The following is a 105812-nucleotide window of genomic DNA, read 5'->3' as shown; positions in this document are numbered from 1 at the left end:
ATGACTGCTGCAAAAAAGTTGTATAATCAGGAGAGGTTACATGATGATCCTATATCGATCAGCATGACTTACAACCATAATTCCAGGCTCAATCATAGTTGTATATCGGGGATTACCTGTATTACAGTACAGATTTGGATCAATGTCAAAAAATAATGTAATGCAAGTTAATACTGACTTTAATTGAATCTGGGAATCATTTATGAAAGGGCCTGAAAGCAGTTCCCTTGGATCAGCCTTAGATTGACATATGACCTATAATGTATGCTTAATGTTTGTTTTCTGAGGTTCTGCAAGCTTCATTCTTAAACTTAAATCTATATTAAAAGACTGAATAAATCATTTGAAGATTCAGCATTCTGATGACACATAGCTCAAATATGCATTCTTCCTCAGATCCAAGAGAGGCAGTATTTTTTTATTTGGTTAGTTGTGATATCTCGTCTTGTGTGCAGGAGCTTAAGGTGTTCTATATCCTTTTATTTTTCCTCATGATAACAACTATAGCAACCTAATTCACAAACAGATAGGTTGGGCTATGAGTGACAAGCCTAAAACCAATCACATTGTGGGATGTAAATTAAAATTAATTAAAATTTAAATTTGGAATTCTGCAATGCTACTCCAGTACCTTAACACTACAACACAATGGCTTGATAGGCCCTTGACTGTACTAAGGGACAACAAAGTGAAACTTGAACCAGGTAAGATGAAGTGCTATTATTGAACAACCTGTGGAAATGATAGCATTCAACATATTTCCAGTTCAAGTTCATAGCTTTGGGATTGCTTCTAGATCCATTTATATTATTAGAAATGTGTTTTCCATGGCACAAAACCATTGTGGGTGGCACTCACTATGGGTATTTTACAGGTTCATCAATAACCCAGGATAGTACATAATACATAGTTCCAAAAAATCATTACACTGTGGTTTTATAGATTTTTGCAGTACTGACATTTAAGCAATCATTTAATCCATATAACAGTTCCCTGTAGACAGGTTATCTCAGATAAATATTTGTCTTATGTTTCTTATCCAGAAATTCAATTTAAAGGACTTATTCTGCTACACTTAGAAGGAAATGGAAATAATTGCTGCCATTATTTTTCCACTAACCTGTAATTATTAAACTCACATTGTGTAAATGTTTTTACTGCATTGCAGCATATAATAAACAGTCGGAAGCTATTCATAATATTTTGCCAAACTTAATTAATTTGGTTACATAGAATCCAGTAAGCTTCTAAGTATACTTCAGGGTATACCACATTACCACATTCACAGGGGCTTATATGTAGGACCCCTTTCTCCAATTGTTTCTGCCTGGTGTACTAGATCAGGCCCATTTATTAAGTAGTATTATGCAGACCCAAGAAGTGTTTTCTCTTTGGAAGCTCATGCACCTTGGAGGTTTTTTGCCCCTGACGTTCCTGGCATTTTGCAAATCCTTCAACTATTGCATGTTCCCTGAGAATGGCCCTATAGGTTAGGTGAGCCTGGGATTAAATTATTCTGTTGTTTTTAAATTTTGTGTTCATCACCTGCAGACACAACTGAAATATAGGCTATAATCTATACAAATTAATATTACAAAGAAAATGTTACCTTGCTACAATTATTGTGTTAATATTGTTTTTAATTTTCTATTTGTCTCTGGGCCAGATATTATTTCAGAGGTTTTAACAGAAGCACAATATGAGGCTAGCAGAAATCATGTAATGGCAAATAACTTCCAAAATCTTGCCAAGAAAGCAGCAGTGACTTGTCCATACAACCTCCAGGAGTTAGTACTGACTTGCAGATACAAAGAAAATGAGGCAGGTTTTTTTTTTAATTGAGAAGTTTGTTTCTAGCAAGTTGCTTTGGGATATTAAAAGGGAAGCAAATGTATTTATGATTGCCAATGAGGTACTTTTGAATGCTTTCCAGGCTGCCTTAAATTTCAAAATAATTTGATTGCAGTGATGTTTTGTGGGCATTAAGGTTTTGCTTCTCTGCTTCAGGTAACAAATAACTGCCTTTCCATATAAGATTATAATTTGAATTCAGTTTTAGTTGCTAGCTGGCTGGACTGTAAATCTGCAGATAGCATCGGTGTGAATGTCCATGTTGTTAAATGCCACTTCCTCAGCAGTGGTGTATTGAGTCTTATAGTTAGAGCTATTACTTTACAGACATGGATCACCCTTATCATTAGTGATGAAACGGTTAGCCATAAATGACATTTATTATAACAGGATTTCAAAACTGTGTGTACTTTGTACCATTGTCATAACCACCCAGTGGAGCGCATGCTTTCCCCAGTTGCTGCTCTCCCGATGTGTTTGATTTTCAACTTCCCCCAATTCCCCATCTAACGAAATTCCATTCATAGGTCACCAGACTGGAGAAACTAGCATAACAAATGAAACCGCGGTGTTAACAAGGTTCTCTGAATCTTGGCTGGCTTGAGGTGTAAGAAAACGTCAGCTTCTGGGTGGAGTTGATTAATTGAATGGCAATGACCGGAAGGGGATTCGACGTTTTCTGGAAAGGTTTTAATAAAAGAGGGATAGCGCGAGCCTCCCGTGACGTCACCCGATTCCCCCCCACCCGGAGACCAGCCACCCGCCGATAGAATTCGGAAGGAAAACAACCGTTGAAAGAAGAGCAATTGCTTATTATCCCCTTCGCTCTTTAAGGTAGAAGGCGGACTCTCGGCAACCGTTACTTCCCCCCATGTGTGACGCACGCCGCGTCTTCATTGGCGCAGCGTTCGAATGGTTTCGGCTGCAATTGGATAAAGCAGGATGGAGAGGCGGGTTTTCGGGAGAGAATGTTGTGGCAAGCTCTGGAAGATTCCTCCGCCCGCCATATAAACTTAGAAAGGAAAGCGCCGCCTCCTAAATTACAGCTTGAGGAGACGAGCGAGCGGGGTAGGTGGCCGGCTACTGAGGGAGTTGCGAAGGGCGATGGGGAAAGATTATTATCGTATCCTGGGCCTGGGCCGTGGGGCTAGCGAAGATGACATTAAGAAGGCATATCGTAAGCAGGCGCTGCGCTACCATCCCGACAAGAATAAAGATCCAGGAGCCGAGGAGCGCTTCAAAGAAATCGCCGAGGCGTACGACGTGTTGAGCGACCCAAAAAAGCGCGAGATTTTCGACAAGTTCGGCGAGGAAGGTGCGTGCCGAGGGAAACAGGCCGGGCCGGGAAGTCGTAGGAGCGGGCGGAGGGGAATTCGAGTCTGCGATGTATGGGGTGGGAGTGGGGGTGTCTCGCTTATCCGAATTTACGGAGCGGGGTGGATCTAATTTGTTTAGAATCGGACTAGCGAAACGGCCTTACTGGGCTGCTGCCTTTGCTGTATTCTCTTAAGAAGGAAATTGCAATAACCTGGCTCCCAGTGTAAATCGCAGGACGCAAGAGGGGAAAAAACCAAATTAACTGGTGGGTAGGCAAGGGAAGCAGAATTAACCCCTCCCCCTCCCCCGGTTGAATTGAAGCGAATGAAATTGGAAAGTGAAACTTCAAAGTGAAACGATTATACTCGGGCTGGGGACTCGAATAAAAAAAAAAATCAGCTTTGAAATATTTTTATCTTTTAAATTTTGCTTAAGCCAAAAAATGCCCTTCCTTCGACTGTACGTCTCTCTGACATTAAAAATTCTATTCGGCTGTTAACCCTCGGTTGCTAATTAATCTTGATCCCACCCTGAAAGGATAGCTGCGAACTTTCCAGTTTGTTACTATTATAATTGTCAGATGTAGCTTTTAGGTCTTGTTAATAAAGACTTCTTTTCCCAGCGGCTGTGGAAAACGACCGTGTTGGGACTAATTTCCTAAGGAAGGGGAAGGGAGGGCAAAATAGTGAGAACAAACAAGTTATTTAAACAAGTTATTTTACTCTCCATTCTGGAAACTGGCCAGATGAGTTGCCATCTTTGAATTGTTCTGATTGTATTAAGGTCACTCCTCAAAAATCCACCATTACTTTACAGGTTCTTCCTGTCTAGGAAGCTTACTTTGAGCCAGGTGGATAAATGCTTCACCTAGAAAGCTACAAAATAATGTATTAAAATGCAGAATTTCTCCTTTTTCTAATGATTTTATATACATTAATAAAGATTGCTGAGTGTATAAATTCTGTCAACTTTCTACCTTGTGGCATGTATGTTTTAAAGAACATTCCATCTCTAGCATCTATAAAACAGCATTTAAAACTGACCCTCTTAATTACTATAACATTTGTACAGATTTGGGATAGTTTTTCAGTACTGGCTTCCATTATCTTTCTTGCTTCAATTCATAGTAAATAGTCAGCAATTTTCCTCTGAAGGCTTGGTAAAATATGTATTCACTGCATATATTTGGGTTGCATGACAAGCTGTCTAAGATAGGTGGAGCCTTTCCTGCAAAGTCTTCTAGTAGTAGCTAGAATATTCTAGCATATTCTTATGCTGGTGTCCTTTCCAATATTTTTATTCGTGCTAAATGGTTTTTTTTTTCATAATTCTTAAAATCCCTTTTGCTTTATCCAGTTGAGGTAGAAATTAATGATAATTTGTGTTGTATCTATAATAACTTTCAGTTCAGGAGAGTATTGTAGACTGAAACACTGAAAAAGGTGTTTTGCTGATTTTATACAGTTGAATCGTGAACATGCTGGAAAAAGGAATTGTGAGAGAAAAATGGAGGTGAAAATTTGAGGCATTTCTAAGATTAGCCCTATTTGATATTCTCAATATAATAATACTAAAAAGAGACATAATGTAGCATGAGACATTGAACATGAGTATTACTCGAAGTGCATTTTTATGTTTTCTATATTTCAGGATTAAAAGGTGGTGGTCCCAGTTGTAGTGGAGGAGGTCCTAATGGTACTTCATTCACTTACACCTTCCATGGAGATCCTCATGCCATGTTTGCGGAGTTCTTCGGTGGACGGAATCCTTTTGATACCTTTTTTGTTCAGAGGAACGGAGATGAGGACATGGATGTTGATGATCCTTTTTCAACTTTTCAAAACTTTGGCAATATTGGTTTTGCTCGTAGTCGTGGAGGACATGAAAACATCCGCAAGAAACAAGATTCTCCAATCATCCATGAGTTGAGGGTGTCGTTGGAGGAAATTTACACAGGTTGCACCAAGAAAATGAAAATTTCACACAAGCGGCTCAATCCAGATGGGAAAAGCACACGCAGTGAGGATAAGATTTTAACAATAGAAGTAAAACGAGGGTGGAAAGAAGGAACTAAAATCACATTCCCCAAAGAAGGAGACCAAACACCAACCAACATTCCAGCTGATATTGTTTTTGTTCTAAAGGACAAGCCACACAACACTTTTAACAGAGATGGGTCTGACATTGTGTACCCAGCTAAGATCAGCCTCCGTGAGGTAAGTTAAAAAAAAAAAACCTGTCATTTGAAAAATGGACTAGGTAGTAAAATGTCTGAATTACTGCATTTTGAAATAGATTAAAGTTTAATTCGGATAATCGATATATAACTAAGAATAGACTTGTTGCAACTTTAAATAGCCCCTAAGAGTATATATTCTCAAGATACAGGCAGCATTATGGAACACATGCAGGAAGCATGCTTCATATTGCTGTAGTAGCTTGAACAGGAACATTGAAGTATATTGGTATATATGTGGCATTCAGGTTTTTGGCATTTTTTCTTATAGAATCTAATTGAAGTTTAAAGTCTTGGTCAAATTTTTCTCATATGTGGTTTATTTTTATATACAGGCTTTGTGTGGCTGCACTGTGAATACACCAACTTTAGATGGCAGAACCATACCAATGATATTCAAAGATGTCATTAAACCTGGCATGAAGCGAAGAATCCCTGGAGAAGGCCTTCCATTTCCCAAGAATCCAAATCAGCGAGGGGATCTTATTATTGAATTTGATGTAAGATTCCCAGACAGAATTCCACAGTCTTCCAAAAGCGTCCTAGAACAGATCTTGCCAATATAATAAGACTGGCACCGACTGGACTACACTACCTCTATTATGGAGGATTACAGACTGGAATCAAGATTTCAGGGTCCGTTTTGGCAGTGGACATGAGAGTAACTTTATGCTACAAAAAGTTTCATTGGAAAAAAAAGAGTATTGCACTGCTAAATGACTTTAGACCCAGACTGCCTTTGCTCATAGCATTTATAACCAGGAGCATTTGCTGAAAGCAACAGGAAAACATCTCAAAAATTTGTATCCGAGTATGGCGACCAGTAATGATTTCTGCATCTATTTGACAAGCCGTAGTCAGGCCATGCCAATGCAGATTTTCATTACAAAAAAAGAGACTAAAATCTAAACTGGACTTCAAAAGTAAACATTGTCAATCTCTTGTCTATGTTGTATTGTCTTTGTCTTTTACATTATTTCCTGAAGGGGGATAGGCTATTTTAGTAAATATTCAGATTTCCAGCTTCCGTGATATACCTATGGTACGCCTTAAATAGTACCAAATGCTGACATTCTGAAAAGTTGTTTATATAGCCATAAAAATAATTTGCCTCTTTCAGAAAGTTGAATAGAATAGGGCTTTTTCTAATACCAGGTAGCTCTTGAACGCATGCAAAAAAAAATACAGGAAACCATCTGATCTGATTTACAGACTTGCCAGATATTTTTTTTCCTGTAGAGACATATTTATACGTCCTGCTGGAGGACGGTCTAAAAGAATTGAATGTATCAAGTCAAATTTACAGTTGAAAATTCTAATAAAAAGACTTTGGAGTCTTGCTTATTGATATATATGCTTAAAATATTTGTTTTGCTCCTATGATGATTAAAAATTTGGTAAATGCCTAATTAAATCTGATGATTGCTGATAAGTGACAAAACAGCAGATACTTAAAACTGCACATGAATTGTCAATGTTTTCTGTCATGGGAAAAAGTCTAATTCTAAACCTTATTTTTCTTAAAGAAATTGCTAAACACCATTTACTTTGTTGAATAACTAAGGATAAGGAGAAATAATCTTTACTGTAATTAGAATATGGCTGTAGCTATCTAATGAAGAATGCAGATTTTCTGCTGCCAAGTGTTTTGAATAGATTCCACCAGGCTCTTTGATCCTTCAGGATTAATTAATGTAGAAAAGCAGTAGAGATGGTTAAGAAATCTAGCCAATTCATCCAAAAATGTTTCATATCCCTACTAGATTATTTGTAATTTAAGACTTGACTGGTTTGGTCACTCACAGACAGCTAATGTTCTAATACTAAAAGTACACCCTCCTTGTCTATAAGGATTTAATAAATATAAATTCCAAAGTGTCATATTTGATATCAATATCAAAGTAAAACTGTCTCTTTAAGGTAGTATACACACTTTATATAACATGAATATTTTGATATTTAATTGGTTTAATGACAGATTTTTGCTTTGAGAGAAATTAATGAACAAAGGTATGTTGGTCTCCAGCTGTAGAATGTACAGCAACAATATACTTCATTACACAAGTTGTTGGTGAGTTCATCAAGTTGGTGAGGTGCCAGTGTGCATGACATCCTCCTATTTAAGTTTGTACAGTGGAACCTGGGTGGAGGAGACTTGTGGTGAAATACATTTCTCATAGCTTGGGGTGGGCCATAATATTGTTAATATAACAATAGCAAGTTTGGTCTAGTGGTTAAGGCACCACATGGGGGACTTCTGGTCCCACCTTAGCTATGAAAATTGATCTTTGGCCAGTCACTTGTTTCTCGGCCCAACTCCCCTCCCAGAGTGGTGGTTGTGGGAAAAATAGGAAGAAGATACGTTGGGATCTGTTCGCTACCTTGAGTTTATTTGTGGATGTACAATATTTCAGTGATACATATCCTGTAAACAGGTCCTACCCAAAAGTCTTTTCTGCTCTGCCTGACTTCAGTGAGATAATGATCTAATTTGAATTTGATTCCAGGTTACTATATGGATCATGAAGTTGCTTAGCAACAGGGAAATGTTTTGAGACTGACATCTGTTTTTTTGTTTGTTTTTTTGGTCTAGCATACAGCCATATGGTTTCCTGGTAGTCTTCTCAAAATATAAACCAAATCTAATTGTAAATTTTTAAAAGCCACTATAGTACCGTAAAAGCCCCAACATTTCCACTCAAAATATAGGTTTGTTATATACTCGGGTATAAGCACCCCCCACTTGGAGGCATGTTTTTCAGGGCAAAAAAGTCATCTTATACGCCGGCAAATACGGTACCTTGCCCAATAGCTTTTGTTTAGACTAGAAACTGAGCTACAGTAATGAAGTTTTCTAGCTATTATTTTACACCTACTGGTATTTAGAGTATAACTGTCAAAGAACTTTAAGTTTGTGCTAAATCTGGTTCAGAATTTTTGAGGGCTAGTTTGGTGGGGAGGTATACATCTTAATGATTCACAAACTGGAAAGAAGCTATATAAACAAAACATTTCTACAAGAGCATTTAAAAGCCTAAATAAATCACTTTGGGCATATCAAAAGAAATACATATTCTTGTAAATGGTGTCAAGAACATTTCAGCTACGTGTATAGACTTGTTTTTATGTCAAATGCATATGGGTATGCACACACAGAAGCTGAAGTACCTGAATTACACTGTTGATTTTGCTGTATGTACAATGACAACACATGACAGCTATGCAGAAAAAAAAATACTTTGCATGAGTTGTCATTACAGGTATCATTCCCAATGGAAAAAGGGATAAAAGACTTAAGTAGAATTAAATATCTGAAATCAAAGCTGTACAAAATAACAGGTTCCAACAAGCTGTTAGGCTAACTCTAACTCATTTCTAGCACAGTATATGTGCAATTTATTATTCTGCATCCTGAACAATCGCAGTAGTGAAGGCTATCATTAGTTACTGGGCAAAACATCCTGCCCAGTTCAAAGTCTTGGTATTAACCTTTAGAATCTTTAATTTCCTGGATATTAGATTACTGGAAGGGTCACTATTTTTATGTTTCTCTGTTTGGCTACTGAAGTCATCTGAAATCTCAGTTTATCAACTTTAAAAAAATGGCTACTAGATCTTTTCAATGGTACTTAGAGGTTTTTTTTTTTGTCCCTTCAGAGAGACTTACTGGCAGTTCAGGCCCAATGAAAATTTTCATTTTCCCAAGATTTTTAGCATCTAAATATTGAAAATATTTTTCTGTTACTCGTTTTTTTTCTGTTATTCGTTTTTAGAAATAAAATTGTATGTTTATATTGTGATTCTTTTTGTACTTGGAAAGCTAAGCAAATGTGTGCTATGTTATGATGCAGTAAAGCGAACAACTCAATGCCCCTGGCTTACTCATGAAAAAAAATGCAGCAATAGGTGATAGTGATCAATGTTTAACATTATTTGTAGTCCTTGACATAAGACCACAATGGAGTCCAAAATGTCTATTGCTAAGCAAGGCAGTTAAGTGAGTTTTGCCCCATTTTATGGCCTTTTTACCACAGTTAAGTGAATCACTGCAGTTACTGCAGTGATCAAGGTTGACTCAGCCTTCCATCCTTCCGAGATTGGTAAAATGAGGACCCAGATTGTTGTGGGGCAATATGCTGACTGTAGATCACTGTAAAGCACTATGAAACAGTATATAAGTCTTAAGTGCTATTGCTATCATGAGGTCGTTAAGCAAATTTGGATTTCCCATTAACTTTATGTGTCGTAAGTCTGCTGGGAAGGTTACAAATGGTGCTCACATAATCCTTGGACAGTGCAACTGTCAAATAGATGCCAATTGCCCCAAATGCCCAAATGCCCATGAAGATGTTGCAAATGTCATAAGCAGAGGTGGTATTCAGCAGGTTCAGACCAGTTCTGGAGAACCAGTAGCAGAAATTTTGAGTAGTTCAGAGAACCGGCAAATACCACCTCTGACATAGTCTGACAGGAGATTTTACAGTAGTCTTCTGCCTTGGCCATGCCCACAGAACCAGTAGTAAAAAAAATTGAATCCCACCACTGGTTAAGTAAAAAATCATAAGGCATTTTTTTAAATAGCATTGTAACTGAACAGTCACTATATGGTTATAAATTCGGGACTACCTGTATCTGATATTGATATAAACAAGTTGGTATAATATCATACAGTAGAAAGGCAAGGAGTATTCAAAATGTAACCTACTACAGTTCATGAAGTAGATCAATAGCAATATAGATGTCTAGATATATATTTTCCCTGTTAGCTATATTCTAATTTTTATGAGTTTGACAACTATTGTTTCTGTAGGCTTATAATTCTAGATTATACTTTAACACTGTTTCAAAATTATTTCCATTTATAGCAAACTAAAACCTTAAATGTGGAATTTCCCATGTTGTATTCAATTCATTTTAAATAAAAATGACTGATTTCTTGTATATATACAACTGAATATGAATATTTAGGCACTCAGTCAAATGGTATGTTTCAACTGAAGTAAACCAAACCAGGCATTATCTTTACATGATATAAAATTGTGCATGACATATTTCTGCAAATTTTAATGCATACTTATTGATGTGCCATTGTTTACAGATTAAAAAAATAGAATATATCAGATGCAAAGACTGGGCATTCTTTCTACCAGTTTTTTAAGCATTTCCTTTGCTTGAAATAATAGTTTCTAAACATTTCCTGTAGTCATGTTAAATCTTGTTTTATTTATTTGAAAACGTGAAGATCAAAGCATATTTGTGCTAGAACTGCAAATAGTCAGATCTATGAAACAAAACCCACATGACTGGAAATGACCTGTTTAAAAATGTACCTAAAGAAAAATAGTTACCCACACATCCGCAGCACATAGTTGCTTATATACTTAGAAACAATTGTAAGAAAACTAAAGTGTGTGTGTGTATAAAATCAAGATAAACCTGACACATTTTGGATCAAAGTCCTTTGTATTGAGGAAACAAGTTGAACTGTAAGTGGCAATCACCAAGATACTTTTGGAGAAAAAGAAATAAAATATTTGAATAAAAATTACCTTGCCAACATTTAAGAATGGAGGTGGCTCTATTGTGATTTGGGTTATGTGGTAGCCAGTGGTGCAGGATGAATTATATGGGGAGAATGGGTTCAATATAGAAGCCCCACAATAATTGAAGAAAACAGTTCTTTCAGTATCCATAACATACAACCACAAAGGGAAGAGGAAATGCAGCAGCACAACTGCAGACAAATGGCAAAGGAGGTATTGCAGCACCAAACAACGGCAGCAGAAGAGTGGGGCAGAAAGTGGGCAGGGGTGCTTTGAGCTCATATTCCATAGTGAGTTCTTCAGGAGAAAAGATGGCAGGAGCAATTTATAGGAGTGACTTGTGATCTTTCCAACTGACTTCCCCATTGACTTTGCTTGTGGGATGCCAGCAGAGGAGGTTGCAAATGATGATTTCATGACCACAGGATGCAGCAACCACTGTAAGCCCAACCTGGTGCCCAAATTGCAATCACCCAAGTGTGGTGGTATTGCAACAATTGGAAGTGTGGTTCACCAGCAGCCTGTGAAGACGGTAACAGAATCGGACAGTGGGGAAGAACGGGGAGCAGTCAGGGAGTCTTGAGAGGACTCGGATGAGGGTCCTGCATCTGATGCAGAGATACGGCCAGGACCATCTGGGAGTTGGGTGCTGACTCCTGGAGCCTCCAGAGCCTCCGGAGTCTGGCAGCAGTGAGGCAGAGGAACAGGGAAGCCTGTTCACAGTGGGCACAGAGCTGCTAGAAGGCGAGAACAGCTGAAACAAAAGGGGTGACTCGAGAGTAAGGATGGGAGGTAATTGCCCCTCCCATAAGGTATAAAGGACAGGCAAAGATGATAAAATCTTTGCAGGAAGCAAAGTCGTTCGTTTGGTTCAGATTCATTCCTGAAGCTCTTTGTACTTCGGTTGGTTTCTTTTCTAGTTCATTAGACACTTCTGTTAGTGGCAGCACTTCACAGGGAAGAAAGGTGGGTGCTTATCTTGTGAAACTTTTTGAGAGTCATTACTGGCTGGGAATGAAAATAATTCCCAGCGTTGCAATAAAACAAGACTTGTTTTTAAAATAAGCATGTGCATTATTACAGACTCGGAAGCCTTGGTCAGAACAGGAAGGACCAGAGCAGAGGTGGTATTCAGCAGGTTCTGACCAGTTCTGGAGAACTGATATTGGAAATTTTGAGTAATTCAGAGAACTGGCAAATACCACCTGACTGGCCCCACCCCCATCTATTGTCTGCCTCCCAAGTCCCAGCTGATCATCTGGGTCTTTTGTTGCTGTGTATAGAATGCAGCTGGAAAGCAGGTTAGTGGATGGGGTGGGAGGGGAGGGGATTTTGCAGTAATCCCCCAGGAGTGGGGAGGGAATGGGGATTTTGCTTCCTTCCTCTGCCACGCCCACCAAGTCACACCCACCAAGCCACACCACGCCCAAGCCACACCCATAGAACCGATAGTAAAAAAAATTGAATCCCACCACTGGACCAGAGGTATCATTCATTTAGTGCCATCACAACATTGAGGGTTGCTGTACAGATGGTTGTTAAATCAAGAACTATCTGTACCTCCACAATGGTATAAAAATAAGAGCAAAGCTTATGGAATTATGTTGGAACAAATGCCATCTCACTAGCCAAATGAACCAATGTTGCTGTCAAACCAATTTCACTCTTCAACCTAACCTAGTTTATTAAATACAAATTTAAGAAAAGAGGCTGAGAGATGCACAGTATATTCTGAGATTCTTGGAAAAAATAATGGAAACTATGTATTCATAGAAACTATGTATTGTTAAGGAACAGGAATCTATTAAGGCAGTGATCCCCAACCTTTCTTATGCCACGGCCCAGTATCCCCAACCTTTTTTATGGCGCGGCCCGGTACCGGCATTAGCTGGGTTCCGCCATCTTTTTTTGATGAAAAAGTGCTTCCGGTGACCTCACCGAAGCACTTTTTCATCAAAAAGATGGCGCAGCGCTTCGTGAGCTTTTCGGGTAGAAATGGCTTTCTACCCGGAAAAGCTCACGACGCGAGCGCGCCATCTTTTGATGAAAAAGTGCTTCCGGTGAGCTTTCTATCCGGAAAAGCTCACCGGAAGCACTTTTTCATCAAAAAGATGGCGGCGCCCAGCAAACCAGCGGCCCGGTAGGACTTGTTCCACGGACCGGTACCGGTCCGCGGACCGGTGGTTGGGGACCCCTGTATTAAGGAACCTATTTCCAGGACAGTGTTCCTATGCTTGCAAATCAATCCTAATCTCAGGTGCGATCGACCAGGTCCATCATGAAAGGTTCAATTAAACTAATTTATTTCTAAAAGCCTATGCATAGGGATCTTCTCAACTCACACTGGTCATCTGCCTAGAGTTAGCTAAAGGTCAATGGCACTCAAGGGGAGTTAGACTTAGTTCTCTTGTGGCTATGTAGGGATTCTAGACTGATCCCCCTTTTCGCTCCACCCTCTAGTTCCGCTATCCCTTCTCCTACACTTATATAGGTTTAAAGATACATTTATTTTTTATTTATTTATTTGATTTGTCAATTGCTTACAAGATAATAGGTATAAGTATAAACATAGTTATGAATACATGGATACATATAAGAAAAATAAAAGAAACAATAAAACAGGGACGGTAGGCACGTTGGTGCGCTTATGCACTACAGACCTCTTAGGAAAGGGGTGAGGTCAATAGTAGAAAGTCTAAGGTTAAAGTTTTTGGGGTTTGGGGAAGAAACCACAGTATTTCAGACACTGACCACTCTGTTGCTGAAGTCATATTTCCTGCAATCAAGTTTGGTGCGGTTTTGACTTACCTCCCCAAATCTAGTACCTTGACATATGTCCATTCCACATGGTAGACCAGAGTAGAAAGGCAAAAGTCATACATGTTAGTACTAATTTTGTTTTAAAAGATTAGAACATAGAAACTTGCAACTCTGAATACGCTTTCTTCCCCCCCTTCCCATATCATCATATGAATTTGGGAGGGACATCTCCCAGATGCTTTCTCAAATTACAGTACAAATTCCTGCCCAGGACTCAGATTTCTTATACCTGATTGTTGTCTTGGTTGTGGCTCTTTCTCTTGTTCCTCAATGTTATTCTTTCTGTCCATTACATATATGTATTTCTTCATTTAAAACATTTTTATTCTGCTCTTCAGTTCAATAAAGTTGCCCATTTATAAGAACCCCGGCTCAAGGCCAACTCCTGAGAGATGTGGAAAACTTTGTTTATAAATATTTGGTTATCCTCGACCTTGAATTAAACTAGGCGATGAACATATATATAATATTTTGCATGTTAAATGAGTACTGGGATTTTTTCCCCCACTGGAGTGTTTATGTTTGTCGTGTTTTTATATAATTTTTCTCGTTATTTTGTAAACTGTCCAGAATCTAGCACATGGGGTGGCCAATGTATTGAATAATAAATAAATAAATAAATAAACAGAAGAGAGAAATGTGTGATGCTTCCCATGCTATGTTCTGCATCATGAGAGCTCCTAAAAACACCAGCTTCACGGGCCAAATCTGGCTCTTACTGAAAATGAAATGAAATTGCTGCATCTTTCCTGCTCCTCCACAGCCCTCTCCCAATAAGCATCAGGTACCGACAAAGCGTCCTGCTTTGGCTACCTGGTTTTCCCCGGCTCGCCTTTCTGCTTTGTCATTAGTGCTCCGTGTGGCTGTAGCGACCGAATTGGCCAGCGGAAGGCGACGCAAGCACAAACGCAAAGTGGACGTCGTGATGATATTTCCTAGGGCGAGACCCATTACCCCTTAATGGTTTTCCCAGATAGTACTTTCCGTCGCCCCCTTTTCCAAGGTGGTACATCCCGCTCTCCGTTCCACGCCTTAATCCGCTCCATTCACAGCACCTTTGAACGAAAGGGGAGGGAAAGAGGCTGGAGGAGGGAAGTTGCCATAAAGCCCAGGAATGTTCCGGCTCAAGAGAGCAAGCTCGGTGATTTGCCAGGGAAAAAAGCGATGCGCTCTTCAATTGGTTGGGAGGCGGTGTTTTAGATCCCGCCCTCTCTTGAGGGACAGGCAGGCGGTGTCGGGCTGTAGTTGGGCTGAGGGACGGGCCCGGAGAAGAAACGGACGGGGGGTAAGGAAAAGGGGGAAGGGAGGCGGATGGTTTCACGGAGAACTTCGAGAGCGGGTGGGGCTTCGGGCACGAAAGGAGGCTTTGGTGGGGCCAAAAGCCGGGGGAAGGAACCGGGCGTCCGAGCATCCTTTGCTCTTTCTCTAACCTCCCTACCTCCCCCCCCGCCACCAAGCAAGCTTCCTGCGTGTTTGCACATGTCGAAAACCCGGCCGGGGTTGCTTGGATACACAATCCGATGAGGTGCGATTTGCCCGCGAGCAAATCTTGTTGGGACAACTGTCAGTTGAGGCGAGAGGAATTGGAGATCCCACTGAATGGAAGTTGTCGATTGTGTCGTTTTCCTGCGCTTTTAAGTTTGTTTCTCACGGTTTTAAAGGGGGCTGGGGAAGGGAGTCGTGGATATGGATAAAATAAAGTGAGCGTCGTTGGTGTAACTTCTGAGCAGATGTTATGGCCCTCGGATTACAGGCAGTGGATCAAGTTAAATCAAGAGGAGGGGGGCAACGAATCTTAATTAGTGGCTGCTTTAAAAACCCACATTCCAAATGTAGGGAATGGGTCTGTTTAGGTCTTGCTGTTGTTCCTCATACTTGTGGGGTAAAAGAATGTACTGGCAACTTACCTCTCTGTTTCTCATTGATGGGAGGATTAGCTTTATGATTGACCTTCGTTTTCCTTTAATTGTGGCGTAAGTATAGAGGTAACTTGGTAGCTACACCCAAACGCTGACTAGCAGAGGAAACCGACTTTCCTGTCTTTCCTAAGAAACTCTGAACAGAAAACCAAACATAGTCTGATTTGGGTTAATTTTTTCTCATGTGTTTTGCACAGCTTTCCAAACCGTTGAACATTTCCATTTCTTTCTTTTTTATGGGTTATCCTTCTGTCACTGAATTCTGATTAGATTTGTAACCGAATTGCTGAGCATAACAAGAATTCCCCCTTATAATTATGCTGAATAATGCATATAGCCTAGTAGCCATTAATCAGTAGTCCATGCTTTTAATTTACATTTCAGTTGTATGCTAAAGTGAGTTAACATTTATTTAGGTAAGGTAATAGTTGTGACTTCAGATTTCCATATCATTTGGCCAGTATCTTGCATCAACCTAATGGTGGTCAGATCCAGCCTGTAGACAAAACTGCACATTAGCTGGGGATTCTTGGTGATTGATTCTTGTGATTTCATGTTTTTAAACTCTGCCTGCAGACTTGTAGAGGGATGTGTTGGTCTCTCAGAATCCTTTTGGACTGGAGCAGGAGGTAAGTCTTAGTAAGTAAATAAATATATGAATAAATGGAAACTAACAATTGAATATAAAAGGATTGGCCTACAATCTTGAACAATCACTTAGCTTTTAAATACCAAGTTCATTTTCTGCTTGCCAAAAAATCATGCAACTATCTAAAATTATTTCTGGAAGATTTCCAATAAAGACTTTGATAAGGCTTCCAGTAGTTAAGGGGTAACCTTGGCAGCATTCTGCCAAGTGCTTCCTTTTTTTCTTCTTGTCATCAGTTTTTAACCAAATCTTTAATGTTCTTTTCAATTTGTCATCATTCCAAATTCTTTGAAATTTTCAAGACTTTGAAGTCAGCAGAATATTTATCAAAGATGTATCAATATGACAATAACATTCTAATAATGTGAATTTTTTTATAGCATATATTGTATGCTATATAGTTTTTTATAGCATATATTATAGCTATAATGCTCCTAATGAGCTCTCTATGCTATGCAAATATGTAAAGATGGCCCCTTTTTTGCTATTTTCCCATGCAATGTCTATTTGCTTGTCATGAGGAGGTCATTCAATATTAGTCCTCGAGTCAAAAAAGCTTAGCTACTCTAGCAGGGGATATTGTTAGTGTTATCTTTTCTCTGATAATTCAGGGAGCAACAGTTTAGCATGAGCTCAGTTGAAATTTAGCCATCATTTTTAATATTTGTTTTTAAGTAAAATAAAAATAGCTGAAATTCTGAAATGTTTCTTTCCTACTTTGCGTCATAATATGTTGGCCTAGTTAAGACCTTTGCTCACATATGTTTTAATGATCCAGGATAAGTCACAGCCATAATATTCTTATCGCATTAGAGAGAATAACAAAGCTAACTCTAGGCTGCAGCTCTCTGATAAGTTCAATGGTAATTATAGAAGAGACTGAATATAATAGAAAAGATATTTTGTATTTCCTTAAATATTCTGCCTAAATAGTTTTAAATATTACTATTCTTTGATTTTGTTCTTAAGGCATAGAAGTTAATTTTTATAATAATCTTCTAATATTAATGCATATTACAATTCCTGCATATTAATAAGAAATGGTAGTTTTTCTACTTTGTGTTTATTAATGCGCATATTCATATAAATATGCATTTATATTGATGCAGTTTTATTAAACTTTGTTATTTCTCTATTCATTGAGGGTTAATCAAAATATTAAGTCCTAAAGGAGTCACCTTGTTTATAAAGTCTAAATGTTAGTAGTAATATTGGTCGCAACAGCTGGTAAAGTTACCAAGTTTTTAAAATAAGGATGATAAAATAACATATTTCAAAGGGAAGGTACTCCTAACCTGGAAGGAAAGGCTCTTGAATTTAGTGAGACATCTCCATGTAAATAAGATGGAGGAATAGAATGCTGGGGATATACAAAAACCAAAGATATCTATTATTAATAGATGGAGATGGCAACAGAATGAATGTTTTAACATCAAATTCGGTTGAGAAATGCATATTGAAGCAGAGTGTTTTTAAAAGAAGGACATAAAATTTTTATTTAATGTCTAGAATATGCATTACCTGTAAAAAAAGGTGATGTAGGATGTTATCTCACAGCCATCTCTATTACAGATTTTAAACAGGGGCTTGGCAAACATCCTTTCAGTTGTTAATATGGGTAAGGTAATTCCTATTTCAGATGGATTTGCCAGATGGATCTATTTGAGGCTTTCATTTATTCAGAACTTAGAGTTTGAATACTTATCCTAATTCATTACAGGTAAATTTCTTCAGTATGGAATGTCAACAAGTCTGAGTGAACAGCTTTACAAGAAGTTCATGAAACAGTTCTTGATTTCTTTCATTTCCCAAAATTACATTTGCTTCAGGCAGCTCAGATCTTGAAATTCAGGACTGCTGTACAGAAGTTGAAGGCTGAAAGCATTAATGTTTGCATTATGGTGGGATATGTCAACAGTCTATGTCTGCTGTCTACACCAATTAATTCAGCATTTTTGGAAACGTGACAAGAAAAGTATTTAGAGTTAATTTTAAAATGCATAAATTCCTATAGTTCTGTTGGATTCATTTCAGAGTCTGGATGTTGTTTTGAGCAGTTTTCAGAAATGGAACCAAAGAACTAAATTTGGAGAGAAGATCTTGGATAAAATTTAAGATAAGTACTTGGTTTGTGTGCCTGAGTTTAAGAAAGCAGCCAAGGAGGCTGTAAATACAAAATACTATAATTATATCTAGGACCTGAAAATGGTTGGATGTGTTATAGTATAGTCATGGAACATGCAATATGAAATGAGAACAAATTTTGTTGGATAATGGTGGTGTTATTTTTAGGTAAAAAGGCAGTGCTTAGATTGTGGAGTGCTTTGCCTTGTAACTTGGCTCTGGGTTCTTTATGTGGGGCATAGTTTGGCTATGTTTCCTGCTGTCCCAGTCCCACCCTCTAAGGAACTCCCTGAAGCCAGTTTATCTGCTTTGAATCAGCTTGCAAAGGTATTCTCCACCCTGATTCGAGAATAGAGAGATTGGAAGCTTTTCTCTGGAATGGAGCCTACTGTGGCACTTGCAATTCTCACTGTTGGGGGGCACAAAGCTTGCAGCTGTGCTGGTTCTTGTGTCCTGGTAATTTCTCAACAACTGTAACCCACTTCTAAGGAAGGAGTCATATATTTGGAGCAAAGATGTGGTTTGCCTCTATTATGGTTAACTTTGATTCTACAGTATACTAACATATCATTTGTTTTCTATTTACAACTGCCAACACAAAACTTTGACTGTCTCTGACATTGTTTTAAACATTGGTTTATTATATATGGTGGTAGTTACTTACGAGCTGTCCCTGTGGGGGTTTTTTAGTTGATCTTTTCTCAACCAAAGGAAAGAATTCTGCAGTCCTCAATAATTCCTTAGGATTTTTTTTGTAAAGCGTTCATTAAAGGAATCCCCTGAAATCAGGGAATGCTGGAAAACATGTTTTAGAAACTTCTATTATGGGGATGATAGTGATATAACCAAGAATGAAATAAAAATGAATGCTCTAAAAGTGTTAAGAAAAGTTTTACAGGGGTTAAACAGAACTATGTGAAGTCTCCTTAACTATTTAATGCATTAATGGATAAGCCTTGAAGGAAAGTTTATGATGATATTAGGGGGGTGCTGATTGAGGCTGTGAACGAGCATGTACTTTTGTATGCAGAAGAAAAGTTTTGGCTGAGAACTCAAGTTACTTGCAGCAACTTGTAAGTTCCAGTGAGGAATAGAAATATACACCTGAAAATCAGTATATCAAAATCAGGATAATCGTGTCTGAAAGGAAGACCCTCTGAAAAAATGCAAATTATACCTAAATGGTAGAACTAAAACAAATAGATTAATTTGTGTGCCCTGTGTAAGACATGCAAATACTGGTAGAAAGATCGTGGAAGTATGTGATCTGTTGTGAGGAATAAATGCTTGTCAGGGAAGAAAAGCACCTCTCTGGGAATGTGCCCTGGGTCTCTTTACTGTGTAGAAGTGAAAGTTGGGTATTCAGAAAAAAACGTACATCATTACTAAACTGAATGTGGGGCGGAATGTGTGTAAATTTAGAAGAGGTGGGGTCAAGAATGAATGAGGGATGAAAGAATGAATGTGGACTGAATACAAAAGTGGGTGGCTAAAAAGGAAGAAGTGCTTTGAAGTAGTCATACAGAGAGATTGAATAGCATTCGGTTACAAAACAAATAGATGAAAAAAGAATTGATATATCCAGAGGGAGTGTTGGCAATTTTAAAGAATAAAAGGAGATCTGTGTATGGACATGATAGAAGCAACAGTAAAAAGTTATACGGCATTAGCAATTGACTTTGGCATAAACCAGATTGAGCTATATTTCCCTTTCTTTTATCTCATGACTTTCAATTGCTATTCCTTTCCTTTGTTTTTCTTATAATATTGATTACTATGGAAGGAGAAAATGTGATAGCTATGTATGTATGTATGTAAACGTACACAGTTTGAAACACAGACTAATATTAAATATAATAAGCCCAAACTAAGATTCAGACAATGGCTTCTTATATAGCGAGTATAAAATTAAAACAGCTACTTAATGTAGTTCTGATGCTAGTGTTGAATTTTTCCATTGTTGTTCTAAAGATCCTGTGCTGTGGTACAGGGGGACTTAAAGATACTAGTAGAATAAGAATAGGTCTCTGCTTTCAATCTAGTATCTTATTTTGTTCTCAGAGTCACTGGTTTGAAGATGGGTGGCTATAGAAAATAAATTTACATCTTACAAGATGCAGTCAATATCTTAGTTCAGGTATATCATTTTGGGGTTTGTTTTTGTTGTTCATGGTAACTAGCAACTGAATGTGTGAATGAACTGTTGAAAAATATTTATTTTGCTTTATGTTACAGAACAGATGGAAAAACGATAGGGTGTGAATTGCACAATATATGTATGAATAAGACAGAGTGAAAAAAACTTGGACACTCCCACAACTGGCTTGACATTCCTCACTTAAGGAAATGTAGCCTTTGACAATTAATGAGACTTTCGTTTTCCATACTTTATGGAATTAGGCCCAGGTTGGTCTATTCCTGCATGAGAATAATTGCTAGATGTGATCAGCATTCATGTGGGAACCAGCCCAAGCTACAAGAAGAAGGAAAATTATCTTATGATTAATTATCTAAAGGAGGAACCGTAATTTACAGGAAAATACATGTGTTATATGTAACAAGTCCCAGATTAAACTCCAGGAAATGCCAATAAAAAGGCTCAGCAAATAGTGGGATTTCTTTGCCTCAAACCCCAGAGGGCTACTGCCAGTCACAGGAGATGCTGTGTAGTGTAATAAATACTCTGACCTACAATTATATATCATTCTGAGAACTCCTTCCTATGAGTTTCATCCATATGCTGTATTTAAAGTTCTCTATCAGGTCTATATTCTCTAAAGGATATGATCATTGTTTTTTGAGATGTTTCTGAAGTTTTCATCTCAGGTATTTTGCTTGTATTCTGTAAATGAGGAATTATTACTTACTGTCCAACTTCAATGTGTCTTCCTTCAAAGCATTTCTGTTTTTCAATGATGGTATTGCTGTTTCCTATAAGTGAAATGCAGTCCTTCTTTCATATTTGTACTGAATGTAACTTGTAAAGAGAAATCACCTTCCTATGCCTTGGCTGGTACAGTTTTGTATTGATATTCAATGTTAAATATATTTTAAGTGCAAACCATTCCTTTGCCGTAGTACTACAGCACAAGAATATCTATGCTGCCTCTTATTAAATATTAGACAATTCATGCCCCATTGGGACATTGTTTCAGAGCTATTTCTTACCTAAACAGAGAAACAGGCAAAAACCCAGTGGGAAGCAGGAGTGATTTTTGACTTCCTGCCAGTTTCCCCACTGAGTTTCCTTTTGGGAAGATGGCAGGAAGCATCAGAAATCTTCCTCCCTCTCTCCCCTTTCCTTCTCTTTCTTCCCTCTCTCCCACCTTCCCTTCCTTCTACTCTTCCTTCCTCCCTCCCTCCATATAACTTTGTCATTATCTTTCCTTCCTTCCCTCACTTGAATGCATGAAATATACCACACAGCAGGACGTATGGGAGAGTGTGAAATAGATGCTCTGCGGTTTAGATAGCATGGGGTGTGTATGTGTGGCAGCACAGGTCAAGAAAGGTGTATGGGGTGTATGAGAAGAGTTGCACAAGTTGGGAAGGACATGGAGGGAGCCTGGGGATGCTTTGGAGCGCATGAGAGGCACCATGCAGATCAGGGTTGGTGTGCGGAGCAGGTGGAGCAGCACAGATCAGAAATAATGCATGAATGTGCCAAGAGTGCTGCACTGTTTGAGGAAAAGCATGTGGGGTTGTGTGATGTAGGTTAGTGAAGGTGTGGGGGCACAAGGGCTGCTATGCAGATCAGGAAAGGTAGGTAGTGGTGCGCAAGAGGTACCACAGGGGGCAGGGAAGGTACCATGAGGATGGCATGGGATGGGGAACAGTGAGATAGGAGGCATGCGCAGAGGGGGGCTTTTGTAGAAGGACCAATATAATTCATAATTGGTTCACGGTTTAAGTGAGCTTTAGATTGTTATACTGTTAAACACTTGATATGATCAGAAGTAGGGATCCAGCGTCTAGCCGTTATAATTCATCTTTGCACTTTTGTAGCATGATGAAGTTCAGGTGTTGGGAAAAATCTGTTTCCTGATAACATAATTCCGTGTTATACACTTTATTCCTTCTTTTTCAAAACATACTCAGATCTCCTTTCATGAGCATTTTATTAATCAGGAAATCTTTTCTTCCTTCTTTCTAATAGAAAAAATCTGTTCTTCCTTCTTTCTAATAGGTGAACATGAATTTAAGTTGGAACTTATAACACTATTGTTAAAATAATAAAATGTGTTTGGACATATGTCCACTGGGCACCAGGATGAATTTATAATTTCCATATATCATAGAAAACAAATAATCCTGTGATCAGTTGCATGTTATTTTTTTGGCAAGAATAGTTTTCATTGATCATGAGAAGCTTCTGAAGAATTGAAGAAATATTAGTTCTTTTCTCAGGTTGATCCTGTCCTCCCTTCCGGAACATTGCCATATTATGTGACTGGTAAAATTTTGCTGTGAATATCCAGCTATCCATCTTTACACCTGTTGAATTAAATGTTCTGACTTAATGACTAGAATACGTGTAGGTTTGGATGATCCAGTTCAGTGGTAGAATTCAATTTTTTTTACTACTGGTTCTGTGGGTGTGGCTTATTTGGTGGGTGTGGCTTGTCATGTGACTGGGTGGGCGCGTTTGGTGGTCATGTGATTGGGTGGGTGTGGCCAACTCAATGTCACTCACGTCAAGGGGTGCCTCGCCTGGCCCCTCCCCTCCCAGCCATTCCTTGTTACCCAGCCCCAACTTATCTATAGTTCTGTAAAAATGTTGTTCACCTTTTTTTGACTTTATTATCTGCATACTATAGATGTACTTTCATGGACCACTGAAAGGAGGAAATGCTTTACTCAAGAGTGGGATAGACAAAAGGCTTTTAAGGGGCTGCCACAAAGAAAGGGGGGCAATGTATTTTCCAAAGCACCAGAAGGCAAACAAGAATCAATGGATGGAAACTGAACAAAGACAGAAGCAACCTAAAACTAAGGAGAAACTTCCTGACAGTGAGAACAATTAGCCAGTGGAACTGCCTGTCTCCAGAAGTTCTGGGTGCTCAATCACTGGAAGTTTTTCAGAAAAGACTGGACAGCCATTTCTCTGAAATGGTATAGGGTTCCCCCCAAGGTCCCTTCTAAGTATTATTCTGACACCTTTCCCAGGATTTCTACTCAGAGTTTGGAATCCTCAGTTTTCTTGCCTGAGCTGGGGGTTGGACTAGAAGACCTCCAAGGTACCTTTCAACTCTTGTTAAACACATGTGTATTTCATGCTCTGGACTATTGACATTGAATGCATGTAAACCCTGAAAAATATGTGGTAGCCCTGGGCAAAAGAAAGGCAGAAAAATCACTCTAGGTGTAGGGACAGTGTAAAATATTAACACATGATAAATAATGGAACAATTAAAAATAATAGCACAGAGTTTTATCTCTCTCTCTCTTCCTAATTTTTTCTTTCTTTACCTTCCTCTTTCTCTCTCTCTCTCTCTCTCTCTCTCTCTCTCTCTCTCTCTCTCTCTCACACACACACACACACACACACACACAGCACTTAACAGACAAGCATTTTGGAAGCAGCTCCTTTAAATTTCTCCAAGGCTTGAGTGGATTCCCCCACCCCCTCTGTCAGACCGCACTCCTTCTCACTCCAGACACTTTAATTCACAAGGGGAAAGCGATACTTGCAGCATCCATGCCTTTCTTCCTTTTCTCCGGGGAGAAAGAGTGATCGCAAGTGAGCGACCGGGTTGGGGGCGTGTCCAGCCAGGGATTGCCACTGGTTCGGCGACCCATGCCAAATAACCGCTACCGCTTCGCCCGAATAGGTGCTAACCAGTTGAATAGCACCTCTGATCCAGTTCAATCTTAGCAAGATTAAGTAACGCTGGCATTTAGGACCATCTGATTCCTGGGATTTATCATCCCTTGTTTGAAGGGGTGTCACAGCCCCAGATAGACACTTTGCGCAATCTAGGAATCCTCCTGGACTCATGACTCATTCCGGGAGTATGTGGAAGTCATAGTGGAGAGCTTTTGCGCAACTTTGTGTTGTGCACCAATTTTGCCCATTCCAGGACCTTTTCTATTGATCATTGATGTTTAGGTCAATTCCTGGATGGATTACTCTAATGCTCCCTACATAAGAGCTGCCCTTGAAGAACATCTGGAAGCTGCAGTTGGTGATTGAGTGATTATGTGTGCTCTTGTTTTGCACACATTACACCTCTGTTGTGCAAGCTGTATTGGTTGCAATACAGGTGCAATTCAAAGTGCTGGTAATGACCTACAAAGCCATACATGGAATAGGAGCAGGTTATTTAAGGAACCACTTCTCACCAGATATATCTATCCATCCCATTAGATCTGACAGAAGAGGCATACACTGGGTTCTGTCTATAAAGGAACGTCATCTGATGAGGCCCAGGAGGAGAGCCTTTTCTGTCATGATACCCATCTTTGAAACATTACACCCTAGAGATTAGATTAGCCTGATCCTACTGGTCTTTTTAAAGGCTATATGGTTATATTGAATGCTGTGAATGTGTCAAGCACAAGAAATCACATGTCCAGGCAGTACAATGTTCTCTACAAGAACCTGAACTACTAACACTCAAAGCAAATTGGCAGTAGTTAAGAGTCAACAGAATTCAAGGTAGGCTGGACTTAGTTTAGTTTAGTGTCATTGTCGTTGCATCTTGTACAACGAAATCAAACACCATCTTCAGTGCACATCATGACCATGAAAATAAACACAAACACACATCCTTCACACTCCATACATTGAAACCCACAACACTGCACCAACACTGCACTATACAGTAGAATTCAAAAGAGCTACTGCTCTGGAATAGAAGCTGTTTTTCAGCCTATTTGTGTTTGTTTTTAACATTCTATACCGTCTGCCAGATGGTAATAGTTCAAAAAAAGGGTGCCCAGGATGAGATGAATCTTTGAGAATATTTTGAACTTTCTTAAGGCAGCGGGAGCTATAAAGCTCTTCCAAAGAGGGGAGAGGGCAACCAATGATCTTATGGGCAATGACATTAACCATCTGGAGTGCTTTCCTATCTGCCACTGTGCAATTGGCAAACCATACAGAAGTGCAGTAAGTTAAGATACTCTCTATGGTGCATCGGCAGTTTTTCATTCAGGTAGTATAATCTCTGCTGGGCCCTTTTGACCAGTACTGCAATGTGAGCACCTCAGGTCAGGTCCTCTTTTATGGTAACACTCAGAAACTTAAAACTGGCCACTTGCTCCACTTGGTCCCCATTGATAAGCAAGGGCTGGATGTCTGACCTTCTATAGTCCACTATAACCTCCTTGGTCTTATTGGTGTTGAGGACCAAGTTATTGTCTCCACACCACGAAAGCAACCGGTCCACCTCGGTAGGCAGACTCATCCCCCCGGAGAAGTTCTGTCCCAAACCCTTTTCCAATAAGACAAACAAACAACCAAAGGGAACAGAAACCTTTTAATGAGTCTTATGAGATCCCCGGTTAAAAGGCTTGCTGCAAACTAGTTAGCTTTGGTAAGCACAAACCTTGCCAACACTGTGCAAGACTGCCAAGAATCACAGATAAGAAATATTTCACAACACAAGAGTCTTTAAATACCAAATTGAGATACTGTAATGTCCACGAGGCTGAGTTTCAAAACGTATTTACTTCCTGCAAAGAATGTTTGCTTCACAGCTGCCTTTTATCTTCTTGAAGGAGGGGTCATTTCCTTCCAGCCTTACTCCCGAGTCGCCCGTGCTGTTGCAGCTGCTCTTTCCTGTGAGCAATCCTGCACCCATACGCACTTGGCACGGTCTCCTCGGGAACTATCTCATCGCTGCTGCCAGCCCCCACAGTCTCTGAAAGCAGCAGTCCACTCCCTAATGGTCCTGGCCTCTCATCTAAGTCCTTGCTCTCCTTAGCCGTTCGCACCTGCTGCTGGCTAACCACAACAGCAGATGACTGTTGTATCATCTGCAAACTTAGTAATAGTATTACTAGCGTGAGTGGAAATGCAGTCATGCACATAAAGAGTATAGAGTAAGGGACTCAACATGCAACTCTGTGGTGTACCAGTGTTAAGAATAAGGGCTGAAGAGGTATGATTACCTAATTTGACCCTCTGTGAGCAGCCAGACAGGAAATCCATAATCCAAAAGCAGATTGAATTAGAAAGCCCAAGGTCCAGAAGTTTAGACACTAGTCTATGTGGAAGAATTGTGTTAAATGCAGAACTAAAATCCACAAAAAGCATCCTCACATAGCCCCCCACTGTTCTAGATGAGTCAGAGCAGTGTGAAGAGTAATGGCTATAGCATCCTCTGTAGATCTATTTCTTCTGTATGCAAATTGGTGTTTATCAAATATATGTGGAAGACGAGAAATGATGTGCCGGCAGACCAATTTTTCAAAGCATTTCATGATGATAGATCTCTTGTGGGTGCAAAAGGAACAGGGCTGATGGCACATTTGACTCCTCCCTCAGCTCAGCCTGGTCATCTCCTACAGAATGTTTTGTACCTTAGCTTCCTACTGTAGTGATTTAATGGTTGTAACTTGTCTGTATTTTTTTTCTTTCTATTTTTTCTTGTGTTTTTTTTTTTTGGTATTATACTTGCTGCAAGCCATCCAGTCATGTATGTGAGATAGATGGCTTTACATATTATATTTTAAAAGGTTTAAAAGCCTTTAAATAAATAAACCTAAATATTAAATATATTTAAGTATACTAAAGTAATAACTTTTTTTAAAAAAAATATTGACTGTAATTAATCTTACCCATACCTTATTTCCCTTTAGGTCCATATCTTGGTAGCTGATTCTTGCTAGCGGCTGGACGCATTTCCCTCATGCCGCTTGGACTAGGCCGCCGGAAGAAGCCCCCCCCTTTGGTGGAAAATGAGGAAGCTGAGCCCATTCGCAGTAGCCTGGGTGGGATGGGGGTGGGTGGGATGGGTGGCATGGCAGCACTTCAGCCTGGACTCCCCCCTCCACCGGCCAGCCTCCGTCCTCGACTTGTGTTCCATACCCAGCTAGCCCAGGGAAGTCCCACTGGTCGAATCGAGGGCTTTACTAATGTCAAGGAATTATACAACAAGATTGCAGAGGCCTTTAATATATCTTCAACTGAGGTAAGCACATATTTTTGTATTACCTGATTACTGTAGGCCAGTGGTTCTTAACCTTTTTGAAAGAATCGCCCCCTTGAGCCGTTGAGGAAGTTATCATCACCCCCCTCCTCCAACAAAACCTCTAAATCACAACACGTGGAAATAATTCTTCAATTTAAGGATTGGAAAAACGATAGCAGTTTGTCGGCTTTATCCGAATGAATTCTTACCAAATGGTCTTTCAGTCGGGAAGGCTTCATCGCTTCATTTGAAAATGTTTTCTCACAAAGAAGACAAAACAGAAGCTGTACATTGGAAGGAGATGGAATGAATCCCAATTTCAGGTATTCCGTCGAATATTGGCGACACTTCCTCTTCTTGGCCATGTTGAGAGGTCTTCGAAATGAAAGTCACTAACTGCAAATTAAATTTTCGACTGCACTGGAACACTATAAAGCACACGTGGACGTCGATAAACCTAGTTTCAACAGTTGCGTTGACATCACGGGACAGCCACTCAGCATGCAATGTTTCGAAGGAAGCGCTCACCCCTCCATCACTGCCCATTCTGGCCAATGGCGCGCCACTGTATGGGTAGACTGATAGAGGCTGCTGCACAACGCGATGAAGATGAGCGATGCGTATTCACATATGTATGGCGTTCTGTACTGAAGCTAGCTGGAAGAACATTTTAAAACACAGTTCAATCCACTAATAGCGAGCGATCTGATGTTTTTGTATGACAGATATACAGGGGTTCACTGTACGAAAAAAGTCTCAAAAGTGTCCCCAAAACTTCTCGCTCCATCGCCCCCATATTGCCCCCCCCTCCATTTCTTCGCTGCTGCGTCGCCCCTTTTCGTTCCATCGCCCCCCTGAAAAATGAAATCACCCCCTGGGGGTTAATATCACCCAGGTTAAGAAACACTGCTGTAGGCTCATTGCATGTGTGGTGGGTTTTCTATAAGACCAGATCTATGTGGAAATATTTTGGGTGAATTGAGGTCTTGATATACCTGCTTGTCATGCCCCTGTTAGAATCTGACTCCGAGAGACAGTAGGAACAGACGACAGGGAGTGGGAGTGTGGCTCTGGAGGTTGTAGAGGAAAGTGGGGAAGGGCAAGGCCAGCTAGGTATTCAGAGGAAGACCCAGGCCCATCTCCTCTTCATCCTAGGGCTCGCAGGGAGGAGTGGATAAGGGAGAAACATGAATGGCGTGGTCTATGGTGGGAGGAAAGGGCCTTGATCCCCTTCATGGGCTGCAGCTGTGAGGACTGTAACTGTAAAAGACAGGCCAGAAATAAAAGTTAAAATAAGCAAAAAAAATAGTAAGAGAACACCTGTCTGATCTTGATGAAAACAAATCACCGGGTCCTGATGGATTACATCCCAGAGTTTTAAAGGAGCTGACAGAGGTCATCTCAGAACCACTGCACCATATCTTTCAAAAATCCTGGAGCACTGGGGAACTACCAGAGTGTAGAGTTGTAATTGCAGGAATGTTCCAATCTCGGATGGCAAACCTCAGATAAAGAATGTTTCCAAGCAAATACAACTCAGGTAAACAAAGTCACTAATCTAAAGGAGGATTAGAGAGAGGAAGTAAACATATGTTAGACTTTAACTAGAGATAATTAATTGTATTAATTACTGTGCTAAACAGTAACGAAAGTTAAGCAGTAATCAAAGTTAACCAGTGATGGAGGATAACTAAAAATGTGTATAAATGCAAGACTAGACTCCAATAAAGTCATCATGATTCAGTTGTTCATGATCAAACAACTCAACTGCTGCCTCGTCATTACAACACCAGAGGACTGGAAAAGAGCTGATGTGGTTCCCATCCCTTCCCAGTGTGTGTATTTCGATATCTGTGAACATCTTCAAGCCCTTATCCTGCCTGGTCTCCTTAATTGCTTCAGTGTGGTTTGTGTTGTTTTTTTCTATTTATAAATTATATGTATTTTGAGTTTGAACGGAAGTTCTTCCTTTTCACAACTGTGGGAGAGTTTTTTCTCCAGTCAAAGATACTTTTTACCTTTGAAGCCAAGTTGAAGGAATTAAAGGGACTTCACCTGTTTTTGTGACTTCGTTGCTTTTGTATCCCACCCTGGGGCATCACACCTGCTTGTATCTAGATACACATCTTGGAATCTAGATGATATTTGGTGATCAAAGGTTTCCTGTCCCTTTATTGCTGGGATTGAGGGAACAGCTATCTCCTGCATCCTCAATATCTCAAATGATATCAGATTTCTTAATGTACTTCCTTAATATCTTTCTAGGTGATGTTCTGCACTTTAAATACCCACAAAGTGGACATGGACAAATTATTGGGTGGCCAGATTGGCCTGGAAGACTTTATCTTTGCCCACACAAAGGGACAGAGGAAAGAAGTGGAAGTGTTCAAATCTGAGGAGGCCCTGGGCCTGACTATCACAGACAATGGAGCTGGTTATGCTTTCATTAAGGTATCTTTGAACAGTCACAAACAGTCTCCTGTTGCATTATTGCTTTGTTCTTTGGGGTGGTAGAATTCTGGGTTTTTTTGTTTGCTCTGTCCATTGTTTTGCTTGCTCTGTCTTTCAAAAACTATCAGCTCTGAAAAACAAAGGTCTTCAAATGCTTATATTTTGGTGGCACTTAGAAGTCCAATCTTATCTTTTTTTCCTTTCTTTTTCATCTTTCCGAAAAAACGCTATTTTTTTAAAAAGTGAGTCAAAAATGATGTGATTTCATAACAAGACCTTTCATAGATGATGTATTCACTGAAGGCATGTGAAATTATCAGCTCCTATTTTTTTACAATGCTGAACAGAGATAAGTGGATTTTAAAAGTTTAAAGCAGCTTTTTTTGAATCTTGTGGCCTTTGGGATATTTGTGTTCTTCATTCCAGAATTCCAAATAGCAATTCCTAAATACCATCAACTTGTGAAATACTGGGCTGAAAAGTGTGGGTTTGTGTAGTTTAAGGGAAAAAAATTAAACATAAGATATAATGGGGATTGGCCTCCCTGTACTTTGTATGATGTAATAGATTTATAAAGTGAGATAGTTTTTATTCTATTTATGAAGAAAATAGATTGAAGATTAGCTTTACAAAACATGGTTTGTTTGGCATTGAAAAATGAATCGTATATTTAACCCAATGAGCATAACTGTGAGAGCAACAAGTATCCTTTTTTAAAAGAAAGGTTTATCTATAATTTTAATAGATGCCAAAAGATAACTGTAGATATCTGTTATGCAGGCTCACAGGATGCTCATTCTATACAAGTTACTTATAGAGTTGTGATGATTAAGATGAATGATCCAGTGGGATGCAAGCACCATTAATTCTTTTTGTCTTTCTCTTCTTATTACATTTTTATTATGAAAATCAAAACATCTATGAAAAATAAATTTATCTTTTTCATTTCTCAGAGAAAAACAATTCCTGTGATTTTGTGTGATGGTCAGATTCTGCATACATGTTCCTATATTGGAACTAGGTGACATGAACCCCATGAAAATCAGTCAGTGTACACATTTTGCAGGAACAATATTTTTCTACCACCATGGGGGGTGGGGTGGGGGGTGTTCCACTACAGATAAGAGAAAGGAAAGGGATGAGCCCACATCCATTTTGGATTCTGATCTTGCCCATCATCAGCATGAAGTTCCTGGCAGATGGTCTTGGAAAGTATGCAGCTTTTGCTAAAACAAAGATCCCCCACCATTTCCTGAATAGCTGTCATAGGGCTATGCCTTCAAGGCAGCTTGCTTGCTAAAACCTTAATTCTGTTTGGAGCATTGCTGATTTTCTTTTCTTTTGGGGGTGGCACATGTAAGAGCACAATTTTGTAATGCACATTCTGAACATAATTTCCTTTTTGCCATACAAAATATAGCCCCCATTATATCCTATGTAGGACCTTAACAATGGATTTCATGTTAGATTGGACACAGGCTATAGCTAGTTCTAATTTATGCTGAAAATAAATTATGGGCTGTGATTAATATTAAACATAGAGCTATGAATTTTCTTCAGTTTAACCTAATCTTTAATACAGTAATAAGGAGTTAGTAGCAAGGAAACCAACCTGCTCTCCTTAGACAGAAAAGGAAGGTCTTCACAGTCAGAGTTATTGTGGTGCCACCTCCTATGAACATAAACAATTGCTGCATTCCACCATGTATTTTTCAGTATTTTGATCCTACAGAAAGGGATTATGTATTATAATTCTGTGCTCTAAGGGGAACCGTCCAATCCTTTTAAAAATGACCCAGAACCACAGTTTTTATTAAGTATCAGTTTTTGCAGTTGTACTTCTTAAAATAAGTACCTCTAGATTTGACTGTTACCAAAACCAGCTCTGACAAATAAACAGGTTTCAGAATCCCTTTAAGCTAATATTTCCTATTTGTTTTGCATCAGCTACAATGAAGCCCTATTTGTGTCTGGTTTTAGTCTTTCTCTTCTTTTTCTATTTCTTTTCAGATAACTCTTATTTCCTAATGAGCTTCTAATGACAGGAATTATTTGCATTGACTTCATATGCTTAACCCACAAAAATATATTGTAATATCTTGATACATGCAGCAAATATATAAACAGAATATGTCTTCTCATTCAGTTCTAGTTTGTAGTCTCAGGGAAGAGGAATAATACTATCCTGCTTTACCAGATAGCAAAAAAAAACATAGCTTTAGCAGATCTGCTGCTATGCATTCCTTGGGATTAATATACATTCATCTCATTTATCAGATCTGGTTTTTTTCCAAGATTGTGTCTAAGCACATAATATTAGTAACATGGCCTTCTTTCAAGGTGTGAATTATTCTGAAGGGTTTTTTTTTAGAAGAAATGAGTAAAGCAGACTGGTTGGGCCACTGCTCATCTCCCCTATGAGTCAGTTCTAAGTGTAATTATGAATCGTGTTCCTCAAGTAGAAGTTGCAGGTCCAACCCTGGATTAGAGTAATGCATAACCATTATTGTAGATCCTCATACATCCTAAGATAAAACAGAATTGTTGGACTGCAAGGTTAACACTTTTATTGGTGAGCTTGATTTCTTTCTGCTCATATATATTTAGCAATTTGAAGGCCTGATATAGAGACACCCACTGTGCAATTCAAACAAATGCCAGATTGTGTATAAAGCAAGAGGCTCCATAACTAGGGTCTTGGCAAAGTATTTATAAAAAAATAACCCGGAGGAAGACAGGTATTCAAGAGAAGAGAAGCTCTGCCATTACAGTAGTTCTGATTAAGTGAACAACTCTATTTGTCACTCAGTAGGAGTATGTCTCTTGTTTGGGGAACTAGGATTATATGGAATCCTACTTTAATTTAGTTCGTTTAATTTTTTTGTTGCATTGCAGTCTAAATTTTTCAAATTATCTAGCATCAAGAATTTATTTGGTTTGGATTTGCATAGTGATTGTTCACTTCTTTTGGCAGAGAATCAAGGAAGGGAGTGTTATTGACCGAATCCAAATTATTAATGTTGGAGATATGATTGAGTCCATCAATGGTCAAAGTCTTATTGGCTGCCGGCATTATGAAGTTGCAAAAATGCTCAAGGATTTGCCCAAAGGTCGTACTTTTACTCTGAAGCTGACTGAACCCCGAAAGGCTTTTGGTATGTATATGGTAATAATGCTGCTATTGGCAATGCAGCTATATTTCCAATGCAATATGTTATTGCACATTTTTATTTTAAAAATAAAGAGATGATTTTATATAGGAAGCAATATGAAACTGGATTTAACATCATATTAGCTCTAAACTGTCTCAGATGAGAAAAATAGGCAAGGTAAAGAAAAGCAAATTGGCAGTACACATATTTTCTCATTGGCTTTGTTTATTGAAGTTATAGTTTTGTCCACATGAACTATATTGTCAGAAATGTTGTGATGGTTGGATTCTTCTTTTCAGAGTTGATCCTTTAGATCACTGGTTGGAAATGAGGAAAATAACTGATCATAAGATTTACTTAATGAGAAAATTGACAAAAACTTTTAAATCGGAGTATATACTATTTTTAAGAGCAAAACTGATCATTTTCTTGGCTGCTCTTAAGAATTTAAGCAGAGTCAACTAGTTAATCTTTAGAAGGTAAACCATATGGAAATAGTTGGGTAATAAGCAAGTTTGGGAAGTTGGAAACATATTCTAGAAGGATACAGCAGCAAGCCACTTGTTGGTATTGTTGCCTAGAAAACTCAAGACTTTTTAAAGGTCTGCATAGCGGTAACAGCAATGTAGAAGAATGCAGGGTGTTTTGTTTTGGATTGTTCTGAAATTGGCAGTAATTTGTTTGTAATGTGTAAATAAATTGAATTGTTGGTAATTTTAACAGCATAATCTAGGGAGCTCCAGGTATTACCGTATTTTTCAGAGTATAAGATGCACTCCCCGCCCCAAAAAAGTGGGTGTAAATGTCTGTACATTTTATACAGGGAATAAGGGCCCATTTTTGGCCTCCCAAAGCCTCCACACATCCTGTTTTTGCCCTCCCCAACATCCAGAAGCACTCTTCAGAAAGCCTCCGCGGATCCTGTTTTTGCCCTCCCCGGCATCCAGAAACACTTTGCAGTCCAAAAGCAGGCACATTGCCAAGAAACGGGGCCTCCAGAGGCCAAAAACGGGCACCTTTTTGGCCTGCAGAGTGCTTCTGGATGCTGGGGAGGGCAAAAACGGGATGCATGAAGGCAAAAAACTATTTTTTTCTTGTTTTCCTCTCTATACCAAGGTGCGTCTTATAGTCTGATGCATCTTATAATCCAAAAATATTATTTTTTTATTATTTAAAAAATAATTTGGTTGTAGATGTGTCTCCTTAATTTATCTATGCTCTGTATTCTGATGAGTAAAGCTCCTTCTATATAACTATGTTCCTAAGTTATATAATTTATCTCTAATCATCTATGTTACATCCATGTAGGAGCAAAAGGGAAATATGTGATACTGTACAAAGCTTAAAATAAGGTGAGAGATACAGATATAGCAATGAAATAGCTTCCTGTTCATATTGAAGTATTTTTGTCCTTCGTTATTTCACCAGCACAGAAAGAACTTGAGTACAGTTATACTGGAATTACTCAAGACTTTTCTAACTAAAATTCTCATTATGACTTGATTTTAAAAAATGTGGAATAGTTATCAACACACCATTTTAGCCCATTATGCTGCTTGTTCTCATTATATGACTTGATTTTCCAAAATATGGAATTGATATAAACAAAAACATTTCAGCCCATTATGCTGTTTGTTGAAAACATTTTAAAGCATGCTTCCCAGATCTGAGCACATCTGTTGTTTACATGGATGGGTATACCAGTAGTTGTAGAGAAATTTATCAGGAAGGCTTTTTAAAAGCCATCTTCTTCAGGGCTTTCCTCTGAGTTTTTGAGTGTAACTCAAAATTAATATTTTTTTAGAGCTTTCTTTTGAGTATGCTGACAGATTTGTGTTTCGTGCTTTCTGACTTGATGTTTTCTAGCAAATAAAACATTTTAAAGACTTAATTCCGTGGACCTTTCATAGGCAGGTGGATGATTACTCAGAACCCTCTAGAGCAGGGGTCCGGTCCGCGGAACAAGTCCTACCGGGCCGCTGGTTGCTGGGCGCCGCCATCTTTTTTTGATGAAAAAGTGCTTCCGGTGAGCTTTTCCGGTAGAAAGCTCACCGGAAGCACTTTTTCATCAAAAAGATGGCGGTGCCCAGCTGATGCCGTGCACCGGACGCTGCGCGCCAGCTGATGCCGGTACCGGGCCGCGGCATAAAAAAGGTTGGGGATCACTGCTCTAGAGGTTGGCGAATATGTAATTTAACACGATAAAGTTCATATGGAATGTGTGACAGAGTTCATTAACTTCAATAATCCCAAACTAAAATCATATTTTGGCTTATGCCTGCCTTTGTGGTGTCTAATTCACAGCATCTTGTTTAGTGTTTTGAGTTGAAACCAGTCAACTATTTATTTAAAAAGCCATGGTTACCAATGCTGTGACTTACGGCAATGGGTAACAGGGTAATAGATAGCATAGCCTGTATTTGAATTCTTTACAACTGATTATTCGTTGTTTTGTAAATCAAACTTGGTCAAATGTACCTGTCATTTTGCTTACAATATTTATGTCCTATGCTGAAATAGATCATCATCATAATTAGATTAGCTAAAGTTAAAAATTGCTATATTGCTTTTGATTCAACCTTTATTTTATCAAATTTATATGGCTGCCCAACTCCCACACATGGTTACTCTAGGTAGCTTAGTTCCTTAGTGTGAGTGAGTTAGTTTGGCTAGTACTGAATTCATAGGGCAAGTGGAATTTGCCCTCTCAAACAGTATATGGGCTACATCCACAAAACTGCTTTGCTGTGATTCCATTCCCTCCCATTCCAGAGCTTGTAAAAAAAAAATCATGCAATCCAATCTTGCTACACCTATATTACTGCCTTACCTTGCACCTCAAATAGATCTGTTTAGCTGTAATTGGTGGTTCTCTCTGCTGAAATTTCAGCTCTGTTCCCATTATCTAGCATAAGAAATGTATTCTCCAATTGGCAAACCTAACCCTTTGATTACTCCATGCATTGCATTTTTTCAATAGATTGAACTTTTTTTTCAAGCCTTGACATTATAGTTTGACTGGTCAACTATTTGTCCTATTAGTGGCAGCAAAGAGTTGGAGTGGTTGCATGTCTTGGCTGGCATCTAGTGGCATCTGGCTTTATGCAGATGAGATGCAGTCAGTGGGTGTGCAGCTGAAACAACAGAGTTTGAGAAAGCTGTAGAATTACTCAAAGAGGCTGGAGATCCCCTGGGAACAGCAGCCACTGGAAAGGGAATGCCCAGCCACACAGGTATGGAAACGGAGTGCTTTAATTACACTTTTAATTGCTTGTGTTAAGCTTGGCATGCATTGGTGAATTTCAGGGCTTCACACTTCCTAGGTTGACCAATGCAAGAAGCAACAAACCTGTTTAAAAAGAGTGCATATAGAAACCAAGAGTACTGGATTCCCTTGATGCCAATATAGTACAAAGTCTCTAGAGACCAGATTGGAGGATTGGTTCCATAAGAACCAATTTTGCTGTGTCCAGCTTGGAACTCTGTGTATCTTTTTTTTTTTTTTTTTACACAATGTCTTTGGAGATTCTCAATCATCCAGGTCATGGTTGTCCCAAAGGTGTTCTTTTTTACCAAAAGACAACTGGACTTTCTTGGGGTGGTGGTGTTTCTCTTTGAAAAAGCTTTGCTTCTCGGATGAGGAAACAAAACATTTTTTAAAAAAAAAACAGTTGACTTTTGGGGGGAAAAGCACCTTTGGGACTTTTTATCTTCTTCTTCTTCTTCTTCCTAACATATTCCCATAAGTGCAGGGTTCGCTTTTCAGATCATTGAACACTACTTTGCACGGTCAGTTGCATCTCCAGGGTGCAGGCCCACGGGTTGAATATCTTTGATGATGGTGTCTTGGTTTTGAGCGCTCACAAAGTCGCCGGCTATTGACTTCTAGTTGGTAGGCAGTCTTGGCAATGGTGGAAGGTGCTGCTCTCAGGACATGTCCATATCAGCAGAGCCGGCCTTCTCTCATCTTCTCTATCGTTGGTGCCACACCAAAATGTTGTCGAATGGTGTCATTTGTGATGTGGTCAGGAAGGGAAATGCCTGATATCCAACGGAACATTCGCATTTCCATGGCATGGGGATAGCTTTCGGTCCTTTGGGATTTTTTTATGTAGTTCAGAATTTTCTCACTTGCACAAGATTGTCGCTGCCTCATCTTTAAGGATCTCTTTTCCAAGTACCCTATAAAACATACAGGGATATGTAGGGATCTGCCTTTGCTCTGGCAACCTATTCCCTGTAGTTTAACCTTCAATAAGTCATTCTTTGGGTATATCTTCCCAAATTAAGCTGTAGGTAGTCATATAAATTTAGAGCTGGCAGGAAAGGAGAAAGAGGAAGACCAGGATTGTTCTTAGCGATCTTCCTTGGGGGCTTGAAGTACAAACATTGCTTGGCTCTTACCATCCATGGTAAAAAGAATTCAAAGGAGAAACAGTCCTGCTCTCTAAAAATGATGAAATAATATGTAAATAATGCTAACATCTGAATCACTAGGTAGTGGAATGACATTTCTGGTACTTGATCAAAGACAGGAAAGAAGGATATTTTTCTCTTTAACCACAATTGAGAAATCCTACAGTACATCTGTCCCACTTAGAATTATAATGCAGGAACATTTTCTCACCAGCAGAGGTCAGGATGGCATCATCCAGTAAGAATTTGTGTCCGCCGCCCCCCCCTCCACAACCCATATTCCACAATGGAAAGATACATTTACTCTGACACGGTCAGCCTTGCCCAGTAGCAACAGAAAGAGATATCCTGTTTCAGGCAATCGAATGGGTCAGATACAAATAGGAATAGTCTGAGTGACTATCTTAGCGATGTAGGACTACTGCTGATGAGTATGACCAGTACCTTTTGAAAGAGGAAAGCTTTGGAGAAGCTGTATGCATGTTTTTGATGACACAGTCTGCTAGCGAGAAGTTTTCTGAGGATGGGCTCCAGCACGAGTCGCAAAGCTCAGGAGACAAAACCTCTGGTCCCCCAGTGACTGACCCAGATTGGATCCTGCACATTTTTGAAAACAGGGTGTCTCGAGACAGTATTTCTGAGATGACTCATTTCTCATCTTCATTCCCTTTTCTCTCAGATGGGCAAGGGTGAAAGAGAATCTTCATTCCCTTAAACCTACATTGGGTTGCCTTTCTCTTACTCAGCAACATATACTAATACATGCATGCACACCCTTTTCTTTGTGCTACACTGTGTCACATTTGGGGGCCAGTGAAAACCTGTGGGCCTCTGCTTCTCAGTCTGGAAGTTTTGTTAAGCTCTGAGGAAAGGATACCATGGTTAGCAAAGGGAAGAGTGATCACCCAGAGGGAAGAAGGATGGGGCCAGTAGCACGTCCAGCAAAATTCTGAGAAGTGTACATTAGCTGTGTATGAAGCAGGAGCATTCTAGCTTTGGGATGAGACATGCAGGAAGCTCATTGGCGACTATGTGTGTGTTTATTGATTATTCTCAAGAGGATCTGGTTCCTCTTTGATTATCAATACTTGCTGTCATTTAATTTCTGTGTCCTGGTTCTGTTAGGCTAGTTATTACACCATTTATTTGGTCCTGAGTATTTTTTTAGAACTTAATCTGTTCCATTTAATAGCTCCAGCTATCTTATCACTTTCACTACAGAATCTAGGAGTTGTGTATTTCTGGTTCACTCAATATTTATAAAGCTTCCTTCCACTACTTCAAGTAAGTGTTCAAATTTCTAAACACATCAGATTTCTTATTTGCTCTTCAGCTCATCCATCACTTCAGTCCGCCTCTGCTATTGCAGTTTCCTTCCTACTTGAGTGACTCATTGGATGGTTCTGGGAAATATTATGATTTTCAACTGTTCACTTTAATTCGTCATTGGCTGAAGCTATTGTGCTGTATATGGATCAGTTTTTCGCTGTACCTGTATCTCTACTACTGAATTAATATTTGCTAGTCTTCAGGAACATTGTATTTATTACTTCTTCATCTGTTACTGAATGTAAAAGAGGTTCCATTTAAAAAGGTATCCATTGTATTCCTGGTTAAGAACATTCCTGTGTAAATGTTGTTAGCCAGGAATACAATGGATACTTTTTCAAATGGAACCTCTTCTCCTGTTTTTTTTAAGCTAATTAATTCAGCCTAGAATCACTTCTGTGCAGGTATCTTTGACCAAAAGAAAATTGAGCTATAAAATTGATGCCTTTGTTTCAGACAATATTTTTTTGCTTTCTCAAAAAAAGTGTTGTGGAATGTAATATATACTGCTAGTTTCTTTGTGCAAAATAGAACAGCAACCACACCCGTCTTTCAATATATATTTTTTCAAAATTATTAAACTTAGCATATTCATACACAAATTCATTTGATCCATAATCAGAATAAAAGACTTGGACAGCAACATTGAATTGAATAATATACCATAATGAAAATTAATTTAAAACATTAAAACTGTATACTGGTCTATCTTCAGGTCATATAAATATTTAATACTTAATGTGTTGTGGGTTAGGCAAGTATCTCTATACATACTGTACAACCATATTTAAATATCTGCCTGAATATAATGTTTGCAGCAGTTCATAAGCATAAACCAAATTCCAGGTTTGTTTCTACATTTCAATAAATACCATAATTGTTTTAATAGATTCTCTCTGCATCTCATATTTCAACATTTTTTAATCTTTTCTCCTCCTTTCTCTCTCCTTTTCCTTTCCCATATTCTGAGATGTGCTAATTCTGAATTTGGTAATTTATGGAAAATGAAAAGCTGATGACTAACAATGCAGTGAAAAATATACTGATAGCTGCAGTCTGAATTAGCTCAAGGTAATCAAGGGGAGATTTTCTTAAGTCTTAGGAAGATCACAGAAGCTGCCTGTTAGAGAGATCACATGTGCTTAATGTATGTATGAAATTTAATAAGGCCCCCATAGCTCTCATTTGTTCATTCTCCCATGAGCTGTTCAGAGCATCCAGAGGTGGGAGGTGCTTCAGTCTCTTCTGGAAAGGCTGGGCTTAAAACTCTGAGACGCTCCTCCTCCTCCATGGGACACCTCCCCAGCATCCCCCAGTTTTAGCTCAGCCTTCGTGGTAAGAGGTTGTGCACTCCCTGACTGGAACGGTTTTCTGATTCAGCTAGTCAAAATTCAGGTTTGCTCTTGGGTTAATTCGGCTTGTAAATTTTCCCCAATTAATTTGGCGATTTCAAGGCTTGTGGCTCTATTAGGTCATCCTCCCGATCAGTTTGAGAGCAGTTCTTTGTGGCTGGCGGAGCCTGCCACTCCGCAGGCAGCCTGAGACAGCTGCTTCAGGCAATTAGCTTATCTAATTCCCCGATCATCTTATCTCTGCGATCTTGGCAGAGCGCTCGCAGCCGCGGCTCACTTCTTGCCGTTTCGACTGACAGGATCATTTATCTGACAATTCAGAGAGTCAGCAGCAGCGGCTTGTTAAACTGCTCAGGCAATTAATATAGGAGATTCTGCCTTCCCGCCATTTTCAACGGCTGGCTTCAAGTTCGCGCCTAAATATCACAGGCACCATTCCCCGCTGGTTTCCCTTCTTGGGGACCGGGGCAAGTACCTTCCCACTCCACTTCCCTGGGATTATTTCTCTTTTATCTTGCTGGCGTTGGATAAGCAGGCTAGTTCTTAAAACAGGATTTTTTTTTTTCTTTTTGCAATTGCTTTTGGATCATTACATTGGAGTGAAGCCGCAAGTGCCATTTCAAACAGCGGGATGTTTTTGACAGGAAAGGATCCATCCAGGCCCTGTATAGCTGGTTTCCCTTGTTGGGGACCAGGGATCCAGAATATTTCTTGCTTGGAGTGCTTGGGGGTTTCCCTTGTTGGGGACCCTTAGATACTGTTTCCCATATACACAGTTTTACATGTAGATATAGGCACGTATGTGTATATATATATATATGTGTGTGTGTGTGTGTGTTTGTGTGTGTATGTGTATATATGTGTGTGTATATAGATATATATATATAGACTTACACTCCTGGAGAAGCGTTCTACCTTCAACCACAGGGGTAGGCATCACCCCTAAGTACAAATAATAATAATAATAATAATAACAACAACAACAACAACAACAACAATAATAATAATAATAATAATAACAACAACAACAACAACAACAATAACAATAATTTAAAAAAAATTAAAGTTAGAGTCATGAGAATCAGTCCTCCATAATGGAAGGTGACGTCTTCCGCTCCAAGACAAATAAGTCCCGAGATAAGTCAGTGGGCCCCAAAAAGGCCTCTAAGGTGGCGGATAAGGATGCCCATAGACGGCACCAAGCCTTGGAAAGGCAGTTGCAGAAATGGGCCAGGGAGGCGGACAAGATGGCTATGACACAACAATCGGATCAGGGCCCAAGTTCATTGTTGGGGCCCTTGGACTTATCCACCCAGCCCAGACAGGCTATTTCTGGACAGCCTCCCATAGCCATATCTCCTCCAATGAGCACTGCCCGGCGAATCCCAGAGGCAACCTTCACTCCTACAGCCGCCGGTTTAAGACAGGAGGAGGGATTACCTGAGACTATTCCCAATCGAAATGAGGCAATGGATGGAGATGGCAATACAAAAGGGCATTGCGGCTGGAGTTCAGCAATCCATCCGGACCAGACACTTTTCGGCTACTTCGGAAGTGGGATCCCTGTCTGCTCGATCCTTTGCACATATGGGACAACATCAAACTCAGGTATTCCCCAATATTCCTGACATACCAGTCCAGGGTCTTCGGGAGGAGGTGGAATTAGATGACCAGGATGTTCCCATGGAGGTGGGGTCGATCCATCAGATGAACTTGCAGTTGTCGAGGTTGATCCACTAGAACAAGGAATGTCGGATGACGAAGGCCTCATTCCGGACCAACCTACCTTTTCTGGCCTTTTTCGTCCGCACCTCTTTAAATCTTTACTGTTCAAAGCAAAGAACACTGCTAAACTAGGCACATCAAGCCCTCATCCATTGTCAACAGGGTCTCAGGACGAATCCAAGGATCTAATATTCTCACAACTGGCTAATGAGGCAGAAACTATTCCTGTCCCTCGTATGTTTGCTGAATTAGTACAAAATCAATGGGCATCAGCAGCATCCTACCCAGCCCCAACAGGGTACGATAAACAATATTATAATTTGGCACCAGAGTTTTCAAATTTTCTCAAAACGCCGGTAGGTGGATGAGCCCATTGTGGCACTGGCCTCTTCTTCAACCTTTCCCAACGAGGCCGAGGAAGCCCTGAGACCGGAGGAAAAGAGAGCAGTGTTGGCACTCCGTAGGACGCATGTTTCTGACGCCTGGGCCATTAGGGCAGCTACAGCTGTGTCCTTTTTTACACAGTCCTCCCTACAATGGCTCTTCTACTTGAGGGATATATTGCCGGTGTCAAATGTCAGAGCCCACCAGGACATTGCAGCGGCAGAATTCTCCACCGACGCCACATTTAATGCAGTCAAATTCTCGTCTAGAGCCATAGCATCTCACGTATCAGCACGGAGACTGCTATGGCTCAGACATTGGCAGGCGGATACCAAGCATAAATGCAAGCTGGCATCAGCCCCAATATCGGGGGATAAATTATTTGGCAGTGTCTTGGAGCCCCTGCTTACTGAGAATAGAAACAAGAAAAAAGTGCTTCCCCCTCTTTTTCGGAGGTCTGAAAACAGAATGCCCCAGTCGTTTCGAAGGGGTTCCTTTCAGCCCTACTATCAAGGCCCATACATTCCCAGATCGCAGAGAACATCAGGCTACAGGCCCAGTTTTAGACAGGATAGGTCGGAATCTTCCGATAGAGGTCAGCGGGGAGGCTAAAACAGAAGAAACCCCAGAGGTACCGGAGGCCAATATTTTTGTTGCTCCAAGTGAGCCCTTGACAGCAGCTCCCATTGGAGGGCGGCTAAAATTGTTTGCTGATCAATGGGACAGCTTCACCTCTGATGCGTGGGTCAGGGACTCTGTTAGGTTTGTTTTGGCGCTAGAGTTTCAATCCTCCCCCGAACTTTTTCATTAGGAGCCCTAGGTCCACGGACCCCATTAAGAGCGTTGATGCAGGAGGCTATCAATCATCTTCTGCATATTCGGTCCATTAGAGAGGTCCCATCTGAACAACGGGGTCAAGGCTGTTACTCTCTATTGTTTGTGGTCCCAAAGAGTTCGAGGGGCTGGAGGGCAATTCTGGACCTCAAACATCTGAACAGATCATTGGTTTATCGAAAATTCAAGATGACTACTCTCCAGTCCATTCTGCTCAGCATCAGAGAGAACGAAGTCCTGACCTCTATAGATCTGACAGAGGCTTATCTACATATACCAATTAGACTTGCTCACTACAAATAGCTTAGATTTTGCTATTGTGATCGGCACTTTCTGCTTACCCTAGAGTGCCTCCCCAGGATCAAATCTATTCGTTTACAATGGATGATATTTTAATTTTGTCATCTTCCAGACATCAAGCAAATTTGGTACCAAGAGTACCCTGGAGACCCTTCAAGGACATGGCTTTTCCATAAATTGGGATAAAGCCATTTGATCCCTCAACTAGGTTAGTTCATTTAGGGCAGTGATGTCCCACTTCTGGATGCTCTGAATAGTACAGCTCATCAGAGCCTTAAAAGGTTTCCTGGTGTTCTGGTACTGTTGGAAACGGATTTTCTTGTATTTCCATTGTGAATTGGGCCCGATTCCTCTAGAGATCTGCAATGGTTCCTGCTACCTTTCAGCTGTGAAGAGCCACTTCCAACGTCCGGATAAGGTACCGCACAATGTTCTTTCCATCTGGTGGGGAACCGATAAACAAGGGATGTCAGGTATCTAGATTAGGTGATGAGTTGGAGCTGCGGACTGGTGTTTGGCACTCCATTCTGGTCTTGACAGACAATATCACAACCAAACTGGTACGCAGGACGCTGGGGACCACTCCAACGTGATGCTGGAGAGGCAGGTGTTCAAGCGTCCAGGCATGTTTTCAAGGCGCACAGCCTTTAACCCACGACCCAGAGACAGACGCCTACACCTCTGTCTTGCAGGAAGCATGCGAAGTTTGGGCAACTGGTGATCGATCTTCGCCTTTCCCACATGCCCCCGGTATATTTCAAGGTACCCGACCCAGGGGCCATCAACGCCCTGCAGTCAGTGCTCTTGACTTCTAATTTCCCCCCTGTAACCAGGTGATCCAGGTGGAGGTTCCTCGCCCTGGGTAAATCTGGGGGTGTCCGTGGAGGGGAACGCCGGGATCCCCCCCTTACCCCCCGGGATCCCTTCAGCTAACAATTGAGGCAAAGCTTTCTGTGATCTTGGTTTCCTTGCAACAGTGTCATTTTTCTGCATTACCATTCCTCTTGACTTTGCTTTCATTTAGCCACTAAATCTTTAGTAGAAGCAACAGAAAAACATGTCAGAGAAGCCACAAGAGGAACTATTAGCCTTCTATTCAGATTTTGCACCAATGTCTTTTGAACCAACTAAGGGTTATTAAAGCAGCACTTTATTTTTATCCACAGCAGGTCTTTGAGTAAAAAGTTCTCATCACAGATTACATAAATATGTTAGCGCTAGAGGAGAAATATTAGAATGCTACCTAAATGAATTAAATTTGGATTCCAGCATACCCAGTTTCAGACTTGCCCAGGAATCAATACATTTTCCCACTGTCTGCTTCACTACATGTCTTTTGCTACTAACCATAACCAAACATTTTATTAGCTTTTATGTCTGTGTATTCCCAGCTCCTCAAAGAAGAGGCTCCTTTAGGGTGTCCTTTTAAATTTGCAGTGGTAGTTGTTGAGTTGGACTTAGCTGAATAATTTTTCCCTCCACCTCAATTTGAGTTTATACTTATGATTTTTAGTATATAAGTTATTGATCATGAAATGCCTCTGCCTAGGCTGAATTCTGTCCTTCTGAAGTGAAAGAGACTAAGTTTTGGTTTTATGTATGTTAGAAAAGGAAAATGGCAGGAATCACTAGTACAAAGAAATCTGCCTCCCCCCCCCCCCCCCCCCCCCCCCCCCCCCCCCCCCCCCCCCCCCCCCCCCCCCCCCCCCCCCCCCCCCCCCCCCCCCCCCCCCCCCCCCCCCCCCCCCCCCCCCCCCCCCCCCCCCCCCCCCCCCCCCCCCCCCCCCCCCCCCCCCCCCCCCCCCCTCCCCCCCCCCCCCCTTCCTTCATAAGAGGCTGCAGTATTGTTTGAAGACCACAGGTTTGTGAATTTCCATTAGCATAGTAATAAGCAATGCGACAGGACATGGAGGGCTTGCTTGCTAAATTTGCATCCTATATGTATTTGCCAATAATGTGCTGATTCTTGAGGGATAGCTTTGGTTCAAGTGTGTCTTATTACAGTACCTGATTATCACTTGACAAATTATGTTTGATGTTTAAACTAAACTGATTCCACCATGTCTAGAAACAGGGTTCCCCCCACCCCCCAAATCAATTACTTTCTTAAATGTGGTAATTCATAACATACTGGTCTGCACTTGATGAATAATGGAATGCTGGAAGCCTCCCAGGGTGTGTATGAATTGAAGAGAGCCAGACAGTTGCCATTTGAAGGTGGTGCCAAGGAGCTATAAGCAAGCAATATTCTTTCTCCAAATAATTAGGCTTTGCAAATCCTCAGTTGGTATAGTTAACACTATTAAAATAGTTTCACAAAGTTGTTATTAACTTGTTTCACTTGTGATATTTTCCCTTTGGCATGTTTTTTTTTATTATTTTATGATCATTGACTGTGGCAATAAGAAAATGCATAACCATCTCCTGGCATTTCATGTTACAAGATACCTTTTGGACAAACATAAAATAAAGGCACTATTACAACTTTGTATGCCTAAACAAGCAAAGAGCATATGTGGGCTTGGCTTTCAGTTCCTCAGAAGTAGCCTATTCAAATGCATGATTGGTTAGTATATATAACACACCTATAGCTCATGCTACATATTTCCCCCTCTTTTGCTAAGATATAGGAAGAGGCCATATGGAGAAGGAATGTAGTATGCGTTTGTCACTTTGCCAGCTCAGTCCCAAGCATTTTAAAACACCGGTAAGGTTTGGAAATGATCCTATTTGAAATGCTAAAGGGCTGCTGGGAGTCATTGTAGCTAAGGTCAGACCAGGTGAACCAATAGACTGTTGGTATTTTTGAAAATAAATAAAGACAAAAGAAGCATATTGGTGCTTAAAATCAAGACTAGGCCTGTTACTGTTTTCTAAATTTGGAATTATGCTGTTAGCTGATACAAAAATGTATAAATAAAGTTCCACCATAGTTTCATTTTACAAAGGAAGACCTAGAGGCAAAAGAAACTCAAGGTTAACCAAACCAAACTTGACTGCAGAAAATACGACTTCAGCAACAGAGTGGTCAATGTTTGGAATACTCTACCTCAGTGGTCCCCAACCTTTTTGTACCAGGGACCAGTTTCACGCAGAAACACTTTTTCAAGGACCGGGGCGGGAGTCCAAGTTTGGTGGACGTTTGCTTGCAGGCGTTTCATTACCTGACTAGGTAACATCTGATGTTACCTAGTCGGGTAATAAAACGTCTGCCAGCAAACCACCAAGTTCAGGGAGCGCCAATGCCTCCTCATTGCAACCCTGAGCGACAGATATTCTCTTCTATTGGGACATTTAAAACGGAGGGTTTCAGCTGCAGATTCAGGAACTGTGCCTGGCTGAGGAGCGCCTTCAAAACTGAGCGCTGGGCGGTGGTGGCCCACGGCTGTCTCCGCGCTCAGGACAAGTCCCTGCAGGATGGCTGAGAAGCCCCACCTCTCGGCCCTGACTCCTCAGCCTCATCCCTCAGGTGTCTCCCTCCCTCCCTCAGCCTCATCCCTCAGGTGTCTGCCTCGTTCCTCTCTCAGTCGCTCTCTCGCTCCTCCACCAGCCCAGGAAGAAACTGCTTCAAAGAAGCCGGCAGGGGTGGCTTCCTGTCGGCGCAGCTCCTCCAAGCGCCCGTTTACCCCACCCAGCCGCCCATGGTTTCAATCCAGTGCTCCGTTCTGCCTGCCTGCCTGCCTTCGTTTCTGGTTGTTTGGAGCAGCTTCGGCTGAGAAAAAGAGGCGAATAGTTATTATTCTCAGCTGAAGCTGCTCCGAAACCACCAGAAACGAAGGCAGGCAGGCAGAACGGAGCACTGGATTAAACCACGGGCGGCTGGGTGGGGGTGAACAGGCGCTTCGGAGGAGCTGCGCCGACAGGAAGCTACCCTGCTGGCTTCTTTGAAGCAGTTTCTTCCTGGGCTGGTGGAGGAGCGAGAGAGCGACTGAGAGAGGAATGAGGCGGGAGGAAACCGAAGCCACTGAGCCGGAGAGCAGGACAGGCTTTGGTTGCTTCCTCCCTCCCCTTCTCTCCTTTGTGTTCTTGATCCTGATCCCAACAGCATTCACCGAAGGCGAAGAAAGCCACCATTTTTTTTATTTTTATTTTTTTATTTCTTTGCGGTGCCGGTCCGGGGCCCGGTGGTTGGGGACCCCTGCTCTACCTGACTCTGTGGTTTCTTCCCCAAACCCCAAAGACTTTAACCTTAGACTGTATACTATTGACCTCATCCCCTCCGAAGAGGTCTATAGGGGGCGTGCATAAGCGCACCAATCGTGCCTACCATCCCTGTCCTATTGTTTCTTTTTATTTTTCTTATAAGTATCTATCTCATGTATTCAAAACTATGTTTATTCTTATACCTGTATCTTGTAAGCGATTGACAAATCAGATAAATACTAAATATTAAATAGAATAAATGCCAAGCTTTCACTCTGGGATATTCTGTTACCTTTTCTTACAATTTCAGATTCTGAGTTTGCAGCTACTTTGGTAATACAGGTAGTCCTCAACTTACAACAGTTTGCTTAGTGACCATTCAAATTTACAATGGCACTGAAAAAATTATGACCATTTTTCACAGTTACAAGCATTCTAGCATCCCCGTGATCATGTGATCAAAATTCAGATGCTTGGCAACGGGTTCATACTTACGATCGTTGCTGTGTCCCCAGATCATGTGATCCCTTTTTTGTGACCTTCTGACAAGCAAAATCAACAGGGAAGCCAGATTCATTTAACGGCTGGGTTACTAACTTAACAACTGCAGTGATTCACTTAGCAAGAAAGGTGGTAAAATGGAGCAAAACTCACTTAACAAATGCCTCACTTAACAATGGAAATGTTGGGCTCAATTGTGATTGTAAGTCGAGGACTGTCTTTCAGCTGTTTCTCCAACATTTACTCCCTCTCTGACAGTATTTCTCTCATCTGTCTATCAGTTCTGTCGTGGGGCCATGAAAAACCACTCTCCAGACCAATTACTTGTTCCAGATGTGTCCCGTTCTCCCCCCCCCCCCCATATGATTTTTAAATCTGCTTGGCCCTAGATAAACATACTTACCCAGAGATTGCTGTAATCCTCACATCTAGTTTATGGTGTTTATTTTGCAATCCGGCAACTGTGAACTATTCTTGAAACATCATTCCAGAGAATTTATGTCTCATCCAGCTCCATTCCTAGAATAGAGTGTCCTTCCAAATCCAAATGGGAACTTTAACCTGCCAGTTCTTCTTCCAAGACCACACACAGGTGGTGCTCCCTCCCAAATTTAGAACAGATTTAGTGCTTTCTTTAAGGGAGCGAGATACATTTGAAAGCTTCAGCATTTGTTTCACTCGCTTCCTAAAACTGCTCTTAAAAGTCATTACTGTACAGGTAGTACACCACTTACAACAGTTCATTCAGTGACCGGAGTTACAATGGCACTGAAAAAGTGACTCATGACCATTTTTCACCCTTATGACTGTTGCAGCACTCCTGTGGACACACGATTAAAATACAGACACGTGGCAATTGATTCATATTTATGACCGTTTCTGTGTCCATGGGGTCATTTTGCGACCTCCTGATCAGCAAAGTCAGTGGGGAAGCCAGATTCGCTTAACAACCTTGTTACTTAACAACTGCAGTGATTCACTGAAGCAGCTGTGGCAAGAAAGGTCGTAAAATGGGGCAAAACTCACTTAACAAATGTCTTGCTTAACAGCAGACAACCTGGGTTTAATTGTGGTCGTAAGTTGAGGACTATCTGTATACCAGTTTCTTTTAAAGTGGTGATTTGAATTCGTAGGCAGGTTACTTCGCTTTTTAGGGAAAAATATTTAGGTAAATGTTTGATGCAACTAAGTGAGTGCCACAAATATAATATAAAAATAATTGTCAACTTTTTCTCCTTTTTTGTGAGTACTTTATTGCTTCAGTGGATAACTAAAATCAGGTACTAGATTTGAGAACTAATGCTACAGTATATTTCTTACTTTGCTCTCCGTTTATAGTTTGCACCAGTGGTTGATAAAGAAAGAAATGTTTTACTTGATAGATTTGAAATCACCTCTGTATCTGTCCTCCTCTTGCCCATTTTTAAAAACTTGGAGTCTGGTCTGGTTAATGGGGGAGGGATTCACCTATCAAAAGTAATGCTTTCTGCTAGCCCAAGAGAAATTAAAGAAAGAGGACAGAACATCTGGTTTCAGAGAGACAAACAGTAAGCAAAAACAGCGAGTAATAATAGAAAAATTCTCTTTGGGGAGCTGGCATTCTTCCCCTTAGAAGTATGAAAAATTCCAGCATGTTCAAGGCTTATATTCAGAAGCCATCTTGTCTGGCAGATATTTAAAATCAGACTCAGAAGAAACATGTTTTTACTTTGTTTAAATCTTGTTTCTAGATAACTTTTATAGTAATCGAATTAGGATAGAAATGAAAAATGCCAGAAGTAGAACATACCTCAGCTTTAAGGCTAAATAGACATGTTTGCCTTTATCATTTGTATTAAGTTGGAAAGGATTCTCCATAAGACAGTTACAAATAGCAGTAATTTGCCAGAAACTAGTTTTAGTTTTTGAAAATGAGTTGCTAAATATTCTATTGCATATACAATTAGGGAAGAACGGTTCCTTTGCTGATTTGAAAAGCGCTTGTGACTGGGGAGAGAGGAAGGCAAAAAGATTGCCTCAAGAACCCATCGAAATACAAGTTAAATTGGAATCACTGTGTAAATGGAATCTTCTCATTTGGACCCTTATCAAGCATGCAAAATAGAATTGCAGAACAATATCTGATATTATTATTCCCTTTGAAATGAAATTTTCTCTATATAATACAAAACATGTTGGGGTTAATCCTTTTCTTAAAAAAACAAAAACAAAGATGGTTTCCATTGTAATGTATCTGGAAGCCAGAAAATAAATTCTACAAGTACTCTAGCGGGAATCACTTTGAACTGAATTGTTTGAGTTTTATTTTTTATTTTTTTTTAATGTTTAGTCAACCAAACCATTTTTAGACAGTTAAATGCAAAGGGCAGGCCTTTAATTGCTACTGGATTGATGGCAAATCAGCAATGTCAAAAGACACAAGAGATTGCAGAACAAGGGAAATAGCAAAGAGATTAGGACTCTTATGGCACATAGTTTCACCACTTCAAATCTTGTTTATAGGAAGTGAGCAAGGACACATTTTAGTGCCAGTTTTATTCCTCTCCAGCAAACCTTGGCAGTGGTAAAGTTATACTTAATTGAAGGGTCTGTCTAAATTTGCCCTGAAGTTGGAAAGAGTCTGCTAAGGCTATCCAAAGGAAATGGGGACTGCAATTTGTCAAGGAGTACACATTCTTTTCATAGAAGATACGCAATGATACCTGGAACCATGACAAGTAACTTGTGCAAAGTCTTTGTGACAGCTTTCTTTAAATATGCAAACATTTCCATGTATTGCATCTGCTTAACTTTTTTGGTCATGCTTCCTTGGTTAATTATAGGGCTGGATTTTGGCCTTTTTCCTTTCTGAAGAGATGCGGATCCGTTGGCAAACTACAGATTTCCCTTTTGTTCCGCTGGAAGCAGCACTCTGTTTTAATTTACCATGGGTGCCAGGAACAACTTATCTGTTAGGTACAAGAAGTGCAGTGCTTAGGGCCCACAAAAATGTGAATTCTAAAATTTAGTAATGATAGACATAATTAATCTGCAACTCTTAAATTATTATTACAAAATAATATTTGACTATGCTAAAACCTTTGATTGTGTGGATCACAACTAATTGTGGCAAGTCCTTAAAGAGGTGGGAATACCAGAGCATCTTATTTGTCTTTTGAGAAACTTATATGCGGGTCAAGAAGCAACAGTGAGAACTGGACATGGAACCACTGATTGGTTCAGAATTGGGAAAGAAGTCTGGCAAGGCTGTATGCTGTCACCTTACCTATTTAACTTATATGCAGAGCACATCATGAGAAAGGCGGAGCTAGATGAATCAAAAGTTGTTATTAAGATTACTGGGAGAAATATCAACAACCTCAGATATGCAGAAGATACCACTCTAATAGCAGAAAGTGTAGAGGAACTAAAGAGCCTCTTGATGCGGGTGAAGGAGGAGAGTGCAAAAGTTGGCTTGAAACTCAACATTAAGAAAATTAAGATCATGGCATCTGGCCCTCTCAATTCCTGGCAAATAGATGGGGAAGAAATGGAGGTAGTGACAGATTTTATTTTCCTCGGCTCCAAGATCACCGCAGATGGGGACTGCAGCCAAGAAATTAAAAGATGCTTGCTCCTGGGGAGGAAAGCTATGGCAAATCTAGGCAGCATACTAAAAAGCAGAGGCATCACCCTGCCAACAAAAGTGCCTACAGTCAAGGCTATGGTTTTCCCAGTTGCATTGTATGGATGTGAAAGTTGGACCATAAGAAAGGCTGAGCGCCAAAGAATTGAGGCCTTTGAACTATGGTGCTGGAGAAGACTCCTGCGAGTCCCTTGGACTGCAAAGCGATCAAACCGGTCAGTCCTAGAGGAGATCAACCCTGACTGCTTTTTAGAAGGCCAGATCCTGAAAATGAAACTCACATACTTTGTCCACCTAATGAGAAGGAAGGACTCACTGGAGAAGAGCCTAACGCTAGGAACAGTTGAGGGCAAAAGAAGAAGAAGGGGACGACAGAGAATGTGGTGCCTGGATGGAGTCACTGAAGCAGTAGGCATGAGCTTAAATGGACTGCGGAGGATGGTAGAGGACAGGAAGGTCTGGAGAAATGTTGTCCATGGGGTTGGGATGGGTCAGACACGACTTTGCAACTAACAACAACAAAAAATATTTGGATTATTTACTATTCTTATTTCTTTATAAAAATATGAAAAAAAATCATTCAAATCATATAAAATATAATTTGAAATACCATTTTAATGGAAGGAAGGGTCCCTAAAGGCAAAAGTATTATGGGACCACAAAAGTCATTATTTAGTCTGATGGGTGCAACATGATCTTTGGCATAGGAACTCCCAATTTATCCTTAAGGTGAAGTTCCATTCTTTAAGTATGCTCAGATTTACAATAGGCCATGCCAGAAAAAATTGTACAACTACATGTATGAAAATTACTACTGGGGTAAATAAACTTGGTTATTATCATTATTTCCCTATTTGGAATCAGTGAGGAATGGATGTGAAAGATCTGCATTGGATAGTAATTATATTTTAGAAGCATCACTTAAAAATTCAATTCCCCGACATTCCACTCTTCCAGTTGCGGGTGTATTGTCCTATGATTGGTATTGCAGTTCAGATTCTTTTTTATGTTTTGCAGAACTTTTCTATTTTGAAGAGTATATGTAGTCTCACATATTTTATCCCAAGTAGCGTTCCCAATTCCAATGACAGTCCCTACATGTGCACTTACACTTTTGAAATACGATTTTATAATGCTCTTTCCAGACTCTTATAGTTAACATTTTTGAAACCACATTTTTTTTTACTAACAGTCACCGGTATCAAAGGATTCGATGTTCTTTGCTGGGCATTTGGACTACTGATAGTCTTTGAGTTTAAATTCATAAACATTTCAGTATGCCAATAATCTGTTTGGGTCAGAGTCTATGATATGATGGTGTTTCTATGATGTTAACAAGTTACTGAAAACCTAATAAATGTGGGTCAGCAGTGACACACCACAGACTTGAAAAATAACCCTTGATTATGAACACATAATGCTGGCTTATGATAACTAAGCATTTTTCATGAAGTTCTTGCTTGAAAAGTTCTAAGCTTTCCTATGTTGGTTTTTAAGCTGGGGCTTCTGCTGTGCAAACCAAACAAAACCTCAGCAAACGTTGTCTTATTCTCCTTCTAGACATGATCAGTCAGAGGTCCAAAGGAGGCAAAAACAGCGGATGTGCTCAACTTGGCACAGGAAGGGGCACTCTGCGTCTACGGGCCAAGGGTCCAGCCACCGTGGAAGAACAGGTGTGTATTCCAAGGCCCCAACTACATTGGTCAGAAAGATAAGTAGCTCTGGAAAGTGGAGCTCTTTCTTCCAGCCAAGGATAAGCTCTGTTGAAAAGGATGTCCTGCAATACACCAAGCATCACTTCTGCTGCCTCATCTTTCTATGTCTCACCTTCCTTCCTCATTCTGTGTGGCAAAAAAAAAAGAAGAAGTGGCGAGAGGAGGGAATGACTGAATCAGCAGTAAGCAGTAATAAAGATTGGCTGCTCTACCAAGCTTACATTTGCAAATCTTTTCACATTGTTTCTCTTAATTTATTTTTCCTATCTCTACCAAGGCACTTTGTTGCACTGCAACCACCATCACTTCTGTCTTACTGGGTATAGTTATGTGGATTGTTTTTTCAGTTAGCAGAAGGGGAATATTGTTGCTATTTTGACAAGTGTGGTTTTGTTTTGTTTTCTTCACAGCCCTCTGCATTTGAGGAGAAGGCCATTGAGAAGGTTGATGACCTTCTGGAGAGCTACATGGGTATCCGTGACACCGAGCTAGGTAAGCTTTTTTTAAAAAAAATAATAATCTGTGTGCTAAATTGCTAAGAGAAGGCAAGCAGTGAGTTGTGGCTGATCACAGCCTACTCCTGCCTGTTTTGACTCCTGTGCTTAGGAATAGAAATAAATGTGAGGGTTTCCTTGCGTCCTTCCTTATATTTACATTTAGTTCTATAAACTATGTGCAAAAAGGCCCATAAAGTGTTTGAGGATGGAATTAATGCTTATTTCTGATTTTTTTTTTCTTCCTCTGCAGCTGCTACCATGGTGGAGCTGGGCAAGGACAAGCAAAACCCTGATGAATTTGCAGAAGCATTGGATGAGCAGCTGGGTGATTTTGCCTTCCCGGATGAGTTTGTCTTTGATGTCTGGGGAAGCATTGGAGATGCCAAGGTTGGGCGCTACTAGGACTGTAAACATACTAGACTCCCCCTCCCACAGAAACTATGGACAGACCAGTGAATCTGGAACACTACAGCGCCCTTCCCTTTGATGCTGGGCCCACTGATTTGGAAGGGATCCTAGAGCAATAAGTAATCTACATTATTGACTGGAGTGTAATGTGAACTGGGGGCAGAATTTCTGCTGCTGCTTGCTTCCAGCCCCCTCTTGTTGGAAATTCCCTCATCCCTGGGTACAACCAAGCCATTCAGTTTGCTCTGTGTTCTAGTCTTGAGTTAGGTGCTACCAGTTACTTCATACAGTTTGCTATTTCTTAGAGAATTATGGCTGCTGCATGTTGGATTTCTGAGCTTATTCTGGTTTGAGAGCGAGCCTAACTGAAATAGCAATTTCAGATTTAGATGGATGATCAGCTGTTTTTGTTTTGAGAATCAGATATTCTCCATGGGAGCTGAAGGAAGGAGGGATGGACGGAATTGCCTTTTTCAGCTCTTAATAAAACTGGAGGAGGGATTCTGGCTCCTAGCTCTGCATATTTGCAGGTGGATGCCTGAGGAGATACACACTTCCTAGTTCTTCTGAAAGCTTGATCACCCTTTTCCCATTTCATCTGTGTTGGTACGAGGCACATAAAAAAAATAGCCCCTCCTATTTGGGAACATCTCACGTGGTCTCTATCTCCTTGATCCTGGTGACTTACATTAGCTAGAAGATGCAACAGTGATGCTTCTGCTCAAGGTTGGCGCAAACTAGGTTAAGAAATAACTTTTTGTTCCATCCCATTACCGACATGTATTAGATGTGTACGAGTGGCAGTCAGTTGTTAAAGAGATTCCAACTATGAAGTATAACTGATTTCTGCTAGGCGTCAGTTGCTGAACTTGATCTGTTTTTGATCAATGACCTCAAATATTGTGGCTGGAAAATAATTCACATACAGTCAATTGCTACCGAGAGCACATATAGCATACATCTAACTCCCAAGTACTGGTCCTTATGGATGGGTCTGGCACATTCTGTTGTTTGAATGTTACACTCTCAGAAACACATGCAGTTTTCAGCCTGATCCACCCTGCCCTTTTTAGCTCTATATTTGGGCTTTTAATCCCTGCCAACTCATGATATGTGTGGACAGTACAAAGGCTATTGTGCGTGCGCTCTCTTTCAGGGGATTCAACTGTATTGAATCATTAATTCAGTGGCATTTTCTCCTCCACCCCATTGATTCTAGAACATTCCTTTTCTAAACTGGCTATAACAAACACCTATTTTCAAAGTAAGTTTTTTTCCCCAAAAAAATTTGGGGACTTTTTCCAGGAGGAAGGGCAGCAACAGAAGTCCTTTGTTGTCTAGATATGGGCATACCCTTCTTAATGTCTGTCTGAACTAATTTTGTCCTGCTGACCTACCTCCTAGGGTTGGCCCAGTTCATTTCTTGTTATTTATATTCTTTCACCCATGTGCTCATTCTCAAATTCTGGGCCTCTCCCCTGCGCCACAATCCATTACAGTAGTTAATAACATCATCTTCTTCACATACACCTTACAGCCTCAGCCCACCTACTGTATCTCTAAAACACTAATTCCAGGTAAGATATGGAGCTTGCAGATCTCTGGATCATACCTCAAGCGCAGAGCGTGTGAGGCTTCTGCTAAGCCTTGCTGTTTCTTGTGTCCTGGCACTGGAAACCTCTTAGGGAAAACAGGCACCATGTCCTCCTTGGGCATATTTTTGTATTCTGCAAGTAAATTGTCTTTAAGATAAAATATATCAATACTATTAAACTGTGTGCATGGTGGTGTGTTTAGAACCGTTAATTACAGTTAATGAACTGGTAAGAATGGAAAGAAGGCAGTGAACCTGTGGAAGGGGTTGGAGAAAATCCACATTACATATTGGGAAAAGAAACGTATCCACAGCAATGCAGAAGAAACCAGCTGCAGTCCACAGAATTTTGCATTATTTTATTTTAGCTTTTTTTTTGCCCTCTTCCCTTGAGAAACTTTACTGCCCATTATTCTTCTCAAGCTCTGGAAATTTCCTTCTAGACCTGTGCCCTGTCCCAGATGCAATTTGAAAAGGATGTGCATGGGATGGCAGCAGTAGTCTGTCTCTTGAATTGGCCTATATCCTGCTCATGTGGAGCAGTCTGTAGATCACTGAAAAGGATTCTTCTACAGGTGAAGCTGAACCAGAGGATCTGTTGCATGGAGCCAACAGTTGCATTGTAATAGGCCTTTCTAGGATTCAGCAGTGCTAAACTGGATGTTTAGTCCTATGCAATGGACATGGGTTGTTTACAAGCTATTTTTTCCACATCCCTCCCTTTCATATTAATTCTACCTAATATGAGTCAAACATTAAAGTTATTGGAGATGTCCTGAAGAATCTTTTAAAGATCTTATCATTTAGAATGCTGTTTGTCTTTAAATAGACAATCTAAAAGGGAAGCACTTATTTCTAAAACTGCTTTACAAAGATCAATAGCATCACGATCTTTGACTACAGGCTTTGGCATATAAATAATCACAAATATGTTAAAAAGGATAGACAAGAGGCAAAAAGCAGATGCTGTCTCCCCAGTGTCTGCCAGCTTGAAGGAGATTGGTGAAAATGATAATGAGGATGGCCCAAATCAACTGAAACACAGACACACACCCCAATCTAAAGGAAAGAATAATATTGCTTCTCCCTCTTTTCTGCATGCTTTTAAAATGGCTTCTGTTAGAGGTTGTTTTTATTTCTCAGCTTTTCTACTATAGCTAGTCACTGTCCAAAGAGGCTACAGCACAAATGTATGTTAGGCTTTGTCTCAAATGCTTCCGCCAGCATTTGAGTGGGACTATCTGCTCTATCTTTGAGAAGCCCAGAGCAGGAATAAACATACTATGTTGCTAATTAAGTTTGGGCTGGGAAATGGGACACTTCCCCCCATGGGAGATAAAGAACAAACAATGAGTAGGAAGAGTCTGTTCATTTGTTTCAGGATGCACAAAATGAGATGGAATTCAGGTCTAATCTTGAGATTCATTAGGCTCATGTGCGGGGCGGAATAATTTTCCATCTGTCAGGGAGGTTAACACAGCAGAGGAAGGCTGGGAACACCATAGCTCCTGGTTTGCTTTTGAAAGCATTTTGGGGTGGGGGGGAGCTCCTATCTTTCCCCTTTCATTTAAAGTCACTAGCCTCCAAAAAGTGTTCCAAGATTATCCTAAAGCATTTGGGATGGAGTTTATCAAACTGCCAAGTAAACTGCCCTTTATTTGGATCCACTTAAATTTATGTATAAAGAGCAAATTCGAACACTAATTTGGAAAGTGGGGGGACTGCCAACTGTTTGTGTTAAAATCAGCCTTGCTCTCTTTACTCCAACACCAAGGATTCCTTGCATAGGCGCATGGCTATAAACATAGTCTTGCTCCAGTTAAGTAGCTCACTCTGAGGTGGGCTTAATCCTCATGAAGAGCACTTGTCACACTTCACAGCATTGCCTTGGTTGATATTTAGCCATATATGTGGGTACCAGTTGTTCCAATAGATTTCACAGAGATGAAAACCATCCATCCATCAATTTGCAGGAGCCTAGAACTGACAAGTGCTTTTGGGCAGCTTTTAATCTAGAGCAGGGGTGTCAAACATGCGTTGTCACGTAACGTATTGTGACTTTTTTCCCCTTTGCTAAACTGGGTGTGGGTGAGTTTGACACCCCTGGTCTAGAGCCACCGTTGAACAGCCTCTCCACAGGAATGAGATTACAGCACAATTCCTATTACCTTCAGTATGCCAGATGTGAATTATAAAATTGATAGTGGAAAGGCTGGGTCTAATGGTGTGAGATTCTTTAATGACCACAATCTTTTCAAGAAGAGCAACAGTCTCTTAATATGAAAAAAGTCTAGTGGCAATGTAAAATGTTATAGAATATCATGTACTGTAAATCTTTTTGGGTCCTAGCTCACTTCCCATTTTTATTTTCGCCATTCCCTCTTGTCCCAAACAGCACATCTATGAATGTCATATGTTCTCGCAGAGCTGAGTTCCATGCATCTATGATGCAAAATAGGTAGCCTGATGGTTTAGACAATCATAGGAACATTAATTTTAAATTGCCAGAAAACTGTTGAAAAAGTGGCTAAAAACTAGATGAGTATATGAGAAAAGACTCTGGCATTCTAGTTCCATCTGTGACCATCTATAGATACAAGAGGAAGTTCTACTAAATCACAGAGGCACAGAGAATATTATTTTCATGAAGCTGGGGTAGGGAGCACAGAGTAAATTCCAGTTAGCCTCATCACTATAGATATCCTTATTTTTTAAATTGGTAGCCTATAACATATAATTAATTCCACAGTTAATCTTGCTTTGTAAAAGGTAGTAGCATCAATGGCAGCAACTTTTATTTGTCCTCAGAATATTCCTTCCACAATAGTGCAGGAGTTAAGGTTCAGTGGGAATCTGGTACAGATCATTATAGGTTAGCAGTAAACATTCAGATACCACTTTATTTGCCAACCCTATTCCTTGGGACTGAAGGTAAGGAATCACTGCAACTTAACATTGAGCATTGGGTGAAACATTTTTCTTTGCAGACAACCACTAGCTTGGAAGAGATGATTGATAGATCCTGCGTGATAATTGAGTCACTGTGCACATTTTTTAAAAGTCTCTCATATAGATAACCTCAAATACTAGACACATAACTTATCTGACACAAAATCCAATCCAGATGTGCACAGCAGTTGCCTGGCTTTTAGTCTCCCAGCTGAAACTGGCAAGCAACTTGCTCACAATTACTGCCTGCTCTGTTGGCTTATTGTATCCATCCCCAAAATCTGTCTCAATTCTTATTTTTCAACAGCCTGTTGAAATAAGCAGTTTGAGCACTGGCCACTATGTTCCCTTGCAGATAAATGCAGTACATAAAATTCATGATTTAGATAACTTCATGATTTGATTATCATGAAAATGGCATAGGGTCTCCTGCTTGAGGGGGTTGGACTAGAAGACCTCCAAGGTCCCTTCCAACTCCACTCTTCTGTGAAAATAAACAGCACCATTGTCAGCCGAAATCCTTACAAGGTATGCATAAGAAAGCTGGTTTTAAGAAGTGATATTTGATTCTTCTCCCTGAACTTTTCTTTCTTAAAATGCTAATAGTTTTGAAAAGAATAAGAGTAGCTAACATTAGTAAAATCAGCAGAGGTAAAAAATTTCCGTCACAAAACGGTGCCGGTGATAGCCAGCCTATCATGCAATTGAAAGATGGGCATAACTCATCTGCTCCCATTGAATTCTGCTGTAAAAGTACAATTGACTCGGATGAACCTGTCTTTGTATTACAGGATTCAGGGTTTCTGATGAGATTGGTTACCATCAAAATTACGGTAAGTTCCAGGAGAACTTCAACTGTTGGCATCTTCAGCTTGTTAAGACCTTCAGAGAGTGGTTATATATATACATCCCTAACAATATCTGTTCAGAGGAAAAATGTTGCTTTTTTAATTTTGTTTTTATTTTTAGAAATAAGGTGAACATTCCTAATACTTGTTCCTTCTCCTATTTTCCTCATAAACAACTCTGTAAGGTGAATTGAGCTGAGAGAGTGACTGGCCCAAAGTCAACCGGCTGGCTTTTATGACTTAGAACTCACAGTCTCTTTCTAGCCTGGTGCCTTAAGTACTAGACTAAACTGGCTCTTCTTTTTGAATCCTTCCTTAATCGTAAACCAAATCTCCATTTGCATCTAGGAAGACTATCAGCCATTCTTGCCACAAGCAAAACAGAAGTTAGCTTGAAAAGTTGGATTTGCTGTGTTAACACAGATATGGCCACCAGATGGAGCCACTAGACACATTTCAAGAGCAAGGTAGTAAGCCGAACACTATAGAGATCTGGCCCCAATGCATATATATCACCTGAATAGTAAGCCTGCTTGCACAAGTCCTAAAGGAACTGCCTTCCCCTGGGGCAATCTCATATTCAACACTAACACTAAATTAAATTTCTTGTAGCTCCAGTGCAGCCTGTTTATTCTGTATTTGACAAACTGATCTTGGAGAAGACTTTGAAGCAGATTCTAAGTACTAAACAATCAAAGAATTCAGTGTGAAATCATGTATTTATTTATCTTAAAATCTTTTTTAAGAGGTATGCGGAACTGACTACACATTGGGTAATTTAGTAGTATACTATTTGGTCAGTTTTTCAGTTCTGTTAAGAACACAAGCAAGGGAGTAATTTCTTCCCCCTGTTCTCCATCTAGATCAGGGGTGTCAAACTCAAGGCCCAAAAGCTGGATCTGGCCTGTGGGGGGCTTAGATCTGGCCCATAGGGCCACCCTGGAAACAGTGAAGGACCGACCTGCAGTGCCTCTTCCAGTGAAAATGGAGCTCATGAGGGCTGCACACGGCCCTTGTAGACTCTGCTTTTAGCTGCAATGGCCTCTTACAGCCCTCTACCAGGGAAAATGGAGCCCAGGAGGGCTGCAGGATGTCAAGCTGGCTGCACCCACCCTGGCCATGCTAACTAGCCCACCCCCCTGAGGTTAAACAAAAGCTTGATGCAGCCCTCAATGAACTCGAATTTGACACGTCTGATCTAGATGTACACAATTCCCAATCGACATGCAGCTGCCCCAACCTCCTGAAATAGACTTTCCAAAATGAGACACCAAAGTGGCTGAAGTTTGGCTGAACTATTTTTCCTTCAATGCATAAACACTTTTCTTGTAAGTTTACAACTTATTCCACAAGTTTACAGCTTTCTCCAGAATCTATAGACAGAAATTTACTCCATCAACAAAGTCAACTTTTCAAGGCCTCATGCTTACACACACACACACACACACACACACACACAGGGAGGAGGAGGGAGGGGGAAGAAGAGAGAGATCCCAGCTGACTTTGGTTTATAGCCTTCTGTAGCCTTGGCTAGAAGGATTCTTGGGCACTCAGGCTGACAGAGTTTTAAACATGGAAGAAGTATTAACATTTTCAGAGTTTTCATCTGGGAGCAAGAAGTCTTGATAGCCCACTGAACCCTTGATTAAAGTGCTATTATTAATTATAGTGCATAATAATTGCTTAGGAATAGGATCTGCTTCTTTTAGCAGTGAGCCACCCAATGGTTCATCTTTCATGCTTCTACCATTATTCACACATATCAGTTAAGTGTTTTAAGTAGACTTATAGAAAGCACACATTAAAGGCAATGAGTTATAGGCACAGTAGAAATGCAGATGAAGATCTTAATCCAGAGCAGATGCAGGTGGCAAAGAGAGATGAAATGAGGAACAAATCTCAAGATATTTAAGGTATGACATGCTAAACAAGAGCTATACAAAATTGGTAGCTTAGCCTGGTCAGACAGCTGCTGAGCCTTGGTGATCTCCTTTTGATAATCAAGAATCCCAGGATGGCAAGAAGTAGAATACTCTGGGATCTAGACTTGGGTAAGTGCCAAAAGATTTTAGGATTTAGGAGGCCGTGAAGTGGATAATTAGAGCCACAGAGATGAGTAGAGCACTCAATGCTAGACCAAGAAGTGTTTGGGGGGCAGAATAGAGGTGCAGAAGAAACATCCTCCTTCTTCCCCTCTTGAATTCAGCTCTACCTTGGAATGCGTCCCATCCCATTCTTTGCTTCCCCTGTGGGCCTCTCTGACTTTGACAAACTGGATGAAGACAGGCAGAAAGCTAATAAGTGCAGCATTTTTCTGTGTATGGGAAGCCACTCCTCTTACTTTTCCTCTTATTTATCACAGGGGCATAGTCTATGATTGAGAAAGAAACCGGAGAACAGCCACGCTATCCTTACTTTCTTTAACCATTTTTGTGACTTTGGGAGTTTTCTTCTTCATAGGTCACTTGCCTCTCTGCTGCTGTGTGGGTGTGTGACAAGCTCCTTCTCCTGAGAAAGGAAAGCCTCTGGGAGTAAAAAGCACCGCATTGGCAGGCAGGACAGAAAACAACCTGTGGGGCTACAACCCAGCATTTTTTCCTAGTAAAGGAATCCTGTCCAGCTTATTAATAACTTTGATTTCTGAGAATTAATAAATTAAAGACATAAATGAAATACTGTATACAGTTAGATCTAAGGTCCAGCTCAGCAATGTGTGATTTTTGGAGATTAACACACTGCAATGAAGTCTCTATGTCAGAGACCTCAGAATGAACATGTAAGGTGAGATAACAACATGACATGTCTATGGAGATTCTCAGTCATCCAGATCGTGGTTGTCCCAAAGGTGCTTTTTCAACAGGTAACTGGACTTCCTTGTTTTTCTTTGAAGACATTTAGCTTCTCATCCAAGAAGCTTCTTCAGCCCTCTCCTCCCCTTGTGGCATGCAATTTCTTCACGTGAGCCACGATGAAAGGCAGCATCTTGTAAGAATGGAGTGGAAAGAATTCTTATCTCTCTATTCTTAGGAGTAGAGGTAGTCCATGACTGATGACCACTTATTTAACCATGGTTCAAATTAATGATGACCCAGGAATACTGCTTCTAATTACGTCAGAGATGCCTCTGTGGAAAGCTTATTATAGGGGTCAGTCTAGAAAGCTGGCTAGGAAACAACGATTTTCCTTGATGAAGCTCCCACCCTGAAGAGGAGCTCTGGACAATCAGACATATTGCAGTCTTTCACACTTTTCTGCACTTTTAAAATTTGATTTATCTTTCTGCCTAGGTGCCCAATATGTATACCAACAGATCAGTGTTGGTATTCAAATTCTTTTTACTACTGGTTCTGTAGGCATGGCTAGGTGGGCATGGCCATGTGACTAGGTGGGCGTGGCTTCTTCTTTTTTTGCAGCACCCCCCTCTCTGTGTTTTGGGCCTTCTGGGCCTCAGGCATGCCTCCTGGGGGAGGGGATGATTTTTGCTCCCAGAAGGCTTCCCTGGGGCTCAGGAAGGCAAAAACAGAGCCAGGGGGCGCAGCACCCCCCCGTGCTCCATTTTGGGGCCTTCCTCAGCCTCAGGGAAGCCTCTTGGGTGAAGCAATAAGACAGTGAGGGGAATCCCAGCACAGCTATCATAGGAACAGCTGATTGTTGGGAGGGGAAAAAAAGAAATACCTTAAGGAATGACTGAAGAATGCAGTCAGTGATGTCGGGCGTGTGCGCGATGTTGCGCATGCGTGATAAGGACTGACTGGGCGGGGAAGGGAGGGGCGACTGGGTTGGGGGCATGGCCAGCCAGAAGTTACTACCGATTTGGCGACCCACGCCAAACCCTTGCTACCAGTTTGCCTGAACCAGTACGAACCATCTGAATACCACCACTGCAGCAAATGTTACAACTCTGGCAACTTATAATAAACTTCCAGAGAATAATTGCTTGAAAATTACTGGAGGTAACTTACAGGACTATTTGCACCAGACAGACTCCTCATCAATTTCTGTATCCAGGTCAGAGGAGGCCCACAAGTCACTCACTTTTAGCTAGTAAAAAAAAAATCAGGTGAGGTTCATTTATTAAACTTCAACAGATACCCAAACAATTAAGTGGCAAAACGGGGTAGAAGGCAGACAAAAGGGAGAGGAAGAGAACAAATCTCTTCATAATGCTCAGAAGTTATAAAACTATAATGACTGAAGCTTAAGTGGAATGTATTCCACAGTGAAAGAAGGGTCAATCCTACCTAGGAAGAAGCCAGCATGGCAAGAAAGAGGAAGTTTATCCTAATGAGGAGAACTAAAAGGCAGGCAGACTCTGGCAAAAAAACTTGTAAGCGATTTAATACAGAATGGAAAAGGGATTGTTCAGAATGTAAAGATAATCCTTGATAGTAATTGAGCCCACAATTATGGTTATAATTTTCTGCCAGTCATTAAGTGGATCACCTTTTTTATGGTGGTCTTTAAGTGAATGATGCAGTAAAGTGATTAAGCAAAATTAAGCAGTCATTAAGAAAAACACTGCAGTCATTAAACAAATGCTACGGTCATGAAGCAAACCCATTGTTTACTAGGGACAGTTTTTGTCAAAAATCAGAAGTAAACGCTGATTTCCAGCAAAAATGTTGTAAACTGTGGTCATGTGACCACAAGGCTATGTAAAACAGTCATAAATGCAGGCCAATTGCTGAGAGCCCAATATGCAGTCATGTGTCTAAATTGGGCAGCTGTCAGAACTTCAAATCTGAGTTGTAACTACCTTTTTTGGGGGGGGCATTGTAGCTTCAAATGGTCACTAAATGACTGAATGTAAGTCAAGGACGACCTGTAAGGCAAAAAAACCCAACAACAACGAAAGGAACAAGGGATGTTTTCAATATGCTGGAAGCGGAAAGCCAACCATTAGAATAGCAGTGGTGCTCACCATGTGAATGGGGATTGTAGAGAAACTGAATGAATTATTGGCCTCTGCCCTTATGAAAGAAGATAAGGGATAAATACCTGAACCAGAAGCAGAACTTATCTTGGGGTGGGAACTGAAACAACAGAGTCAGTTTGAAATAATGAAAGAAAATATTCTAGTACATTTAGAATTAGAATTAGAATTAGAATTAGAATTAGAATTAGAATTAGAATGGAGTGGAGTGGAGTGGAGTGGAGTGGAGTGGAGTGGAGTAGAGTAGAGAGTAGAGTAGAGTAGAGTAGAGTAGAGTAGAATAGAATAGAATAGAATAGAATAGAATAGAATAGAATAGAATAGAATTCTTTATTGGCCAAGTGTGACACAGGAATTTGTCTCTGGTGCATATGTTCTCAGTGTACATAAGAAAAAATAAAATACATTCATCAAGAATCATAAGATACAACTTGGAGAGACTAGCGTAGTAACAAATCACTGGGGTCCTGATGTCTTCACCTAAGAATCTTCAACTGTGAATCTTCAACACAGATTCAACTGTGAAAATGCTAACCTTTGGCTAAAGTTGTATAATTTGTCATTTCAAATCAGGCACAGGGCCAGAAGACTGGAAGGTATCAAACACTGGAAGGTATCCAATAGCAATATTTAAAATGGAATGCAGCAGTTCCATAGAAATGTTAAATCAAAATCAAACTGACATAAGGAATTAAGCCTCGCTGAATGAAAAGCAGCATGTGTTCTACAAAGATACACCCTCCTTTGCCAATCTTTTAGACTGTTTTGAGTGTCAACAGATGGATGGAGGTGATCTTATCAACACTATTTGGATTTTTCAAAAAACCCTTTGACACAGTTCATCATCAAAGGTATTCAGGTAAACTTAGTGGCAGTGAGGATTTCCTTATTGAATTTGAATTTGTTTTGAATACTTGATTTGGTCAAGTGTGATTAAACACACAAGGAATTTATCTCCAATGCAGACATATTCCAGAAGGTCTTTTTAATCTGAATGAGTGGTCAAGCAAATGGGAAATGTCGTTCCATTAAAATAAACATAAAGCAATGCTTGTTAGGACCCCCAAAACACAACTTAGCACACATTGATAGGGTCTGCTCTTCAAATATTAGTAGCTAATCTAATGAAGAAGTGGAGTCAATGTTCAGCAGCTGTGAGAAAGGACATTCCACGCCTGCAATTATTAAGAAAGATTGAAAATAATATTTTAATGTTGTTATACTAATCTAGTGTAAGCCTACATCCGGAATGCTGTATTCATTTCTGGTCACCACACTTGGAAAAGGTTATAAAAGAGTGTGGGAAAAGTTCAGAAGAGGACAAAAGAGTCCCAAACATTATCCCTATAGGAAAAAGCTAAAATCTTTGGAACTTGCTATCTTGGGAAAAAGGGGGGAATGACAGAGTCACAGAGGCTATGGCTGAGATGTATAAAATCATGCATAGCACAGAAAATGTTGGCTAACTCTTTTCAGAGAAGTTGACTGGGAGATCTAAAATGGGCAGAAGAAAGCACTTCTTCCCAAAACCCATAATTGCCCTGTGGAATTCATTAGTGTGAGACACAGTGATGGCCAATAACTTGGATGACTTTAAAATGGGATAAATTTGTGGAGGGCTAACAGTGACTACCAATCTAAAATACTGAAAGGTATCTCTAGGGCTTTATGCCTCCAAACACCAGTTGCAGGGTAACAATAGCTGGAAGGAGTTACATCTCTCTTTCCTATTGGTGGGCATCATAAAGGCAACCACTTGACCACTGTGGAAAATGCTAATTGCAAGCTCACTTCAGTGGAATTCATTCCATTCCAATTCACTGGCATCATTTCCCACTGAATGCAGCTAGTCTTCTATAACAAGAAATCCAGAGCCAACCCTATTGAGAAGCCACACATTTTATTTCAAATTCTTGGGTCAATGCTTGAGAAGCAGGTAACTGCGGTGACCAAGAATTTACACAAATTCATATTGTGTGCCAATTGTGCCCATTCCTAGAGTAGGAGGCACTGCTCTTAGTCACTCTTGCCTTAATCACTTCTTATTTGGATTATTACAAAGTGCTCTGTGTGGGGCAGCCCTCAAAGAGATTCTGAGAAAGACTTATAAAGGTACTGCTTTGGAGTTTAATTCTCCCCATGGCTGTAATTTTTTTTTAAAGTTTACTCAGCTCAGGTTGTGATAGGATGCAGTAAGAGAGGAAAGACATAGGTAATGAAGGGTTCCGAAATCAAATTGGTTCCATTCTAAGCTACAGTGGTGTGATTGACAGATATACCGTGATTTCTCTGTCATTTGGCGATGTGTGGTGGAGAACCAGCAGAAAAATCAGTACATCACTGCCTATCAATATTATGGGACATGAATGGTATTATTCAGTAAGGAACGAGAGGAGATATGCTAGAGGCAGGATACAGATAGGCAACAAGGTAACAAAAATCACACAGGTATAATTAAAACAGCATTTTAATCCCAAAGCGGAGAAGGAATCCCTTGGTTATTGGAATCCTTCTGAAGGAAGAACATACTACTTTGTAAAAAATATGTCACCTCTTGTGATGGTGATGGATGGATGGACGGATGGACTTCTGAAGAACTGTAAGATTCAATAATACAACTGAGAAATCATGTAAATATTAGAAGTGCAAATATATACAGGGACGACATGCAAGACCGCCAACATTCAACTCATGGGCTAGAGACCCAATGCTCCAGAAGGAGCCAACCTTCCTGGGATTATGTTTAGTTTCACAGCATGCTTTGGAAGAAATAATGCTCTATATTTATTGGGAGAATGTCTTCATCCTGATGTTTGAATTTGCAACAGAGCAAGAGATTGGATCCAATTTTTATGACAGGACTAAGCTCCTTTATGTACCTTCCCACCAATTTGGATTTGTGTGAACTTCCTGCAGCAGCTAATTAGGTGGTCCATTCTTTCTTCAGCTTCTTGGCAGAGGTGGCATTTTGTATCTGTTGCCGTCTTCTCAATTCTAGTTTTGTATCCATTTGTTTTTAAGACTTGGTCTGATGCAGGCAAAATTAGCCCCTCTGTCTTTCTCTTCAAATTTCCTATTCTTAGCCATTGCCAGGTCTTGTTATTATCTGCTTTGCCTGTTATTTTCTTTTTTTATGTACTGAAATACTTTGCCTTGCCATGTCTCTTTTCTATTCAACATTTGGTCTTTCTTGGTCTTTAGTCTCTCTGGTATTCAATATGCCTTCATTAGATTCAATGCAACTTCTCTATCCTTCAGATCAGGGGTCGCCAACTTTTTGGACCTCAGGGACCACCAAACTCATAATTTTAAATCCTGCAGACCAGAGACGCTGGGAAAATCCCCCAAAAAGTCTGTAGGAAATTTCCCCACCCCATTTTCCTACCGATCAATCATTCTTTATTTTGGGATCACAGGATACCATCTCTAGCTACGTTCTCGGGGGGGAGGGAGAGACTTTTGGCTTCATGCAAGGAAAGCAGCAGAAGCAGCAGAAGTCTTTCTTTCTCTCCCCCAAACTCTGCCAGAAATGAGTCTTTGTGAGACTTGAAGTGCCGGCGCAGCCTCTTGGAGCAGGATGCTTTGCAGGGTCCCAAAGACTCATTTCTGGCCTAGATTGGGGGAGAGAAAGAAAGACTTTTGCTGCTTTCCTTGCTTGCAGCCAAAAGCAGAAGAAGAAAGAAGCGGAAAGAAGCAACCCAAGCGAGGACCGTGGGGTGAATTGGGCAAGCTCCCCTTTCCATTCTTGCCCCCCTCCCCTCATTACCTCGTGTTGTTTGCAAAGCAAGCGATGAAAGCCTTGTGTTCCCACGGACCATGTGGGCAGCACAGCCTTGTGTTCCCGCGAAGCCTGGATTAATTGCTTTCAGGGGTGCTTTGGGGGGTGACATTTCTCTGAGGACCACCAAAATTTTCTCGCAGACCACCAGTGGTCCCCAGCCCACTGGTTGGCGACCACTGCTTCAGATATTCTTCCAATGTGGCATATTTATAGCATCCCATGCCCACTTATGCTCCTTTATAACTAGAGTTGTTAATACCATATTATGGTTCATCGCACAGTCAATTAGATGTTTAGACAGGACTTGGCATTTTGTTCCATCTGAATCTTTTCTTTGCCATAAAATTGTATCTATTTGCACAGGACCAGCTTGCAATGTTCTCAAAGTTTCCAATAATTCTTTTCAAATGCAATATAACTGAGATTGGCCTCTATCCTGCCTATTCTTGATTTCTCTGGCAGGTTCCTAGGGATGCTCGTTCATTTGATAAGACTGCATTTGGAATGGTCAGTTTGCAAAGGCTACTCTGATCTAATGACAGTCATTGATCTCGACTCTAATAGTTATCCTTCTTCCTTCCTCATCAATACACAGGCAGTACACAGCCAATACACACCCAGCAGGTATTACTTAAAAAATAGGCAAGTCAAGTTCAAACCCTTCCAGAGATTTTAAATTTGGAATCATCTACCCAAATTATTCAAGTTATAATAACTAGTACTGCATGGCTCCAACTCATCCTAGTTTGGAATTTCCTCTGAGTTGGTGATTGGTCTTCTTGGTCATTTTCTCTATGGAGGGAAGCCACACTCATTGGGAAGAGAAATTAGATTTTCCACTTTGGAGACTTTTCAAGATGGCCCAGGTAATCCATTAGTGCCAATAGGGTAATGAAGGAAGTAAGAACATTATGCCTGCATTTCTGAATTGAAAGAAGTCCCTTTTTCAAGACCATGTCACACATCTCCTGCCTCATCACTTCCTTCTACAGGGAAATCGGCTACCTTATAGGATCTGCACACATTAGTTCTTACTTCTTGGCTCACACAGAGCAAGCATCCCTCTGCAGTAGCCACATGGCACTGTCCTGAACTCTCCATTAGTAAACATATGGCATAAATATTAGGCAGAGTGAATGCATTTCTGTTTATGTTGCTTTTATGTACTGTATACATACAACTTTTGCAATAAAGCCAGCTTTGTTTAAGATAACACAAAATCTGCTTGATGAGGGTTTAGGAGGTGGTAGCATTCTGTGCCAAAGCTTCTTGGGATGAATGATGATATTTTTCCATTTTCTTCCCACGTCTCTCTTGCTACACAGTTATATTTATTTTTCATTTCACAGCCATATGTTACTTAAAATCTGTGTTCCATGACATTTTTTCAAAGTTGTCCAAGGAATTGTGTTCTCCGGAATCCTAGTTCATTTCCTCTGACTTGGTCCATAATTGTGCATGTTTTCTAGGCTTATTTTTAGCAGTGACTTTTTTCTAGAATCCATGTTTCAGTGAAAACAGATTTCAATCAGTGTACTTTTGCTACCAAACATTGTTCTTCAAATCTGACCATCAAGCAGTTGCAGCCAAATTTGTCCTAAGAACGCTCTCTTGATGATGCTTTTATCAGATAAATGCTCTGAAGCACACTGATAGATTTTACTAAGACATACATTTCTCTTACTTCTTGCTTCTATCCCTCCTTTGTTTCCCCATTTCTTCTATTTCCATTTTTCCTTTAAGCTTTATGTATTTTCCATTTAGTGGGAAAATATAGAATAGTTGCACATGAGGACTTTTGATGGATAAGGCTAAGAACTGCTCTGCCCTGTCAGGAACAATAAACTGGCCAACTAACAGGCTGTTGCCTGGATTTTGTCCCAATGATCTGCAACACTCCCTGGAGAAGGAAGGCGGAAATTCAGGTTGGAATTGAATGTGAGCAAGAAAGACTCTTGCTTGTAAGGAAGGGGACACTGTCAAAGGAGCCAGAGCCAGTTCTCAGAGGACCATCAGAAAGCAAAGGTTATTTGCAAGAATATTCACAAGAGAAGACTTCCGGGGAAAAGGAAAGTTGTTCCAACAAGTTCCAGAACTCAAGCGAATGCACAGATGTTCTAGGCAACACCCTTTTCTCTGAGCAGCTCTTGAGCTGAAAGGTTTACAATCTCCCTTGGAGACTTACAACTATATAATTCTTTCCAGACAGGGTTACCAAAGAGGTTGTTGAAACACCCCACACTCAGGGTGGTTGCAGTTGGAGGGGCGGGCTCCAGCTTAGACGTTCTGACTTAGGGAGGGAAGATGTCTGCATGCAGGTTCACTACTCTTACACTGGGCTACACTGGGAACAGCTGCAGAATTCCTGGGCCTCCAGAGGTTCACACTCCTGCGTCAGGCACAGTTTCCTGACCATCACTGGAGACGGGCCATAACAAGTTTAACCACAGCCCAGTTGTGCACTGACAGTCTCTAAAGCATGCCTGAATGTGGCTGAACTCAGAAAACACTTGACTTAATTCAGACAATGTTGCCCTCAAGATTTTAAAACTGACTGAACTCCAACAAGTAATCAAGGCCACAATTACGTAATGACAATAAACAAAGACAGCACAGGAATGTGTATGGTAACTGGGTTTTGCTTCTGGTAAACTTATCCATGGGAATGCAAACAAGATATGGTCATCCAGAAACTTGGGAAATGGAAATATGACACAGAGATAAGATTAGCCATTCATATAAAATTTCTCTATCGTTTTTGGTTGTGGCTAAAAAAATGTCATTTGCCTCAAGTAAGCTCAACTTTTAATGGTATTTAAATGGCTGTCTACATATGCTCAAACAAATTTCATGAGACTAGTCTAGTTGGCTACATTGTATATTCATTTTTAATTATAGTTGGTCTTGGGACTACTTGGATAAAAATTAATTATACACAATTAATTAAGGGAGAGAGAGGGAGGGAGAGAGAGAGAGAGAGAGAGAGAGAGTGTGTGTGTGTGTGTGTGTGTTCTGGATCACGGGTCCAGCTTAGAATGGGGAAAATATAGCACAATGCAGAAATAAGTCTCATCTTGGAATTCAATAAGGATAATAAATAAACAAATACATACACATATACACACATACATACAAACATACAAATGTTAGGCTCTATTTCCAAAATGGTTTGGCCGATCCAAGAAAATAAATATCTCATCCACGTCTATCTCCAATGTGAGTTGCAGAATCACCCAGCCCTTTCAGATGTGCTGCTGAGTCACACTCTCCCCATGTGGAGCCAACATGGTTCGGAGAGGTGGAGGCAGTCATTGGGACAGCAGAGAAGCAAATACTGCTGGAATGGCCCAGGGCGAGGCCTGCAATGGAGAGAAAGCCTCTGTGATTGTTTTTCTTAGATGCTTATAAGGGGAGTTCTGAATGGTGTTCGGCAGGTTCACATTTAATGGCTCTGAGCTGTCATCTTCAATCTATCACGGAGATTTTTATACCTGAAAATCTGGCTAGCTAAGCTAGCCTGTGTTTTATATACATAAACATCTATCTCAGATAGAGAGTTAAAGATGTCCTTTTAACAATGTGCAAGCAAGACTACCTCAGGATTATGGGTGGCTTATTTTTCCAATCTTCAGTCCATCCTGAGGTAATCAGATCGTTTAGGAAACCATTATTAGATCACACAACATCGGAGAACAAAAGAAAATTTTCTGGTATGTATGAAAAAGGCCCTCCAAAGAATATTTGACCAATCTGATCTGCTGAACTTCTGTGGGCAGTTTGGACTAGAAGTGGGGAGGCTAAGGTTCAAATTCACCCTCAACTATGGAAACTGATTGACTCCTTCTCAACCCACCCCACCCCATCGGAGTATGGTTGGAGAGATAAAATGAAATGAGATCCCCATAGAAGCCACTTTATGCTCTGGAAGAAAGTAGAATATACTTCATCAGCATTATCATCAGCATGAGCAACCATTGCATTCAGTGCTTTTATTAATGGTTGAACATGCCTTCAGGGAGTCTTTGTGTCTAATGTTATTACAGACAGTAACCCACACAAGTAATGAATGAAGTTTGCAGTCTGATCCTCATATTACATTAAATGTGGTCCAGTATATAGTTGCCTCATTAATGGTTTTTAAAGGCTGTGTCTTCTTCAGGCTGTCTTTGACTCATCTTTAGCCCACTGCAGAGGCAGCTTAGAGTCATCTGTACTTGTTGCATTGTTATTAGCAGATCTTCCCTCTTCTCCCATGATCTATTACTGTATACTAGTGGTGGTCCTGGTCATATGGTCAATGGCTGGGCTCTGCTGGCTCTCATTGGCCATTCGAGACTATTGCAGGCAACTTTCTTACCTACTACCCTCACCCCTTTGTTACTAGTCACTGTCTTCCATGGCTCACATAAAAGCAATAGCATTAGGGTTATATACCACTTCACAGTGCTTTAGAGCCCTCTCTAAGCAGTTTACAGAGTCAGCGTATTGCCCCCAACAATCTGGGTCCTCATTTTACCCACCTAGGAAGGATGGAAAGCTGAGTCAACCTTGAACCAGTGAGAATTGAACTGCTGGGAGTTGGCAGAGTTAGCTGCAATGCTGCATCCTAACTACTGTGCCACTATAGCTCATAATGCCTGATTAGCACATTCCGCTAGATTTTGTTCTGAAGTGCTTGTTCTGTCTGCATTATCTGTTCGCCACCATTTCAGCTAAGAAAGGCCTTCAATGCAGCCTTGTTATTTTGTGGTAGGCACCATTTTGTCTACCCCTACATGATCTCCCCTACTTCAAACAGACTATGTCCAGGTGCTGCTAGCCATGACCATTTGCTAACAGGGCTGCCATTCAATCCACTGTTTCCTGTTGGGATATCTTGGAACTGGAGTGAAATTGTAAAGCAGGGGTCTCCAACCCTGGCAACTTTAAGCCTGGAGGACTTCAACTCCCAGAATTCCCCAGCCAGCTGGCTGGGGAATTCTGGGAGTTGAAGTCCTCCAGGCTTAAAGTTGCCAAGGTTGGAGACCCCTGTTGTAAAGAGTTCTATTTCTTCTTTTAGTCCAAGCAATAGGTCATATAGGCAGGGGAAATGGTGGGGAAAAGACTGATACTCCTCACAATCCCTTCACTGCATCACTGGCACTCAGGCTATTTCTGAACATGGGGTGGTTCTGCTGCACTTCTGGAAGAGCACTAAATTCATGTACAAAAATAACCTGGCTGACAGGCTAATGGAGTGGTGAAGAGTGGGATGAAGTGAGAAGGAGATTGTTGCAATGGCTACAAAAGTTTCATCCTGCTTCACCCTGCACTTTCTTCCATTTCACTGTTCTATTAGCTGGGCTGTTTTTGGACATAGGTTTAATGTTCTTCCAGGAAAGCAGAAGACCCCAGTTCAGAAATAGTCCAAATGACACATCTCTACTAATACAGACAAGCTCTTGGGTGATATCCTATCAACCTGTTCAAAGAAGGACAAGACAAAATGTTGATACCTCGTGATCTACGTGTGCCGATCTGGAAGATGCATTTAGTCCTGCTGGCAAAATCTTCCCAACCATGTTGTATCGGGCTACCAGACTGAGCTGCAAAAAATCCCATATAATTTTATATCCCATATAATATAATTTTATATCCCATATAATTTTCATGTACACAAAAACATACCCATAGCAGCATAGAGTTTGAATATTTATAGTGTGTCTCTTTCCTGACAGTTAGCAATAGCCAGGATTTTTGCAATTCAGATGTGGTAGCCCTATCATAGTAGAGCATCATTATGGATAGACCTACAGTTCTCTGGAAAATAGAAGTGAATATTTTATCATCCTGGCTTTGCAAAATAAGCCACTTGGCACCCAATCCTGCAGGCAGGACCCATTTTCTGCACCTGATATTATATCCCATATAATTTTCATGTACACAAAAACATACCCATAGCAGCCAAGCTGTGAGCCATGTCAGAATTACATTTTCAGAAACAATAATTGTTAGGATCTTTATTCTTAATCCAATCTGGTGCAGAGAATGGTCTTTTTATGCTGATCATCAACATGCTAGGCTACTCAAATTGACATTATAGGATTTCGATCACTGTCCCCCTACTTCTATGCCGTGTTCACCTAGGACCCCGGTGCTTTTCCCAATTTCAGCCTGGCGTCTTTGCAGTTGCTTCAACCTTTCAGTCTTCATGAGTCTCCCAAACACAAAATTTCCAGGTTTTACAGAGCATTATCTTGTACGTCTACATAGTAATATTGCTTTTGGGTTCTCATGGCTTACCAAACATATTAAGAAATGGTTTGAAATCTTAATAAGTAGATAACCCACAGGTTCACTTTTGACACATATTTTCCAAGTGTGACAGGTTTAGCTCCCAGAAAACTGCTAGGTGGTGAGAATTTTTAAGGGAATAATATTATCATTTTCAGTTGGTACCAGGTAAAGGAAGGCCACTTTAAGTATATCTTGCTATAGAGCATTGCACATCAGAACAATTAGACACAAGAACAGTTTTTTCCCAAATGCCATCACTCTGCTAAACAAATAATTCCCTCAACACTATCCAATTATTGACTAAGTCTGCATTATTATTATTATTAATCTTCTCATTGTTCCTATCACCCATCTCCTCCCACTTGTGACTGTATGACTGTAACTTGGTTGCTTATATCTTCATGATTTATATTGACTGTTTCCTAATATGATTTGATTGCTTATTTGTACCGTATGATTATATTAAGTGTTGTACTTTATGATTCTTGATGAATGTATCTTTTCTTTTTATGTACACTGACAGCATATGCACCAAGACAAATTCCTTGTGTGTCTAATCACACTTGGCCAATAACGAATTCTTTCTTTCTTTCTTTCTTTCTTTCTTTCTTTCTTTCTTTCTTTCTTTCTTTCTTTCTTTCTTTCTTTCTTTCTTTCTTTCTTTCTTTCTTTCTTTCTTTCTTTTTCTCACAACCATTTTTATTCCTTGTGAGAATCAACACCTCTTCTTCAAGCAGATGAGGTACTAACTGCTAATTACTTCACACAGTGAAAGAAACAATGGTTTAATGCAACTTCCAGTAGCTCTACACTTTGTAACAAACATTTTATTGGGACTGGCCTATTCATTAAAAGTATATCAAGAGGACAGGCAACAGGTAAGTTACGGGATGCACTTTTCAGTAAATCGCCTCTGGAATTCGATTGCAGAAAGGAGAGCAGTCTTTCAGAGATCTTTATAGTTCTGAATTGGGGAGAGGGGAAGTAAAATTGCCACGTGTCATCACTCCTGTCCAGAGACCCCACATTAAATTATCCTCCTTATTGGCTGCTTCAGGGCTCTTCCATTTTCTCATGAAGCACTTGAACCTATTTGGGTTATTTGGCAATTTCATGTCATCGTCAGTCACTGTGTTTATATTAGTCTCTCTTTTTTCCTTTTCTTTCTCCAAGCGGAGTTTACAAAAGAGAGAGAGAGAGAGAGAGAGAGAGAGAACAAGTTGTTCGTTCATAGTAATGGCTGTACGCTTTTCTGCACTGCCCTTGATGACATCCAGGACTCTTCATTGCCTTGTTGAGAGATCCCACGTTTCAGGAATTGGCATTGGCTCAGATAGACCCATGTCCCTCTGCTTTCAGGGGAGGAAAGGAAGAGCCCTGAATCCTTTCCAGAAAAAAGAAAGACTCCCTTTCTGGTCTTCTTCTTGAGACGTAAAAAAAAAACCTCTTGGACCCTACTGAGAAATACTGTCTTGTGGGCTCCCAGTAGACACAAAGTTTTCTCACCTTTGACTCTCTTTTTCCTTGCAGAAAGCTTTTTTGCATTTGTAATTCAACAATCGGACTGCAGGCATTTGTTTCCATCTCCTACTCACTGTGTGTTTACTAAATCAGAACAGCGGCCAGATTGGTTCCAATTTTATCTTGTCAAGCAATAAAAGCTAGAAAATTACCTTTTTAGCAGAAAATGGGATTCTTCGTACGCTGTGCCAGATTGTATGATTTGCCTCCCTCGAGTGTAGGTTAATGCTTATTAATCTGTCTTTCCTGCCCAGTTTCTTCAGATGTGCTAGGATTACAACTCTCATGGCAGTTTGTTGGAAATTGTCGTCGCCCAAAGCATCTGGAAGATATCACATGGAGGAAAGTTAAAACAATTAATGTTATGGAAAAGCCTAAATTAGTAGACCTGGGTCATGCCATTCTTAGCACTGCTATTCGTCTTTTTTTAGGGGGGGAGGTTGCTCACTTTTTGGAATGTAAAGGGATCAGCTTTTGCAGTCAATCAGCTGAGATTATGTAGGTAGCAAGAGAAGAGGCCTGCAATTTTTAGTAAAGCAAACTGGCCTTAGTAAAGTTGTTCTTCCTTCTTTATACCGTATTATCATATCTCAGTGCCCCTCCTTCATTCCCTTCATACTCTGAGTTCACCATCTGCTGCTATCTCATACAGCAGAAAGCCAAGGAAACTGGCAGGAGAATGGCCAAAATATGATCCAAGCAAAGAATTATGCAGTTATTCCTATTTGTAAGTGGAAGGTAGCTGCATTGACAGCTATAGCTGTACCTTTTCTTATTCTTATGCAGAAAGTTTGGAGGTTCAGATCTATTTGCAAAGTAAATTGAGCCAATTGTGATCAACTACTAAGGTCTTTTCTTTGGCGGTCATCATTGTGCTTGGCCCCACTGCTTTCTGAATGCAGATGTGAAATCTCCCGCAAATGAGAAACTTTCTTTTGTAAGCAGCTGCAGAAAGGGGGGGAAAAAAATCAGAATATGATTTGCATAGTGTAGTCTCCATAGCTGTTAAACACAGCAGCTTTGAGGCTGAATCCAAGGCAGGTAGGTTAAAGTTAAGGTTATTTTCTGAATGGGTTAAGGAAGGTAGCAGCTTTGTTTAACTACAATCCTATACACCTTTACAGTACTCAGAAACAAATTGGGAATTATTACTCACAGCTAAGTGTGAAGAGAAGTTGTTTGATAGCTGTGAAGGATGGTGGTGAGAACAAAAACTTTAAGGAATGGGCAAAGCATTGAAAAGGCTTCATTCAAATCCCAACTAGGCCAAGCTGGAGGGTAGATATACCCTTGTGTCATAATTTCTCCATCCCTCTAGTAATATGAGCTTTTCATATTCCTCCCACTTTTCATCTTAAATGGACAACTGAACAGCCTCCATGGTGTCAACACCAGCCACTTACAGTATATTCACGTTCTATGGGCATGCTCACATGTGCTTAACTACTATCTTAATCCAATGGAAAACTCAGAAGCTTATACCTTATGTTTTTATAAAGGCCTGCCCTCAGAATCTTTCATAATCAATATCACTTAGTCCACTACCTCCCTCAGGTGAGATTAAGATGCCTATCTAAAAAGCCATGTGTTGTTTAACTTCTCCAGCAGATCTCTTCTTTATAAAGCTGCCTACATAGTAGGTGGAATCATCAACAATGTGTTAATGCTTCAGCTTTGTAGGGGAAACACCACATTGTCAGTATGGACAAAGCCAGGCAGTAAAAGGATGGCCTACTGTCTGTACTATTTCCTATGATGCTGTGGATGATCTTTTATGAGGAACTAAAAGCCTGTGCCAAGATTTCTCCTGTTGAGTATTATGCATTTTTAATGCTATTGATTTATGAATGAGTGAATATCATCTTTCTATACCCTACATAGAGTGAGAAACCAAATGAATAACACTATGCAAGACAGGCTGTGGAGTCTGAGGAGGAGGGACTATTCATATGTCTAAGTCTTTCTGAAGGACATGTCAAATGGCACTGGACATCATCTAACCATTGCTCTATATTTGATACTTTTCTATCAACATGCATTTCTATGTATCTTAAGTAGAGATCTATATCTATTCCTGGTCATGATTTGGACAGCTACAGGTAGTCCTTGATTTATGGCTTATAATGGTTTAATGACCGTTCAAAGCTATGATGATGCTCCTTGTTTTTATGACATTGCAGTGCCCGGTGAGCATGTATCAAAATTTGGATGCTTAGCAACCAGCATGTATTCATGAGGGTTGAAGCCTCCAAGGGTTATGTGATGGCCATTTGCGACTTCCCCCAGGGGCTGGCAACAAGAAAAGTCAACGGATTCGCTTAACAACTCTAGGATTCGCTTAACAACCACGATGATTTGCCTAATGACTGCGGCAAAAAATATGGTAAAGTCAGGTGTTTCTCACTTAATGACCACATCATTTAGTGAAAGACGTTCTGATCCCAATTGTCATAAATGGAATACTACCTGTACTTTGGAAGTGCAGACTTTATAATCAATATATTTCTATGTGCAGGGCAAAATTTCCTGAACCTGAATATATATGCCAACCAGTGGTGGGATTCAAACATTTTTACTACCGGTTCTGTGGGCATGGCTAGGGGGCATGGCTAGGGGCATGACCATGTGACTAGATGGGTGTGGCTTTTGTTAGGAATATGAGTCACCTAACAGCTATTTGGGTTAGAAATATATAAATCAGGATAAACATTTTAGTACTATGTCTTTAAGAGATTGCAAAAACTGCAACTGGGTGTGGTTTTTCAAACAGCCATAAGATGGAGCCAGAAACCTGGACTGTTTAGTCTGAGTCTCAGAAGAGAGTCTGAGTGAGTATCTCTGTTTCCTTCTGTTGGAAAGTATTGCCGTTGCTCAATTTCTTCTAATTAACTGATATTACTGGATTTAACGTAAGTCTGTTACTGAACTGTTTTTTGACACTGGACTTTGATATTTGGATTATCCCTGGATTGAAAACTGACTGATTTACTTGTGAATGACTTTGGATTGCTTATTTTGGACTTTGCTTAAACCTTTCTTGAAGTAAAAACCTACATTTACTGTACAGTGTATCTGTGTACTCTGTGTGTATTATTCAAACACTACTCTCTATACGCCTCCCTGTATGCGCTCATTCTCCTAACGGGGAATTAATTACCTCAACAGCTTTTTTGCAGCAACCCTCCCCCCACCCGTTTTTGGGGCCTTTTGGGCCTCAGGCAAGCCTCCGGGGGGGGGGAGGGCATTTTTGCTCCCAGAAGGCTTCCCTAGGGCTCAGGAAGGCAGAAAACTGAGCCGAGGGGGCGCAGCCTCCCCCCACGCTTCATTTTGGAGCCTCCCTGGAGCCAAGGAAGGCAAAATAATGGAGGGGGGCAGAGGGTTGTGTTTTTTTTTTGCCTTCCTGGGCCTCAGGGAGGCCTCCTGGGTAAAGCAGTAAGTAAGCAAGGGGAATTCCGGCACAGCTGATGGTAGGAACAGCTGATTGTCAGGAGGGGGAAAAAGGAAACATCTTAGGGAGTGACTGGATGGGTTAGGGTCAGACGGGTGGGGTGGGCAAGCATGGGGTGGGCGGGGCAAGCGAGCAAGCGGTGACCAGGCGACTGGACAGGGGTGTGGACAGCCAGAAATTACTACCGGTTCAGCAACCCACGCCAAATCCTTGCTACCGGTTTGCCCGAACTGCTGCAAACCGGCTGAATACCACCACTGATGCCAACCTGTACTTATTATTTCTACATGTGCACTCTTTACATAAGTAAAACGAAACCTGTAGATTATTGTGTTGATCTCACAAGTGTCCTTTGTTACTTGTACGCAAGAAGATATAGTGCCATGTTTCTTATATGTGAAAGGCAAACTGAAGATTGACTGGCTGTTTAGGATTTTTTTTTTTCCAAGAGCATCATTGCCCCCTAGAAAAATACATCCACAACAGGATATATTTTTCTTGACTCAGGGCAGATGTTTGTTTAAATTTATAGCAGGAGAACTCTACATTTCTTATCTCTTTTTTACAAAATGTGTTCAACCATACAGAAAGATCCCCAGAAATTCAGAGTATAATCCAATAACCTTGAAAGGAAGACACAATGATGTAAGCAAGCAGCAACTTGCAAATCTTTGAAAGCAGACTCTACAGGTCAAAACTGTACTCTAAAACAGATAGTGAAAGACTGTAACAGTGAGTACTAGTGCAGTCCGAACATGACTTTGGAATGCAATGGATGGAACAATCTTTCCCAACCACCATAGATTGGGCTGCAGATTTTCAATAAAGATCCAAGTTTATCTCTCTATTCCTCCCATATTGTTCTCATGGAGTTGCCTTTTCTCCACTTTCTGAATTTCTCACATTCTTATCTTAATAATTAAATATAATTAATCCTTTGTTTTTTCTAGTTTTAATAAAATAAGATTTGTTATGCTAACAGTGTCAATTATTTGTCATCATTGGAGCAATAATTTTAAAAAGTTGAGGTAACAGTTGCTTATTATCAATCTTAAATGTCAAATGATCACTAGGATGTCAACAGGGGTTAAATAAATATTCCCAAGCTGATAAAGCTGGCCCAATGTTGTCAGCAAAGCAGCAACAGTTTAGCCTTAGAGGTCTCTTTCTCGTTAGTACATTAACTGATACAAACAACTAAGATGTGTGGAAATCGCAAAGCTCTGTGGTATTTCCCAATCCAAGGTTCATGCCACCAAAACTTGCAAAAGAAAAATGTTCTTTTCCAGCTAGTTGGTATTGCAGGAGACTGTAGCACTTCTAGGCTGAGTGGAAATTGGTAATGTAAACACTTCTAACAGTTAAACAAAACATATAATATTAGGGGGGGGTAGATGAGGAAGTGCTATATCAATGCAAATGTTTTTCTTCATGAAAAGGTTCCTTTCTTCTCATCTGTAACAGGATAGATTATAATGAGGCAGAGTTTCCCTCCAGCATAGTGTTGATATATTGTCAGCATTAAAGTGCCCATGACACAAACAGCTAAGCCTTGCATTAATGATCCTGGGAATACGTGTATAGCTGGTGATCTTGGCATAAAGTAAATTATACAGTAATTTTGTTCCAGGACTGGCTAGCTGGAATTCAATACCACCCAAGGAAAATGACCAGAAGGCCTCTCTAGGAAAGCCTGCAAAAATTTCTCTGTTTCTGATAACCTTATCTGGGTTATCCCATTTCACCTTCTAGAGGTGGAACTCTCGCCTCACAATCAGGAGGCTGTGAGTTCGATCCTAGGTAGAGGCTAATATTTGGAATAGACTCTCCTGCTCAAGCAGGGGGTTGGACTTAGATGACCTCCAGGGTCCCTTCCAGCTCTGTTATTCTATGATTCACCCTATGCTCTCCATTGATCACACTGTTTGAATGTTAGCTACCGACTTGCAGCAGGACACAGCAAGAATTTTAACCTAGTTCTTTCCTCCCCTCCACCCGATCCCTGATATTGTAACAGTATTTTGGAACCCCAGGATAATTTCCTGAATGCTCCCTCTCTTATTTGATCTTTTTCAAATATTTTACATTGCACCACCACCACCCAACTTGTCAGGAATGAGGCTATCAACAAAATAAAAACTGCTTTTCTTTCCTCTTCCCTGTGCTTTAGGCTTGGGATACACAACTTTTGGGAGGTAAAGGCAACATTTGACCTTCTTTGGATATGTACTGGAATGCATTTAGGAGGTGACCAGGCTGAGCCTGAGGGAGGGGTCAAATGCATCATCAGTCTCAAGTCCCTTCAGGCCCACAAGAGATCTAAGTCCAGTCCACCTTGAATTCCACCATTGACTTTTATCTATCGCCCATTTGCTTTGGTGGTTAGTAGTTCAGATTCTTGAAGAGAGCATTAAGCATACAATAAACCTATATTCATTTGAGCAGCCTGGATGCTTGATTTCCTGAGCTTGGCATACACCCTAGCTTGTGGGCGTGGCCAGGACCAAGTGGTGGGTGATGCCCGGCCAGAATTAATTAATTTTAATTCCTATTTCATTAATTAATTTTCCCTATTTCTCAGATTAAAAACTACAATTTGAGCATCCCAAGATTTTGAGAGAGGGCAACAGGTGGCAAAGAGGTATGGATTGGCATTGCACGGATTCTTCAAAGAGTTACCCTACCTGTCACCAAAACTAAGGATCACTACGTTTAAGCTTCCACATCTTTCTAATATGGATCCATTCTCATATAATATACCCCGAACAGTCTTGTGCAAACTGGAAGAAAAAAAATCTTTTTCATTTTGAAATGTGTGTGTGTGTGTGTGTGTGTGTGTGTGTGTGTGTGTGGTTACTTGTATTTATGCATACTTCAAGCCTGTAGATCCTATCACCAGCATTGATTTGCTATCTTGGGGAAATAATGCAGTTATATCTTAAGAAATTGTTAAAGATACCATAACTTTTTACAGTTATATTTGCTTTATTTATACATTATTCCAATAACATTACAAGCTCTCAACTAGATTTGATGCAGCAGAAATCCACCCACCATAAACACATGCTATGTCCGACCACTGAGACTGATACTTCATGCGCTTCTAGTGAGCTTACCTTAACACAGTCACTGCTCTGACATTTGATTCAACTTCTCTTATTTCCCTCTGGCTAGTTGTACCTCTCACTTGTCTGTATTCAATAAATTATCAGGCTCTCTGCTCCACAGTCATTTCCAAATGATTTAGGAGGGCCTTATAGCACCATCCACAATGTTATTTTGGAAGAACTATGATTGGATGACTCTGCAAGATGTTATAAGCATTGCTGTAGTGGGGAAATGACCTATGTGTGTTTTATTGGTTCCAGAAAATGACACATGATCCAGATAGCGGGATGATCGTGGCTATGGAAAGGAATTTCCACAAATACCTTAAGTGGTAAACTTAGGTCTCCCTCTCCCCTTGATATTTATTCATTTATTTAACAAATGGATATAGCCTCATATCTACCAATTGAACTCTGAGTGGCAAGCAAAAGTTAAAGCAGAAAACACAATCCTGTTACAAAACTGGGATGTATTACAGGATGTCTACAGCACAGTGGTGCACACTTAATTCTCTTTCTAGTTGGAGCCTCTAGTTTCTCTCTGGATCCTATTTCTAGCAAGGTACTAAAACTTTCTGTTCCAAAAATGTAGGGTTATATTTTGTCATCTTTAGCATCCCATAAACAAGATCACCAGAGAAAATGCTTGCATAATTCTCTTGTTGCAATGCACCAGCTCCAGATTTTTTTCTCAACAGAATTGCTCCATAGGGGCTCAATGGAGAAATCAAAGAGAACAATCCAGCCCTTAGCGGTTTGGTGGAAAATTAATCAACAGGAGAAATAAATTAATATATTAATAATAGGGATTTTGTTTCTTATCCTTAACAATTTGAATATGTATGGCCTTAAACTCTCAGAATTCTCTGGTCAGCATGCTGGAGCAGAATTCTGGGAGTTGAAGTCCACATGTCTTCAAATTGTTAAGGGTAAGAAATACTGTTCTAGAATGAAAACAACATTTTCATAATTAAGGACCTTCTTAATTCAGCTGTGTTCCTCTATTCTTGGGCATGCTTGGGGCCTAATTTCTATCCTGCTTCTAGGTTTTCTTTCGATTTTAGTTCTAGCCATGTCCTGACTTGGCTCCAGATTTATATTGCTACCTGCAGTTCAGCTTTGACACTGGGATGAACAGTGGAGTATTAAAAGTGTTGAAGAATAGTATTTTTACTGACCTTCAAAAAAAAAAAAAAAAGTATCAGCACTGAAAGTGCTATCATGCAATGAATTAGATAGAAGAGAGATGGCAATTCTTTGGGGCGAAGCATGTCAACAATTCAGAAAACGCCAAACCTGACTCTGTTGGCATGTCATCTCTGCCCTGAACAAAAAAGAAACAATTCTCTAATCCCCTCCTCTCTCTAGGCCATCCCCAACAGAGGCACTTGGTGGCCACACTAAAATTGGGCCTGAGGTAGAATCCGGAGCCTACTAGTTTTGACTGTACTCTGACTTCAGCCATAATGCCACCCCTGCCTCCAAAAGGCATGAACCATGGGGTACAGCAAGATTGCCCCCTCCCAGCCCAACCCTCCCCAGGATCTGCCACACTACCTACTTTCTGGTGTTCTTTTTCTGTTGACAGGCCCCTACAGCTTACATTACTCCAGGTCGCATGAGGCCTTTATTCTTAAAACAGCTTCAGAGAATGCTCTTCTGTGGCCCGCAAACACTGGATGAAAGCATGCACCATTTTTGCATGACTTCCAGAGCCTAAGAAAGAGCACATTCCATGGTTGCCTGGTCACTGCAGCCTCCAAAGATTACACAAGAATTGAAGAATAATTGTTGTTGGGTGTTGATGAACTTGGAACCCAAACACTGTGGCATATCACCTTTGACACGCATGTTGTAGGTTCGCCATCACTGAATCCGTTTTTGTAGGCAAACTTCCTACGAACCTGGCACATTCCTGATGTGTTGGAACCAGAACTCCCAAAATTCTCAGCCAGCATAGCCTTGCAGTTCCAACACATATCAAAGGCATTTAATTGCGGAAGGCTGGATCATGCATACTGAAGAAAGGAACTGCAGTACCGTCAATGCAATGTGACACAAATAGACACAAGCAGGATTAGAATTTAGAACTCCCAATTTGCAATCTTTCTCCTATAATCTGTCCTGTTCATCCTGGACAGATGTATAAAACATTTGACTGGTAACACAAGAATATCATGAACTGCTGCCAAAATGAAAAGATACGTTCTGTTCTGGTTTCTGTCAAACCTGGCCTGTTATTGGAGAAGATCAAATGAATTTTCCAGTTACCCCCATCCTTTTATTTTTCCGGTGCTCCATTAAATCCTTCACTATACTATTCTTTATTTACACAAAATTAAGAATTAGTGTAGCAAGAATTCATATAAATCCAAAGGCTTGAGTTGCTAGTGGGAAGAAAGAAAATATACAAAAATATGTGAGTGATGCCATGCATAGCAAATAGTTGTTAAAAGGTTAAATATCAGTCACTGAGTACTGTTTTTATGATTCATGATCTGAGTGTCTCTACATAACTCATTGTTTATGAATGCAGAGGAGTTAGTTGTTTATTTCAGCTTACAGGCTTACATTTAATAGAGTGCATCTATCCCTCACAGTAATACCTTAAACTTAAAATTCTCAAAACATCTCATAATCTGAGTCATTCCTTCGGATGGCAGATTTCATTTCTAATGGATCTCTGTTAGACAAGAAGGCAGACGATATGCATTCAGACACTTCATTTATTCCGTGTTTTGTAGAAAAAGAAGGAAGATTCTATCTCCAGTAATAAAAAGAATTAAAGAGGAAAGAGTGTGAAGTTTTTATACTCTCTTGGGCATTTCTTTCCTAGTTGGGCCTACTAGCTCTCCTCAGAAAAAAATAATGGTTGGAAGCATATTGTGAGTAGCCTTGCCTGAGGCAAACAGATTGTCCTGCATTTCTCTTCCACACACTGCTTTACTGTTAAAAACAGAGGTTTCTGCATCTGCTCCGCAGTTTAGGACTGGTGACAGAGTGTTCAATATGGGCAGGAATGAAATGTATGTGTGAAAGAATGTGTAATACAGCGTACACTGAATAAGAATGAAATGTCAAGAAATTAGCCTGTGCGAATGTCCATGCCCAATTCATCATGCCACCTTAGGTCATAAGGTGGATGACAATTTGACAACTATATTCCCCAGTACTGAATAAGTGACGATTTCTAAGAACTGAATGAGATTTTCTTTAAAAAAAAAAAACAGGATTAGGCAACTGTGCTTTCCTCACTTTGGTTGTCTATCCCTGTTCTAATTTGCTTCTTCTTGATATTTAGAGAATTCAGCATTTCTCTAAGGAATACTGAAGAAAGATTACTGCACCTATATTTTAAGTTGTAAGAAGACCTTTTGAGCAGGCAGTGCTTTATTCGGACTTAGGGAGCAAAAATTTCTTTAGGAAAATCTAGCATGGAAATGTTCTAAACAGGGAGAAAGGAGAGGGAGTGTTGTTGTTTTTTCTTGTGAAGTACCCCAAAGCCACAATTTAATTACGTAAGTGAGCACAGGCAGAACATTTGTCTGTAAATCTTACATGTTGCAAGTGGTTATGAGAGGAAGTATTAAACCTTAGCAACCTTACATTGTCCCCCTGATTGATGAAGCAATATTTATTATTTTGTTTGCAAGCAAAGTATGCAAATAAAGTTCCTTCACAGCTATCCACCTTGAGTGTGTGGTAATAGAGGCCTGTCTTAAGAGCTAAGCCTATATTTTGCTGTTTGCGCCTGAAGATATTATTATTATTATTTTATTAATAGCACAAACATACCTTTTCTGTGAAGCAAGCTGTTGCTAAGTGTGGGTGTATTTTGTCTGGGTTTGGAACTGGATGGAAGACCATTAGATAAAACAAGACGGGCCTCAGCCCTTGGGCTCTGAGGAGGAGGGAAAACTAAGCCGGTGTTTTTCTGGCCCAAGTTAGTTTCTCAAAAAAAACCTCCTCGGGTTCTCCTGGAATCTTCAGCTTCTGAAAAAGGTTGCTCTAGGTCAGTCATGGCAAATATTTTGGACTTGGTTGTGTCAGAAATTTGGAAAATGCCTAACTTGGCTGGCATGTCACACTCCTCTTCAAGCAAAAGAGAAAAGAAATCTATATCTTCCCACCCACACCCACCCCAATCTAGGCTATCCTGAATACTTGGGACTTGCTCTTCTGTAAAATGACAAGAAAATGACAAGAAAGCACATCCCATTCTTGCACGATTTTTGGAGGCTCTGGAAACCACCTAAGAACCCCATTCTCACACATCCCCCCAAATCATGTGTTTTTGACAACAGTTATTGGGTATGGTGAATGCTGGCATGCCACCCACAACTTTGTGGCATATCACCTTCAATATGTGTGTCATATGTATAGTCACTATTACCGCTCTAAATATTCACTTGTTTTGTTTCATTAACCAGCTTGTGACTATTTGCCGGATGCAAAGTGCTATCCCATAATATTAAATGATGCTCAGTTAGTACAAACGGTATTTCAAGAAACATCAGTAGTACACCGCTTCTTCTTAGCGAGTATTATGTTTGATACTCCCTCGCTGGCCATATTCCATTCACCTGCTTTTCTCTTGTTTTTACAGGTAAGAGCACATTTCATCACTCCAAATTAGACAAAGCTATGAAGGCACATATTTTTTCTAAATAGGTGTTCATTAGGGAAGCTTCTTTAGCAAGAGAAATCTGAAAGAGGATGGTCTTTTCCTTTCTCCTTGCATTACAGGATTCCCTCTACACAGCAAACAATTTAAGAGGAAAGTAAGCAAGTGGATGTTACTTCATCTTCCCAGAAGAATTAAAAGGGAACAAAAGTTGATGAAATTTGGCATTGCAGCACATAGTAAGAAAACAGTCTCAGAAAATCTAAGTAGCACACCCATTCAGATTAACAATCAAGTGTCCTCTCCAGGTCCCAAACCTACATATTTTCTTCTACTAATTTCTAATGAAAGAATGACATCATTTATTGTTGATGGAATTGCCATTATGCAAAGACAGAAGAAGTATATGATACTAGCTTATTCTGGTCATTTGCACTATTGATTGTAAAATCCACGTGATCACAGTCCTTCTAGAGCAGTTTTTTTAGATTTTAAGCTATTATATATCTATAACAGCGACTAGTGTGCATGTGTACTGCATGCACTTCCCAGTTGGTAAGATATAAGTGGTAAGTGCAGAGAAACCGGAATATGATTTCAGATAATAATTATTTTGGCTAACATTTTAGAATAGAATAGAATACCTTATTGGCCAAGTGTGATTGGACACACAAGGAATTTGTCTTGGTGTAAATACTCTCAATATACATAAAAGAAAAGATACATTAATCAAGAGTCGATAATCATGGAACTTCCGGTTTGAGCTTCTTCGGCGACAGACCAAAACCTTGTCTCTGCAAGGCTTCAATCCGTGCTCGCCGCTGGAGCGCCCCGAGCCGGATGGTTTCGGAGCTAAGCCACCCTGTAGAGGTGGTGAAGAAGGGGGAGACTGCCTGCAGGGTTGAGGAGAGCTGCATCTCTCCTCCCCAGCTGGCCATTACTCCCTTTCCTGAAGGCGGTTGTAGCGGTGGTCAGAAATGGCCACCACAAAGAAGAACTCGACCGGAAAAGAATGTGCAGGAGGAATATAAGAAGAGAAAGTTTTGATTGACCGGGTCAAACAGCAAAAGCAACAAATAAGGTACCCTGGAATTGAAACTATTAAAAAAAAACAATAACATTGTTCCCTAAGAAGATTTTTAAGCTGCGAAGGAGAGAGAAAAGGGAAAAGATTTGGTTTTTTCCCCTCCTTTTCCTATACTGACAGCTAAAGAGACTTAAGCAAGAAATTGGAAAAAAATCCACTTTGACATTAATAGGCATTTAATGCTGAAAATAAAAAGTCAAAGGGATAATAAAGATTTCTGGATAATCAAAAGCTTTTGAAAACAGGAAAGGAGAGAAAAAGAATAAAAGGGCAGGATCTGGAAGGGAGGAGACTGCCTGGAATTAAAAAGAAGTTACAGCAAAATCTCAACAAGACTTCCAAAAGATACATTTCAACTGAAATATCACAACAAAAGCCCCAGGAAGAGAAAGTGGAAAAAGAAATAAGAAGAAATAACTCGGGACTATTTGGATTACTTGATGAATTGTGGATTTTTGGTTATTGTATTTGAATGACTAAAATCAATCGGGTGGTTGTTTAATACTGTTTAAAATGGCTCCACTTTTAGAAGAACTGAAAATGGAACTTAAAAAGTTCAAAGAAGATGCACAAGAGGGAGAGGTTCTTTTGGCTTCGTATTTCAGTTTTTAGAAATGGAGATTTGGAATTATGAGAAACAACAGGAAATGCCTACAGAACAAGAAGATTGGGACAAAGAAGAAGCCATCTTTAATGAACAAGTAATCTTAGGTGGGGGAAAAAAAGGAAAGGGAGGAAAGAGAATGGAAAATTTAAGATTGGGAAAAACAACTCCAAAAAAAATATATGTGAAAAATAAGTGAAAAATAAGTATAAAATCAGAAAGCAACAGAAGAGGGAAATGCAGAAGAGAGAATTAGAAGTGGAGAGACAAGGGGGTAAAAAGGGGAGGGAGAAGAAGAGAGGGAAGAAAGAAAGGAAAAGAAGTTATAAAGGACAGAAACAAAATATAGAGAAACAGGGCCTATTTAGAGATAATGGGTGAAAATTTAATGGGAAAAGGGATTCTGCAAAGGTACATAAGATAGTATTGTTATATTAGAAACAGAAATAATTTTAGAAAATATGAAACAATGTATGATTAAAATGTCTGATAAAATAGCTATCGTAATTCAGTGGAATGCTTGTCAATAAATAAATGTAACATAATGAATATTTAATAATTTACAAAACATGTGAAAAGAAGTAAGGGAAAAATTAATTATGGAGATTATATATGTCTTTAAGGAAGTATGATATTTAATTGAAAAGAAGTGTTAAAGATGTTAAGATTTTAATGTTTATTAATGATAGAACTGAATTGGAATGGAATGAGGGTTTATAATTACATATATTTATAATCTTTTTTTTTTAAAGAATATAGTGTGTATTATAAGAATGTACCAAGCAGAATTCGATTGGAAGTTATGTATTATGTATTATATTGAAGGTCATAACCTTAAGGTATATATTGAAGTTTAAATAAGAGTTGAATGGATGTAATTAAAAGATATAAAGGTATCATACTCCAATTAGTAACTACAGGAGAAAATTTGTTTAATGAGAAAAGATAATATGAAATTGAAACAGAACAGACAAAAGTATAAATATAATGATTTGAATTGAGATGAGATAATCACAATAAATTTGAGAAAATTAAAAGAGGGGAAAAACTATATAGAAAATGTAGAATAGTATAAGATATGGAATAGAACACAAAAAGGAGCATGAAATTGAGTTTTGTGTCTGTATAAAAAAGTTCAACCCGGGACCATGCTATTTTCAAAAAAGATGTTTTACTTGTATTTTGTATGTGTGAAAACCCAAATAAAACTTTATTTAAAAAAAAAAGAGTCGATAATCATAAAGTACAACACTTAATGATAGTCATAGGGTACAATAAGCAATCAATCACACTAGGAAACAGTTCCAGATTGTTCCGGTTACACCACGAGGCAAGTTATATAACCTCATGTCTGTATGCAGATTCGTCGTTGTCTCGAATGAGACCAATCACTGTTGTGTCATCAGCAAACTTCAGTATCTTTACAGATGGATCGTTTGAGATGCAGTCATTGGTATATAGGGAGAAGTGGAGTAAGCACACAGCCTTGGAGGAGTCCTGTGCTAACTGTACAGGTATCAGATGTGATTCTGCCTCGCTTCACCTGCTGCTTCCTGTCTGTTAGGAAGCTTATGATCCACTTACAAGTGTGTTCAGGTACCGCTGGTTGGTTTAATTTACTTAGAAGAGTGTTTGGAATGATGGTATTGAATGCTGAACTGAAGTCTACAAAGAGGACCCTTGCGTAGGTATTTGGAGATTCAAGGTGTTGTAGGATGTAATGCAGAGCCATATTAACAGCCTCATCTGTCGATCTATTTGCTCGGTATGCAAACTGCATGGGATCTAATAGCGGATCCATGATGGTTTTCAGGTGGGACAGCACAAGCCTTTCAAAGATTTTCATAACTACAGATGTTAGAGCAACTGGTCTATAGTCATTCAGTTCCTTGATGGAGGGCTTCTTTGGCACTGGGATGATAGTAGAGCATTTGAAGCAGGAAGGAACATAGCACATCTCTAGTGATCTATTGAAGATTTGGGTGAAGATGGCTTGCAAAGTGGATTTTAGATTAATGATCCTAGCTTGAGGGATGAACATGCTTGGCACAAAACTGAACTCAGTTGTACTTGTGGCATACCAAGTAAAATATGCCAAAATTGACCACCGTTGTATACTTATTGCTAGCAGGGAATACATCATAAGTGCAATTAGGGCTGGTAAATTTCTTTATTCTTTTTGTTCTCTTACTAAAAAGCATTAGGTAAAAGCATGTTAAGCAAAGCTATGATGGGTGGTGGATACCAGTATTCATGAGTGAATCTAGTGCTGAACATGGCATGTTCAATATGGAATAGAAATATATAATAAAGAACATGAATATTAAAAATTCATAAAAACTATATTATAACAAAAGAACATGAATAAATGAAATGGAAAAATAAAAATAAACTGTGTATTTATAAAGCTAAGAGGAAGGATATAATAGATCTGAAGAAAGATGGCATCAGGTGCAAAGAATCAGGACCATATGTTAAGTTCCAGTTATGAAAACTTATTGCTTTAGCCTATACACAAGAATCTAGTCAACTAGAATGGTCAGCATTAAACTGACACTAGATAAGAGTCAACAGACATCAAAAGGGGCTGGACTTGGAGCATTTGTGGACACATAACAATTCTAGACTGAATCCTCTCGACTCCCTTCTCCCTGGGCTATGCCTCTTTTTCTCCTACAGATGGTTTGCTATTATGGAGTGATGAAAAGATGCATGAAGGTGATGTCAGAGGTTTGTTTTAATAACAAAAGGAACAGTATGTATGCCAGAAAGTATTAATATGTGCAATCCAAATTATTGTAGGTGCATATGAAAATAGAAAATCATAGGTCTTCCGGTTTGAAGGGCTTCGGTGACAGACAGAAATCCATGATCGTGTGCGGAAAAAAGAGCAAAAAAGAAACAGCTTGCGTGTATTTGGACTATTTGGTGATCTTTGGATTTTTGGTTATTATATTTGAATGACTAAAATCAATCGGGTGGTTGTTTCAAAATTTATACAATGGCACCACTTCTGGATGAATTGAAAATGGAACTTAAAAAGTACAAAGAAGATGCACAAGAAAGGAAGGGTTCTTTTGGCTTCATTTTTCAATTCTTAGAAATGGAGATTTGGAACTATGAGAAACAACAAGAAAAGACTGCAAAACAAGAAGACTGGGACAAAGAAGAAGCCATCTTTAATGAACAAGTAATTCTATGTGGGGAAGAAAAAGGAAAGGGGGGAAAGAGAATGGAGAATTTAAGACTTAAAAAAACAACCAAAGAAAAGAAAAATAATTTGAAAAATAAGTATAATACTGGAAAGCAACAGAAAAGGGGAATACTGAAGAGAGAAATAGAGGTAGAGAGACAAGGGGGTAAAAAGGGGAGAGAGAAGAAGAGAGGGAAGAAGGAAAGGAAAAGAAGTTACAAAGGACCGGGGCAAGATATAGAGAAACAGGACCTATTTAGAGATAATGGGTGAAAATCTAACTGAAAAAGGGATTTTGTAAAGGTACGTAAGATTGTATAGTTATATTAGTAATAGAAATAACTTTAGAAAATTGGAAACAACGTATGATTAAAATGAGGGATAAAATAGTGTAATTTAGTGAAATGTTTGTTAATAAAATAAGTGAAATAAAATAAATGAGAAAATTGAATTAGGAAGGAACGGGAACATTTTAATTAGTTAATGTTTTATAAAATATAAGTGAAGAGGGGGGATTAACTATGGAAAGCTTATAATTGTTCCCATAGAAGTATGATATTTAATTGAAAAGTAATGTTAAAGATGTTAAGACTTTAATGAATATTAATATTAATGATAGAATTGAATTGGAATGGAATGTTTTAATTATATATACTTATAATTTTTTTCTTTTTTTAAGAATATAGTCTGTATTTTAAGAATGTACCAAGCAGAATCCAAATGGAAGTTATGTATTATATTGAATGTTACAACTTTAGGGAAAAGATATAAAGGCGTCATACTCCAATCAGTAACTACAGGAGAAATTTTGTTTAATGAGAAAAGATAATAGATAATTGAAACAGGACAGACAAAAAATATAAATACAATGATTTGAATTGAGATAATTAAAATAAAATTGAGAAAATTAAAAGAGAGGAGAAGCTATGTAGAAAATATAAAATAGTAATAAGATATGGAATAGAATATAAAAATGAGCATGAACCTGAATTTGTGTCTGTACGAAGAAATGTAACCTGGGATTATGCTGCTTTCAAAAAAGAGGTTTTATTTGTATTTTTTTTCTCTTTGTGAAAACTCAAATAAAATTTACAAAAAAATAAAAAGAAAATAGAAAATCATAGACTGGCAATAGTTGCATTATTCAGTGAACTGTGACAATAAAGGAATGAGGAATTAGTTTTAAGGAAAACTCTATGACGCTCAATGAATGTGAACATAGAAGTCTTTTTGTTAGGTGACATGAAAAGATGGAGGAGAATGAGACTAGTAGTAACACAAAATATAATTGGAGCATATCTGGTGAATATCTGCTTAAAGATCTGCTTGTTTTGAGTTTGTGGCTTAAGCATAAGTCTGTTTATACATACACATTGCAAAGGAATTAATTTAAAAGCATACTGATTTGATTGTTTATGATAAGAGTCTGAAAGAATGAGAGGTTCCAAATATGAGAGAGACTATTATTTCATTATATCAAAAGGAGGTACTTGAAGAATGGACATGGAAGGATAGGAAAGAAGTAAAAAAAGAAACCATATGAAGTTTGGAGAAAACAATATAATTTTCCATCAGAATCAATGGAATAAGAATGTAACAAAAGATGATATGGTACGTTTCCCCCTATTTCAGAGGGGGAAATTATAATATAAAGCGCTATAGAAGTCTGTGGTGTTAGTTATGTGTCATGCCCCTGGTAGAGACTTACTCTGAGGAAGAGGAGGAACAGCCAACAGGGAGTGGGAGTGTGGCTCCAGAGGTGGTGGAGGAGGCTAGGGAAGGGCAGAGGCCGGCTGAGCAATCAGAGGAGGATCCAGACCCATCCCCTATCCATCCAAGATCACGCAGGGAGGAGAGGATCAGGGAAAAGCGAGGTCTACTCAGGAGGAGATTACCATGATCCTCCTCGTGGCTTGCAGCTGGGCGCTATGTATATAAGTTTGTAACTGTGTAGTCAGAATTGCTGGAGTCAAAGTTTAGTGTTTACTTTGAAAGAGGTTTATCTTTGCTGGCGTTCTTCCCATGGACTCTCCTTGGTTATCTTCCTGGAATGTATGATTAATAATCTTGGCTTGCTTCGGAACCCTCGTCAATGCGGTTTGTTTTGGTTTTCTTTTTGCCTCATTATTTACTTTTGTGACTTTAAACTGTGCCTAATAAAACAGTGAAGTTAAGTTGAAGGCATTACCAGACTTTAATGTATGTTTTGGGTTATTTTGAGAGACTACGGGTAATCACATTATGCTAATGGAAGCTAGTAAAAGGAATGCTAACTGGGATGCTATTATGAAAAAGACTATGAATGAAAACATATGCAGGCAATCCTCACTTAGTGACCACAATTGGTACTGGTAACGCAATTGCTAAGTGAAGCACTTGCTAAATGGAAAATCATGTGACCATGACTATGTTAGGGTTTTACTTTAGCTTTCTTCCCCCCCCCCTCTCCTACCCTTGGGAAAGCTCCCCTTGGCGCTGGGATAATTAGCAAGAAGGGAATTAATGTTGGTATTCAAGGTGGAGCAACAACATCAGCAAGTATTGCGGGCCCAATTTACAAAAAATAGCTTCAAGACAGTATTGGTTGGAAACATGTGGGAAAGGCCTTCATCCTGCAGTGGATAGACAATGGCTACAATTATAATGAAGAAGAAGCAGACACTAGGAAATATACATGCAAATATACATGCATTGGTGCTTGCTATTTTCCTTAGTGTGCTTGGGGCAGGGAGCTTCAAGTGCATTAGTCAAACAGCCACTTCATGTGCCTGCTTAATAGCAATAGCTCTTAGACTTATATATCCCTTTACAGTGCTTTACAGCTCTCTCTAAGTGGTTTACAGAGTCAGCATATTGCCCCCAACAATCTAGGTCCTCATTTTACCGATCTCGGAAGACTGGAAGGCTGAGTCAACCTTGAGCTGGTGACATTTGAACTGCCAAATTGCAGGCAGCCAGCAATCAGCAGAAGTAGCCTGCAGTACTGCACTCTAACCACTGTGCCATTGTGGCTTAATATTAATATTCTTGTAATCCCTTTCTCTCCAATCTTTCCATTATGAAGGATGGAAAGAAAAAAATGGGTAAAGCTCATGAGAGATTGCCTAAACAAGCCTCACCTTAGGCAATTTCTCCTGCACTGACTGTTGTTTTTTTTGTTATCTCCATTACACAGTGGAGAGAATGGAGAAAGGAGAATAAGAGAGTAGCAGGCTTACAATGGGAAATACACTAACTGCTTGCCTAGTGCACTCATGGCTCCCAGCCCAATACACTAGGTAAATAGGTGGCACTTCTGTATTCCTTTCAATGTGTATTCCCCATTGTGTGTCTGCTTACTCTCTTGTAATCCCTTCCGATCTGTCTGATCTACAAGGAAGGAAAAAAAATGGGTCGGGCACAGGATATATACTGATTGTAATAGCAAGCATGTTGACTGAGATGCAGCAAAGATCAAAGTATTTCTCAATCACAAAGTTATTTTTTCAGCACCATCAGTCACTGAATAAAGCAGATGGTAAGCAAGGTCTATCTGTAAGAAAATGGTTGCCGCAAACAGGAGAAAAGTTAACAAATATATAGAGAAAAAAAGAAACAAAGAATCTAGAGTAAGGAAAAATGAAACATAAGAATGATTTTTGATGGGTGAAGTTATTTTGGTCCAAATGAAATGCCTTAAAACAGTGGTCCCCAACCTTGTTTATGCCGCGGCCCGGTACCGGCATCAGCTGGGCGCCGCGGCCCGGTACCGGCATCAGCTGGGCGCCGCCATCTTGTTTTGATGAAAAAGTGCTTCCGGTGAGCTTTCTACCCAGAAAAGCTCACCGGAAGCACTTTTTCATCAAAACAAGATGGCGGCGCCAGCAAACCAGCTGCCCGGTAGGATTTGTTCCACGGACCGGGACCGGTCCGCGGACCGGTGGTTGGGGACCCCTGCCTTAAAAGGTGCTGATACCACGAGAGGCTCAATTACTCAATATTTCATTGACACTATCAAAATTATATATTAAGATAGGTACAAATTCATCCTCTGGCACTCTACTTATATGAATATGGAATACTTTCTTTCATCTCCCAAACTGAAATGAGCTTTTTGTTCTAAAAAAATACTACAAGGTACTGATCGAATGTCAGTTCCAGAAATAGAAGGTATGAAAGATGGCTGACGGAAATGAATCTTTGACCTAAAATCCCCTCATCTCTTAGGCATTTTCTTCATTCCCAGAAGACAGAATTAATCTGACAGATGCCAACAACACAGAATCTTCCTGTGGCTAAACTATTTGTAAGAGAGTAGCCTTTTTTGTTAGGCTGGCAAGATACCCTTTTCTTCTCTACTGCAGGAAGGAGTAAGTAAAGTCAAGATGATGGCTACAACTATGCACTCACAAAATTAGTTAGAGGTTATGGCTATCACCTTGACTTCCCCAACCAGGAATCACAGGACACTTCAAGTCTTTAATCATCTTTTTAAACTTCCGGAGGGTCCTACGGAAACAGAAAGAGCTACATCTCTCAGACAGATGATACTTACCAGACACACACTGACATACTTCTGCACATTATAATTGTCCTTACTGGAAGTTTAAATGGGTTTTCTCAAACATTAGCCGTGTTGGTAATTCCGAGTGTGGGAGGACCAGGGCTCTTATAACGGCTCAATGTCCTATTATCAGTAAAGAAGAGCGAAAGTTATGTCACCTAAAAAGTATCAGGTTGCTGGCACAAAACCATAATAATTAGCAGCCATTGTCTCCTAGGCCCAGCAGAACAAAGCAAGGCTGGGATTGTTACCTAGAAAGCAAGTCTTCAAAAGCATGGGAATCTCAGAGGAAAAGAGACCGAAAAGCTGAATTAAAGGAGGAAGTGCAAGCTGCAATACATGTGGTTCTGGGATATGGAGATGGGAAGCACATGGGACACTCTTCCAATTCAGCGACATCTGGGAAAAGCAGCAGCTTCGTCCTTCACAGGAAAGGAGGAGGATGGTTGCTGCTGGGAACTCACCCTAGAGGCTTCCATAGTTAACCACAATCTCATTATTAAAGCACTCAGCAGTTATGGCTTCATTATCACTAATGGGGCCACGAAGGATTGTCGCTTCTGATGAGAAAGTGGGCAGGGCAGCCCTCTGCAGAGCTGGAACTGGGAAGAGAAAGTGCTTTGCAGATGTTGAGCAAAGGTTGCCACAGCCAAGAGCTTCTTCACCCAAGAACACTGGAGCACATCTTGCAGCAAGGGTCCTTGTCAGAGAAAGCTTATGCCAGCATTGCTGGGAATTCGCTACACCCCACAGTGAGGAATGGTTATTCTTAGGCAAGACTCCCCGCTACCAGAAGCCGGTGACTCATCCCAAGAGTTGCCAGAGGTTTTCTTCAGATGAACATTTTCCAATCTATTTTTCAAGGTGATTATCCAAGGCATGTCTACCGAGAAGGACCTCCTGGGTTTGGTGGGCTTTACTTCCTCATGCAATAACTGGTAGTCATAATTGCCATATTAAGCAATAATGTTTAAAAAGATGCCTGACATGGTAATTTCTATGTGGGACATAAAGGGAGCAGTCTAAGGCTTGCCTAAGAAGAATGGATCAAGAAAGCAGGACAAATCGAGGGGGAAAAAGAGAGATTTGGAGACAAAAACTACAAAATTAAATTGAATGGAACAAGCAAACCAAAGCCAATAAATGAGCATAACAAGGAGAAAACTGGGCAAAGTAAAGTGGACATTTTATGCAACAGTATTAAGTTTAACTGAAGTGAATCATAGTTATTCACAAAGAATTGCAGAGGAGAGGGTTAGGGTTAGGGTTAGGCTAATGATGCTTCCTTAAGGTGATACATTGAACTGATGGCTGAAATGAGATCTGAACTAGGATAGTTCTGTTATATGCATTATTATCCTTCAACTCAGGCTCAGATCCTGGTGATTACATAGATGCACCCATGCAGTTTTCTTGGCCACAGGATTGAAGAATTTGATCCCTTTCTAGCTGTGTGGTCTTCCTGCTGCCCATAGCCGGGCCTCCTTGACTTATTCATGTTCATTTTAAAAAGATATTGACTTCAACAACATGGCAACTCGCCTGCAGCACAACAATATCCCCAATGAAGCATGACTACAAGGACTACAACTGAGGGCCTCAGTTAATTTGATTTCATGCAAATTTACACTTCATTTGATTTACACAAATGAAGAAGTTGATGGAAGAACTCCAATCCCAACAGCCTAGGGAAGCATCACCCTCGCCTTTCCTGTTACTGGATGTTACCTCTATCATCTTATCTTTCCTGCATCCTGGGGAAGCAGGTGATTGCTGTAGCCGGTTAGGCAGCATTAGAGTTGCTTTGTGCTTAGAAAGAGAAGTCGGCAGGGCCTTGATGAGGTCTATCACATTTGGCTGTAAAAGTTATATATACACAGCTTCTAAATGGCAGTAAGTTGTTATAGCTTTCAGTATTTGTTTGGTGCCATCTTGTGGTCATCTGGATTTCTGCTACCCAGATAAGATTGCAGGACCCTTTTCCCCCCATAGACTAATATACAGTCACTCTCTCCCAGCCGTAGGAAGCAGGCCACAGCAAACCACATCCAAAATTCTGCTAAGAAAACTGCAAGGACTTGTCCAGGCAATCACTAGGAATAAATAATGACTCAAAGAAAGCGAAGCAGACAGACAGTGGATGTGTGTTTTGTTTTTGTAGCTGAAATTTTGTTTAGCCAAAATCTAATTTCCCCATTAGTCACACAGCACCTTTCAAAGTAATTCAGCCATCATTATGCCAGTATAGCAGCCGCAAGACAAATATAATCATAACTAGAGGAAAAATGGCCTGTATTTTATTTCTCCTTAATTTTGCCTGCCTTTTTTCCCCTCTTTAAAACAGTTTTGCTATTTCCTTAGATAAGAAATTCAGCTGTAAAATATTTTTAGAGAGCCAGCTGAGCATAATGGTAAAAAGGCCTTAGGTAGAAACTGGGAGTGTGTGAGTTCTAGGCCTGCCTTAGGCACAAAGCCAACTGGGTGATCTTGAACCAATCATTCTCCCTTAGCCCTAGGAAAGAAGCAATGGCAAACTGCTTCCAAAACCTTGCCATGAAAAACGCAGGGACTTATCCACGAAGTCACCAGAAGTCAACACTGAAACCCCCAAACCAAACCAAACAAAATTTTACTTGTCCTTTAAATAAGAGCCCGGATGTTCCTGTCATGTATGAGAATCACTTGTTCCAACAGCTGCTTTACAAGATATATTGTAAAGCAGCTTTTGGGACAAGTGATTCTCATACATGACAGAAACATACAATCCTTGCCTGAATTCTGAGCAGTGTCCCGGTGAGAATTTGATGCTAGGGACTTTCTGTTCTGTTTGTTCTCATGCTGTGCTTTACCCAGATCCATGCTCGTTAGACTTCCTTCCTGTGGTCCACACTGACTCGTAGGAACTAGAACAAGAGGAAACAAAGTACTGAGGTTTCCAGCCTTTTTCCTTTACCTACACTTCCCAGTTGAGCAACTAGCTTGACTGTGTCCAAAGAATTAAGGCCTGCCTTTCTGTTTTACTACAGTGGAAGAAGACATCTGTCCAATCTCTTGCTTCATTACTGCCTGCCAATGGGCAACAGGTTTGGTAGGTTTGTTACTGGCTAATGCTTTCTGCTCTATCCCAACCCTCCTGCAAGGCTCTGGGTGTTAGCTCTTTTCTCCTTAATACCATACACTATGCACTATAAAGACTGTTTTATTTTCCTATATCCCAGATTTGGAGGGGGGACAGATCTGTGTTAAAGATTCTACCAAACTTTGTATGGGACACACACACATTTTGGACTGCATAAAGGGTTGCGCATGTTAGGAAGTACTTTCTAAAGTGCTTTCCTTAATCTGAGCAACTTTTTGAGCTATTAGGTAATAATCTTCACCAAAGTGCTGCAAAGAATTTTCGTAACTCATAACCCTGAGGATTTCATAATCTCTTACTCCAGGCAACCTTTTGTGGAAATGGAGCCTCCGTCTAGCTTCTATGGCTTCTTCATAAAAACCAAGATTCCTTACCTTTCAGTAGAACGACTCACATCCCTTGTTCAGATGTGCTGTAGGACAAATGCAGATAGAGACATGTTACCAGTGTAACTGCCCAAGAAATCTAAATTTTCATAATGATAAATATTTTACCTATTTTATCAAATTCAAGTAAAACATTGTTAGACACCATCTAAAACTGCCAATGAATTGGATTCTGAGAGAGCAGTTTTGCCCCACCCCTTTGTTCAACAGATTACTACAATCTGAATTGAAAGAAAAAAATATATCCAAACAAGCTTTTTTAAATATTATTTGAGGGATACTGTAGTAATGATATGATGTTGCTATGATTGAGTAGCTCACAGCAGACCCTGTAATGACTGGTTTCACATACAGCATGGTTTGTCTAACTATAGTTTCTTAAGTAAAATCCAACTGATTAGACTCCTGTAACATACAAAGCAAACTCCAATAAACCACATGATGCCATAGTGTACAGTATTGCATGTGGATAGGAAAAGCAGAAGGGCAAGCAGGCCAGGGAAACCCCTGCCTCTGATCATGGGAAGCTGAAAGCCGGAGGCAATTTTCCACCATTTTAAAAAGGAAAACTGCTTGAATAGAAAGTATATTGTTTAGTGTTAGCATTTCTTTCTCTCCATGTATCTTTTAAGTTTATTTCATCTACCATTTTAAAGAAAGATTTAGGGAGAGTCTTTCTGTTTTGCTTTGTTGTTTTCTGTGCTGTATAATCCAATTTGTTGTCTACAATTCCAATTCAATTATTTTCATATGTAGTTTTTTGTAGAATTCTTCTTGTTTATCATTCAGAGCATATATTGCAATCAGGAGTGTTTTCATATTATTGTCCATTATTTCCACCATTAGTATTCTTCCATCATCATCAGTATAAATCAATTTTGCTGGGGTGGTCTCTTTGGGGTGGTCTCTCTAACCCTAACCCTAACCCTTTCTATTCAAATAGACACTTATCATGGTCCAGAATAGATATGATATGGATGTCAACAGAATTAATACCTAACATTCAAGAAATAAATATTGAAACAAGTACTTGGGCAGATCACAATCCAATGACAATTAAAAGGAAAGGACAAAAAAGAAGATCTAGATGGACATTAAATAATACTATTTTAAAGGAAAAAGACTTTACACAGTGGATGGAGAAAGAATTGGCCTTTTTCTTTAGAGAAAATAAAAAAGAAGATACATCAATTCAGAATGTATGGGACACAATGAAGGCATATGCTAGAGGCTTGATAATAGACTATACAAGGAAAAGGAATACTATGAAAAGACTAGCCCCTAAGGCCCTGGAGGATGAGCATAAAAGACTTGAAAAAGAGCTACAAAAAATGCCACAGAAAAAGGACATCAAGTTAAAAATGGATATAATTAAACACAAAATGGGTCAAATAGAAAAAGAAGAATTAGCACAGAAAATTAGAGGTGCTAAACAGAACTACTTTGAAGACGCAAACAAACCAGGTAGATGGCTAGCATATAAATTGAGAAAGGAGAAAGAATCAAGGAAAATATTGCAATTAATAGATGACCAAGGCCAAGTTTGCCATGGTAACAAAGAGAAGAAGGAAATCATTCGAGACTTCTATGGGAAATTATATATGCAAGAGAATATTGATGAAGAGAGAGTTAAGCAGTACTTACAGAATGCTAATTTACCTCAGATACCTAAAGAGACTGAAACAATGTTAGAAAGCAACATAACGATGATGGAGTTAACTGAAGCACTCAAGAAGCAAAATAATGGAAAGGCACCAGGCCCAGATGGACTTCCGGCAGAATTTTATAAAACATTACAAGAATCGTTGAATCTTCCATTGCTAGAAGTTATGAATGAAGTTATGTTAAAGAAGAAGATACCTAAATCACGGTCAGAAGCCTATATTACACTTATTCCTAAAGAGGATGCCGACCCATTACAAACTAAGAACTATAGACCCATTTCTTTACTAAATGCAGATTACAAAATCTTTGCTTCAATATTGGCAGAAAGACTTAAAAATATTTAAATAATTTTATCCATCCTGATCAAAATGGATTTCTGCCAAAGAGACAAATTAAAGACAATATGAGAGTAATCTTGGACACCTTGGAATACTATGAGGCACATCCTGAAAAACAAATGGCTCTGATATTTCTAGATGCACAGAAGGCATTTGACAATGTGAATTGGCGATTCATGTTATTACTGTTGGAACAGATGGGTTTTGCTAGAAAATTCATCCAAGCAATAGAAGCTAGCAAACGGCAAAGGTAATGATAGAGGGAGAGCTGACAGACTCTATTAATTTAAGAAAAGGAACAAGACAAGGGTGCCCACTATCACCTTTGTTGTTTGTGTTAACTTTGGAAGTGTTAAACAGAAATATTAGAGATGAAAAGAATATAAAAGGAATGACAATCAAAAAGGAAGAATTTAAGCTGCAAGCATTTGCGGATGATCTGGTTTTCATCTTAGAAGACCCTTTAGAAACAGCATCAAAATTGATAGAAAAGATAGAGACAAATGGAAAGGTGGCTGGTTTGAAAATAAATAAAGATAAGACAAAGATCTTGACAAAGAATATGCTATTAAGACAAAAGGAAGAACTGGCAGACCTATTGAAAATTCAAGTCACGAAAAAGATCAAGTACTTGGGGATATATTTGACAGCAAGATGTAGTACATTAAAAGAGAATAATTATATTAAACTTAAACAGCAGATAGCGCTAGATTTGGCGAAATGGGAAAATTTACAACTGTCACTAATAGGGAGAATTTCAACAATCAAGATGAATATATTACCCAGAATTTTATATTTGTTTCAAACAATTCCAATTAGGCTTGGAAGATCTAAATAAAATTGTGTTGAAATATATATGGCAAGGTAAGAAAGCGAGAATAAAGTTAAAACTTTTGCAAGATGCTAGAATTAGAGGAGGATTTGGTTTGCCTAATTGGGAGTCGTACTACCAAGCTACAAATCTGATGTGGGTTAAGGAATGGATAACACTAAGAAATGCTAGATTGTTGACATTAGAAGGACATGATCTGTTGTTGGGGTGGCATGCTTTTTTATGGTACAAAGGAACTAAAACACAGGGTTATTTTAGAAGACATTATATACGGGAGTATCTGTGGTTAAACTGGGAGAAGATTAAAAGACAATGTTATTTGAAAATTCCAGTCTGGTTATCGACTATTGAAGCATTTTCGTATCCTATAATATACAAAAAGGAACAAACAGTTAGATATGGTGAAATACTGAATGGAAAGGGTGAATTTAAATCTATGCAAAAACTAGAAGAACAAGGTATAAAGATGAATTGGTTTTCATATGCGCAAATACATTCAAGGTATGATAAAGATTCTAAAACAGAAGGTTTCTATGATAAACTGACTGACTTAGATAAGATTTTGACAGGTACTGATTAAAAAATTGTATGGATATTTATTAGAAATTAAACTAGAAGAAGAACAAGTTAAAGAAACTATGATTTCTTGGGGGAAGAATTTTGGATATGGGATTGATCTAGAGAAATGGCAAAAATTGTGGTCTCAAAATTATAAAATGACAATGTCAACAGCATATAAAGAAAATTTGTATAAGATGTTTTACAGGTGGCATTTCCCCACCGACAAGAATAGCAAGAATGTTCAAGAATAAATCTGAAAAATGTTGGAAATGTCATCAGACACCTGGCTCATTTTACCATTTGTGGTGGACTTGTGCGGATGCCAAAAAATACTGGACTAAAATCCACATGTGGTTGGAGAAAATGACGAAAAAACATATAGACTTGAAACCAGAGATATTTTTATTGGGAATTTTACCTGAAATATATAGTAAAGACATGAAATACCTGATTGTAAATGTATTAACAGCGGCTAAGATTGTATTTGCTAAAAACTGGAAAAATGAGAAGATACCATCGCAGGAAGAAATCATTAAGCAAATATTGGAATGTGCTGAAATGAGTAGATTGACATTTGAAATTAGAAAACAAGAGGATAAACAATTTTATAAAATTTGGGATCTTTTCTATCAATGGTTAGATAACAAAGTACAGTAATAAAATATGTAGATTTCTAGAAAATATATAAAGATGTACTTCTTTTTTATTATAACTACAAAATGATTTTAGGATAGATCTGGGATGATAATATGAACTGTTATACAATAAATTAAGTACATTATGGTTATCTTGTAAAACATGAATGAATAAAAGTATAGTCAAATGATTGATTAATAATGATACTAAGATATTTAGTTTTTGATTGACAATATGAGATTGTATGTAATGTAATTGTAATTGAAGACTACGAAATGGAAGCACAAAACAATTTGTAAACCAACCGGCACACTCTATGTACACCTATGGAAGACAGCTTGATGTTTTTATGTTTTGTTTGTTTATGTTTGTTTTTAAAAACCAATAAAATCTTTATATATATATATAAAAAAGGAAAATTGCTGTAGACCTACAATATCTTACAAATTTGTGTGGTATGATTTCACTCTCTTAGTCCCCCACAACCAAATTCCCTCCAAATATTGGGTGGCCCTTGACGCCTCCCTAAAGGCACAGAGGTTTGCCAAATTGTCCCACTTTATTGGCCCTCAAAATCAAGAGTTGCAGAGCTGCTGAAACATGAAGAAGTGCAAATACAGGTAGTCCATGGCTTACAGCAGTTCATTTAGTGACCGTTCAAAGTTACCACAGCCCTGAAAAAAGTGACGTATGACCAGTTTTCACACTAATGACCGTTGTGGCGGATCAAAATTCAAACCTTGGCAATTGACTCATATTTATGATGGTTGCTGTGTCCCAGGGTCACATGATCCCCTTTTGCAACCTTCTGACAATGAGGAAGCCAGACTCACTTAACAGTTTGACTAATTTAACAACTACAGGGATTCACTTAACAACTGTGTCAAAAAAAGATCATTAAATGGGGCAAACTCACTTAACCAATGTTTCACTTAGCCACAGAATTTTTGGGCTCATTTGTGGTGGTAAAAGGAGGGCTACCTGTAGGTTGCTTTTAATGGGCAGTCCCTTGGCCTCTCTCTTTAAGGAGGTGTGACACACACAAACACACACACCCCGCAACTCTCTGGAAAGAAAAGCAGTAACTCTCCCAACACTGCTTCTGTCGCAGAGGGCTTTTGTGGTAAGAAAAAAGCAACTTTGGGACCACAGAAGAGATAGACAGACCGACAGACAGACAGACAGACACACACACACACACACAGAGAGAGAGGCGGAGAATTCAAAGCTTCGTGGGAAAGATTCCCCTTCCCAACCCGTGTAACTAAAGAGAATTAAAAGGTTCACACAGACCCGCGCCCCATCTCGGACCACCAAAC

General features: G+C 39.8%; 2 protein-coding genes across 6 annotated transcripts; both read left to right on the top strand.

Moving 5' to 3' along the window:
- The first annotated feature begins 2487 nt into the window (after positions 1 to 2487).
- DNAJB1 (DnaJ heat shock protein family (Hsp40) member B1) lies at positions 2488 to 6756 on the top strand. Its single transcript, XM_026676935.2, has 3 exons — positions 2488 to 3166; positions 4819 to 5384; positions 5740 to 6756. The coding sequence occupies exons 1-3, from the start codon at positions 2956 to 2958 to the stop codon at positions 5968 to 5970; spliced, it is 1008 nt and encodes a 335-aa protein (XP_026532720.1). The 5' UTR covers positions 2488 to 2955; the 3' UTR covers positions 5971 to 6756.
- An 8060-nt stretch (positions 6757 to 14816) lies between these two features.
- Positions 14817 to 56201, top strand: GIPC1 (GIPC PDZ domain containing family member 1). Of its 5 annotated transcripts, none has more exons than XM_087955608.1 (7): positions 14817 to 14908; positions 27265 to 27596; positions 29862 to 30047; positions 33022 to 33202; positions 53369 to 53481; positions 53934 to 54015; positions 54271 to 56201. In XM_087955608.1, the coding sequence occupies exons 2-7, from the start codon at positions 27315 to 27317 to the stop codon at positions 54420 to 54422; spliced, it is 996 nt and encodes a 331-aa protein (XP_087811734.1). In that variant the 5' UTR covers positions 14817 to 14908; positions 27265 to 27314; the 3' UTR covers positions 54423 to 56201. The 5 variants fall into 5 exon arrangements, with proteins under 5 accessions (XP_087811734.1, XP_026532719.1, XP_087811733.1 ...); XM_026676934.2 differs by lacking the exon at positions 14817 to 14908 and adding an exon at positions 14954 to 15052; XM_087955607.1 differs by lacking the exon at positions 14817 to 14908 and adding an exon at positions 15104 to 15292.
- The last annotated feature ends 49611 nt before the right edge of the window (positions 56202 to 105812 follow it).

Source organism: Notechis scutatus, chromosome 2, assembly GCF_049901735.1.
Source record: "Notechis scutatus isolate UNSWTSFEM ecotype Mainland chromosome 2, rNotScu1.2, whole genome shotgun sequence".
Taxonomy (NCBI): Eukaryota; Metazoa; Chordata; class Lepidosauria; order Squamata; family Elapidae; genus Notechis; species Notechis scutatus.
The sequence above is the reverse complement of the archived record's forward strand: the minus strand, read 5'-3'. Positions and strand labels throughout refer to the sequence as shown.

Bases quoted from the DNA above. Each gene is read 5' to 3' on its own strand.
- DNAJB1 (XM_026676935.2), top strand. From the start codon at position 2,956: ATGGGGAAAGATTATTATCGTATCCTGGGCCTGGGCCGTGGGGCTAGC. The intron at 3,167-4,818 runs GTGCGTGCCGAG...TCTATATTTCAG, and splicing joins CGACAAGTTCGGCGAGGAAG to GATTAAAAGGTGGTGGTCCC. The intron at 5,385-5,739 runs GTAAGTTAAAAA...TTTTATATACAG, and splicing joins CTAAGATCAGCCTCCGTGAG to GCTTTGTGTGGCTGCACTGT.
- GIPC1 (XM_087955608.1), top strand. From the start codon at position 27,315: ATGCCGCTTGGACTAGGCCGCCGGAAGAAGCCCCCCCCTTTGGTGGAA. The intron at 27,597-29,861 runs GTAAGCACATAT...ATATCTTTCTAG, and splicing joins TTAATATATCTTCAACTGAG to GTGATGTTCTGCACTTTAAA. The intron at 30,048-33,021 runs GTATCTTTGAAC...TTCTTTTGGCAG, and splicing joins CTGGTTATGCTTTCATTAAG to AGAATCAAGGAAGGGAGTGT.